Source organism: Rattus norvegicus, chromosome 11, assembly GCF_021556685.1.
Source record: "Rattus norvegicus strain SHRSP/BbbUtx chromosome 11, alternate assembly SHRSP_T2T, whole genome shotgun sequence".
NCBI lineage: Eukaryota > Metazoa > Chordata > Mammalia > Rodentia > Muridae > Rattus > Rattus norvegicus.
Window position 1 is genome coordinate 87,023,684 of NC_141544.1, and position 121,896 is coordinate 87,145,579.

Here is a 121,896-nt window from a genome sequence, read left to right on the forward strand (position 1 = left end):
TTCCCTACACTGGAAGGTCCAGCCTTGGCAGGACCAAAGGCATCTCCTTCCACTGGTGTCCAACAAGACATATCCGCTACATATGCAGCTGGAGCCATGGGTCAGTCCATATATAGTCTCTGGGTAGTGGTTTAGTCCCGGGGAGCTCTGGTTGGGTGGTATTGTTCTTATGGGGTTGCAAGCCCCTTCAGCTCTTTCAATCCTTTCTCTAATTCCTCAGACAGGGATCCCATTCTCAGTTCAATGGTTTGCTGCTGGCATTCACTTCTATTTGACATATGCTCTGGCTGTGCCTCTCAGGAGACAACTATATCAGGCTCCTGTCAGCATGCAATTCTTAGCTTCATCAATCTTACCTAGTTTTGATGGCTGTATATTTGTGCTATTTATCTATGTGGGGCAGGCTCTGAATGGCCATTCCTTCAGTCTATGCTCCAAATTTTGCCTCCTTATCCCTTCCTATGAATATTTTTGCTCCCCCTTCTAAGAAGGAGAGAAGTGTCTGCACTTTGGTTATCCTTCTTGAGTTTCATATGATCTGTGAATTGTACCTTATATAATTCGAGCTTTTGGGATAATATCCACTTATCAGAGACTGAATGCCATGTATGATTTTCTGTGATTGGATTACCTAACTCAGGATGATATTTTCTAGTTCAATCCATTTGCCTATGAATTTCTTGAAGTCACTGTTTTCAAAAGCTGAGTATTACTCCATTGTGTCGATGTGCCACGTTTAATGTACCCATTCTTCCGTTGAAGGGCATCTGGGTTCTTTCCAGCTTCTGGCTATTATAAAGAAAGTTGCTATGAATACAGTGGATCATGTGTCTTTGTTTTATGTTGGAGCATCTTCTGGGTATATGCCCAAGAGAGGTAGAGCTGGGTCCTTAGGTAGTGGAATGTCCAATTCTCTGAAGAACTTCCAGACTGATTTCCAGAGTGGAGAGCGGTTGTACCACTTTGTAATCCCACAAAAGGGGGAAATTTTCTAAACAGATCTCCAATGGCTCATGGTCTAAGATCAAGAATTCATAAATGACCTCATGAAACTGGAAAGTTTCTGTAAGGCAAAGGACATAGTCAATAAGACAAATTGGCATCCTGCAGATTGGAAAAGAAAACTTGACTAATGCCACATCTGATAGAAGGCTAATATCCAAAATATGTAAAGAACTCAAGAAGCTAACCACCAAAAAACCAAATAACCCAATCAAAATATCAGGCATAGGACCAAACCGAGAATTCACAACAAGGAATCTCTAATGGCTGAGAAGAACCTAAAGAAATGTTCAAAGTCTTTAATGATCAGAGAAATGCAAATCAAAATTACCCTGAGATTGCACCTTACACCAGTCAGAATGTCTAAGATTAAAACCTCAGGTGACAGCACATGTTGGAGAGGATATGGAGAAAGAGGAACACTCCTCCATGGATGATAGGATTGCAAACTGGTACAACCACTCTGGAAATCAATTTGGATGTTCCTCAGAAAATGGAAAATACATCTACCAAAAGACCCAAAAATAACACTCTTAGGAATATCCCCAAAAGATGTCCTGTCATGCCACAGAGGCACGTGTTCCACTATGTTCTTAGTGGCCTTATTTGTGATAACCAGTAGCTGGAAACAACACAAATGTCCCAGAAAAGAAGAACGGATACAGAAAATGTGGTTCATTTACACAATAAATACTACTCAGTTATTAAGAACAAAGACATCATGAGTTTTGCAGGCAAATGGATGGAACTATAAACATTATCCTGAGTGAGGTAACTCGGACCCAAAAGGACATGCATGGTATGTTTTCACTAATAAGTGGATATTATCCAAAACAAAACAAAACAAAAAGTACAGAATACCCAAGATACAGTCCACAGAACTCAAAATGTCAATAAGCTAAAGGGCCCATGTGAGGACACCTCAGTCCCACATGGGAGGTAGAAAAAACTAGCCACAAGAGAGGAGGGAGGGAGGGAGGAACAAGGGAGGAAACAGAGATGAGGGTGTGGGAGGAGGGTAACATGATCTTGTATTGAGTTGGGGAAAAGGACTGAAGCCCTAAGGGCCAACAGAAATAATGGAAACAGCAACCTCAGGAGGAAGGAGATTGGGAGGACCCTCAAAAATATACCAGAGACTTGGGAAGTAAAAGACCCTTAGGACTCAAAGGAGATACCCTAGATGAAGTGCTCTAACATGGGGAGATGGAACTTGTTAAAGCCACCTCCAGCAGAAAGACAAGGCATCAATTAAGGAATGGGGTTGCTATTCCACAGTCAAAACTCTGACCCATAATTCTTCCTGTCTGAAAGAAATGCAGGGATGGAAATGGAGAAGAGCCTGAGGAAAAGAAGGTCCAGTTTCAGGCCCAAAGTGGGATACAGCTCAAGGAAAGGCTTGACATTATTACTGAGGCACTCACAAAAAGGGACCAAACATGACAGCCCTACAAAGGACCCAACAAGCAGCTGAAAGAGTCATATGCAGATATGTGTACTCAACCAATGAACAAAAGCTGCTGACCCCTCTGGTTGATTTAGAGAAAAGTTGGAGGAAGCTAAGGAGGAGGGCAACCCTGTAGAAGGACCAGCAATCTCAATTAACCTGGATCCCTGAGATCTCTCAGGCACTGGAACACCAACCAGGCAGCACACACCAGCTGAGATGAGGCCTCCAACACATATACAGCAGAGGACTCCTGGGTCTGGGTTCAGTCAGAGAAGATGCACCTAATCCTTGAAAGACTGGAGGCCCCAGGAAGTTTAGAGGTCTGGTGGGGTGGGTGAGGTGGGGACATCCTCATGGAAATGGAGGGGTGGAGGAGGGTGGGGAGGAAGTATGGAATGTGGAACAGTCAGAGAGTGGACCCAGAAGAGAATAAAATCTGGAGTGTAAAAATAAATACATAAATAAATAGAAGCAATCAATATACAAACGTCATGCATAACTTGAATCTCAATCTCTTTAACTCATTAATCAAAAAATAAAGATTATCAGACTAGATTTAAAAGAGTATCGTCTAATTTGCATAGCTCTGTACCAAAGAGTACCACTCTCCTCCATTGAAAGGATGAACAACAATGGAAAGCAAATATAAGTATGGAGATTGTACAAAACAGTATTGAGTAATGAATGGATCATTGAGGAAATGAAAGAGGAAAATAAAATGCTCATAATTGAATCAGGTTTAAATATATAAAATATATTTGGGTACACAGAAAGAAGTCCTTGGGAAGCAAGTTTGTAACTCTGTCTATTTACAGTAATTAAAAAGAACACAAATAAGCAACTTAATTATATGTTTTAAGGCCTTAGAAAACAAAAGCAAACAATAGCCAAAATGGAAGAAAGAAATAATCAAAATCAGAACAGAAATGGATAAAATAGAAATGAGATAAACAATAGAAAGAACTGAGTGGTTGGTACTGTGAGATTAACAAGATTTAGAAATGTTTAGCCAAATTAATCAAGAGGAAGAGAAGGAAGGCCCCAGTTAACAAAACATTATAAGAAGAAACCGAAAGCAGGCATTACAACAGACACCAATAAAATCCAGACGGTAGAATATACTCCAAAAGCCAAAACTTGAACGCATAAAAGAAACAGATAAGAAGAATAAAATGTATACAATGAACCAATTGTGGTTTAAAAAATTAAACAAATCAGATCAAGAGCAAACTATGAGATTTAATCAGGCAATAAAATCCTTCCAACTCCCCCCATGGAAAAGTATGACTGCGAATTTTTCCAAACTTTTAAAGATAATTTAAAATATGCCTCTCAAATGACTCATAAAATAAATCAAGAACAAAAAATAATGTTTCCAAATGTATTTTATGAGCCAGCAATTTATATATATATATATATATATATACATACATACATACATAATGAAATAATTAAATTATAGACTAGTCTCCTAGATGAACCTATATTCAAAAATTTCTAATAAAATGCTTGCAAACCGACTTCAAGTATACATCAAATGCTGGCAAGGATGTGGAGAAAGAGGAACACTCCTCCATTGTTGGTGGGATTGCAAGCTGGCACAACCACTCTGGAAATCAGTCTGGAGGTTCCTCAGAAAATTGGACATAGTACTACCTGAGGATCTAGCCATACCTCCCTTGAGCATATACCCAAAAGATGCCCCAACATATAACAAAGACACGTGCTCCACTATGTTCATCGCAGCCTTATTTATAATAGCCAGAAGCTGGAAAGAACCCAGATGCCCTTCAACAGAGGAATGGATACAGAAAATGTGGTACATTTACACAATGGAATATTACTCAGCTATCAAAAACAACAGCTTTATGAAATTCGTAGGCAAATGGTTGGAACTGGAAAATATCATCCTGAGTGAGGTAACCCAATCACACACACAAAAGAAACCCCACATGGTATGCACTCACTGATAAGTGGATGCCCTGACCTGCAGGGCATTCAACAGAGACATGAGGAGGGGGCAAAAGAATGGGGTACAGGAGAACAAATCATTTGTCTGACCAAGTTCTCAAACATTATTTCAGGGCAGTGGCTTATAAAGACAGGAGTCACCTGAGACCACTGGAAAGTATGAGTATTTACATTAAAATTTATAACAGTAGCAAAGTTAAAGTTTTATAACAGTAACAAAAATAATTTTATGGTTTGGAGTCACTACAACAAGAAGAACTCTCCTAATTGGTTGCAGCATTAGGAAGGTTGAGAACCCCTGTCTTAGGTGTTTGAATCTATACATGTCTTCTCTTATGTAGCAGCTTGCACTGTATCTTGATAAAATGTACCTGTTCCTTTTCCCAAAACCTCCAGTGGTCTTGAAAAGACCCTTAAGCATCAGCCTCTTATGATCTTTCTACATAAATCAGCTCTTGTGGAAATAGATTAGAAATTATTTTATAGCCATCTTCTTCTAGAATTTAGTTGAGCATGATAGGAAGTTTCTCTTGATGAAACTCCCACAGAAACAGTTGGATTCTGGGTGTGTTAAAACCATGATGTGACGAGCCTTTTTCATCAATTTGTTTGGCTTCTTGCAACAAAATCTCATCACTTAAGTCAGGACAAGAGAGGTTGTAGCTTCAGTGTCATCAGAACGTTGTGCCCTCGATAGAACTTCATTTCTCTCAGTGAGTGCTGAGCAAAAGATAAGTCATCCCAGTTGGCTGGTCTAAGACTTAATCTCCAGATCAGTAACAGTGGAAGGATGAGATGGTTGGAAGTCTTGCATTTATAGGACAAAAGCCTCTGTCATTGAGCTGGGGACTAGGGATCAATTTGAAGCTATAGTCTGACGGGAATCTTCACTGAGCTGAGAAGAGACAGGTAGTGATCCTGGTTCAAATACCAAACTTGATAACCTTCCCTGTGAATGTACTAAGATTTTCTTTTACAGTCTTTGTTTTCAAGATGTTTTCTGCCTTTAGAATATTTTTCCAGAGCCTTGGTTGCTTTTTATTATTCTTCAACAGCCTCACTAGAAAGCAGATAACAAAGTTTTTAAAAATGCTAACATGCCAGAAGCCAGTCACCTGAGCTTATTCTTAATAAGAAAATGGGAATGGAAGATGGGGCCAGGATAGTAGTTTTAATGTATTACATCATCAAGGGCTAATTGTGTTTAAAGACAATGATGATGAACCTTGGAAGAATCAGGTCACTCTGCATGCTTCAGGTTGAAGATAAATTTATGTGACACTTATGGAAGGCATGACTGAAAATATAAATTATGAAAGCATTTACCCTTTTCCTACACTTCTATGCCTGGCCTTTTAGCTGTATCTGCATATATATCATTATCTCTAAGACAAATATTGGAAATAATGGAATACATGAAGTTAAGTAGAGCATGAAGAAGCACTTTATATAGTAATAAGAAAAGCACTCAAAAACACTCAGTTTCAAAGACACATATGAGCTTTTATTAAAAAAAGAAAAGGTACCATTTGATGTTTTTTAAATACAAAAAAGACTGAACCCCCAGTGAACATGATTGTTGGGGGGAGGGCGGTAATGGGGGGAGGATGGGGAGGGCAACACCCATATAGAAAGAGAGGGGGAGGGGTTAGGGGGATGTTGGCCTGGAAACAGGGAAAGGGAATAACAATTGAAATGTAAATAAGAAATACCCAATTTAATAAAGATGGAGGAAAAAAATAAAAAAAAAGAAAATAAACAGAAGCTAAATTTATCCCCCCCCCAAAAAAAGAAACTCTAGAAAGATGAAAAATAAACAAACAGAACTGATCAGTCAACCTGGGAAAGGAGATTTACCCTAGGATACACGAGATATTCATTTTTGTGCACATGTTGTTATAGGGACTGAAGCTAGAACCTTGAGCTTGCTAATCAAGTACTTTGCCATGTGAGTCCATGTGACATACCCAAGACAGTATTGTGGTAAAGACTCATGTACTCTGAGACACAGGTGAAAGTGTCCTCTTCCCACTCAGCACAACTTCTTTCCACACTGGGAGATCCCTTATGGCCTCACACTATATGTTATGATACTTTAAAAAGTCACAGTGAAAACAGGGGCACTCAGCCCATTTTCCCTGCAGAATGTGGTTACTCAGAATGCACAGGTTTCTCGGTAATCACCTCCATGTTGCTCTTAAGGCAGTCACGGGACCACTATATGCCAGTAGCCCTTCATAAAAGTTTCAAAAGAACAGACTCCACATAGTCACATTCTTCCTCATTTTCTTCTTGTTTACTTCTTGTCTTACTGTTTTTCTCCTCTGAGCCTGCAGGACGCTTTCTGCTCATATCTCCACCTTGACCGTAGCACTCACGATAACCTCGGCTATCACCTCAGTAACAACAAGGTACCATGATGCTCTCAACCCGATAGGAGCAATGTCTATGTAGATTGGTAGATATAAAAGCTGCAGGGAGTATGATTGCATTGTGGCAACTGCACTCATTCTGTAAGTCACTTCTGAACACTGGTTGGAGCTACTTCCCCGAATATCTGTAATGTGTAGATTTTTTTTTCCCTCAACTTGTGAATCTTGAGTGTTCCGTCCCATCCATGTCCAACTCTTGAACTTGAAAATTACTTGTGACTTCACCACTGGGTTTGGGCATATGATTCAAATGTGAGCTATCGGAGAACCCCATTTCTAAAACTACAATGGTAGGAGTCATGAAAGCTATGTAACTCAGTCTAAGCCAATGAGAAGAACATTGAGGATGTTGCTGGCACTGTAAACAAGAAAGACCTTATTTCCTGAAGATTATTAACCTTATTAAAGGTAAATCACATGCTTCCAGTAGGCAACGTTGTTCTCACACCTAAAGTATCTAATTGAGGAACAGTAAACTCAGGGTAAGTAAAATACTTTCAAACAGTGTTTAAAGGCCCAGGTTTAGATATAATGAATATTCTATCCCTTGATTTTCCAAATTCTATGAAGACAAAAACATACCATTCCTATTTTGTTTTATTTTATTTACATTCAAGGCATTGTCTCCTCTCCCCATCCTCCCTCCCACAGTTCCTTATCCTACTCCTCCTCCTCACCCTTGCGTCCAAGAGGATGCTCCCCTCACCAGTCCTCCCCCTTCCCCAGGACTCAAGTCTCTCAAAGATTAAGTACATCTTCTCACACTCAGGCCACATTAGGCAGTCCTCTGCTCTATGTGTGCCAGAGGATTTTAGACCAGCCCCTGTATGCTGCCTGGTTGTTGGCTCAGTCTCTGAAGCTCCTTGGGATCCTGGTTAGTTGAGACTGCTGGTCTTCCTATGAGGATGCTCTCCCTTTCAACTTCTTCCGTAATTCAACCATAGACGTTCCAGACTTTAGTCCAATGACTGTAAGTATCTACATCTGTCACAGTCAGCTGTTGGTTGGGCCTCAGGACAGCAGTGCTAGGCTTCCCTCTGTTAAGCACATCACAGCATCAGTAACAGTGTCAGGCCTCGGTACAACCTTATGAGATGGATCCAAAGTTGGGCCAGTCATTGAACTGTCTTTCCTCAGTCTCTTCTCCATTTTCCTCCCTGCAGCTCTTTTAGACAGGAAAAATTCTGGGTCAGGAACTTTGACTGTGGGTTAGTAATCCTGTCCCTTCACCTGCCGACCTGTCGATCTACTGGAAGTTGACTCTTCGAGTTCTCTCTCCCCACTGTTGAGCATTTTGATTAGGTCACCCTGTTGAGTCCTAAGTGTCTCTCATTTCCCATTTCTCTTTTATTTTCTACACGATACCCCCATCTCCTACCCCCCAAGGATGCATATTCCTATTCATTGTCCTAGTCATGTGGGCTGCTGTCTTACCACCCACCATATCTGATCCTGTTACCCTTTCACAATCCTTTTTCTCTCCTGCACATATCCCTCTATCCCTCTAACTCTCATGATTATTTTCTTCCCCTATCTAAATGGAATTGAAGCATCCTCTCTTGGGCCTTTCCGCTTGTTACACTTCTTATGGTCTGTGGGTTTTATCCTTAGTATTATGTACTTTTTGGCTAATGTCCACTCATACCATGCATGTCCTATTGTGTCTGGGTTACCTCACTTAGGATGACATGTTATAGTTGCATCCATTTGCCTGAAAAATTCATGATGTCATTATTTTTAATAGCTGAATAGTGTAAATGAACCATTATTTTTAATAGTTTCATTGTGCAAGTGAACCATATTTTCTGTATCCATTCCATTGAGAGATATCTGGGTTATTTTCAGCTTCTGGCTATTGCAATGATGCTATGAATGTCATGGAAAATGTGTCCTTGTGGTATGGTGGAATGTCTTTTGGGAATATGCCCAAGAGTGGTATACCTGGGTCTTCAGGTAGAACAATTTCCAATATCCTGAGGAACTGCCAGAATGGTTGTGACAGTTTGCAATCCCACCAGCAATGGAAGTGTTCTTTCTCCACATTTTTGCTGGCATGTGCTATCACCTGAGTTTTTATCTTAGCCATTCTGACTGGTATGAGGTGGGATCTCATGGCCATTTGACTTGCATTTCCTTGATGACTAAAGACTAAGAACATGTCTTTCAGTGAGTGCTTTTCAGTCTTTGGAGAATCTTCCGTTGTAAACTCTCTGTTTAGCTCTGTATCCCATTTTTAATTGGGTTATTTGGTCTTTTAGAGGTTACCTTCTTGAGTTCTTTATATGTTTTGGATATTAGCCCTCTGTTTTCATGTAGGTTAGTGAAGATTTATTCCCAATCTGTAGGTTGCCAATTTGTCCTATTGATTGTATCTTCTACTTTCCAAAAACTTTTCGGTTTCATGAGGTCCCATTTACCAATTATTGATCTTAGTCTGAGCCATTGGTGTTTTGTTCTGGAAAATTTCCCCTGTGCCAAAGTGTTCCAAGCAATTTCCCTCTTTCTCTTCTGTTAGATTCAGTGTATCTGGTGTTATGTTAATGTCTTTGTCCCACTTGGAGTTCCTAGGTTGTCCGTCTCCAGGATTGGCTCCATTTGTTGTTTGTTTTTATTGTTTCTATTTCCATTTTTAGGTCTCAGACAGTTTTGTTCAATTCCATCACATGCCTGATTGTATTTTCCTGTCTTTCTTTAAGAGATCTATTTGTTTTTCTCTTTAAAGAGGCTTCTCCCTGTTTGCATGTGTTTCCCTGTATTCCTTTAAGGGAGTTGTTTATATCTTCTTTAAAGGCCTCTATCATCTTCATGAGCTGGTATCAGGTCAGAATCTTGTTTTTCAGCATGTTAGGGCTTGTTATGGTGAAAGAACTGGGTTGGGCCCTGTCGATTATGTTCTTGTGCTTGGTTCTTGCTGTCTGGTTATTTCTAGTATTAATGGGCCTATGCCCTGAGTAGAAATGGCCTCCTTGGAGGCAGGTTGAACTCTGTGACATGGGTTAGAGTCAATTTCTTTGGAGGCATTAGTGCTGTCTCCGGTTGGGGGTGGGGATGGGGTGTTCCTCTGTCTCTTGTTAGAGTAGCCTCCTGTGTTTCTGGTTAGGGCAGAGACCTCCTGTGGTCCTGTCACAGTGAACCTCCTCCAAGACAGGCAGGATCTGAGCTCCAGGGGCAGGATCTGCCCTAGTTGTATATGAAGGTACAAACTGAAAGGTCTGAGCCCTTCCTTAATAGACCTCCTGTGCAGCTGGTGACTGCCAGCCTCCTGGGAGACAAGCAGGCTGTGTCCCTGGATACTGCAGACCTCCTGGGAGGCAGGTAGGTTGTAGCATGTGGGAGGGTATCCAGCCACTAATCTGGCCCGGGTTGGGAAGCAGAGGAAGTACCATTTCTCTTTTGATCATAATTTAGGTTTATCTTTGGAATTCTTAGAGAGGAAGGTATTCTTAATTACGAAATGGTGGAAGTTTTCTTAGTGCCATTGTTATTCTATGTCCATGATGCTGTTTATAACATAATCTCCATTAAAATGCAAAGAGGCCGATGCATACCATGGGATGTTTAGGGATTTTCAACAGAACAGAACACTTGAGAAAATGAAAATTAGATATAACAATCTCTACAATCTTTACAAGTCACAATGGTAACTCTGTATTCCACTGTCTACATGGTGGGCAGTGAAACCAGTCCCAATTTTCAAATAAGAAATCAAAATTTCTATAGTGATGCTTTATCCAAACATACAGATAAACATGGGAGTTCGTACAAACACAGGCATCCCAGTTTACTCCTTATGACTCTTTTCAGCAAATTTGCTTTGAGAAGGATAAACGAAAATTGACAAGTAAGTTCAAACAATAAATTGTTACTTCCTATATTTCTAGTTTCAGAAGTCACGTGACCTCCTTTCCACAGATGTGGCTCTATAAATCTTTCTGGTCTCGTTTTCTTCTACCATCCTGGTCTAAAATCTTAATAGCCATATTATAAATATAAAGATATTGAATTTGCTTATTGATTTAGAAAATAATTTTTAGTAAGTAATGTTTACAAACTTCGAAGAGAAAAATCACATTGCTCATGGGGAGTAGGAAATGAGCAGCACTTATAAGCCTGTGGGCTCCTATAAGATGATGTAATTTGCTCAACACAAAAAGACTCTAAGCTCAACAGTGGATGAAAATGAGATAAATTTCCAAGAGATACAAGGTTCAGAATATGAAACCACAATAAATCTAATATTGTAGGAAGTGAGCTCTCTCCTTTGAACATTAGGTGACTCAAAATATATTTCAGTAGTGTTTAGAGCAAAAATGAGAGTAAATATCCCGGACTATCCCTATAGTTCTCACCCTTACCTTCCAGGGATAGACTTACTACAGATCCATGAAATGCTGGAGGCCAGAAGCCTAAACATTGCTGTTCCCAAGCACAGAAGCTTTGTCTACGAGGGTTACCTGGAAATGGCTGCTGTGGAATGACTACTTTCAAGGGTTTCTCTCTTAATGAAGCAATAGTTGGTATCAGACTGCTTTACTCTAAGTCCAGTTTATCTAAAAACAAGGCTTGCATCTGTTTTTACTGAATAGATCATCCTACAAGCAACTTTCTGATAATGGAAGATGATGTTACACCTGGGTAGATCCATGGATGACACCGTCTGTACAGCAGCACTCTTCTTGGAAAGAGGAAGGTTTAATCACAGTAATTTATCAGAGTAAATGTAAAGGTGCATGCATATATTAAAATTATATTAGGAAATCCAGGTCTAAACTCTTACAAGACGTAATAGACAGAGGAAAGAGTGCCTCTCTCTCACCTGCACTGTGTAAAGAGGCAGATACCTAACAGTGAAATGACGACTGTCCTACCAACCCATCATTTGACAGTCTGGGTGTATGTTGAAGGCCAACAGTCTGAGTTCTGCTATTTGTCCTCACTATTGATTCAACCTATTTGAATCACCATCTGCCCATCCTCCTGTTTTTCCATCTGGATCTGATGTCTCTGTCCTGTTCATTTGTCTGGAACTGGTCCTGCCCTTGACTTCTGCAGCTGCACTCAGTCCTATAGTTCAACTTCACGTTGTGGCCTCTAACAGCTGCTGTCAAGCCTCTACGAGGACTTCACCTGGTTTCATGTAGCCCACACTGCCCCCAGACTCACAGACTCCTCTGGATATTTTCCCTTCAACTCCCTCAGCCCTCACTCCTGACCTCTATGATTCTCATTGCCTTTTTAACCCTTGGTAACCTGTGTGATACGTGTAATCTGAGAGTTCATATTAGGAATAAATATTGGAATAAAATATCTTGTGTGTTCCTCAGGGATATAAAGAAAAGCAGACAATTGTAGCAAGTTGCTGACAATGAAACACCCATACCTTGAGAATATATTGCCAGTCTATAAATTCAAATGTTTTGAAAAGGAAAAAAGTGACCATGTTTCTGACCTAGCCCACTTATATTCTTGTCCAAGACTGTTACAGACAAGGAGTACTTATATACATGAAACATTCTCAGCTACAAGTAAAATGCGAGATAAACTTGGATTCTAAGATTACAATTAAGGACACACAACAAACTTGAGATAAATCTATCAAGTAAGAACAGGAATACTAATAAAAGGTTCTTAGCAGCTTTTAAGTTTACACTTGCCTACAGCATACACTAGAGAAATACAAAGATGTATATTTGAAGTGTATTAGGAAAGATTCTTTTGATGGCAACATGGCAGGAAAGTTTAAAGACCATGGTTTTATGAATTATCGTACTGATCATAGATCGGACAACAAAGTCATGCTTCTTGTTTCCCATTATCCTAACCCCTTACAAAAGGTTCAGACATCCTCCCTTAGTTCTCTACACACTGCTTACCAGTAGTAAGTGAATGGTAACATTTCATGGGAAGACATAAGCAAATGTATATTTAACCCAGGTTAAACGATCATTATAACAAGCCAACTGAAATCTAGGTGGGTAAACCAGTTAGTTTACTGGAGTTACTCATAGAGAACAGGTAAAGGCTTAGTTATAGCAGTTTGGGTAGCACCAACCCAGCTGCATTACCACAAAGTCCCATCACAGAGGGGAGCTTCATAGGAGATAATCATAGAATTCCACATTCATTTAACCTACATTTCCTAAACATTGTAGTATTTCCCAAGATCTCTTGATGCTGGGACTGGAGACAGAAAGGAGTATTATTTGGAATCTGTACTTCCTCACAGACTTTTGTGTTGGTTAACAGAACCAGAAATGAATATCCCTTTGGTTACCAGTCCTTAGATCCCATCAGAATGACATTGGTTACAGCCATAACTGTTGTATTACTGTTGCACCAATGGGCGTATATTACCAGGAATTTTCCTAGTGTAGCACAGAAGGGTCACAACAGAGTAGAACTTGGAGATGATTCTCTGTCAGAAACCTGTGAGGCATTCCTTCTGACACCATGGAAACCTACCAGCAAGGATGAAGCTTCCAAATCAGTTGAAGCTTTACGTCGCAGTGTTCATTTAACCCATAACTGTAGTGTGTGTAGCAATGGATTCTTACCATTATGGTTCTGACAGTAAAGACAAAAGCATTGGGTGGTCTAGATGATCAACAACTCATACAAAGACAGTCACTTTCCACCCCAGAATATTCATTCAACAACCTTGCCTTTCATACCCATTTAAGACACTTCACTTTAAATCCACCTAGCTGCTGTCTCACTGGTGTAAGACATTTGGAGGTTAGTACTTACCTTAGTTTGTTTTCTCTTGCTATAGTAAAATCATGTTCTTTAAAGAGAAGGGAGTCTATTTATCTAACAGATCACTGCTCATCCTCAAGAGACGCCAAAGTAGAAACTCAGAACATGAACATGGAAACAGTAACTGGGGCAGAAACCACATTCTGCTTTATTCCTCATTCTGTTTGGCAAGTTTCCTTAAACAACTCAGGAGTACTGACTACGAATGGTATTTTTCCAGAATGAGCAAAGGCAATTCTCCACCAATTAGCAATCAAGAAAATGACCCAAAATATACCCATATGCCAATCTTGTGGTGGCAATTGTCAATTAAGGATTCTTCTTCCCCAGAGTATCAGACTGACAACCAATAGCTCTCACAGTTCTATATATCATGAACGAGGTGACATATTTTTGGTAGAAGGTTGGAAGGAACTTTGAAGATTTGCTGCTGTACATTCTAAAGTGCAAATCGTACTCCAGGATTAGTAGCTAAGGAGATGAAAAGAAAAAGTCTTAGCAATGTCTAATACAGCATGAAATACCCTGCCACTTCGCTCTTTTCCTCAAAAGAGTAGTTTTAGGTACAACAGCAGAGATAAGAGGTACTCGTGATTTTATTTTTAGCTTTATATAATCTATAATCATTTCCTATGACACATTTTTCTTCCTCATCCAAAGACACTGCCATGGAGCCGCCGTGGACCTCCCCACCACTAATAGGTGCAGTGAGGTTGTTTGCTTGGCCTCACTTGGAATGTTCTAGCTGCCACACAGACTAGATACTTGTATCCTGTAGGCTCTAAACTAACAAGAAAATTGTAGCCACTACCCTGCCTCTTCCTCAGACATGATTGGATAGGCATTTGAAGGGATCCTTGACTGAGAAAATAATCTCTACACCCAGTATGCATTTTTAGAAAAAAGTCTATCCCACCATTTTATATAAAGTAGTAATTTTCCATTTATATTATTCTAAAATTAATATTAAAATGCTTTCCTGGTGAAAAATCACTCTGTTCTTTGGTATAGCTCACTCTCAGCTCTAATGCTCAGGGAAGAGGCAGGCGTGAATAGAAGATTTTATGAACTTATAGACTATTTAAGCTTATATATTCCCTACACACTGTCATCCTTAAATCTCTTTCAGAATCTAGCCCAAGATTATACTTTGAACAATTTTAAAGAAAAAACAAGAGACTAAAAGTCTGGTCACTTGGGAAGATGGAGATTTATAGAGCAAAGATATTACCAAATAATTTAAGTACACCAGTGTTGTTAGTTTCCAATAGTTATTAGCCAGATTCAGCTTGCCCACCCAATAGAGTTATAGATCGTTGTTGTTACATTATTAAAAAGGCTGTCTTTCCACCCCCACAGTGCTCCAAGATATCTGCTAGATACCTTACCAGAAACACACATTCCAGATTCAATTCACCACAAGAAAGAACACACAACACAATAATCTCTGATCCAACTGGTAAGGTAAAATTGCCCACCTAAACATACAAAGCCATGTACACATCCATCCCTTAAGAATATTCATAACAACCTGTAAATACAGAGAGTGAAATCTTAACGTAAACCTCCATGTTCTCTCCACAGCTTCTCCCTTCCAGTTCCAGTCTCCTGCTCCTCCCTCAAAATTTTCTCCCACCCATCCTTCCTTCTTGCCCATTAACAGGCCTCGTTCTATCTTGTACCTGCCTTCACCTGCATAATGAAGTCATCCCACAATAGTTATAGTTTTTTGTTTCTAATAAGAGCACAAGGGACTTTATAGGAGAGCAGTACTTAATGGTGGTTGTGACTGTGTTGCCCACTTGAGCTGCCCCTCAGATATGTTCTTTGACATGGGTAGGGGCTTAATGGCCAGTTTTAAGTCAGGATCTTCCTACTTTGTTGTGAAAATAGAGCCTAATTGGAGCTCTGTCTTGGTGAACAAACACCAGCTGCCTCACATCCTAAGTTTCTGTTATCCATAATGAAGTTTATCGCACAGTAGTTACCTTTGGGGACATCGGAGGCAACACTCCCTTAGTTAAATTCTACTTAAGTGGCCTAATGTCTCCTAAGCAATTATATTATTAAGGCCTTTGCATCATCAATTCGACTTCAAACAGGTGATCACATTTGTGTCTTTCTACAATGCATGAAATCTCTTAATAAAAATAAATTTACAAACTGCAACAGTTGAGTTTTCAGCAATTTTCTAAGGAATCTTGAGGGAAACAGGAAACATGGGTTCATTTAATCCAATCGTACTTGCTAAAATTACCTCACAGATCACTCATAGTCTACCCACAACCACACATAATCAAGTGTATGCACGCATGCATGTGCACACACACAGAGAGAGAGAGAGAGAGAGAGAGAGAGAGAGGAAGGAGAGAGAGAGAGAGAGACAGAGAGAGAGACAGAGAGAGAGAGAGGAGGGAGAGAGAGAGACAGAGAGAGAGACAGAAAGAGAGACAGAGAGAGAGAGAGACAGAGAGAGACAGAGAGAGAGAGTGAGAGAGGAGGGAGAGAGAGAGAGACAGAGAGAGAGAGACAGAGAGAGAGAGACAGAGAGAGACAGAGAGAGAGAGTGAGAGAGGAGGGAGAGAGAGAGAGACAGAGAGAGAGACAGAGAGAGAGAGACAGAGAGAGAGAGAGAGAGAGAGAGAGAGAGAGAGAGAGAGAGAGCGCTAAAGAGGTTCAAGCAGAGTTCAAGAATTCTAAAATCCCTGAAAGACAGAAGCTGGATACTGGTAGCAATATAAACAGAGTCTTGTGGGAATCAGATAATGAACCCTACTGAATGTCATCTGAGCAACTGTGCTGTAGTGTTAAGTAACAAGGACAGAGTTTTTTAAATGAAATTTGCTGTCAACCCAAGCTACAGGAGTGATGCGCAGGATCATGAAAGTCATAAAGGTGAATGGCCTGACTAGGCCTAGCTGGGCAGATACATGGACAACAGGTCCAGACAGAGGATGCTGATGTATGGATGTATAGCAATTAGGTTGCATTAACAGTGATGATTGAGCTGAGCTGAAGCCCCCAGTACAGTTGAGTTCTCTGTCTGGTGAGATATAGATAGATAGATAGATAGATAGATAGATAGATAGATAGATAGATAGATAGATAGATAGATAGATAGATGATAGAGATAGATAGATAGATAGATAGATAGATAGATAGATAGATAGATAGATAGATAGATAGATAGATAGATAGATAGAGATAGATAGAGACATAGAGACATAGAGACATAGAGACATAGAGACATAGAGATATCAGCTGATCCAATGGCATGTTGGTGGTGACTAAAGTCATCACCTTGACAGATATCCTTTACTGAAGTGAAGATATGACACACTTTTTTCCATCCAGTGTCTTACAGACATTCTTGGGCTTTGCTTTCTTGGTATTATTCTAATACTCCCACTTTTTTTATTTCCCCATAATATTATACAGTCCCAATCCACTCTGATAAGTTGATTGACTGTCACCTTGTCTACTTTATCAAATAGCTCATTTACTAGTTTGTGCCTCAAGGAGAGATTTCAGAAATATGTTTTTATTGACACTAAGGTATAAAGTCATTCTATCTCTAGGTTTGCCCTCAAAATGGGGTCTTTCAGGGAAAGACATAGGCTTTTAAAAAATCACTGTTTATTACAATATGAAGGAACTTCAAGCAGAACACAGCAAAATCTCAATCCGCTAAGGTCACTTGCAACTGTGGAGGCAGGAGGCTGAAGCAAGAGGGAGTCATGGCTGGAATCCCATGTGAGGTCCCTGTAATACTTTCTCTGTCTACCAGGGAGTGTCAATAGCTCCATTACCATTATACAGAAGTAGCTATTACTGTATTGTTCTGTTCAATTAGTTGCCATGGTTACCAGGCCAAGGTAATTTCTACTTCAAAATAGTAATGATCATTTTATACCTGGAGGGAAAAAAATCTATGCTTCTACAGAACTAATGATAATCTTAGAAACTCTCAAAGTAGCTTTGTAGAGATAATATTAAATTTTTAAATTGCCACACCATGGTCTCAAACTTCATATAAATATAGGTATTGTCTTGAGCACACTCTTCCAGAAGCAATATACTTGCCAAAAATACTTGTGTCCTTTCTTTAAAATGTTGTAACTTATTATTGAATTACAATAAATTCACAAGATATAGCATTTTAAAGGTAGAGGTTTGCCTGATAATGCTGTTTCTCATGGCAATCTGACCAACCAAGGTGAACAGTTTTTTCTTTTCCAATCTTAATTATTAATATTATATTAACTCTCATTTCACCTGTCAAACATTACACAGTAAATAGATCAATCTATAAATAGATGTGTGTGTGTGTGTGTGTGTGTGTGTGTGTGTGTGTGCGCGCCGACACATGCACAAGCATGTACCCATATATTATAGAATGGATATAAAAAGTTAAAATTTCAAGAAGTTTCATAAGTAGGCTGATAGAAATACAAACAGATGCTGTGTCAGTAAGTGTTATGAGAATAGAGTGCCAGAAACATGGGTATATGCATTTGTAGTTTTCTACAATATCATATTTCAGAACAATAAATTCACAAGTTATAATCAATTTCACCTGTGACAACATTACGGATATTACCAACTACCTTGGCAATATGGCTGGTGTGAATGTAAGGTCTTTTATTGCATTTTTAGCTACTAGAATTAATTCTCTTATCACCTTTCACACAGCTTTCTATCATGGAATACAATAAATATTTCTAGTATGAATGTGTAGCATGTGGTTCTCTGAGCCATGATAGAAGGGATTTGATGGAGACGTCTTCTTTAGGGAAAAATATTCCATGGTCTCTTATGCTCTGCATAATGTCTGACTGTGGGTCTCGATATCTGTTCTTATCTGCTCTAAGAGAAAGCTTCTCTGATGACATCTTTTACCCTCAACACTGGCAGTTGGTTGGGAAGCTGTCTCCAATGGGGTCATGACTGGTCCTGTCCTTCACTTGAACAGCTCAGTAGAGTTGACCCTGATTGCAGTGTTACTGGTGATCTGGCCCTGAAGGTGTGAGGGTGGGAGAGCTGACCCCCACAACTTGTTTTCTGTGTACTGATATCGGAAAGGGGAAAATGCCACCTACATCTCACCCCTTGCTACATATGGAAGGCAAGAGAGCTAGCCCTAAGATTGTCTGAGTGAGAGAGCTGGCCCTGCCCCTTGCTTGCTGCAGCACTTGAGAAAGCAGGATCTTCAGCTAACGTAGGCAGCAGGGTATAGCTGGTTTCAGTTGCAGAAGTTACTGCAGCCAGCCCTGAGGGCATGACAGCCAGAGAGCTAGAGGGCTGACCAGCACATATACCTCTCAGGGCCAGATCCAGGGCTTTGAATTGACCCATCTCAACATCTACCCATCCATTCATGAACAGCTGGAATACATGAAGAGGCCAGTCTTACAGGTCCAAAGTTACAGGATTTCCATGACAGGATATCCAAGCAACAATGCAGACACACAGACTGATGAAATTGTGTATAAGACTCAACTCTGTCTACACAATTACAGTACATTATTTTTTACAAAACTGCCAAAATACACATTGGCCGAAGGAGAGCATCTTTAACAAATATCATTTGGAAAACTGGCTAGCTACATATAGAAGCATAAAATCAGATCTTTATCTCAGATGTCACACACACACAAAAAAAAAAAACAAGCCCAGTTGGATCAAAGGCCTCAATATAAAACCTGAAACTTACAAATGGCTAGAAGGGAAAAAAAGGGAGTTCACTAGAAGACACAAGCATAGGTAATGAACTTCAAGAACAATAACAAGAACAAGGAAAAGAACAAGAAGAACAAGAAAAAGCAGAAGCAAGAACTTCATTTATATTTTAAACCAGTAAACCTTTATGCATTGTGTTTGTCGTTAATTGTTACAAACATAGCGTATCAAATATTTAGTAGTCTTGTAAAAAAAATTGAAAAATATCCTGGCTTAGGATTTGTTTCCACCTTGAACCATTTGTATTCCCAGATGAAGGCCACACACACAGCCTTGATACTTCAATGCTTTAAGCAGCACAAGAACTGGGCAACTGTCTGCCCTCCATTCTGTTAGGATCTACTTTCTATCAATAACCCCATTATTACTTTCTATGCTCAATCACGGCTGCTCTTAACTCCCACCAGGCTGCCCCCTGGGCCATGTTCTCTTGGCCCAGAGGCCACAGGGTCTCTCCTTCCTTCTATCCTACACGTTCTTACTATCCCATGGCAGATTCTTCTTCCCCTCCTCTTCTTTCTTCATGGTCTCTAGCCCAGGAAACCTAAACATCACCTATCTCTCTTGTCTCCAGCTGTTGGCTACTGGCCTTTTTTCCACCATTTAGAATTAATATGGGGCTGGGCCACAAAAGCTATGTGTTGACTCCAATCTTGGAAGGCAGCACTTATCATTAGAATCCAAGCAGCATTAGGCCAATGCAGTACATAGTAGTTATAAGTTTATCTTTTTTATGTCTTTCCACAAAGTACTAGTACTCATTTCATCTTTTCTTATAACCCATCCAGGGTAGCACACAACAGTGGTGTTAATGACTCACTAGCTCTGGAACAGTGGACACAGAAAATATGGATCTCAACATCTAGTGGAGTGTGGCTGTTAAAGTTCATCGTTAGCTCCTCTGCATATAGAACTTGGCTCGTGCAGTGTAGCTACTTTTTAAATTTAATTTGTGTTTGTTAAACTGTTAAAACGTGTGTGTGTGTGTGTGTGTGTGTGTGTGTGTGTGTGTGTGTGTGTGTGTGTGTGTGTTAAGGTCGGAAACCAACCCAAGGAGTCACTTCTGTTCCTCTACCATGTGGGTTCTGAGGATCAAACTCAGGCTATTAGGTTTGTGGGAATCACCCTTTGTGCTAAGTCATTTCACAGCTCTGTAACTCCACTATTTTAATAAAGCATCCCATTTTCCTGTGGCCACCTTGCAGATAGTTCGCCCCAAATTTCTCCTAGATGAGAATTGGTTCTTAAACAAAAAGTCATGTCGAAATAAATAAAAATATTCTTTTTCAAGAAATTGTTGTTTTATTTTTGTACGTAATTTTGTTTCTATAGTATAATGAATATGTTAAATGTTTGAGCAGTTATAGGAATAATAATTTTTTAAATATTTCAAATGGGAGGATCTGAATCTTATTTTTTCTTTACTTAAGGTGAAGCAAACAAAAATGAGTTTTGGGGAAATGGATTCTAATAATAAAAGAAATCTTATACCCAATGTAATGTAAACAATCCATGGTCAAACTTACTTGACTTAAATTCAACTGGTTTCTATCAAATGAGTCAGAATATTTGATAGAAATGTTGTGGCATTCCAAGCTAAGAGTGGGTGTCCATTCTTAGTTTAAGTTGTATAGAACACTTTTCTGCCTGCTTTTTCCCCAGTGCTTCCTAAGAACAGAATTCATTTTAAAATTTTTACTATGAGAAACTTAGAAAAAAATCATACACCAAAATTAACCACTCCCAAATCTATACATCTAAATGAGTGTCTATACTGTGAAAATAGCCATGCTTAAACAACAGAACTTTGTCAGGCCCTCCTGGGCTCCCTCAGTGTTTGCTCCCTGATGAGTCTTGCTGGCACATGTGGAAACTTTTGTTTTTAAGAAAAGAACATCTTGGCCTTTGCTGTTTAGCCAATGGGCAATAATGCCATTGAGTCAGTTCCTGTTTTTATCCTGAGAGCGTAAACTTGTTTTTCCACTGTGTTTCTGGGGTTTTTCCATCCTGTGGACTTGGTGTATATATTCTGTGAACCTCAGTAAAGCTTTGGCATTCTCATAGCACAAATGACCCAATTCTCTGTCTTTTGTTAAATCCTCCAGGCCTATGCCCGGTTCTTGGTACTGTGGTGGCACAGGCGCCATCAGAGCTCACATTGGATTTGGCATTTTAACTGTGTTGGGGTTGTTTTTCTTTTGTTGAAAATTTTTTACATATACTATATCCTAATTATGGATTCTCCTCCCTCTACTCCTCTGTGTTCCTTCCTAATTCCCCTCTCACTCAGATACACTCTATTTCTGTCTCTCACTAGAAAACAAATGGACTTCTAACATATAATAATAAACTATAATAAGATAAAACAAAAACAAACACTACAGAACAGGAGGAAACAAGCTCAAGAAAAGACACAGGAAACAGATGTAGAGGCAGAAATTTGCTTGTTAACACATTCAAGAATCTTATAAAAACCAATAAATTGGAAAGACAATATTCACACAAAGGATCCATAGGAGAAAGAGAGAGGGAGTGGAAGAAAAATGGAAATAGAAAGGGATGAGACACATACACACACACACACACACAGAGAGAGAGAGAGAGAGAGAGAGAGAGAGAGAGAGAGAGAGAGACTTTCTTTTGAAAAAATTCTGGAAGGACCCTGGAAGGGAGAGGGACCCCACAAAACTCAGCCCACAGAATCAACTAACTAGGGCTCATGGGGACTCTGAGAGACTGATTCAACAATCAAGGAATCTGTATGATGTTGGGCCCTACCTTGGGGTGTTTCCCTTCCCCATCGTTGCTGAGCCTTTTAGCCTGCTATAGCAAGAAGATGCCCCAACATATAAAAAAGTCACGTGCTCCACTATGTTTATCGCAGCCTTGTTTATAATAGCCAGAAGCTAGAAAGAACCCAGATGCCCTTCAACAGAGGAATGGATACAGAAAATGTGGTACATCTACACAATGGAATATTACTCAGCTATCAAAAACAATGACTGTATGAAATTCGTAGGCAAATGGTTCGAACGGGAAAATATCATCCTGAGTGAGGTAACTCAATCACAGAAAAACACACATGGTATGCACTCATTGATAAGTGATTATTAGCCCAAATGCTTGAATTACCCTAGATGCCTAGAACAAATGAAACTCAAGACGGATGATCAAAATGTGAATGCTTCACTCCTTCTTTAAAAGGGGAACAAGAATACCCTTGGCAGGGAATAGAGAGGCAAAGATTAAAACAGACACAGAAGGAACACCCATTCAGAGCCTGCCCCACATGTGGCCCATACATATACAGCCATCCAATTAGACAAGATGGATGAAGCAAAGAAGTGCAGACCGACAGGAGCCGGATGTAGATCTCTCCCGAGAGACACAGCCAGAATACAGCAAACACAGAGGCGAATGCCAGCAGCAAACCACTGAACTGAGAATAGGTCCCCTGTTGAAGGAATCAGAGAAAGAACTGGAAGAGCTTGAAGGGGCTCGAGACCCCAAAAGTACAACAATGCCAAGCAACCAGAGCTTCCAGGGACTAAGCCACTACCTAAAGACTATACATGGACTGACCCTGGACTCTGACCTCATAGGTAGCAATGAATATCCTAGTAAGAGCACCAGTGGAAGGGGAAGCCCTGGGTCCTGCTAAGACTGAACCCCCAGTGAACTAGATTGTTGGGGGGAGGGCGGCAAGGGGGGAAGGATGGGGAGGGGGACACCCATAAAGAAGTGGAGGGGGGAGGGGGATGGTTGCCCGGAAACCGGGAAAGGGAATAACACTCGAAATGTATATAAGAAATACTGAAGTTAATAAAAAAAAAAGTTGTTTACACACTTGGCAACTGCTCTTAGCCCCTGATTTGGGGCTGGGACTGTCCATGGCACCCTTCTCTCCCTGGGACCCTACCGAGTCTAGATCCATGTAGACCCAGTGTCTCTCACTGTCTGCATATTTTGTAGCTTTGAATCTCCCTATTTGTTCCAATCTACACAGGAGGAAGCTTCTCTTGTGATGGCTGAGCCAAGCACTGCTTTATGAATACAGCAGAATGTCACTAGAAGTCGTTTTAATACAATGCTCCTTCAGCAGAACAGTAATATTTGGGTTTGCCCTGGGTTACAGGTTTTTGGTCACCCGATTAATGCCAGGCATGGGGTCAGTCTCATGGAGTGGGCTCTGATTATCATTAGATAGTGGTTGATATATGAATTTATACTGTGTTGTGTTTCATACTACTCCTCATATGGTCCTCAAGTTTAATTGTCTCTCCCTTATTGCCTTATTCCTTCATGATCCTCCCTCTCCGCCACTCCCTCAGTCCATCTGTAAAACTTTATTCTATTTTTCTTTTCTAAAGAACTTTGCCCCCTGACTTTAGAATTGTAGAACACTAACCCCTGACTCTAAACTTTCCCTGTACTTCTTTGGATGGTATCTTTTTTTTTTTTTTTCCGGAGCTGGGGACTGAACCCAGGGCCTTGAGCTTGCTAGGCAAGCGCTCTACCACTGAGCTAAATCCCCAACCCCTTTTGGATGGTATCTTGCTTATTATTGATTTAATAGCTAATATCTACATATAAATAAAAAACAGCATATTTGTCTTTCTGAAGCTGCTTTGCCTCACTTGGGATATTATTTCTTTCTAGTCCTATCCATTTTCCTGCTGATGCAGACACTTTCATTACTAAATATAATTTTATCTAACATCATAAACAGCAACAGCAAAAATCCATGACAGAGTTAGATTTAGGAAACCTGTTAGCTCTGTATACTCTCTTATAACTCATCTCTATTACCCACATCCAGTCCTTCTTTATCCCTTCTTGTTCTCCTTTCTACATGTTTCTTCATTTGTTTGCCTAAATTCACCATATGAGTGAAAATACACAAACCCTTTACAGCTTATAAAAATTGTAGGAGTAATGGATTTATTAATTAGCCTGAGACATTTTATACAATAATACATATCAAAACATTGTTGATAAATATATAATATATATATAAATTTTAATATAAAAATAAACTTGTAAAAATATTCTTTCTTCAGAAGCTATAAACCATAAGCTAGCCTGTAATGGTGTGATACCCAACTTGTGGATTATCACTGGATTCTGCTAGATTATAATGTAGATGTTTAATGTAGATGATTGTTGTTTAATTTTTTTTTTAAAGAGGCACAACCAGTTCCCATGCATACTGCATTTCTCTCCTGGGCTCTCTCTGACCTGAGTGGCCACTCTCTCAATAGTTCCAGTTCTGTTGGGCCATAGGTACTACCACTAATTTATCTCAGCGGCTCCCTGCTGCCCTCAAGTACTCTTTGACCCGGGTGGTCCGGGGCCATTCCAACGTCTTGCCACACTGGTCTCTAGAGTTAGTTTCAGCACCTGTGGGACCAAATGGAGCTAACCATAATTTATCTCTAATTAGTATTTCTCCTGGCAACTCTCTGCTAGCCCAGACTCTTCGGGTCCAACTCCCCAGTAAAATCAGGACTGTAGACGTCCGGCATGGACTTGGCCTATCACGGCCCATGGCCTGCTACGGACTCTGCTCACATTCCCAGCAAAATCATGACTCAATAAACTGTAATTTATCAATCAGATTTATATGTTAAATTCTCAATCCACAATACGTCCTCACAATGAACTCACAACCAATTGATAAGGATATAAACATCCTACCTAGATAAGATAACTTGGCCTACAGAAATCCATCCCAACTATCTTGGCAATTCAGGACCATCTGGATCTGGGTCATCCTCTGTCTCCACCTTGATTCTCCAAGCTCCTCTCTCCTGCTTCTCTCTCTCCTTCTAAAATATCTGTTCCTGCCTCCCTTCCTTCTCATCCATTGACAGGCCTCGTTTTATCTTGTCTGCCTTCACCTGCATAATGATATCAACCACTATGTAGATTTACTTATAAATAGTCTTGTAATCAATTAGTCTTCACTTACACTCAACTAGGTTGTTTTTAAATAAGTGATTACACCGAATAATCATTTTTCTTCTCTTTCTGTTATGCATTGAAATGGAAAAAAAATAATAAATCTTTCAACCCAAGATAGAAACTTTCTAGATTATTCCACTCAAGGATACTGGATCAATGAGTTCTGCAAACCAGTTTTAAAAGCTGGTTTATAGTACTCAGTTTCTGAATTTAAAAAAAAAAAACAAATATCTGTCACAGTAATATAAACTAATTTTTAAAATCTCATTTCATACAACATTCTGTTGAAAGGATATTTTTGTCACGCAGGCCATTTAAATTTGATGGACCATCTGACATCGGTGTACTGATAAAACGTCAGAAATTTTCACAAGTATCAGCACTGCATCCAGCTGTTCTATACAAAGGAAATGTCTCTGGTCATCATTTATTATCCTGATTTTTTCCCAGCTACTGCCTGTCAGTAAGCGGCTGTATGTCCACTGGATCTTATCATCACTTTCCAGTCTTCTGTGAGGGCTTATCTGCCATCAAGCCTGAGCATAATCCTTCAAACTGGGCCCTCAATTTACTCTCCTCAGCAACTTTACAGTGTCCTCTTCCTTAGTGTCTGCACCAAACAGTCTCTGCCACGTTCACACATGAAAGGCAGAAATCTCTCTCTCTCTCTCTCTCTCTCTCTCTCTCTCGCGCTCTCGCTCTCGCTCTCGCTCTCGCTCTCGCTCTCGCTCTCACTCTCGCTCTCCCTCCTTCCCTCCCTCTGTCTCTCCCTCTGTCTCTCTGTCTCTCTCTGTCTCTCTGTCTCTCTCTGTGTCTCTGTCTCTCTCTCCCTCTCTCCCTCTCTCCCTCCTTCCCTCTCTTCCTCTCTCTGTCTCTGTCTCTCTCTCTCCCTCCTTCCCTTCCTTCCCTTCCTCCCTCAATCTCCTATAATATTTCAAAACTTAAACTTTCAGAACCTTCCAGTCATTTCCTCTGTGGTTAAATCCTTTATAAGAAGCCTACACATTTTCCTTCCCACTCGGCCATCACCTGAATGGCATGAGATTTTTTTTTTTATACTTCTCTCTCCATGGCAATTCTTCTCTCCAGGCCGTTACTCTGTTATTTATGATAAAATGAACACATGTCAGCCTTACCATTTCTTTCTAGGAGATGTAGAAATCTAGGCAAACTTTGACTGGCATCTTCTCTCGAAAGACGTTCAGAATACAATTTGGCTTATTTTTCTATGTACACTTGTGGACATTTCCCAACCTCATATTCTGATTTCTTTCAGCTTGCTTTTAAGAAAACAGTGTCTTAAGAGGTTCTGCACATTGTGTTTGATGTCCACATGACACCATTCAGTCTGATTATTTCGGTTAAGTGATAAAGTATAAAACACAGATGTGCTTTGCACTCTACATGGCTCTGGTGGGATTTTCCTTGGAGAAAGACTTTGAATGTTTTCATTCCAGAGCTGTTTATATCTCCATGTGATTTTCAGTCCTTTAAACTAGAACCGTATCTCTTCCCTTTTCTGTCAATGTAATTATCCCACTGTCTAATGCAGAACACAAAATTAGACGCAAATCTCTCTTCCCTCCTTAGTCTTCATGGCTTCACTAAGTGCTGGCGAGACAGTCCACAAAAATCCCAGTTCTGTTGGATGGCTCTTACCTTCAACGTTCTGACATCCTGCCACCTCGCTGATTACTTTAAATACTCAGCTCTGTTCTTTGTCCCCGCAGTTCACACCATTAATATATCTCCTGCAAAATCATCAGTGTGAGCTTTCTGAAATACATTTCTATCTCTCCAGCTTCAGAACAACTAACCGGGATTTTACACTGTCCAAACGCCAACAGCTCTTCCTGAGCACGGCCTGTCAGTGCAGAACTGGAGTCTCTGCAGCTTCCTCTCTCGTTACACTTGTCCCACAGCCTGGGCTTTATTCAGATTGAAATGAGCCCAACAAATACTGACATTTCAGTTATACTAATAGGAGTGCTATGAGTCTCTGAGACCTCATGCTCTTCTAAACGTTTCTTCCTCAGCACATCCTTCTCACGTGATTCAGGTGTAGCACTGACCTTGTGCAAAGGCTGTGCACATTCTCCCGATGTGCATCCTCAAAAGTCATTGAGCAAGTCTCAGTTGCTGGATTCTGCTATTTCGTTGTGGTTGTTAATTAGTTTGCCTGTGTTATCTCTAGCCAGATACATTCAGTATTCCCTAAGGTCATGAAAAGTGTCTTTCTCACCTCCTTGTTGCCTTTTGAGAAGGTTGTCACATACCACAGAGTTCATTGATGCCAAATGAAATAATTCAAGCACTGTTTACTAATATTCCTTTGTGCTAATTATCTGATAAAAGTGCATGTATTCTTACTTAAATTTATGCTTAACTTTATGTAAGTCTACTAGTTAATTTTCTCATTGCTATGAGAAGGAAGAATTATAGCTTGAGGAGATACACCATGGTAGTGGGAGATAGCTAGGCACATTTCATCTGAAAGCACAAACTTCAGATCAGTGTTGGGGTTCAGTTTCCTTTGCACCAACCCGTGGAATGATGGCAGTTCCATCTAGTGTGGGCCTTCCAAGGCCAATTAAATCAATCTAGAAACTGACACACAGATGTGCCCAGAGGTCCCTTCGGTGATTGTATATCCTATCAAGTTGACAATCCATAGTAACCCTTTCAGTCATGGTTTAAGCCCAGTACCAGTCAGGATTTTTTCCCTTACTGTAAGCACTAATATTTTTGTTCATGATTTTACAGGCTCACTTCATAATTTTGCATACTCAAGTTCATATACATAAAAGTTCCCACTGCATGAAAATACAAATGTTTTAGCAAACGTCAATTTTGAATTATTGAAATTCTTTTGTGAGTATGAAAGATTGGTATATATGAAAGATTGGTATAACTAGACATATATAACAGATATTACATATGAAAAGGTACTCCATTTATATTTGAGAAATTACAGTTCTCTGGTAAATACTGTTCTTTGGGGAACAGGACTGTAGATTACAAATAGAATGCCTTCTTAGATGACCAGGACACTTAGCTCAATTCTCAGTACCAAATGAATAAAAAGACAGATAACTACACAGACACAAACATAGATGGCAAATAAAATTATTTTAATTCATTTATTTAAATCATATATTCATTAAATAAATATAAATTTATATTATAGATATATATTATATAATTCAAGTATTATATAGATACTATGTCATGTTATATCTGCATTATATAAATATATAAATATATTATGTATAATTATATAATATCAATAGTAATGTCTTGTATAATAAAGATATTTATGTAAAAATAAATATATAGTCTATATAATTATATATTAAATATATAATTTAAATATATGAATTAAAGCAACATATAATAAAGCTAAAATATGTACCTATAGATGTTGCATTGATAATAAAATATAAGTTCAATATACTTAAATTATTTATAATACCATATATAAATATTATTAAAACATTATTTTGATAATCAAATGCATCTGTGAGGTTAAAGGATATTTTACATGTATAGCTCAGTCTTTTCATATTATAAAATAAGAAATTATGTCTTGAAAAATAATATGAGTAAAAGTATGTCTTATAATGAGAAACATCAAAAGATTTGGAACTTTAAAAATTGTGTTTCATTCCTGTATTGTAAATAATGAATTTTCAACTTTATGGCCTCTGGGATCTTTTATGGAATTTTAAAAGCCCATTTAGATTTTGATGATAATAATTGAGAGTGGTGATCCCTGTGGTACCGCTCACCCACAATTAGACTCTCTCTCTGTAAAGCACAGTGGGTTTTGATCGCAAGGGCCGTCCTACAGACCACTTGCTCTCAGAATTTAGCTCCTGAGACACAACGTCTGTGAGATCACCTGGGTAGGGTGGGAACCTAGAGCTAATCAGTGCCAGCTGAGGCCTAAGTATTGTGAAGTGAGGTAAAGCAATAGAACAGGTACTACTGAGAGAAGCTACGTTACCTAGACTTACCAGAGTGACAGCTTTATCCCCAGGACTGAAGTAACGACATTTAACATGTAGAAGCTAGTCCAAACGATGGTAAGAAGCTAGCCGAGTCATGTCTGTCAGAGGAGTATTTTAGCTTCCTCTGCACTGCTCTTCTGCGGACTGTGCTAATTCAGCTTCTCAAGCAGATTACCTTCTATCCTGCCTTTGAAATTTTTAATGAGATGATGAACAGTGAGTAACAAATAAGACATTTTGTATAAATTTCCCCCACCCAGGTCTTCAAACACTTTACTTCTTTGCTTCTCTGAAACGTTAGATATCCTAGAACACTTGGAGATTCATATTTAAATATGATTGTAAGTTATGAGGATTCTTATTCAATAAGAAAAGTGCAGAAACTTCCACAACTTACCTAATGTTAAACTCACAAAACATGTCTGTACGGTTGTTGCATGATGTCGACAGTTGTCCTGGTAGTTTAAGGAATGCTAATTTGCAAATTCACATACAATGTCAGCTGTAAAACCTTAAATTAACCTTGTGTCTTTGAGCGCCAAGTTCTTTCCACTGCTTAATTCTATAGCAGGTGCTATAGGAGCGTGAGATAGGGTGAAGCGAATAATTCGGTTTTGCTTCAACTGAGTTACTCGCAGTAAATACACGTGTGTCAATTTATATTTGCATTGGTCTTTGTGTATCGAGACATGCACTTATTTCAAGAAAGGACTATCTGTATTTAGAAGGAAAGAAACCACTGAATAAAGGAAAACAAGCTGAAAGGTAAAAATGGAAAAAAAAGAAGAAAAGGAGGATGGGAAAGGAGAAGACAGAGGGAAGAGCATGATGTGCCAAGCAGAAGGACACTTCTGAAACTCTCGGGTTCAAGCTCAGCTAATCGTATTGTGACACTCGGAACGTAGTGTGCACAGTTTTCTGAGGTTCACGTGAGGCCTCGCAAGTGCCCACCGTACAGCACAGCGGTTTCTCCGAAGGAACTTAGCCGCCTCCCCATGAAGTAAAGGATTACTGATGTGGGACACAGAGACAAAGGAAAAGGAAAACAGGAAAAAGGATTTTTAAGGGGCAGCGGAATCTGGGAAGAGGTTTTGAACCTGGAGAAATTTGAACTGAGTCTTGAAAGAGAGGTCTGGTTTCCTCAGCAGGAGAAAGAAAAGCAAAGATGTTTCATGCTGGGACGAAAGGGGAGCAAAGACCCTACCTGAAGAGGAAAAGCAAACCTTTCACCCCCTGCTAAGGATGCAGAGGAATGGACGAAGGGGCCTCTGAGCCGAGTCACCCGACACTAAAGCAAACCTTTGAACTACGCGGAGCTGTACTCCTGGGATCTGCACTTTTTTTTCCCACGGGCTTGGAATTTTTATTAATTTTTAAATGTTCATTTACAACTCAATGACTTTTTGGATGACATTTTCATACATAACACCCATAAGGAAGGGGAGGGGGGGGATGTTTGCCCAGAAACCGGGAAAGGGAATAACACTCGAAATGTATATAAGAAATAATCAAGTTAATAAAAAAAAAAAAAAAAAAAAAAGCCAAGCACCATAACACACACCTGCAAACCATTGTTCCTAGATGAAATGGGAAGGGCAGATAGGAGAATTCCTGAAAGATGTCAGGTCAGCTAGCTTGCCGTACACAATGGTGAACAGCGAGGAGGCCCTCCTGCATGTTCTTACACACACACACACACACACACACACACACACACACACACAGAGACATACACACACATGCGCACACAGATATGTATGTACACGTACAAACACACACATATACATACATGCAGGCACACACATATGCGCGTGCACACCCAAACACACAAATATACGCCTACACATAGAGAGATTTTTAAAGACTCACTAAGAAAGAAGAGAAAATTGAGCCCCACGGCTCATGTCAACTCCTTCTCCTAGCTCTTCCAGGGCAAGGACAGCCTAGAGTCACACTTTCCTACCCGAGGTTCAACTAAATGAATCTGCGTCTACTCTTTGCATCGCCGCCATAAACTATTTGATGATTCCTCCGTGGAAGAGTTAGAACGTTCTCCTCCAAGTACATACAGAGAAGACACTGCAAAGAGCGTTATGCAGACACGCAGACAAAAATAGTACCTGCTTTTTTAACTAGCGTGTACTTTAATCGTAACCTTTCAAGTGTTTCCGAGATTTTTGTTCAATTTTATTCTACATAGATCGTGTTCAGCCTGTAAGTATGTACGTGTGCCACATGCATGCAGTGTCAAGAAAGCTGGAAGGCATTGGGTCCACAGAACTGGAGTTACAGATGGTGAGATTCCAAATGGACGACGAGAATCAGACCCAGGCGTTAGGAAGATTGGTAAGCGCTCTCGATTGCTGAGCCATCCCTCCAGCTCCCAGTTATAGTTCTGGTTTCTACCCAGCTCACTGATCTACCTGTCCAGTACCTTTTAGTCACTCTGACATTTCAAACATTCTACATGCACACAGGTCAGGAAAACCGGGCCTGAAATCATGTTGTACTGAGAAAAATCTCTTTTCATCATTTCCTGTAACACCTTTCGATAGACTAACTTCTTTTAGTAAAGAATGTGAATTCAGTAAAAAAAAAAAAATTACTAAAAACTTAGGGCTCATGCACTACACTGTAAGATCGTCCATAAATCTTACTAGTGTGCATCCCCAAACTCTCTTAACTAGAGGAAAATAACTTGTCACATATACACTCTCTTTGAATTCATTATATTTAATTTTTTTCTACATTATTAGATCACACGTGCAGTCATACCTTAGAGAGTCAGTTACAAATAAGGACAAAAAAATTTTATAAATCTCCTACTCCAAATTATGAATGTTAACTTAAAATATTTTCTAAACAAAATGGAGATATAAAAGCTAATGGATTACAGAACATAAACATGTAGTGTCTCCATTAAAAATAATATGTAACAATGCTGTGAACAACAAAAATGACAGATTTCATACCACAAATATTTACCTAAAAATCCCAGCAATGATGGCCACATATAAATGTAGAATATCGTGACAATTACTCTCTTCGTATTTTAACTCTTAGGACTATGCAGATCACAGTTCTATCCTTCCTCTCTACTTCGTTCACTATGAGGTGATGGAACTCCGTTTCCAGATTCCTCTGTCAGATGACTAACTGACACCTTTGTTTTTAACGAGCAGAATTACAGGGAACTATGGGAAAGAAATAAGAGAAGGAAGATGCTATCTGTCCGCCTTGCCTTCTCTCCAGCTCCTTTGTTGATGACATTTCCTTCTGTGTTCCCCACGTCACAGAAGGTCCCCTGTCGCCACCCTTTGCTCTCTCTCGCTCTCCCAGGCTTGTCTATAACTATTATCCTAATCTACTGGTGTCTACTGGTGTCCCTCTTCGCGTCTTTCATCATCTCACCGGCCTCTGTGTAACAACATCCCAAAGCAATTCACTGCATTCTAAATAAGCGTGGCTTCCCTTTTCCCACCAGGGTTCTGGCTGACACTGCATGATTTTCAAAAGAATGGCATACCTCCAGTCGTTGCCATCTCCTCTGATGACTATAAATTAGGCATGATGGGAGGACTCAAAAAAAAAAAATCTAATGACAGTGCCCAGTCCTCTGGAGCCAGAAAATGGTACAGACACAAATGCATACGGAACCCAGTGTGCGAAAGGTGTATTCCCTCAACTCAGCCAAGGCAAAGACGACCTCACATCAGTAAGCTTTCAATTCAAAACTAGGACAAAAGCGGGGTGGGGGAGTCGGAGAGGTAAGGAGTGATTTTTATCTTCTTCACTTTGAAAGCTTCAACATTATTTTATGCTTTTCAACTTTGAAAGTTGCCCTGTTCATAAAAGTTTTATGGGTAATTTAGGTATTTTCTGGAAAGGAAAATACAGAATATACCATGATTTTCTGAGCTCAGAGTTTCTGTAAAGTCAACAACCAATTTCTGATTACTTAAAAAGTCACTTCAGAAAAGTTGGTCGTCCCTTTAGCTACTCATCCTATGTTTAGTGAGGAAGCACGGAAAAACAGTAGCAGCATAACTGATGTCCCTCTGGGAATGATGACAATCTTCTTCTGAATGTTCAATACTTTAGTTTCAGAAGAGAGAATGAGCCTAATTTTACTTTAGAATGAAAAATGAAAAAAATAAATAAACAGGTGACTCATTAATGTCCATGTGAGACAGGGTTTTATGATAGCTTCATGCAACTTGAAAAATAGTTCAAGGATTCCACATTCAGCTCTCTAAACCCCTACCGAGAGCAGCCAAACCAAGAACATGGAGCCTGTCAGCAAAGACCCAGCATCAGCTTGAAAATAGATACACACAAAGCCCATGGATGCAAGGGCTATTCAGAGCTTTCCTAATTATCTTCAAGTATTTAGACTGACATAATTATATATATATATATATATATATATATATATATATATATATAGAGAGAGAGAGAGAGAGAGACTACCTTTGGACAATCATTGTGCCTCTACTAATACTATTTGACCTTTTCAAAATTAATCATTCCACGGTTTTGGAACATTATTATTGATATAATTTTCCCATCTCATCTGGCATGATCAACAAAATACTCTGATTTAACCAATGAAAACATCAATGCCCCTTGGGAAGTGGTATGATCATTCCTTAGGGAATGATCACATCACACAGGTACTACACAGAGGATGGATCAGGGTAAAATCAGCAGAAATTTCCTATAGGTGGTTCCACATGCTCCCGAAATGAAACGGGGATAATCAGGGCTATACCCCAATGCCATATTTTTCTTTGAGATAATTTTTAAACGATGGGGAAATTTTTACTAAGAATTTTTTCCAAAAATGTCAGAAGAAAAATTACTTCAGTTAGATCCAAGCAAAGTTTCATCCTATATTCAAAGGGAAATAAATCCAAATTATTGAGTTACATACCTCCCTAAGGACCTAAAAGTTTTCCTTCCAAAAAAGTAAGTTCAGGAATAAAAACTATAACAAAACCTAGAACTGCCCTTGGGCTATTAAAATATTATATCATATATAACAATATGCAAGGGGTTGGAGATAGTCTCCAAATTAAAAGGCAACATAAACTCTTCAATCGTAACTACATTTTCGAGACTCTAGGAGAGCCTGCGGAGGAGAATTCGGAACACCTCTCTGCTTCAAGAACATCAGTGTCTCAGTTCATCAGAGCATGCTGTGCTGTTCATACATATCAGAGATCTCTTGCTCACACGTCGGAAGCTGGGAAGTCTAAAGTTAAAGGGACTGCTGGCAAACTGAATACCTAATGGTTATTTGCTGTCTGGTTCTTAGATAACTTGACGCTAGATACGAACATGAAAGGGCCTCTCTGAGGTTTCTTATATACACACCAAATCCCATTGATGAGGACAAAGCCCTCAGGACCTGATCGTCTTAATACTATTATGTCATTTAACGGTAGGCGTTAGAATCCAATATATGGATAAAGGCGAAGGGACTCAACCAGTTTTCCTCAGGAGCACGTTGGAAATACAGAGTCACAAAGTCCAGGGATTGCATCCAGAAATCTACATTTCTACATTTTACGTGCCAATGTTTCTGAACCTCTGGGTTAATGAATGGCAGAATTCAAAATAAGGTCTGGTATGGATGTTGTAAATAGACTCCCCCATTTACAATGTGATCTTGAATAGGTTACTCATCAGAAGTCAACTTACTCAATGAAATTCATGTAATCAGATGACCTCTGTATTATTTTCAAAATTTCAATAATCAAGAGCCCCTGCTTTGATGCAGAAAATTCAGCTCAGCTCCACCTTAATGAAAGAGGAACATCAATACCTGTTCACAAGGAGGTTATTACTGAAATAAACTCCCGCACATATCCAATTCACCTTGAGAGATGTCTGGGTCATAAAGGTTTAAAAAGCATAGTGCTGTCCGAAAGACTCCACACGGAAAAGACCATTCTGTAAGAAAGTGAAACATCGTTAATACATTGAAAGGTATAACCAGGGCTTAATCCATATTGCATCACCCCCTGGAGAAAGAATGTACAAGATTTCAGGCCATCAATAATTTACAGACACCCACAGATCCTCTAAGGGTCTTGAATAAGCCAAGACCTGTGAAATTTTGCCAAAGACAGACAGCCATGTCTATAAGCAAAAGCTGTTCTTTAGTGACTCCTAGGCCAGGCAATAGGATTGCAGACAATTCCAGAATGAATGTCACTTCTGGAAACTAGGAATTTTCTCAGGTTTTTTGCTCATGTGTCTGTCTACAGTGCCCCCAAATATTTCCTTGTGTCTTCCATGTGAACTATATAAAAAAATTATCTGTAGCAACTAGCACTTCCTCTACATGGTTACTACTGCTGGCCTTGACCCCATAGGTTGGTTTAATGTTTCCTTTTAGCAGATTGGAAGGGTATGACTCAGATTCTTAAAGGAGGGAGTTCCAAAGCTTCTGCCTCTTCTGAGACAGTTCTAGTCTATCTCTCGACTGTAAACAATCAACTCATTTGAAGTATCTAACCCTAGGTTGATTCCTGGGACTGAGAACCTGGGCCATTAGGATCAAGCAGATGGTATTAGCCAATATCCTTTTTTGACTTGAACATTGACTATGAAGAGAGCAAGAATCAACAAATAAGTCCCATTGAGGTTGACGTTGTTAGGAACTGAGTTGAACCTGTAACTATAGACTATTTTATGTTCATATCCAATGAGTATCAATATTGAGATCTCTACAAAATTGCCCTCAGACAAGCTTACTCTAGAGAAGATTTAAAAAAAGAGGGGTGTGTGTGTGTGTGTGTGTGTGTGTGTGTGTGTGTGTGTGTTAGTCAGGTTTTCATTGATGTGCGCAGCAACTCTTATAAAGGAAAACACTTAGTTAGGGATAGCTCACACTTTCAGAGGTTTAGTCCATTTGTGTCATGGAGGGAAGCATGACCGCATGTAGGCAGATATGGTACTGGAGGAGCTGAGAGTTCTACATCTTCGTCCAACGGCAGCCAGAAAAAGACTACCATCCATCTCAAGATCTTGGAGTTACTGGTGTATTCTATAAAATAAAAATATAAACAATTGAAAATAAATGTCCAAAGGTCACTCCATATGGGAAAGTCAGCTCCTTGAAATCTCCATCCTCATTGAACAGGGTCCAAATAAGTTACTTCATGAAGTGCATGCAACAGATTATTAGTGCGCCCTAAGATTCATATGATGATACCCCCATTCCAGTGTGAGTATTGGTGTACTCTTGGGGTAATGCTGTCCTGCAAGTAACATTACTAACATTACTGGATGTATAAACAAATTAATATTTTACAATACTGACCCCAGGGAGCCCTCATCTTCTGCTGTGTGAGGTTAGTTAGCCAAATCCAATCCAGAGAGCCCTCCCTGGACCTGGGCCATGCCAACACTTTGATCCTATACTCTCAGAACAAAAATACACCCCTATTATTTGTAAGCCACCCAGTCTGCCAGACTTCGTGATGGTATTCCAAGCTGAACAAGACAACACAGAAACTTCCTTAACATACAAAAGACATTCCTTTAGTGAAGTCCAAATATTTTCTAAGGACCTGGAGAATCTGCTGAACCACACATTTCTGCAGGCTATGGTTTTTGGGTCAAAGTTGCATGACCTGACATTTATCTTCTTAATAAATGCCTTTGAAAAAATAAAATAAATAAATTAATAAATGCCTTTGAGATGAACGATTTTATATGTTTTATAAAACATACATATCTCTCATACTCTAGGAGTTATTTATTTAAGTGATATTATACAACACACACATACAAATTTTCTTTGTTGGCTATTTTAAAATCAATGCTCAATTATCATTTCTGATAGCATCCCCCCTTTCTCTTTCTCCACTTGCACTTTGGGTTAATTGCTTTTATCATTTCTCATTAAAAATCCAAATACTAATCACAAAAAAATCATTCCATAGCAACCACTCCTGCCAGCACTTTTGTGGGCATTCTCTCCTGCTCCTAGGATACCTTAGAGGACATTGTCTCTGAGGAAGTCCTTCCTTTAGCACTGCTCCCTTATTCGCAAGGATTTTTCTCATTCCTCCTCATGTCCTCAGCTTCCCAATGTTGGAGTTCCTTGAGTTGGGCCTTGGACCTCATCTTTCTATAGAGTCACAATCTAATGCTTATGTTTACCAAGGAATAATTCCCACACCAATACCTCCCCATGTCTATCTCTAATCCAAAACATTTCCTGAATTTAGAATAGTTTATCCATCTGTTTACACTGGGTCTCCCTTACAGGACCTTACAGGTGCTCTCCCAAGTGCACCAGGTCTGATGTCTAGCTATTTTCTGCCTCATTTCTCAGTGTTTTCATAACAACAGCATTATAGTAATGTTTACAATCCAGAATCCAGGTGTTCCTTCATTGTTATTGGATCTATTAACTGACGACATGTAGTATCATACACATCTTTCAGAATGCACTTGAAAATTAGATCAATCATTCTTAATGTCTTCCGGGGTCACTCATGAACTTATACTCTAGTTTTCAGTTCCTTCTTTGATACACCCACAGACTAAGCACAATTGATTTCAACCTTAGTCATAGTTTCATTAGGATCCTACCACAAGACATCCAATACCTATCTGCCATCATAGCTGGGAGGTGTGGCAAGGCAGGGGCAGATTTCTGCTCTTCAGCCCATCATCCATGTAGAGATGTGAATCTACATGTCTGAGTTTAGAGTGATTTATCTATAAAATGAGGGGAATATAGTAGGTATTTTTCTTTATTCTATTGCCTAGGACAGTGACACACGTTTCCTTTTGGGAAACAATTAGAATGCAGGCCTTTGGCCCAGACGTGACATTTAAGCCAGATCTTTGGTGATTCATAAGCATAGCCTTGGACCTCCTGCAGGATAGAAGCCCTCATCATAATACCAGTTCTCTTCCTCTTTATTCAAGGTTTATATCCCCCTATGGTGTTAGCCACCTCAAGAGGATGATGTTTCCTTTTCATGTTCAGGTTCTGATTCTCCTTACACATCCCCCATACTAAATATTCTCTCCTCCATCAAAGTCTATCTACTTGGAGATATTCAGGCCCCACTAATTTCTTTTCATCTGAATCCTGGGACTCTGTACTCATTTTTTCATTGTTTTCATTTAGAAAAGTGACCGTATAAGGCCAGTACAGAAATCCCCATAAATATGTGATCAAATTCCTTACAGGAAAAAAAACACTAAAATGCCTGATAAAATTTCTCATATCAGAATGTCTGTCACCCTAACCTGCCTTCCTCAAGAATCTTATCAAATCAATTTAGTTCACGAGAATTCCCAGTGTCCTGGATGTTTCCTTGCAGCTTGGCTATTAGCTTCCAGTTTGTGTTACGTTCATGTTAAACTGGGCTCTCTTAGAGCTACAAGCTCTGGTTTTATCACTTACACAGTGTGTCCTCTTTATTGGTCTTCACATGCCCTTTTAGCCTCCATTCTTCCTTCTTTGCTCTTTTATGATGCAAATTTCTCCTCAAACAAAGCATCACCTTTTCTTCTCCTGTTCCCCAGGGTCTGCCCTCAGCCTCTGTAGGTTTACTTTACTCGCAATGGAGGGTTCCTTCTATGACTCTAATAAAACTCAACTCTCTAATCTAAAGATATAGACATTCATATTGACTAATTCTCCTAAATTAACATCATCATTAATTTAAAAATGCAAGACAAGCTGCATAAGGAGCATCTTTAAAACTTAAAGCATCTTTAAACTAGTAAGCATCATTAAAAGTTAATTTTTCTAGGAACCAATATAAGGTATCTTACAACAAAATGGTATTTTTAAGATCTCAAGTTGACAATGACCATAAATAATAATGTCTATAGTTATACGGGATAAATATGTCTTTCAATATCCATAGTACTTACTCAATTTTGCTTATCCAACTTAATTTTTGTTTGTTGTTGTATTGTGGTGTTCTTTTAGCTTTTAGTTATTTGTATGTGTGTCTAAAACAAAAACAACTGTCTATGTGAATATATGGAACATGTATGTGAAGGCCAGAACATGCCAGATCTCTTGGAGCTGAATTTATAAGCAATTATAAGCTACCTCTTGTAAGTGCTGGGAGCTAACATCTGCAAGACAAGCAAGAGCTTGTAAAACGCTGAACCATCCATCCATTTCTTCATCTCTTTGTAAACTGCATAGTTGTTATTTTATTGATTGATTGATTGATATGCCTATTGCTCCATAAGTTTTATTTTACTTTATTTAAAGTCATCTTTTTAGGACTTTTTCCTAGGAAAAATATCTAAAAATGTACATGGGTAGTAAGCTTTAGGGAGAGTCATAAAAGTATTTCCATTAGCAGAGTAAGTTGAAAGACTAGGTATATATAAGCAGCATTCATTTCCATAGCTTAAAAAAAAATCTTCACCAATACATTCAAAGCAAATGAGTAGATAGCTATTCTAACCATTTAGTTTGTCAACTTTTAGTAACTAAAAAGAAAATTTAAATGTCAAGTAGGTGAAAGCTATTGATTAATTTTTGGAAAACAATAAAAGGATTTCTTTCTTCTTTTTCTATGTCAACAATAGCTAAGCAAAAACAAACATAAAAGAAACAATGAATAAGTGAAACCAGTAGGGTTAAAATAGGCATTGATCTGTAAACTAACATGCAAAGTATTTCCACCACCTGTAATCTCAATTTCCAGGTAATGTGGAACAAATGAATTTGCATGTATAACATATTAGTTCTCTTCATTTAACAAATAATTCAGTCATTTGAATAGATTAAAAACAGATAAGCAAAAGAGAATTATGTTAAAAATCACCCGTAAAAGACAGTGACAAGGTATAACCACCCTTACCATTCATAAGCTTACCATCTCAAATGGTTTTCTATTCCAGATAGATATGTGCAGATTACTTGAATCATGATATCCCTCTTATTTCAGGACTTTTATTGTATTAAAATGTAATTGATGAAGTGCCATAGTACCACATGCTTCCTCTTATGTGTGAAAACTAAAATGATGTCTACCAGAAAATAGAGACTGAGAAGTATGTGGGGTGGCGGAGAGTAGAGGAAGGAGGTTAGAATTCATCCATGTGCATTAAACACACGATAGGAAAATATCAGATTAATATGTGTGAGCAACGTGTGTTAATTAAAACAGTCATGCTGGATACGCTAGTGCACGTTTAGAGTTCTAGCACTCAGAAGGCTGAGGAAGGACAAGAGGTCAGCTAGGCATGATGATTGGGGGAACCTGTTGCAAAAGCAAAACAGAACAGAGTCATGAATATATTTCTTGGAGATTTCTATATTATAATGTCTTAAGGATGGTCCATGTGAAAATCTGATAAAAAATTGAAATGTGTTTCATTTTCATTTTGTATGTATACAACATGACTATACACAGCACAAAAAAAAAATCCTAAAATCCCTTTAGTGGAGCGCCTCAACAGCCCACACTCCATAGTATACATCCTCATTCCCAGACATGCTTTCTCATTGGTCGCTTATGTGATATTCACAAGAGCAAGCTTAAAACAATACTTGGGCAATTTTATCAAATGGGTCAGCCCTGAAAAAAAAAAAAGTGATTCTTTTCTCCTAGTTCTGGAGGCTGATTGGGAAGCCCAAGGTTAAGGCACTGGCTTCTGGCAGTGAGCCTCTTGCTAGAAGAAGGTGGAATGAACACAGCCAAAAGCAAGGCTTGCCCTTTTAGTCTTCAACTGAGTACTGCATTTCAGTCATGTCACTCCCAACCTTTCTCCCTCTTACCTCTCCAGCATTGCCAGAAATACTTGCTTGCATATTGATGACCTCTTCTCCTTGAAGCGTACATACATTTCAGTTTACCATTGCTCAAATATGTATTCATTTTGGGATGACGACTTGGAGTTGGACAACTTATCGAGAGGCTCAGTCCTGTAAAAGACTGCTTCTCCCTGCTACAGTCACTGTGGGTGGCCTGTAGCTCTTCCCTAGGGATTGAGACCTTGTGAAATCTCCCCATCCACATTGGCATGTCAACTGGTATTGTCATCGTGTAGGCCTTGTTTGGCAACTGCACTGTTGAGATGTCATGGGTATAGGCACCCTGCCATGCCACAAAGACCTGACAGTCTTACCACAGGCATCTATGAATTACATTGTAAAATCATGTTCCTACCATGATTATTCACCTGAATGAAGAAGGCTGGATAACTTACAATAGAAGGTTGACTTGGTTCCATTTGGTTCTGGAGACTGATATGTTTATGGTAGGGTAGCTAACCCTTGTACGTCCCAACATGAAGAGTAAGCGGGCTTCTGTCACAGAGTGCTAGGAAAACAAAACATATAACATGCAAGTCATAATGGTAGGGTTGAATTATAACAAACTTTTCACAAGAACGAATCAACCCCTGCAAGTAAGGCACGAAACCAGTTTATTTTCCTAATTGCCATTAAATGGTGCCACTTCTCAATGCCATCACTGTGGCAATCAAATTTAAGGCGATCAGAAGGGATAAACCATATTCTAACTTTAGTACCACTCATGGAGCACAGGCCTAATTGCCCAATCACCTCTCAAGATCCCACCTGGCACACAGCAATCAAATGTTATTAAATACCGTAGAAAGTACAAACGTTCAAAGTACGGCCTTCCTTTTTATGTCTCCTACAGATACACTTCATTGAGTCCCAGTAGCCCCACACATCCTAACTGTTTTCCACATCAATTTAACCCACATCATTGAAGAAGTAATGTGCTTCTGAAATACAATAGCAAGGACAGGCACAGTCTTTGGGTTCCCACTGTTAAGGGAGCAGTAAGAAAGAAGGGAGCAGTAACAGGTCTCAAGTATGTCTAAGTCAACGTAACACATAGCCTTTTAAACTGTCAGCCTTGAAAACTATCTTAGACTCCACATCCTCCAGTACAGATACATGAGGATTAGGGCAAGGTTCATACCAAGGCTTAGCTGGTCAGAGTTTGCACTGCTCTCATTTGATGGGGTTGTATGTTTGCATTTCTCTTAGCCATATACCATTGTGTCTCTGCAGTTCTAAGGTCCCAAGAGTTGTTCCTCCAAGCCTTCACTAACAGATGTTGTCTCTGGCAGCTGCACACCTACAGGACTTGTGTGCCTCACCGTAAGGATCTCTACAGCATCTTTACATTCTGATTGAATGGAGCCATGGGTCTGTAGTAGTGTATCCTGCCCACATGCTAGGGCCAGAAGGAAACCACGTAAGTTTACTGTTTGGGGCCTCCAAAGTGCCCACTATCCCTACATCCTACAGTAGGAATAAAATACTTTTACATTTGCATCATCAGACTGGCCCTTACTGCTGAGAATATTCACTTAGACAAGAGGCAGAGGAGGTTTTCCTGACCACCAACCCATTTGTAGAGGATATTTTAAGACTGAGTTTATAATAAATTGTTTAGTTTTCAGAGGAAGATAATTTTTCTATTTCTTATCTTTTCGTCTGACTCCTGAAAAATCCTCTTGAAACGTTCATGACCATTTATCAGTATATATCAAATTAAAGCACATCTTGAATAGAAGCCACAGGAGATTGTACTTTATCCAAGGTTGGTAGGGTGTCTCGGGCCATTTTAAGATTTGTGTGATAAGATCATCATCTGCTTAAAACCGACCTGGGCCCCAAACTTCTGTCCTTGGAAAAACTAAGTGAGTAAAATGGAAAAGTATTTGGTTTCTTAATTTACAATTTCATAAGAGCTGAAGAATACACCCTAACAAAATACCCGTCAATTAAACTTAAAAGCCTTGCTTAATAACTTTTTGAATCAAGTACTTCAGTTTGGACATGGAGCTCCTGGAGACTGATTAAAATTCAAAATCTGTACCCAGGGCTTAGAGACAGATGTTAAGATTCTGCATTTTAACGTGCTGCCTAAAGCATGCATACCTACTCTCAGAACACACTTGGAAAAACAAGGGCTTTGAAGGCTCTTATCGATTATCATTGGATAATGGATTTTTATTTGTAAATGGAGATGTGAAAGCAGGTTGAAAAGAGAAGGACAGTGTGAGTCAGGGGGAAATAATTCAAGGCCTCTGTCAGCTCTTAATGAGGTGACTGATCGATGGGGACAGAGCCTTGTGACATTAGGGGTCACTCTGTCCTCAGTGTGTCCTCAATAAAACAATGAGTTGGCTCTCTAGAATATGAAGTACTTTTTTAGTAAATACTATTTTAATTTTGCTATTTATGGTGAATCATTTTACAATTGCTTTAATTACACTAAATGCATTTATTTTAAAGGGCTAACTGTCTTGCTGAAAATACATCACAGTAACTATTTGGTTATAATGAAAATGGAAAATTAAATTATCTTCCTGAGAAAGTGACCTCTTTCCTTTACATGGTCACATACTTAATGAAACATCCAGTGGAGAATGTGGTCTAAAACTGTGAAGTAAATGGCTACGATGTGCCTTCTCCTGCAAACACTTTTTCATTTCATCTCAACATCTGGCTTTTAATTAACTAACAGAAAGCTAGAGAGACTCATGTGTAGTCTCTGGTGTGTTCAACAGAGTAAAAGATTTTCCCAATAAATAACTAGAGTATAGTGGAATAGACAAAATCCACAGTTAAAATACTATGCCTTGATAACCTAATAAGTAGTATACTTTCAAGGATAAACTCTAGAAAAGGAGAACAGGAAGTGGGCAGAAAGCAGCCTAGAGAGGCCATTTATTGTTACAGAGCCTGCTGTGAACTCACTCAAATTCTAGGTGTTTGGGATCAGCTCTGTTTGGAAGCATTGGAGCACCCAAGGGTCACCTTTCTCCAATCACCTGGCCCTTGTTGCTTTTGATCAGCTTCTCTGGCAGATGTGATATAATTCTTTTTGCCAGACTTCTCTTTTCCAGCCAGCTGTCTGATGCATAGGCTCTTACCTCAGAAGTATTGCTTCCTCTGGGCAAAATCACTTCTGACACGGGGCAAGGCACTCAGTAAGGCAGGGCGCTATCATTTTCTGACAGCTCGAACTGCCACTGCAAGATGCAGATCTTCCTCTGTCCCTTCTGCCCTGGTGTCACATTAAGAAGTCTGACCAGTCTATATCTGTAAAAACTCTCTCTGTATTGTGACAGATCATAACTGCCGGGCATACCAATTAAAACACAGCAAGAGAGTACAGAGAAAAGAGAAGGAAAAATCTGCCACTTACCAAGAAGCCTGTTTCCTCGTGTGTAGGTGGCTTCCAATGCTCTTTGTGACAGTATCTGGGTAATGGGTTGGTTTTCTCCCCCAGACACACACACACACCATGAGCACAGTGCCCATTTTAAGCTGGTATTATTTACCTTGACCGTCGCTATCTTTTCTTCTTGCCATAATTATTTTTTTTTCTTCCTTAGAAAAAAAGCTGTCTACTTCAAGTTTGCTGGAAATATCTCATATTTCCATTAGTGGAACACTTCAACTCCCACACATTTAACAGAACATGCAAACTCACTTCTTTACAATGGCAAATCCATTTCATTTTTTCCCACTGCATTTCACCTACTTAGCTTGCAACTTAATCTAGGCGCCGGAGTGGGTATGCTCATCGGCAAACACATGGGTGGTTTTCTTTATCCTCGCTTTGATTATGGTAACTCTCATTTATTAAGTAATATCCTAAAATAATGTCGCTGTAGATTTTTTGCAATCTTTTCTATTTTTACTCATGTACACGAAAATATTGTATATGTGGAAAGGGAAATGGTGTGATGGTTGTCATTACCAATCTGACCAAAATTATAGTAACAACTATGGGATCACATAATCTTTGATGGCGTTTTCAAAAAGATGACGCTAAGAAGAAAAGAACCACCTTCAATGTAGGCTGAACCATCCTGGTTCATGGCTCAATTCCACCTCATCCTCTGATGGGTCCTCTTCATCTGTTTGTTTCTCCTTCTACATACGGGTTGCTGATACAGCTGCAGAAACCAAGCAGCCATGAAGATTGATGCCACCATAAATGCATGGAGTCCGAACACAGGTGCTCTCTAGACCCACAGGACTCAGCAAATCCCAGCCCAGGCCTTCCATCATTCTCCGAGGCCATGTATCCAGACTGTCACCATTTTCCATGAGTTCCTAAGTGCCACCAGCTTACTTTAGACTTTAACTTAACCTCTCGTGTCATACTCCTCAATTCTCCCAAAATGCCCCCTGTGTTCTCAGTACAGGGAATTGTCTCTGCCTTGCAGAAGCTTTCAGGGAACGCACACAACTGTCTTCTTCACCCCTGTGTTGCACATGACATAGCCCATTCTTCCATGCAGCTGATTCGTTCACTACATACATATGCATGTATGTCCCTGTTATCCTATGCATCTTCGCTTCTTTTTACCAGGAAATCTTTTCTATTGTTAACACATTTTCTATGTGTTTTAAGCTTTTTCCTTTCTTGGTGACCATTACCAACATCGATGAAACATGTGTAACTTCTCTATTCCCCAAATCTTTAGTGTAACCATAATTCTATGTAATGACTGGACAGTTTGCAACAGAATAGGGAAGCTTTTAATTATATTTCAGTGGATAGGCGATACTGTAGTTAGTTTTTGTTTTACTTAATATTCTCACGTTATTTTATCATAAGCATTTGATGCCTTTGTAGGTAAACTAGCACTTTGTAGACACATGAATTTTTTCCTATAATTTTTTTTTTTCAGCAAAATCAGTTCATCCGGCTTTGAGAGTTAAGACTGTCTTGCCGTCTCTCAGCGCCCTCTGCTGGCAATCATAAAGAATAGCACACAGACCTTATAGCTTAAAAGTTTGTGACCATAGCTAGGTCTGGTGGCACACACCTGTATCTCAACCCTTAAGAGGTACATACAAGAGGAACAGGAGTATACAGCAAATATCGTCTGCGTACTGAGTTCGAAGCCAGCCTAAGATATGAGAGTGGTCCTTGTTGTGGTTCATGGGCTTCAGAAGACTAAACTATTGACTGTGGAAGCTTACACAGCACTTTTGGATACCAGAACAGCTATTCCTCAAGGAGGCTTATATGGGTGAAGCCTAGATCACATCAAATCTTTGAATCCCTATGTATGAAGTGTATGACTCTTCCAGCAATACAATTTACTTTAAAGAGCAGGGAGGAAACCAAGGACAATGACAATAACCTATAATATTCTGGAGTCTCTTTAACGCTTCTGTACAATGGTGAGAAAACAGAATTCCTATGGCCATTCCTGAAGCTTCTGTTAGATGGTCAATGATTCTTGGTATTTATAAAAGAGATCCAAGGTTTGGAGAAGGTGGGTTTGGAATGACCATATCAGAGTGGTGGGCAACTGTCTGTCAGATATGCAGCTGTACAGAGAGCTTTGAGTGTGTGTGTGTGTGTGTGTGTGTGTGTGTCTGAGTATGTCTGTGTAGCCATATTTTTGGTCATTTTGTATTCTCTCATGTTCTCTTTGTTGTTGTAATTAGTAATAATCATGCATAACTAATATCAGGGCTTAATAGTACTTTTCATTCTTTTTTATCGTTGTTTGTGTGGAGTTGCAAACACTTTAGTTCCTTCAGTCCTTTCTTGAACTCATCCATCGGGGTCTCCATGCTCAATTCTATTCTATTGATCTACCTGCATGCCTCTGTACCAATACCATGCACTTTTTAATAAGTATTACTCTGCAATACAGCATGAAGTCAGGGATAGTGATTCCCCCAGAAGTTCTTTTATTGTTGAAGAACAATAAAATACATTTAACTATCCTGGGTTCTTAGTTATTCCAAATGAATTTGCAAATTGCTTTCTCTAACTCTATGAAGAATTAAGTTGGAATTTTGATGGGGATTGCATTGAATCTGTAGATTGCTTTTGGCAAAATGGCCATTTTTATAATATTAATCCTGACAATCTATGAGCATGGGAGATCTTTCCATCTACAGAGATCTTCAATTTCTTTCTTCAGAGACTTGAAGTTCTTGTCATACAGGTCTTTCACTTAGTTAGAGTCAAACAAAGTATTTTTAAAGTTTGTGACTATTGTGAAGGGTGTCATTTCCCTAATTTCCTGCTCACCCTGTTTATCCTTTGAATAGAGGAAGGGTATTGATTTGTTTGAGATAATTTTATACCCAGCCACTTTGCAGTAGTTGTTTATCAGATTTAGGAGTTCTCAAGTGGAATGTTTGGGGTCACATAAGTGTACAATCTTACCATCTGCAAATAGTGATATTTTGTCTTCTTCCTTTCCAATTTGTATCCCTTTGACCTCCTTTTGTTGTCTGATTGCTCTGGCTAGGACCTCGAGTACTATAGTGATAAGTAGGGAAAGAGTGGGCAGCTTTGTCTAGTCTCTCATTTTAGTGGAATTGCTTCAAGTTTCTCTCCATTAAGTTTGATGGTGGCTACTGGTTTTACTGTATATTACTTTTACTATGTTTAGGTATGGACCTTGAATTTCTGATCTTTCCAAGACGTTTAACATGAAGCAGTGTTGAGTTTTGTCAAATGCTTTCTCAGTATCTAATGAGATGATCATGTGTTGTTTTTCTCTGAGTTTGTTTAAATAATGGATTGCATTGATGGATTTCTGTATAATGAACCATCACTGCATCCCAGGGATGAAGAATACTTGATCATGATGGATGATCGTTTTGATGTGTTCTTGGATTAGGTTCGTGAGATTCTTATTGAGCATTTTTATGTCGATATTCATAAGGGAAATTGGTCTGAAGTTCTCGTTCTTTGTTGAGTCTTTGTGTGCTTTAGGTATAAGTGTAATTGTGGCTTCCTAGAAGGAATTGGGTAGTAGTGGTCCTTTTTCTATTTTGTGGAGTAGTTTGAACAGTACTAGGAGTATGTCTTCTACGAAGGTGTGATAGAATGCTTCACTAAATCCATCTGGTCCTGGGCTTTTTCTGGTTGGGAGGCTTTTAATAACTGCTTCTATTTCTTTAGGAGTTATGGGATTATTCAGATGATTTATCTGATCCTGATTTAACTTCGGTACCTAGTATCTGCCTATAAAATTGTCCATTTCATCCAGATTTTCCAGTTTTGTTGAATATAGGCTTTTGTAGTTGGATATGATGATATTTGAATTTCCTCAAATTCTGTTGTTATGTCTCCCTTTTCATTTCTGATTTTGTCAATTTGGATATACTCTCTGTGCCCTCTGGTTAGTCTTCCTAAGGGTTATTGATTTTCTCAATACCAGCTCCTGGTTTTGTTGATTCTTTGTATAGTCCTTTTTGTTTCTACTTGGTTGATTTCAGCCCTGAGTTTGATTATTTCCTGTTGTCTATTCCTCTTTGGTGTGTTTTCTTCTTTTTGTTTTAGAGCTTTATGTGTGCTGTCAAGCAGCTAATGAATTCTCAGTCCAGTATATGTATATAATCTATTAGTGTATGTATTCTTATTGGGGAATTGAATCCATTGATGGTAAGAGATATTAAGGATATAAGTCACTGTTGCTTCCTGGTTTTTTTTTTTTTTTCTTTTTTTCGGAGCTGCGGACCGAACCCAGAGCTTTGCATTTGCTAGACAGGCGCTCTACCACTGAGCTAAATCCCCAACCCCTGTTTTTTTTTTTTTTTTTGTTTGTTTGTTTTTTGTTTTTTAATTGTCAGAGGTGGAATTATGTTTGTGTAGCTATCTTCTTTTGGGTTTGTTGAAAGGAGATCACTTTCTTGCATTTTCTAGGGTGTAGTTTCCCTCCTTGTGCTCAAGTTTTCCTTCTATTTTTTCTTTGTAGGGCTGGATTTGTGGCAAGGTATGCACAAATTTGTTTTTGTCATGGAATATCTTTTTTCCATCTATGATAATTGAATGTTTTGCTCGGTATAGTATCCTGGTCTGACATTTCTATTATCTAAGGATCTGGATTACAACGTCCAGGATCTTCTAGCTTTCATAGTCTCTGTTGAGAAGTCTAGTGTAATTCTGATTTGTCTATCTTTATATGTTACTTGACCTTTTTCCCTTACTGCTTTTAATATTTTTTCTTTGTTCTGTGCATTTGATCTTTTGACGATTACGTGACAGGAGGAATTTCTTTTCTGGTCCAATATATTTGGAGTTCTGTAGGCTTCTTGTATGTTCCTTGATATCTCTTTCTTTAGGTTGGGGAAGTTTTTTTCTACAATTTTGTTGAAGATATTTACTGACCCTTTAAGTTGGGAATCTTTATTCTCTTCTATACCTTTATCCTTAGATTTGTTCTTCTCATTGTGTCCTGAATTTTCTGTATGATTTGGATTAGGAGCTTTTTGCATTTTGTATTTTCTTTGACTATTGTGTTCACATTTTCTATGGTATCTTCTGCCCCTGTGATTCTCTCTTCACTTTCTTGTACTCTGTTGGTAATGCTTGCATCTATGACTCCTGACCTCTTTTCTAGATTTCCTATTATCTGGTTTATATCCCTTTGTGATTTCTTATTTTTTCTGTTTCCATTTTTATATCCTGGATGGTTTGTTCCATTCCTTCACCAGTTTGGTTGTGTTTTCCTGTAATACATTAAGGAATTTTTGTGTTTCCTCTTTAAGGGCTTCTACCTGTTTACCTGTGTTCTCCTGTATTTATTTAAGGGAGTTTTCATGTTTCTCTTCATTGTCATGAGATGTGATTTTAAATATGACTCTTGCTTTTCTCGTGTGTTGGTATATCCAGGACTTGCTGTGGTAGGAGAACTGGGTTCTGATGATGCCAAGTAGCCATGGTTTCTGTTGCTTAGGTTCTTGTGCTTGCCTCTTGCCATCTGGTTATCTCTGGTATTAGTTGGTTTTGTGTCTCTCACTGGGGTTTGTCCTTCCTGTGGGTCTGTCAGCCTGTGATCTTAGGTGTGTCAGTACTCCTGGGAGACTAACTCTCTCCAGGGTGGTTTTAGGTACACAGAGATATTGGACAGGCTTAGCTCCAGGGCACAGATAGAGCTTGGAAGGTTCCTGTCCTGGGCTGCTCTGACGTTCCTGTGCCCTGTGCTCTCCTGGCAGGTCCCTCTCTGGAGAGTTGTTAGAGTGAAAAAGGTGGTCTCCACTGTGGTCTTAGGAGTGACAGCATCCCTGGGTGACCAGCTCTCTCCAGGTGGGATTTGGGTACCACTTCTCACACCTATGGTCAGTTTATCTTTGACAAAGGAGCTAAAGCCATACAGTAGAAAACAGACAGCACTTTCAACAAATTGTGCTGGTTCAACTGGAAGTCGGCATGTAGAAGAATGCACATCGATCCATCCATATCTCCTTGTACAAAACTCAAGTCCCAGTAGCTCAAGGACCTCCACATAAAAGCAGATACACTAAAACTAATAGAAGAGAAAGTGGGAGAAAGCCTCAAACGCATAAGGACAGGGGAAATTTTCCTGAACAGAACACCAATGGCTTATTCTCTAAGATCAACAATTGATAAATGGGACCTCATAAGATTGCAAAGTTTCTGTAAGGCAAAGAACACTGTTGATAGGACAAAACTGTAGCTATAAATTAGACAAAGATCTTCACTAGCCCTACATCTGACAGTGGGTCAATATCCAAAATATATAAAGAACTCAAGGAGTTAGACGCCATCAACCAAATAGCCTAATTAATAAGTGGGGTAGAGAGCTAAACAGAAGATTCTCTCAACTAAGGATCTCACATGGCTGGGAATCACTACAGGAAATGTTCAACATCCTTAATCATCAGGGAAATTCAAATCAAAACGACTCTGAGATCCCATCCTTCACCCCGCAGAGTGGCTAAGATCAAATACTCAGGTGACAGCACACACTGGCAAGGATGTGGATAAAGGGGGACACTCCCCCATTGCTCGTGGGAGTGAAAACTTAGCCACTCTAGAAATCGATCTGGTGGTTTCTCAGAAAATTAGAAATAATTTTACCTGGCTATACTGCTCCTGGGCATATACTCAAAAATATGCTCCAGCCTACCGGAAGGACACGCTGTGGCGTGCTCCACTGTGTTCATAACATCTACAAGCTGGATGTCCCTCAAAAGAAGAATGGATACAGAAAATGTGGTTCATTTATCCAAGGCTATACTATTCAGCCATTAAAAGCAAGGGCATCATGAAGTTTCCAGGCAAATGGATGGAACTAGACAATATCATCCTGAGTGAGCTAACCCAGACCCAAAAGTCCATACCTGGTAGGTACTCAGTTATAAGCCACAAAGTGCAGGACACCCACAACGTACGCCAAGGTGAAAGTAAACTAAACATGAAGGAAGGTCCAAGCAAGGACGCCTGCATCTCGATTAAAAGGGAGAGTAAAATAGTCAAAGGGGGCAGGGGGCAGAGACAAAAGGGTGAGAGAGGGGATGAGAGGAGTTGGGATTTAGGATCAGGTATAGGAAGAAACAGGAGAGGGGGCCAGACGGCTATGATTGTGAAGGGAAACTGCAGCTGCCATGAGTGTGGGACATCTCTAGGACATGCCAGAAACCTGGGATAGGGGAGAGTCCGGGAGTCAATTCTTATGACCTTAGCTGAGAGAAGAGTAGGGATATGGAACTGGAAAAGGCTACCTCTCATAGCCAGGATGGACCCAGTGGAGGGATAAGGACACCAGCCCACCCACAAAAACTTTTGACCCCCCCCCCAATTTTTCTACCTAAAGGAAATCCAGGGATTGTGGATGGGGCAGATTACTGAGGGAGTGGCTAGCCAATAACTGCCCCGACTTTTGACCCATCCCACGGGCAAGCACCAATCCCTGACACTATACATTTTACTGTTCTGCTCCCAGACAGGGGCCAAGCATAACTGTCTTCTGAGAGGCTCTACACAGCAACTGACTGAAATAGATGCAGAAACTCAGGGCCCAACATAGGATGGAGCTTAGGGACTCCTATGGAAGAGTTGCGGGAAAGGTCGAGGGTCCTGAGACGAATAGGAACTCCCCTGGAAGACCAACAGAGTCGACTAACCTGGATCCTTGGAGGGCTTTCAGAGACTGAGCCACTAACCAGAGAGTACACAGTACTGTTCCAAGCCCCTCCCCTGCACCTCTGTACGACATGCAGCTCAGTCTTCATTCTGGAGCGGGGGCGCCCCATCCCCTGCACCTCTGTACGACATGCAGCTCAGTCTTCATTCTGGAGCGGGGGCTGTCTTAAAAGCCTTTGCCTGTCTGTGGACTCCGTTCCCCTAACTGGACTGGTTTGTCTGCCCTCACGGGAAGAGGATGCTCCTGACCCTATAGAGACTTGATGTGCCAGGGTGGGTTGGTACTGAGGGGGGTTCTTCATGCTCTCAGGGGTGAAGGGAAGATAGGAATGGGGAGTAGTCCTATGAGGTGGGGCACTGGGAGCACAGGGGCAGCTGCTTTGGGGATGTAAGTGAATAAGTAAATAAATTAGTGGGAAAAGTCAGTATTTACTTGTCATTATTGACCAATATATACTTTTGAGTTTTAGTTTTTAAAAACGTTTGTCTTTTCATTTCTGTTCATTGAAACACAAATGCAAATTTATGTTAGTATGGTTTTTGCCTGGACGTTTTATGTGAAAAGTGTGTTTCCTTCTCACTTAAAAAACTGTATCGGGATCATAGAAAATATCGAGATCGAGAAAATAGTGTGACGAATCAAATGTCCCCATCCTTGGTGGTTGGTATATGATCACGATCTCCTACTCCTCATTCACCTTACATCCACTAGTGTCTATAAACATGTGTGAACATTTTTCTATTTCTGAAATAAAACTTCGTGCTTTTAAAGATTTTTTTACTTTGATTTTGTGTGTATGCGTGTTTTGCTTGAATGTACAAATGTGCACCATGTGCAACGCTCCTACGGACCAGCAGAGGGCACCAGACCCCCAGGTACGGGAGCTAACACGCTTGTGTGCAGCTTCACTTCAGAGCAGTGTCTCCAAGCCCTGGAGTGCGAAGGTTGTCCTTAGGTTATGGTCTAAACCCTTGAGATCAGAACTGTGCCTAAAACATTAACACTGAATTCTTAATACCATCAGTTATTGAGGTGTTTATATTTCCCTAATCGTCACAGAATTTTCTTCTCCATTCCCTTGCAAGTGAAGCACCACTAAGATCTCTACGTTTCTCCATTTTCCTTACAGGTGTATTTGACTTTGAGGGGTTTTGTTAATTTGTTTTGTAGTTTTCTGTATTTTTCTGAATGCAAATTTATCTTGCTATTTAAAATGTTTTTCAGAGACTGGGAAGAGATGTCGCATTGGGAATAGAACACTCTGAAAATCACGAGTACAGATCCCAGCGACTATGTGAAAAGTTAGTTTGGTAGCACCTGTAATCCATGCACTGGGGAGGGACAGACAGACTCGCCAGTCCTAGCCTAAGGGATGAACTCTAGGTTCATTGAAATATAGGGTGGAGGATGATGGAGGAAGAAGCAAGACAACCTCCACAGTACACGCAATATCCCCACTCACAGTACACGCAATATCCCCCACTCACAATACATGCAATATCCCCACTCACAGTACACGCAATGTCCCCCACTCACACACATACACGCGCATACACGCTTTAGCACGTTTGCTCCCTATACATCAGTGGACACTACAGCCCATGTTGTAGGGAATTAGTAATTGTATGTCCCCCCCCCCGTGTGTGTGTGTGGGGGGTGTGTGTGTGTGTGTGGTGTGTGTGTGGGGGGGTGTGTGGTGTGTGTGTGTGGTGTGTGGTGTGTGTGTGTGGTGCGTGTGCATGTGTGTGCGTGTGTGTGTGTGTGGTGCGTGTGTGTGTGTGCGTGTGTGTGTGTGGTGTGTGGTGTATGTGTGGTGTGTGTGTGTGTGGTGTGTAGTGTGTGTGTGTGTGTGTGTGTGTGTGTGTGTGTGTGTGTGTGTGTGTTGATAATGAGGTGTGGATGCGCTCACACCGTAGTGAGCATCTGGAGGCAATGAACAGGCCCAGATGTTGGTTTTTGGATTCCACCTCGGTTACTCTTATTTTTCCTATTTTTTATTATTGAAAAATGTTCTCAGACAATCCCTTCCCCAATTCCCCCATGATCCTTTCTACCTCTCTAACCTATCCACCTTTTCTCTCTTTAAAAGACAATAAAAGAAACATCTCCCTACCAACATGCACAGAAACCAAAATACAAAAACAAAAGGTCAATAAGAAAGATGAATGAATCGCTTCTCGGCCTTTTGGCTAAGATCAAGTGTAGAAAGATGAATGAAAAACCCCAAACTAAGTCGAATAAGGCCTAATGTCCCTGTAAATACCATTTGGTTCTGGGATGGCCACCTCCTCCAAGGCCTGAGGCGTACCCTGAGGTTTGTAATCTACCCAGTGAGAACTCAGCGAACTTCCTCTGCCAGTAGCTATCAGTTCATGGCTCCTTGGTTAGGAGCGGAAGGCCGTGTCTTCGAGTTCTCGGGGCCGTTGCAGTCTCTCCGAGTTCGTCTATCAGTTCTGTTGTATATGAAGATGCTGTTTCATCCGAGTCATCTACCCTCTGCCTCTAACAACCTCTTTTTCACAGACCCCTCAGCCTTGAGTGCAGAGGTTTGACAGCGACATCTCCTTTAGTTATTGGAATAAGTGTTCCAAAGCCTCTCAGTCTGCACATGCTACAGTTGTGGTTTCCTGTGTTAGTTCCCATATAATGCGAGAAGCAACTTCTCTGATGACGGCGGAATGACACTGATCTACGGATGTAGTAGAATGCCATTAGGAGTCCCTGTATTGCTATACTCTTTGGCACAATAGTATTTGGTTTTCCCTCAGCCCATAGCCAATCTAGTCTCAGATTCTTGATCTCTGTAGCAGTGTTAGGCATTGGTTCTACCTCATGGAGTGAAACTTAAATTCAATCAGAAGGTGGGTGGTTACTGCACCACATTTGGGACTATCTTACAAACAGCTCCCTGTTGGTCATAGGATTTGCAGCTGGATCGATGCTTGCCGTTCTCCTCTGTAGCCATGAATGCCCGTTAGCAGGAAGCTTCTAGTTAGGTGCCATCTTGCTACTGCCTCCACCAAGCTGGTGCACACGAAAGCTTCTAGCTAGTCTCCTGCCTTCACCTCCCCTTTCCTGGTAGGAGATATTAGGATTAATAAACATTTAAACGCCTGTTTCCCACCTTCACATTTATTCTTGGGCTCCAAACCAAAGTTCTCAGGTTTGCAAGGCAAGAGTAAAAACTAACGAGCTATCTTCCCAAAAATCTCCCTGATTGATTTGAAGATGCGTAACGTTTTCTAGGTTCATCTGGAACATTTAAAACCCCCCAAGAGTGACCAGCTATTTTTTGGTGAAGGCTTGTTGCCTTTTGGTGGGCAGTATTTTATAAATGTTGAATATATTTAAAAAGTATCCGGGTATATGGACAGAGTGAGGCAGAATTGGCGGAGCTGTTAGATATGCAGTCATAGGCAGAGGAAGTGGGGGTCTATAAACTCTTAGGTATACAGAAGCAGAAATGGGAGCTGTGGTTAAATAGGTACGGAAATACTGAGAGAGAAAACGGAGCAAAGAATCATATGGACACAGGAATAGAAATGGGGATGATACCTACACATTAGCAGAGATGAACGGGAGAATGATATGTCTCATATAAATAGATGTGAACAGAAGTAGATGGCTGAAATATACATGGGTACCACGCTATAAACAGAAATAATCAAAGCGATAAAGCATAGTGACAAATACACAGAGAAATTTAGGGTTGATGTAGGCACCTAGATATAGAGAGGTAAAATCGTTTGCTGTACATTAATTTACTATTTATAAAAGTTAGGTATTTATGATACCTAATTCTATCAGAATTTTCAAAGTCAACAATATTCTACACGTAGCTTCTCTAGCTCCACAAAACTTCTTCTCTTTAGACCTTAAAAATCTTCATTATCTACGTTTCTTACTGCAGGCAATTATACATGATTATCTATTACATACTATATATAAATATGAACACCATCCTTCTACTCAGCTTTCAGATGCATGGTAAAAACACCATGTATTTTTCCAGTATACCCTGCAGAATACTGTGCCACTAAGATGTTAGTTAGTTAGTTTTAATGCTCGTTAGTTTTAATGGCTAACGGGTATTTGATAGTATATTTTCTAATTTTATGTAAGGTAATAAAATCAAGTCTTATTCATGAATACCCAAAATAACACAGTTTTCCCAAAACAAATTACCAAGAATGGCCCTTAGTAGTAGCACAACTGAGTTCCCACCTTCACAGAGAAATACAAAAAAGTGAGTGTCAGAAATAACAGTGTAACTCTTAGAAACTAGCAAGTGAGATGAGCCCCCAGCTGACTCCACAGCTCTCAAGTGGCCAGCCCTAAAGTCATCCATACAGAAGCAACAGAGTAGACTGGGGGAGTGGATTCACGGTTCAGTAGCACCTGCTGCTTTTGCTTTGCTTTTGTTTGCAGTCAAAGCACGCGACCCATATCCACTGACACTAGTTCTTTCCTCTCCGGAAATGAAGGTGAAATGTATCTGCTTGCCTTCTAATGCTAATTGGGTCTCCCAAAAACTGTTTGCGGGAGAACATCTGCATGTAGCCTCTGGGACCCTGCCCCCACTTAGTTCTGATTGGTAAATAAAGATGCCAGCAGCCAATAGCTGGGGGAAGACAGACACAGGTTGGGTTTAATGCTCCTGGGCTTGGGACCTGAGGATGAAGGAGGGAGACAAGACCTGCCCACCGGGTAGAGAAGCAAGGAGAGCACCCTGGGCTCTGGGCCAAGAACACGTGGCCCAGAGGGTTAATTAAGGGCAGCCGAGATGGAGCATAGAAACTACTAAATAGGAACGCGCAAGTATATCCAAGAGATACTTTTATTATTTACATTTGGAGCGACTTTTTGAAACGCGCGCGCGCGCGCGCGCGCGCGTGTGTGTGTGTGTGTGTGTGTGTGTGTGTGCCTTCCACTCGGGAAGCTAAACCATCGAGGCAGGTAGTGCACGCGTGTGTGTGTGTGTGTGTGTGTGTGTGTGTGTGTGTGTGTGTGTGTGCCTTCCACTCGGGAAGCTAAACCATCGAGGCAGGTAGTGCACGCGTGTGTGTGTGTGTGTGTGTGTGTGTGTGTGTGTGTGTGTGTGTGTGTGTGTGCCTTCCACTCGGGAAGCTAAACCATCGATGCAGGTAGTGCACGCGTGTGTGTGTGTGTGTGTGTGTGTGTGTGTGTGTGTGTGTGTGTGTGTATGTGTGTGTGTGCCTTCCACTCGGGAAGCTAAACCATCGAGGCAGGTAGTGCACGCGTGTGTGCGTGCGCGTGTGTCTTCCATTTGGGATGCTAAACCATTCAGGCAGGTAGTAACTCCATGCCAGGATTTATTAATAAGTCATACTGCAGCAAAATAATTTCAAAATCTTAATCCCAGTTTGGAAATTCAAGTTCTGCAAATGCCTCAGGTGTGGGACACCACCATACACAAGAGATACTTTTATGATTTACATTTGGAGCGACTTTTTGAAACTTCACTGTGCATCATGTTATAACAAAAAATAAGAAAGTGATGAAATTCTGCTAGTAGTTTGAAAAGGATCTTTTGGTGCTATTTTATCAAAAAAGAAAAAAAGCTGTAATGTCCTTCACTACTTAGTTTAGAAAATGAGTGAGTCCATCTCTGATTTAATATATGGATGACTTTAAAAAAAGACAAGAATGTTTGCCTTCTTATACATCCCAAGCACATATGCAGAGGGATGGCAATACTCACAGTGACCTGATCCTCTCACAACAATCAGGATTCAAACAAAAGCCCCACTCAGGGACTTGCCTAAGGGTAATAATCTGTTGGAGACATTTCCTCAGTCAAAATCCCTCTTCTTAGCTGACTGTAGTTCCTGTCAAATTGACAAAAAGTTAACCAGTCCAATTTCCTATTATATTTGCTGGAGAAATTAACTCCAGAGGATGTGCTCCAGGGGTATTTAACAGCAAAGTCAGTAGTAACTAAAAAGAGCATTTGGTTTTTTAAAGATTTATTTCTGAATATTTTATATCATTTATCAAGACAGTAAGATCAAAGAACAATCCTTTTATTGATAAAATATTATATAAAGGTTAATGAGTTTCCATTTCCTCAAAATTCACTTAGCTGTCTACCAGACAGGGTGAGTTGTACCAGACAGGGTTAGTCATGGGGTTACTCTATGAATCACTGGCTACATTTTGGTCCCAGCCCTCACAAAATATATAACTGTGTCAATAACATTACACAAAAAATATGATTTACTGAAATTTACCACACAGTGTAACAGTATACATAAATTCAACCAAAGAGCATGGAAGTCATAAAATTTTACTAGTACTTAAAAAAAATCTAGTAGTGCTTTTATATATAAGAAAGTAATAAATGCATGTATATGCTGTAACTTGCTCAAACTTCAGACTCTGAGTGTAGTAACAAAAACAACAGCCATCAGTGACTCAATAAACAGATAACTTTATTAAGAGAAAACAAGATAGGTATTTATCACAAACTATTCACAAAAACAAAGCACACAGACTTATACAATACTTTGGTTTAAAATTATTTAAAACACGATGTTAAACCTGACGTTCAGGTGTAAAATACAAATCACAAAAATGCAAGCTTGCATAGATGAATGAATGGATGTAGATGTATGAGTGGTACTGAAGGAAGGCTTGGGCACTGGTTAGTGCCTTAATATTAACCAATGACATCAGCCTCCCCAAACACATCAAAGTAACCAGCACCGTGTTTCTCATTTCCTCAGCAAGGTTATGCACAGGAACGACTTGGGTTATATGAAGATGAATGGAAATAGACTGTTCCCTGCAGCCTAATTCATGGGTGCATACATGTCCACCAGCACCAGCACCAGCACCAACACCAGTCACCTTAAGGCATCCACACAGTGTGTCCTCACAGTTTTATTCAATCTCTAAATAGGCATGTGGTTTAAGGTGGTCTTTCCTCAGATAAGAGACGATATTCTATTGAGGCTTTGTTCAGCTCCATGAAATATGCACTTCACAGCCCCACTGGGGGAGTGGGTTGACCATGAACTGACGAGCACTGGGGATCCCAGCTCACATGTTCTACTCTTCTCTACGTCACTGCACTTAAGGACTCTTACAAAATGAAGTGTGTGGTTTCCTCATAGCCTAACTAAAGAAATGCCTTTTCCAAACGACAACAGAAATACATGACAGTGTCACCTCAAATGTCCTGAGAAACTTGATTTATATAACAAACTCTTGGACTTTCAAATTCAACATCTTTCAAACGTTTCACAGGGATAGATTGTTCTCAGCAGACACCAGGCATTACAGAGACTTTCATTTTTAAATGTCACTTTTATATGTCATTTTCCGTATTGTTTTCTAATATTTATATTATTTCATGAAATGAATATTTGGTTCCTCATTTAAAACCATGAAAAATACAGCTATCCTTGGGAAAGGACATCTGTCTTTCAATTACATCAAGGTCTACAGCCTAAAGGAATTTAGAAACTATTCATACATAAGTATAAAACTTCTAACACCCAAAACCCTTACCAAACTTTTAGCTAGACTCAATTTCAACAATTATAGTGTGAACTCAGTGTAGCAAAACATCCAAAGAATATCCCCCATTACCAGATATCCTTGCAATGCCTACTCTTTACTGTTGGCAATCCTTGCTGATTTGTTACTCAAACCTTTTTAAATTTTTTTCTCATCTTCACATTTGAATCTCACCAATAAAGACCTGGGCAATACAGTTACATAATTAATCCTGCCCTGACCTAAAATACTGAAGTCAGCATACTATTACAGCAACTTTTTAAAAGGAGAAAAGATCACTTTTACTTATAATACCCAGAGGCATATGAAATATATGATTTACATATTAATAGCAATGCTGGGGGAGGTTATAAGGGCAGAAAATGGCTTTTAGTGACAAACACGTAGGTGAATCAGTGTAGTTACCTGCATGACTACTTGTCTAAGCACGGCCTAGAAAAGCTGTTTTTCTATCTTCTCAACCATACCCACATTTTACTGCTTAATTCTGTTAAAAAAATAAATTAGAGCACTCTTGATAACACCATTGCAAGTAATACCTCCATCTCGGAGGAGGGGTTTCTCCTGTGTCTGTTAATGCTAGGTAAGCTTTTGAATACGTAACGGTAATTGTTAAAATTCTTAGAAATAATCTGAATATTGTCACTGAACCAAAGAACCTTTAGAACATCTCTTGCAGTCACCATAAAAAAGAACAGGAAGCTCCCACCTGTACAGGAAGTTATCATCACGTGGATACTATCGCCCGCCAGGGAATTGTCCCCTGGCAGTGCTCTGGCCACGCCTCTGCTACTCGAGGAACTGAGAAGATACTTCTAATGTTAATGTTACAAGTCAACCAGAGTAGAGTGGGAGAAGCTCAAAGCTCATCCCAGGAGATGGTGACGCTTGAGGCTCTTTTATGAATTGCATGCCAGTGGAGAGCTGACGAGACCTCAGATATACCTAACACAATGGCCTCGGGTGGATTCAAACTAATTTAAGGCAAAACTCATCTTCAGACATTGCTGGCATAAAGTGCAGGGCTCATCAGAAAGGTGGCTATTACTAATGTCATTAGCTTATCCTTGCCTTCTTGGAGATGCTACAATTAAATTTGAGCATTTCTGATGAGTTATAGCGGAAGCAGCAAAGCCTTCAATTCTTCCCTTCAATTATCTTACATATCATCATCATCATCATAAAAACTCATCAAACAAACGAAAACTCCCAGCACATATTCCCATAATACTGCTCCATGCAGCATTAGCAGGATACTCTGCACTGGGCTCTCCCTGCCTGTATTCCTTATTACAGAGTAGGAAGAAGCAAGCATCCTGGTACCTGTCAGACACAGCTATGGCTCTAAAGCACACAGACAGGGAGGGAAGTGGGGAGACTCTAGGGCTGCTTCTCTGGTTGTGAGAGGGGAAGAGAGAATGGGTGACTGGGTCACTTCTTTGCTATGAACAGCGTATGACAGACACATTGCAGACTGGTTTCAATAAAAGATCAGACTCTGAATGTTTAAGGAGCTGTTTTGTAATAGTGTGCTGAGAACATGGCACAGCGTTCACAGTGAAATACAGGGGAACATCTCCTCATCAGTGTGACTTCAATGTCAGCGCTCCTTCCACAAACACCACCCTCCCCAAACGGAAGAAGCCATTACTTGAAGTCTATTCTACCTCAGGCCTTGGATCCATGTCTACATGGGCCTCAGCCCTTCACTAGGCTGATGACCTCAGCCAATCATGAGTTACTTTTGAGAGGAGGGTAACAGATTTTCCTATTTCCCAAAGTGAGTTTTATACAAAGGCATTACTCATTAAAAATCAAGGCTGTAAAATGCTAACCATTTATATGGTAAACAGGATGCACCGCATTACTGTATGTTTTTGTCTTTGCTTTGAATTTGGCACAAATAGACTTAGGGGAGCTCTGACAGTATTAAAGCGTCCAGTGGACCACAGGTCACATACCTTACACTGGCTGCCTAGGTGCAGTGAAAAGAGTTTTCTTTGGGTATACATTTATGCATATCTCTCGTCCTAATTTAAATGTTTCTCCAAATCAGAGCACATAGTTTGGTTGTGGCTGTTTGAGTTTTGAGCTCCTTACAACACTTCCCATTTGTCAGGAAGTCACGTGACCCCCAGCATTTCAATAAGTCACTTGCAAAAATTCTCAATATTCTCTGAGAACAAAGAAGCATTTTTTCTATTCTCCTAACAAGGCAATTATGATGAATAGTAGCTTGAATGCTGGGACTAATCATCTTTCAGGTCGGCATATTTAAGCTGACTTTTACTGGCATCTTTTAGCATCGTGCCAGGCAGCCTGCAATGGGCTCCTTAACACACGGTGCTCATGCAGTAATACTGGGGTTAACAGCACTCGGCCTGCAAAGAAAACAGGTTTATAAACCAAAGAGTTCTCAAGGCTAGAAGAATTAGTCCATGTGTTGATAACAAAACACAATACAGTGTGGACCTAATAATTAAATTGCATGTTCTCAATAACAGGAACAAAATAAATGCTTTCCTTTTGATATAGAAGTTAAAAACTAAAAGAGCAGAGACCACAGTGAAGACTGGCAGTTCATTAGGAGCTGATGGTTGTTTCGATCATCTCAAAGATATATTATTTGACTGATAGCAAAAATTTTAATTAAGAATAATTAAGAACATTTTTCTATCTTCTTACTCATAATAATTACTGGTACTCTTAAAAAACTGTTCACTTTACAAAAATAAAATAAAATAAAATATTTTAAAATTGTAGTCCTTAAAAAAACCCTAAAAGGTAACAAATTTTCCAATACTGATGTTGAGCTGGCCATCATACAGGTAGCACTGCCTTTGGCCATCCATGGCGACTCCAGCATTCTGGTTAAGTGACTTGGCATTTTTTAAAACTAAAACATGTCCATTTTACAGTAATAAATATGATTAAATGAAGTTCGTGCAAAACAAAAAATGCAGCTTTTATAGTTAAAAGTGATTATTTCATGAGATAGAAAAATAAATATTTATAAAACTAAAATATGGCAGAAGATGTTGTCTATTTTGCCTAATTATCAAATAAAAATGCAATTATATTTTTTCTTTAGTTACCATTTCATAATACCTTTAAAACTGAAGTAAAATTTAGCAAAGGGCAGATAAAGAAAGACACAGCATTACACTGTTGGTAAGACTAGGCTGTGACATTAAAACCATTCTGTAGACTGACTTAAGGCTGGGCTCTCCGTTTGCCTCCTTCCCTGGAGGCTCTGCCTGCACGTGCTTGATGGCTGACACTCAGCATGTATTCACTCCCCGTGACGGCACTGCCACAGCCCTGTGTGTCTTTCCAGATTACTGTGGCTCCCACGGCTCCACTCCTGCCACTTTTCACTCAACTTTCTATCAGCTGTCACTTTATGACAGAAGATTGTTTTCAAAATCAGAGATCAAAATCTGTTGGGAGCAGCCTCCCAGAATCCTCCCCAAGTTTAAGACAGTTTGAAAAGACAAGGCAATGGAAGGCAGGTAGTCCTTAAATTATTTCTCGGCAACCTTATTTCTGTCTAAGTAAACAGCATACTGAAATGACAGAAAACGTCAGATCCATACATTGAAGAGAAGAGCAGGTCAAGCTGGGAAAATGGCACTCATCTGTAGGTTCAGCAGGCACAGCTGCCATTTAGATTAGTAAGGGGTACGGATAAATACACAGACTGAGGCTTTCTAGAGCAGTTTAAAGGTCTTAAGAGAAGAATATGATGACCATCTGCATAGATGTATATACCTGGATAATGACTCACTTCATCAAATTCAACTTCCATTGAATTAATCTAATATTGCAGGTGCCTAAAACATCACTGTGAGGTGAACCAAAACTGTTGTATCCTAGGATCAGGAGGCTGGATCTGCACGCTAGGTGAACTGACGGACAGTATCAAGTCTTGTGGAAACTGTTCTATTCCTTTCACTCTATAATTAAATTAGAAAAGGCAATGGAGGCTACGTGTTCTTTAATTCATGGACCTGAGAAAATATGAAAATTAAGGTCTATACAAATAAAAATTAGCACATGATCATTGCCTAAGGGCATGGGAGAAGACTTGATCCTGAGGAAACAGCAGTAGGCTAATGGGTCAGGGTTACACGGCCACCCAGAGCCGCCACCAATCCACTGATTCAGGAACACAGGTTTCCACTGCTCTGGGCTTCCCTATACTTTATTGTTGTGATTTTACTTTTTCTGAAAAGGATAAAAGCAAAGGCTGTGTCTTTATAGTCTCATAAGAATGAACAGCAATGTAGCCATTTCACACTTTCCTCCGCCTCCTGAATCCAAATGTTATGCCTGGATAATGAATCTCTGTACACTTCTAATTGCTAAACAAACTCAATTCTCTAGATGCCAATATCCTCTAACTAGCAACTGTCATTTCCTAGACTTATTACATCCCAGCATATTTCCACAGAAGAGATGGCCAATATTCAGAAGTACATTTTCTTACACTGCCCAAGTGACAAACATAACCAACATTTTAAAATGAAGTGAAATACGTTTTTAGTTAGAAAACACTTGAGAGAAACTCCCAGCAATGGCACATAGAAGGACAACAGCCAATGTGGAATGCATGTTGTATCTTCCAGTAATATGTGCTACAAGAAGTCCATTTTCGAGGCAGATCCCTTTTTGTTGTTTTGTTCTGTTTTGTTTTACTGCTTATTATGGAAGCCTGGGGAGAAGAGAAAAAGAAAAACCATTAAAATCCAGGTAACTGGGGGCAGGGGGAGGCACATGAAAGACAGAAAAGAGAATTTAAAGCTAATTGTCTTTGTAGTTTTAATTTTGCCACAGATTTTACATTTAATAGTGTAAAAGTTCAAGATAAATATTGCGCAGTCAACGTGTAAACTCCATCCTGAAGCTCTACACCTTCTGAATGGCTTCCTAACTCCGTATGACTCCATGGAGATGGAGAAGCCTTGAATCTGCTTCAGTTTGCTATGTAAATTTTTTTATTTGTACATTCTTTATAATAAAGTTTTAACAAATTTAAAAAAGATGAAAATTTTTTAAATTCACTGTCTCCCTGTCTAAGATACATCTTTGTTTCCATGTACTCCAAATGAGTACATGAATTTTTAGCAAGCCTTTGCTTATAAAATATCCATGTACAGAATCAATTTGTCATTTTAATATTTTGCAGCAAATATATGTTGAGGACAGAGAGCCATACACCGTCCCCAAATGATACAACCTCAGGTTCAGAAGAAACAAAACCACTCCCGGCTGCATCGGAGACGTTGAAAATATCAGTAAATGAAAAGAAGGATCAAAATATCACCTACGGAATCTTCAAATAAGTTCAATCAAATATCGAGACCTAATCCTGTGACTTGTTTTGCAATCATCTTTCCTATACCCCTACTTCCCAAGGTCTCACTGTAGTTCATGCTGACCTAGAGTTTCCTCGATTTCTCCCTCTGCTTGTGAGTGCTGAGACTACAGGAGCACAGCACCACACAGAACCGACCTTTACAAGGCTTACTCTACATGACTGACAACATGGACTCATTATTTTACTACCACTATTTTGTAAATAGGGAAGTTAAAAAGGAACTCTATCTCACTATGTAACTGATAAACGTGTATGTGTGAGAGCATGTATGTGCACATGTATGCATGTTTGTGTACTGTTAATCTATTTCCCATCTTCAGGGATGGCTGAAACCAACATGCTCGAAACAAAACTGCTCTTTTGAAACTTTTCTCTGAAACATATGCATAGACTATCTAATGTCTCACTACTAAACTGTTTGGCTAACAAATAGCAAGTGAAGTACCCTTATTCAGAAAAGTCTACATCTGAGATCTTCTTCAAAGTCTGAAACTGAAGAGTGCATTAGTACAGAAAAGCTTCAGCCTTCAGATTTCAGTTGTTTAAACTGTACCGATAACACAGTCCAATATAAGTGGGACTGCATTTCCCTTCAGTATCATGGAGAGCACTAAGTTCTCCCTGGAGAAAAGTGTAAATATGCACGAAACCTTGAGCTTAGTTTAAAGTGGCTTACTTCAGGCTTTCTTGTATTAATAACTGCTGAGCAGCAGATGACTTACTTTTTTTAACCCCATTATTAAAAGACAGCATCTCATTTCTTACTACATAACACAAGGCTTACAAAGAGGATCTCAATTGATCAACAGATGCTCCTTACCTTTGTGTGAGGACTCTGACTTTGAAAAATGACGTGTATTACTATGCTGGTTTGTGAAGTGGGTGGGATCCACATCCTCAGGGGCCATCGCTGCGGGTGGCGGTGGTCTGCAGGCAAACAGAATTTAAAGAATCTACAATGTTCCGGCTCTCACTGAGCAGCACAACAAAACTCCTCTGTGCAATCTGAGTGTCCAGTGAGTGCTTCAGGATGCTCACCTTAGTTCTTGGAGAGCTACACGTCTTTGAATAAATTATTTTTATCGTACAATTCTTGGTGTGCATAAGTCTCTACTTTTTTCCCAATATGTAACATGGATGAGTCATTGCTATGGAACCAAATGTGAATGAGGAATAGCTTACACTTAATTTACTCCATCCTGGCAGATTTTACTAAGAAAGAAGTGAATAAACTAATAAAGAAAGTAAAGAAGAAAACAAGAAGTCTGAAAGTGCTATCAAGAATGGGAGAACTTTATCCACAATTGTAGTTCTTTATCCACTAGGTGCTAGGTGGTAAAATCCACCTTAAAACACTACAACTTTCTATGCAAACCATTTAAAAGGTTTTATGTCAAGGAGAAAGATAATGTCAAATAGAAAAATAGATTATTCTAAGTATTTATTAATTATTTAATATAAACATTTACAGATATTTGGCATTGATGAAAATGGAAAGGAAAACCAGCTTAATTCTTTGATTTTCCAAAGAATTAAGAATTTTCCAAAGAATTTTCAAATTTTGCAGTAAAATATTGAGCCTAATCAGGCTGTGATAAATCAGATCTATACATTACTAAAGCATGCTTGGTATAATAGAGCCTAATCAGGCTGTGATAAATCAGATCTATACATTACTAAAGCATGCTTGGTATAATAGAGCCTAATCAGGCTGTGATAAATCAGATCTATACATTACTAAAGTATGCTTGGTAAAATAGAGCCTAATCAGGCTGTGATAAATCAGATCTATACATTACTAAAGCATGCTTGGGGTAACTATGCTGTGGCCTGAAAAGCCGAGTCATTCAGTACACATCTGACTCTGCAATCTCCAAATCAGAGTTAACACTGAGTATCTCTGCTTGTCCCTAGTGGAGATCTCTTTCTGGAGATCTCAAAGGTGACAAGAAATGACGAACTGTACGTACATGGAGAACTCAACTGACCTACAATATAAGTAGGCACAACAGCATGATCAGATGAGGTGAATGGCTGATCCAAGTGAGAGACTTACTCTTAGAGAATCAAGGAGACTCTGCAAACAGCGCTCTGATCAACGGAGAGCTATGTGTATGTGTGCATCAGTCGGAACAGCAGCGCCCACACATATGATGTGTGTTTATGTATTTTCAAATAGAAGCCATAGGTCAACATCTGTACTTTGTGCAGCCCCAAACCAAAGGAGCAACACAGTCTGAGAACTAAGGGCCTGCTAGAGTGATCTGTTTATTCTCGCATCTCAAACATTCAAATGTCATTTAGAAATACAGTTTTAATTTTAGGTTTTTGTATTTTTGTTCATTTTATTTTCACCCCAAACCATGTGCCTGCAAATATTGTCCGTTGTTTGCTTGTTTTCTCAATGACGACTTACACTCTTTACACCTTTAGAAACTAATGAAAGGCTTGTTAGGAAGAACGGACACAAAACAAGTGACTTCAGGACTTGGCTTCACAAGAGGGCTAAAGATGGCAGCCAAGTCCGACAACAGAGTATGATCACCACCACAGCAGAGAGTTCGCCTTACTTTTTCATGAATCTCAACAGAGACCCCTAAACCTGAGGACAAGAGCACAGGGATGTCCACGCAGGGACAATCAATTCACTTCAAGACACCTTCAGGGCTCAGGCTCAGCTGTGTTCAAATACTGCACATTTTATTTTTAATTGAAATAGAATTACATCACTCTTCCACTTTTTCCACTCCTTCAGTTCTGACATGCCCCTCCCAACTCTCAAGTAGATTTCGTTTTCTTTGATTATATTTGTTACATATGTATATAACACATGTATGTGTATGTAAAATCACATGCATACGTACTGAATCCATTTGTGTTGTTTGTGTGTTTCCAGCTGACCAATGTGCACTAGACAACTGACAAGTTGGCCCATCCTGGCAAAGGCTGATCCTGCTCCCCTTCTCCCAGCAGCCAATGGGTATCTGCAATTCTTTGTTTATGGGAAGAACCCAGCAAAATAGCCCCCTCCACATTAACACAGCCACTGATATTACTATTGCGCAGATCTTGTTTTCACAGCTATTTCTAGAATAGACCATTTCACAGCAGACTTCCACTGGCTACAAAAGGAACACATCTAGATTTACTGTTTCCTATGCTATTATATTGTAAAGGGAATGACTGTTTCCAGGCTAGTGATATTTATCATTGAAAATGGGAAAATTCTTACAAATCAAGAGTCTATTCCGTAGTTCTTGTGTTACAATTACCTACTTCCTTCTCTTAAAGCTATATTTTTAATTAATAAGATTGCTAAATGTTCTTCAGAGTTCACTTCAAAAGCCATCTGCTGGTTGCCTGCAGTTGAGTCACGATAAGCGGCCCCTTAGGCTTCTCATGCCCAGTGTTTTTACCCATCACCTAGTGATCTGGTCATTATCGCAACAGCAAAGAAATGTCCATTCTTAGAGAGGGTTCTTAGCCCTAAGTATTAGGATAATTAAAAGGTGATGAAGTACAGATAAATACAATCAATATTCATATGAATGTGCTAGAAAGTAAAGGAGACTTGTACAAGTTTTAGACTTTTCTATGGCTAAAAACTCAAAGCAGCTGACATTTTCAGTAAAAAGCCTGGGGCTGAAGCCTTGTTTTTCTCTCTTTAGACAAGTTCTCTTCAGAGGTGGCTTACAACACCCTCCTCCTGCCTCGGCCTCACTAGGTTGGGAGTGTATAGAAGTATGCCCCTAAAGTTTCTGACTTAGAATTAACACACATTACTGACTGATCCTTAGTTTTCACAAACAAGAGGAAAGGACTTAGAAAAGAAATAAGAAATAGGAATTTTGATGGTGAATATGCTAAGCTTTACATGATTTTATTTTTGGACTGATGTGGGGCTGCAGGCAGTGAAAAGTACCCTGATTTCTGGGCGAGATGGGTGGAATCCCTGGGATACCTAAAAGGGAAAGCAGGTGCATTCCCAACCTTCCAGATCAGGGCCTCTCTAGCTGCAGTCCCCCCCACCAACTCCTGTAGAGAGGTTTGAGATAGACCAGTCTGTAGGGCAATGCCTCAAGCCCCTCCTCCACAGATGAGGACATGGCCACAGGTCACATAGGCTCAAGACAGATCAGTCAGTGAAGACAGGACCACGCCCCCAAATATGTAGATGAGGTATGACCCATTCAAAAAAACTGCATTTAAGTGCCATGTTCAGAATTAAAGGTGTGCAGGAATTATTCCATCATCTGAGAGCTTCTGTCATAAGAGGTGTAACACCGTCACTTGGGGAAGAGATCTGCTCTCCTGCAATCGATGGCAGAAGCTGCCCTGTACCCCTCACCTGCTAGTCAGTCTCGTGCAGGCTCAGCCCGGTCCAAGCACCCGAAGCAGCAGCGGTGGAAAGGAGAAGGACCAGCAGTGGGGGATGAGGCAGGGGTCGGGGGGACTGGGGAGTGGGGCGGTGGGGTGGTGGGGTGGTGGAAGCAATTCCCCCTCCCTGCCCGAGTTCTATCCACCTGAACCCTGGCCAGAGATCGCGGTGAAGAGCCCTGTGCTCCAGAGCCCTACAGACTGAGGCACTGCTGAGCTGAAGTATTACACAGAGCAACTGTGGAACTCATGTTCTGTTACCTGTTATACGAACTCTGTCTGTGCAAGTGGTTACCTAACCTTTCCATCGTAATTAAATGTGAAAACAGACACTGCAACAAGCACGCAATCACAAGGCGTTAAGTCAGTTCCAAACTATGAACAGTGTTTCATAAAACCCTCATTTGTTTGCTCATGTATGCAGTATTTTAGCAAACAATGGTTAAACAAGTGATGTTTTCAGCATGAAGAAGACGGGATTCTAAGTGCACCACTCTACTCTAACTCCTAACAGCACGATAAGAGACCAGGGGAGAGTGTTCACTAGATCCTCTGAGTCTTCAGAGGATCTATTTACATTCGGAGAACTTGCACTTAATTTTAATGAACCTTTATAAGCATTCATCCCAGAGAGTCCTATTATCTTTTGTCAACATTAATGCTCAATAGAGGCAAGGGATTTTGGAAGCTGAATAAAAACACCCCTAAAAATGATTTGAACCCATTTAACTACATAAAAACCATATATTAACTTCCTGAGAACAGACTGTCTTTTCCTTTGCTTGGATACTGTAGGAATGTACAGAATTATAAATGTAAACATTCTATACATGCTTAGGAAAAACTAAAAAGTAACAGATTTTAAACCAATTATATTACTACTGTCCTCAGAGCAATACAAACCCAGTATTGAAAGGTATTTACCATCAGGGACTAGACAAGGCTGCCCACTCTCTCCCTATTTATTCAATATAGTTCTTGACGTTCTAGCCAGACCAATCAGACAACAAAAGGAAGTCAAGGGGATACAGATCAGGAAAAGAAGAAGTCAAAATATCACTATTTGCAGATGATATGATAGTATATTTAAGTGATCCCAAAAGTTCCACCAGAGAACTACTAAAGCTGATAAACAACTTCAGCAAAGTGGCTGGGTATAAAATTAACTCAAATAAATCAGTACCCTTCCTCTACACAAAAGAGAAACAAGCCGAGAAAGAAATTAGGGAAATGACACCCTTCATAATAGACCCAAATAATATAAAGTACCTCGGTGTGACTTTAACCAAGCAAGTAAAAGATCTGTACAATAAGAACTTCAAGACTCTGAAGAAAGAAATTGAAGAAGACCTCAGAAGATGGAAAGATCTCCCATGCTCATGGATTGGCAGGATTAATATAGTAAAAATGGCCATTTTACCAAAAGCGATCTACAGATTCAATGCAATCCCCATCAAAATACCAATCCAATTCTTCAAAGAGTTAGAACAATTTGCAAATTCATCTGGAATAACAAAAAACCCAGGATAGCTAAAACTATCCTCAACAATAAAAAGACTTCAGGGGGAATCACTATCCCTGAACTCAAGCAGTATTACAGAGCAATAGTGATAAAAAACTGCATGGTATTGGTACAGAGACAGACAGATAGACCAATGGAACAGAATTGAAGACACAGAAATGAACCCACACACCTATGGTCACTTGATTTTTGACAAAGGAGCCAAAACCATCCAATGGAAAAAAGATAGCATTTTCAGCGAATGGTGCTGGTTCAACTGGAGGTCAACATGTAGAAGAATGCAGATCGATCCATGCTTATCACCCTGTACAAAGCTTAAGTCCAAGTGGATCAAGGACCTCCACATCAAACCAGACACACTCAAACTAATACAAGAAAAACTAGGGAAGCATCTGGAACACATGGGCACTGGAAAAAATTTCCTGAACAAAACACCAATGGCTTATGCTCTAAGATCAAGAATCGACAAATGGGATCTCATAAAACTGCAAAGCTTCTGTAAGGGAAAGGACACTGTGGTTAGGACAAAACGGCAACCAACAGATTGGGAAAGATCTTTACCAATCCTACAACAGATAGAGGCCTTATATCCAAAATATACAAAGAACTCAAGAAGTTAGACCGCAGGGAGACAAATAACCCTATTAAAAAATGGGGTTCAGAGCTAAACAAAGAATTCACAGCTGAGGAATGCCGAATGGCTGAGAAACACCTAAAGAAATGTTCAACATCTTTAGTCATAAGGGAAATGCAAATCAAAACAACCCTGAGATTTCACCTCACACCAGTGAGAATGGCTAAGATCAAAAACTCAGGTGACAGCAGATGCTGGCGAGGATGTGGAGAAAGAGGAACACTCCTCTATTGTTGGTGGGATTGCAGACTGGTACAACCATTCTGGAAATCAGTCTGGAGGTTCCTCAGAAAATTGGACATTGAACTGCCTGAGGATCCAGCTATACCTCTCTTGGGCATATACCCAAAAGATGCCCCAACATATAAAAAAGACACGTGCTCCACTATGTTCATCGCAGCCTTATTTATAATAGCCAGAAGCTGGAAAGAACCCAGATGCCCTTCAACAGAGGAATGGATACAGAAAATGTGGTACATCTACAAATGGAATATTACTCAGCTATCAAAAACAACGGCTTTATGAAATTCATAGGCAAATGGTTGGAACTGGAAAATATCATCCTGAGTGAGCTATCCCAATCACAGAAAGACATACATGGTATGTACTCATTGATAAGTGGCTACTAGCCCAAATGCTTGAATTACCCTAGATGCCTAGAAGAAATGAAACTCAAGACGGATGATCAAAATGTGAATGCTTCACTCCTTCTTTAAAAGGGGAACAAGAATACCCTTGGCAGGGAATAGAGAGGAAAAGATTAAAACAGACACAGAAGGAACACCCATTCAGAGCCTGCCCCACATGTGGCCCATACATATACAGCAACATACATACATACATACATTACAACATACATACATTAGACAAGATGGATGAAGCAAAGAAGTAGGAGCCGGATGTAGATCGCTCCTGAGAGACACAGCCAGAATACAGCAAATACAGAGGCGAATGCCAGCAGCAAACCACTGAACTGAGAATAGGTCCCCCGTTGAAGGAATCAGAGAAAGAACTGGAAGAGCTCGAAGGGGCTCGTGACCCCATATGTACAACAATGCCAAGCAACCAGAGCTTCCAGGGACTAAGCCACTACCTAAAGACTATACATGGACTGACCCTGGACTCTGACCTCATAGGCAGCAATGAATATCCTAGTAAGAGCACCAGTGGAAGGGGAAGCCCTGGGTCCTGCTAAGACTGAGCCCCCAGTGAACTAGATTGTTGGGGGGAGGGCGGCAATGGGGCTCCGGAGGATGGGGAGGGGAACACCCATAAAGAAGGGGAGGGGTAGGGATTAGGGGGATGTTTGTCCGAAAACCGTGAAAGGGAATAACACTCGAAATGTAAGTAAGAAATACTCAAGTTAATAAAAAAAAAAAAAGGTATTTACCTTTTGAAAGCACATAAGCTTAATCTTACATTTTTTAAAACTTATTTTACATGTATGTATCTGTGTGTGTGTTATGATGTATTTATGTGTACACACACACACACACACACACACACATATATTGTGCAAGTGTTCAAACTTGTGTTGGTACACGTGTCTAAGTGGAGGCTCGATGCTAATGCTTCATGCCTCCCTCAGTAGCCTTCTACTATCTTTATTAAGGCGGAGTCACTGAACACAGGGCCTACCAGTGTCAGTGGGTCTAGCTAACCAGCTTCTGCTGTGGATGCCATCTCTGCCTCCCAGGTCAAGGACTGCAAGTGCCCACCAAGCATGAGCAGTTTTGCATGAGTTTGGGGATTAGAGCTCTAGCTCATGCATGCAAGATAGGCTATCTACAAAGTGCAGTGACTTTAATACATGTTAAATAAGGATTACAACCCAAGCTTTATTAGAAATAGTGTATTTCCTTTCATTGTTAGTCTCTCCTTGAGAGCTGGTTTCCTGTATCCTCACCTTGAACATGCTGCAAGACAAGAGTGACCTTGGCTTTCTAATCTTCCTCAGCTTCCCTACTGAGAGATCAACACACATACACCACCATACCCAGTTCCTGTAATGCGGGGATCAAGCTCTGGCTTTCTCTCCCGCTAGGTAATACTTCTACAAATGAGTATAGCCCAGCTCTTATTTGCTCATTTAAACTAATTTTAATGGATACATAGAAACATAAAAATAGACCTATTTTCAAGGTAGCATAGTTCAATACACATGCATGTTAACATGCAAATCTGATTAAATACACCTACTCCCTCTTTTACCTTTTCTTTTTACTGTATTTTGTGGGTGTGCGTGTGGGTGCTTTGCTTGCATATATGTCTATGAAAAGCATTTGTGCAGTGCCCTGAACCTGGAGGGACCACATAGTCAAGAAGGCATGTGGGTGCTGGGAATCAAGCCTGGGTCCTCTGCGCAGGCAGTGCTAGTCACTGAGCTGTGGCTCCTGCCCCCGCATTTCTTTTTTCTGTTTTTTTTTTTTTTTGTTGTTGTTGTTGTTTTGTTTTGTTGTTTAATTAAAATCCAAATTTAATATTTTATTTCCTTTTTTTTTTCTTGGACACTAGATTTTTCTATGTAACCCACACGGGCCTAGAATTCATGTATCCCAGGATTACCATGAACTCACAGGGATACCCGTTCCTCTCCCTCTGGATTGCTAGCATTGACAGTTATGCGCCACCAAGCCTGGCTAAGGATTTTCCTTTTCTTTTTTTAATTATTTTATTTATTTACATTCCAAATGTTTCCCCCATTCCCTGCCCCACTCCAAGAGTTCTTCTTCATATCCACCCTCCCCTTTGCATCTGAGAGGGTGTTCCCCCACATATACACCCTTCCCCATGCCCTTTGCTTCTTTCTTCCTTGGTGCATCCTCTCCCACTAAGGTCAAACAAGGTGGTCCTCTGCTACATATGTGCCGTGGGCGAGCCAAGGTCCAGCCCCTCCATGGATGCTCTCTGGTTAATGGCTTAGTCTCTGGGAGCGTTTCTGTGTGTATGAGTAGTTGCCTACAAGTTTGTATGTAAACCACTTGCACACGTAAAGCCATCAGAAGCTAGAACAGAGCATCAGGTCCCATGGCACTGAAGTTATAGATCTTAGTGAGCCACCACACAGACGGTGGGGAACTAAAGCCAGGTCCTCTGTGAGCCATCTCTCCAGCTCCCATCCATTCTTCATGGGAATGCTTTCCACACTTTCATCTACGGGCTTGAAATGGGCAAATCATAACTTCTTTCAGTCCGTCTCCTAAATACCGAAGCTTCTTGCTCCTATTTAACTATAGATTCATTTCCGTAGAGAGAACTTCCCCTATCCCTCTCCCCTGTTTTCTACAGGCCAACATTCTGTGTTTAAGGCTTCACTTCATATTTTAATCAAACATTCTGGAAAGACGATAAATAATGAAGAAAATAGAACTCTCTCCTCCAGACTCAACTGCTGATTGGTAAAGGTGAAGACAGCGGTCCTCAACGCTGTGATTGGGAGAACACTGAGCACAGTCAGCTACGTGCTCCAGGGAGACTGAATCTGCAACAAAGCAATTAACTGTATACACACACGAACAGAGAAACACACACACACACACACACACACACACACACACACACACACACACACAGGTGTGCACATAAATGCTCTTATCCAGTGAGCTATGTTCTCAGCCCCAACAAATGTTTAAAATCTGAGATTTTAATTTAGAAATTAGTTAATCTCATCTCTTGCTAGCTAAGGCTACAAACTCCTTAAATGCCAAGAAGCAAGCTTGACACAGCAATCTCTCCTTTTATATCCAGTGTCTATTACAAATATCCCTTACATGATTTTTGCCAATGTAAGATTCTGAATAGTGTTTGAAAATAACCATTTGACACTTGACACTAACAACTGGAGATTTTTGGCTTGCCACTGGAAGGACAGTCTTCTCAGACAACTGACATGTCCTCAATAACCCAAAGCTAACTTCCCCATTCTCCTCTCAGGTGTCCTCTTACCGTGACGGCCTGTCAATCTTGGCACGCTGTGTTTCATCACCTTCTTTTGACTTTGAGTGTGCTGACTTTGCTTTTGACTGTGGACAGAAAAACAAACACCAAACAAAAGGAAAGAAAAAGTTTATAAAAGATGTATACCTCAGCAAGCTTTCCTTTAGAGATTTCCAGCTATATTTAGCTGAATAAAGTATTTCTATATACAATTATTCAAGTCAAAACTTTAGACCCAATGGACTAGTACAATTTGCTGGCTAAACAAATGAGTGGACCACAGACACACAGACAGACAGACAGACACAGACAGACAGACAGACAGACACACGCCCACACCGTGAACCTCGCAGTCATGTGCAGACACAGTAAGTAACAAAGGTGCTAGCTGATCAGATCTAGAAGACAAAGTGGATAGAATCTAAATTTGAGCTTTTAAGCTCTTCTCTGTGTATCTGATGTAGAGCAAAGGTTTTCCAGCCAAGCACTAAAACACATTTCACATAAACTTCCTAAGAAAACATTTGTACCAATACCAGTTATGGAATCTAAAAACTGCAAACGGCAGGACACTTGCTAGCAAGATGGTCCTGTTGTTTGATTCATAAAAAGTAAACTATCTTTTCTTGGTTAAAGAATCTAAGCAGTCTGAAATGACTAAAATGTGTTTTGCAAACTTAACAGTATAAATTCAATGACGTGTTTCTCTGTGAAACAACCATGACACATTAGTCATGCATGCAACACATGTATCTTTACATACCAAAATGGATTTTCACAGCTTATCCTGAGGGCAGAACCCTGTTTTCATCTCTCACTTTATTGCTGATTTAAAAATAAAGTAAAACAAAAAAGGCCCTACACTACCTTGCAGTCATAGTCATGTTTCCTTTTGTCCAAAGATGACTTTTCTCGATCTTTGGCTTTCTTGTAAGCTTTTTTTTCTTCAGCCATCAGAAGTCGAGCAATTTCCTAGACAAGACATGGACAATATCATTAAGTACAGACTTGAGATTGTTTTTTCACAATGTAGGGAAACCTTATTAATGTGAACTGACCTCATCCTGGGCAACCTGAGCTGCTCTTATGTCCATATGAGTAGCCTGTGAATCAGAAACACAACACATAACTGGAATCTGTGCTGTCCACTGCACATATCCACTGCACATATCTATAAAATTAACTGGAATTTGAAACCAGCTCCAGGTGCATCCCAGAAGCTGTTGGTCAGTGGCACACTTCGCCAGTCGGTAGAGGACTCTGCAACCTACTCAACAGAATACTTTTAGAGAACCACCAAAACCTATTAATGCAGAAAAGTCAGGATCGCGAGTTCTGTTGCTAATGCTTTATCAATCCCCACAGAAAGATCCAGAAGACCTCCTTTTGCACTGAGCTACATCCCTAAGGCTACGTGAACCTGCAGACAACACCAAACACAAATAGTGCAAAGCCTTCTTCTCCAACGCAAAGTCATAGTTTAATTTACAAATCAGTCACAGAAAGAGATTAATAATGCCAATAATGGAAGATGCCACTTTGAATAATGTACTCAAAGTATTTATTTTCCAATGCAGATAACAGAAACTACAGAAGGTAAACCATGGGTGAGGGGGAGTATATGCTGCTCCACTTCCTCTGTCGTGATTCTCCCCACTCCTATAGAGACACCAGTCACAGAGTCCATAACGCCAACAGTGGACTCTGGAATCTTTACCATGAAACAAGGATTCGGCTCGCGCAGCCCCTTGTTTACCTTTTACCTTATGTACTCACCAAAAGTTCTTCTTCTTGCAATTTCCGGGCAATTTCTGCATCATACCACTCCTGGTCCCTGTGACTCACTCGAGCTGGAGCAGAGACAGCTTCATTTATTCCTCTTGATTTCATTCCTAGAAAAAACTCAATTCAGTAAGGTGAGTCGGGCTATTTTCTGAAAAGAAAATGTTAGGCAAAGGCTTTCCTCTGCCTTCATGTTTAACACTGAGGACACAGCCTCCATGTGTAGAGTGCACCATGGGTACATTTGAAGTCAATGGTTCCTGGGCATCAAAATGCACAACTCAAACTTTTAACAAAATTACTTCCCAAATCTGCCTGGTAGAAACATTTCTCATATAGATTTTCAACATCAGAAAGTCATGCAGAACCAAGAACCAAAGTGAGTCTTCAAAGCACAAACCAAAAAGAAAAACAAAGCCACTAAAAATGAAGAGAATTCACAGAAAAGAAGGTTCCAGAATCAAATTCAATGTGGCTAAGAAAACAAATAGAACAGCTTCCTCTGGGTTCGTCTTGCCTGTACATCTTCCTGCAGAGCAATCAGGACCATCTACAAGTGTGATGAAAACCTGTCAAAAATGGTCCTGCCCACCCTCTGTCTGATACAAAATAAAACATTTGCTCCAGAGCGTCCCCACAGCTTTGACCCACCCATCTACTAATGACATCACAAAATTTTAGGGAAAACAAACCATAGAGGAAATATCAGAAAATGCGATAACCTTAGAACTGTGTCCCCTAAAAAAAAAAAAACAAAGAGACCTGGCGGCCGATTATGCCTTGCTATTCCGCAATGTTACAAGTGCACAGACCCGTCTATACATTTCAAATACGCCAAAAGTTAGCGTCATTTCAAAACTGTGGATACTTTCCTTTGCATGCCTTTGTAAGTTACAGTTAGTCAATGGGATGAATATATTGCCCTCAGAAATAACAAAGCCTTTTAATGGAATCCATAGAACAGGTACCTAGTATAACCATTAGTAAATAAACAGCAAATGGAGACCTAATTTATTCCAAAAAATCTCTCTCTCTCTCTGGAGACCTAATTTATTCTAAATCAATCTCTCTCTCTCTCTCTCTCTCTCTCTCTCTCTCTCTCTCTCTCTCTCTCCCTCCCTCTCTCCCTCCCTCCCTCCCTCCCTCCCTCCCTCCCTCCCTCCCTCCCTCCCTCCCTCCCTCCCTCTCCTACTGGTTGGAGCCACCCACACCTTCTGACTGCTTGACCAATATTAAGATACTGCTTCCACCAACACCATAAATTCTAACTTGTGCAGGATGAGTGAGCCCTTGCTGTGGGCATATATTTTAATCCTTTCTAATGGATTCTTATCTCCAAGAAACAGAATCACTGGCTCAGTATATTATGCCATCAAGATAAGTGCATATTAAAATAATAGCAAAAATACCTCAACAAACTGTTCCCAAAGATATTAACACATACATAAATGAAAATAAATTTGTGGACAGTCTACTTAACATTGTGGTAAATTTAAAATATAGACTCGTGTGTGCACATCTCATGATAAAGATGAAGAGAAAGCATGTCTTTCTTAACTCACACTTCCCAGGACTTGACTACACGGACCAGCACAAATCACCTCTAGTAGTACTGAGTCATACACTGGTCTGGCCTGACTTACGACAGCTTTCCGATTAGTTTGGGATAGTCTCAAGAATAGGGCATATGGAGTTGGGTAAACACACTTATCTGAATGATGATTTGCACGAGCATATTTAGAAAGGCGTATCTGAGTAGGGGACTTGGCCTGGGTAAAGTCCGTGAAGGAGAGTTGTTTTACCACACTCCTACAAGAGAGAGAAGTGTAGTGAGTGGCCTGGAGCCTCACTGAGGATGACAGATTACGCCTCTGAGATTCCATCTAGTGAAATGGTATATGTGCATAAACTCAGCTTTCAAAAGAACCAATATTTCCCACAAGTGGGTCCTTCTATTCTATGGAATAAAATTAATTGAAAATATTTCACTTAAAATTCTAACCAAGATGTAGTCAGATGAATAAATAGTCTTACTAAACTGACGGGATGATAAGATTATAACTACTTTAAGTTTAGAAGGAAAGCAATTCATAACAGAAGTCACAATTTAAAGTAACAGCTCTTTCAGGCTCAATTACACAGGTGATGAGAGTTCACTCAGATCCCTGCCTATCACTGTCAATTCCAAGTCTCGTTTCTTAGACACTTTCAAGCCTAAGAAAGGACAGGCCTCCCCAGTATGGTATGCTACACACGAGAAACGATAAAAAATGTTCTAAATATACTGTGCACTGGAAAGTTACCATTATAAAAACCTAAGTTTTGCCACTATAAATAGAATCTGGGAACTACTTTCAAATAGATGAGCCAACCTAGCTGTCCCTTCTCTCTCCATCTCCCTCCTCCTTCCCTTACTCTTTTGGTGTGGTGCTGCAGACGACCTGGATGGGCAGGCGTTCTACTCTGAACAACACCTCCAGTTCCTACACAGTTACCCTGATTCTTATCTTTTCTGCTTCACATCCTCCAGTCAGGGAACACAAAGACTTCCCCAAAGACGACTTTTTAAACAAAATTCAATATAGTAAGAAAAATGGGAGTGGAGCTCTCACTAGACAGGGTCTAGTAGTTATGCAGTCCTAGCTGTCCTACAACTCATTACGTACACAGACCAGGGTGACCTTCCAGTCACAAAGACCTTCCTTTTTCTGTTTTACAACTACTGTAAACACATAGAGGTGTGCACTGCCACTGAAAGGCAAACTAAAATACTAGCATTGAAGATAAATTTACACTAAGTATGAACTAAAATGTAACTTAATATTTTTGGTAATTGTGTATTATGCAATTTTATAGGAAGAATTTGACATTTAGGGCACATTGCAGTGTATATGGGCTGGAATTTAGAACAGTAAGTACAGTATTTAAGGTTCTGGAAGGTGAGAAGTTAGTCTGTTAACCAAGGAGATGTCACAGACATACACCACAGTGAGCTCCTCTCAGAGTCAGACGCAATTTAACTGTTCTATGGAAAGTCAACCAATCCTCGCTTTAACTTAGCAACTTCATTTCCATCTGCCTTGTCCCACACCCATTCTGCAAATGCTCTTGGACTCAGTGCTGTCTGTCAGCCTGCTGTTTATTAATCGTTAGCTGAAATAGAATCTGGCATATACCACATCTTTAAGAACTCTGTTTTTAACAGCAAGAGATGATTCCAATACCTAATTATTATTTCTTAATGAAATCTCCTGACTGCACCAAGAAGGTTCAAACCCCAACAGGACCTGGGAAGTAAGTCTAAAGATCTGAAGCTGGCTGAGTATAAAGTGAAAAGCACAATGCAGTAATACAATAATCCTTTATTAGCTATAGTCACTGTTTTTAAACCCTGTGTTAACAGAGCAAACATTTACTAAAACTCCAGGACTAGAGACTTTCAGGACACAAATCTGCTTGAAAACCCCGGCACATAAACAATGCACTAATGGTTAACTGGCCCTTAGAGCAAGCGCACTCAAATGAGGGTCACAGAATCCAACCGTGGCCGTCAATGGAACCCTCAAGTGTCCTCCCTACCCCACAAGTTCCATCTAGCAATAGTGTCACTTTCTCAGAAGCCTACTTACGAGCGCTAGCAACTCTCTCTAGCCTCCACGGTCTCTGTTCATGTCTTCCTAACATGGTACATCAAATATAAAGATGCTTATGTGCACATCTTTAAATATATCCATGTTCCTCTGAAGCTTAGACACTGACATAAAGCTCAAAGCCACAATATATGTAGCATTCAGTATAGCTTGCTAAACTACAATTTAATTTTTTCTTATAACAAAGTCCTTTCAACATGAAATATGACATAATAGCCAACCAAGTCTAATGAATATGCAACCTATAAACTAGTTTTTCAATCACAATTGAAGTTTGATTTGACCACGGCAGGCTTTCCTCCATACTTCTGTTACAATAATCTTTCCATCTCTGTAAAACTTAGTAAACATTTACTGAAACTAGTCTGAAGAGTGCTATGCCTACTAAAACTACACACATCATGATATCATGCTACTGTTGGAGCCGCAAGGAGAGCCTTCCCTCAGTGTGTCCCAGGCAGCAGAGTGCACCTCTGTCCCGGGATGGATACAGATGTGAGCATCAGAGGAGCCCAGAGTTCTCGTTCCTACATACGACTAATTTCTTCTCTTTAAACTGTGCTTTTTGACTTTACTTTTTGCATGTGAACATATGGTATAAAAGTATGCATGTGTGTGGTGTGTACTGTGTAATACATGTATGTATAGATTCCAGCAGTTACCTGGTGCTTTTCTCTTGCTTCCTCTCAATTTTATATATTGAAGCCATATTAGTCTCTTGCTAATTTAGAACCATTTCTGGGTAGGGTAGCTATCCAGCTTGTTCCAGAAATTCTCCTTTTCTCCTGAGTATAGGGATTACACGTAGCTGTTAAGGCCAACTGACTTTTTTTATGGATTCAAAAGATTTAAAGTCAGATTTTCATGCCCATGTATGAAGTGCTTCACCCACAAAGCAACACCCCAGCCCTTACCCTCCTCGTTTCTTTACAGATATTGAGAGCTTGTATATCTTGGCACTCAAAACAACTGTAGAGTTAAGGGTGCATATTCAAACAAATGTTAACTGAAAACAATGATTTTTAAGCTTTAATTACACCATTACTTGTAGCTTTAAAATCTTCCAAGTTCACCTAGAACTTATCAGTTATAGAAAATACCCTGCACTAGCTGTCTCCTACCTTGATGCACCTGATAGGGATGATCTGAATGTTTGACACTACTCTAAAAGACAGCCTAGGTGATGTCTCACTCTCAGTAGTTATGATGAGACCAAGAAGACACAGTACTTCTAGTCCCACTGGAACTACACTAGACAAACATATAAGTCAACTACAACCACATCTTCTCAGTTCATTTAAATAAAACAAAATAGCCAAGAGGTTTCAAAGCAGAATGAGAGTATCTGATGCAAGGTTGTGGCAAACAGTGACTAGTACCTGGGATGGGTACTCTTCCAATGTGGCCCTGGAGAAACCCCTAAGAATGCAGCATGCTCTTACTGGATAGTACTGGTCTTTCCTTCTTCCTACAGACCTAAGATCAATCAGACACCTTATATAGTGTCTCACTCCAAGATTCATTTTAAGGACAGAAGGTCAAATTAAATAGAAACAAAGGTTGCTTAAGATGCTTATTAAACTGACTAGCTTTAGATACATGACTTCCAACAGGGCAATCCATTACCTGCAACATGGTGGTGGCGAAGTTCTTTATCCTCTGAGAAGGGAGAAGTTCTGGGCCTATGTCTCCTTTCTCTGTGGTTACCTTGCCCAAGGTCCCTCCCATACACAATTTCCTTACAGGGAAGTCCTGTTTTCTGTGAAGACTTGGGTGAAAGTCTGCCATGGTGTCGAGACTGCTTTTCCCAACTCGGAGTTCCAGGGCTACAGTTAGCTTCCCAGTCTTCAGAGCCAGTCAGAAACACCTCCCCACTGATCTTCGGCAGCGGGGACTTCCAGGGCCTCTCCCGACCGCGCTGCTTCCTTTCCTGCTGCTCACAGGCAGTGTGGACATCATCCCTCCCTCTGCCCCAGCTCACAGAAGGCAGGGGTCTCTCTGACGGATGCTGTTCGTCCAGCTCTTCCAAGTTCTCCTGCCGATGCCTCAAGTTTTCCTTCTGCTTTACAGTCTTCCCATCGTTTTGGAGTCTACCAGATTTTGAGTGTCCAGAACCCAGTTCCCTGTCCCTCCTTGACCTTGACTGGTCTGAGTGGAGGTAGAGGGTATAAAAATAAAAATGGATGACTTAATGAGAGTATAAATTCATTACACAGGGAGTTGGGACCCAATACTAACATATTTTTAGGTGGATAAAATTGCTTTGAAACTTTTACAAATTGAGATTTGGAGATGAATACTGGAATGGTCCATGCATACATAGCCAACAGGTAAAAAGCAAAACTATAGTGAAACAATTTGTATCTAAAAGAATCTGATCATGATTATGAAGAGCTTAGCATGTTCATATTTGCCAGTAACAAAATGATGGACAACAATGCTACTGTATAAGGCCAATGAGCCGCTGGAATAGGTGCTAACAGAGGCTGTAAAGTTTTGTAAAACAGTGGTTTTGTTGTGTTTTTAAATCAGATGAGATGACATCATCACTACAGTGACAGTCAAGAGCAGGCACTGCTGCTTAGTTTAAAATGACTCGCTGATCTCCCCCATGTATCCAGTGCAAGCATGCCCCACACTTGTGGAGCAGACTACATTACAATTCAGTGGAGAAGGAGAACAGAGTGGAGGAAATTGTTAAGAAGTAAATGACTCATATACTGGGCTAATTTTGTTCCTTATTTTAGTAGAATCTTAGCCAGGAAAAAACTACAAGAGCAATCGCATATGGCACACATGAGCCATACTGTCTTGTATGTCTAAAGTATAAGCTATAAATACAAGTTCTAGTTTAAAAATCAAAAAGCCCACCGTGTACATAGGTGCTTTTATAGACTCTTATCAGACCCAAGTACATTATAAAAACAAGAAAACAAATTAGTAAGTACTCTGTAAGGCCACAGTAATTTTAGCATTCTTAAAGTACTTAAATTAACTACACTTCGGAAATAGTAAAAACAAATTCTTCTTCCAAGAAGAGACGCTCAGGTAACTAAGCTGCTCCCTCCTCGTCAGTCGCTGCTGAAACACTGTGGAAACAGTTTCCGTGAGCAGCAGACCTGAGGAGTGTTTGCTGGGCTGGGTGGTTTGACTCCAATATAAGGAAAAGGATGTAAAAATACTGCTATGCATATAAGAAGGAAAGCATGCACTAAATTCAACACTTACCAAGTAACTTCCACTCAATATCTCAGTCTCCCTTTACACTTCCTAAAGATCAGGAAATTTCCTTCAGAGGTGGGTCTCAATTAAATCTGTTCCCTTCGTCAGATATTGTTGAACAGATTTTCTCCAGAGTTCATAGTCAAATTTGTACTTGACATAAGAATAAGTGAAATGTAGCAGTTTTTACAATAAAAACATCTGTTCTTTTAGCATTCATTAACTCTGTCTTGACAACAGATAAAGAATTAATTGGCTACTGCAAATAATTAATATAATATTGACCAGCTATGAAATGATGCCCTCATTCAGAGAAGTGGTTTGTAGTGTCTGTTCCAGCCTACTTACGGGGCTATGTGAGTGGTCCATCATTAAGCTCAGAGCAAAAACAACTATTTTTGTTTGAACATGAATTTATGAGACTATGATTGATTTTTTAATTCCTCCTGAACAGGTAACTGATAGTCATTTTATTTTCTATAGTTTATCTAAGAAGGCATCTTTGAATTGAGAGGAGGAGTGAGCACAGTTGAGAGTTCTACCCTAATCCTTTCCACCCGCTTCTGGTTGGAGAGACACTTAGACGTTCTTGAGACCAAGTTATCTGGCAAATATAATTAATGTCTTCATTGGCAATCTGTGTGTGGTATGAACAGCACACACATACATATATAAATGTATCTACATTTTAAGTGTGTGCCTCCATGTTTCTCACTCAAAGGAAGTTTTGGTTTAAACAAAATGCACATCCATATGTATCTATGTATGACTGTATATATGAATTTATGTATATATGTATATAAAACTTTAAATAAACTTTTAAAATTACAAGTCATTCAACAAAATCACATTATTTGATCTTTTCAAAATTTATGTAGGGGATATATTTTTATAATTTTACAAATAAGAAAAATGCCAGAAGTCAAACTAGAAATTTTCCTAAGAAACTGAAATGATAGACTTCACAGGTTCCTGGGGATATATTTTTATAATTTTACAAATAAGAGAAATGCTAGAAGTCAAACTAGAAATTTTCCTAAGAAACTGAAATGATAGACTTCACAGGTTCCTGGTGGGTGAGAAGCAATAACAAATATGAACATGGTACAAGGCAAGTGGCTCTGAAGAAAAACAAGGATTCACAAATGAATGATTTCTGCTATTTTTGACAAACATCTCACAAATGTTTTGGATAATTTCAAATTTATAATGTATAGTTGACTATTTTTAAGATTAATTGAAGCTTACTACAGCACAAGCTGAAAGGGCAAGCACATCAAAGCACTCTGATTGTTACATAATTAAGGCAAGCATACTGACGCACTCTGATTATTACATAATTAAGTCAAAAACCAGATTAAAAAAGACAGAGGCAGAATCGTAAGAATTGATCTATTGATCGTGTGTTGGGAAAGAACCCTCACATAGAGCAGATACAGGTGGCTTCGTAAAGGTAAGATGAATGGCATACTCTATGAAATCCATCTTGGTGGAACTCAAAGGCATATAAATGGCTCAGAGTAGCCAACATTTCCCTTTCCTTAATACTCTTGATACTTTGAAACAAGCATATATTCCACTCTCTACAATTTTATAAAAGTAACTAAAATAAATATAATTTTAGGGATCCTGAAAAGAAAAACAAAACAAAAAACAAAAAGAACAAAACAAAACAAACCCAAAAAACAAAAACCATAAAATGTTTAAATAGTCTCCTTCTATAAAGACTCACCAACATACCAGTACTACAATCCAAATACACGGGTTTGATCAAGTTAGAATTAGGGTTTTAATACAAGGACCTAAAATGGACATTTTAGCTGACTACTCCGCTATCCTCATGTTTTTCAGATTTTAAAATAGAGGGGCTTAAAAACGGACTCCAGTGGTAAAGCACACTCCTCCAGAGGACCCAAGTTTGACGCCCAGCACCCACAGGGTGGCACACAACATCTGTGACTCAGTTCCAGGGGCTCTCATACCCTCTTCTGGCCTCCATAGGCACGTGCAGTACCTTGAGTGCAAAACATCCTTACACATAAAATAAAATTTTAAATTTTGAGTTATTTTGTTATATTGAACATACTTTGAGAGCAAATTTAACAAATAAAAGCCGCCACCATTAAAATCCTGCATTTCTACGATTTGTTTTGACACTAGTGACTAATAAATAATTTTATACCTCCTAGATCCTATTACATAAAACATTTTATACCTCCTAGATCCTATTATACAAAACATTTAGTAGCAATTTTTTTCTTTGTGTAAGATCCAATATATAATTTCAGAAAAAAGAGAGTATAATAAAGATAGCTATTTAAAACAAAAAATGTTGAGCTTATGAAGGAAGAAATCAAAATCAAGCTACTTTCCAAACAGGCCAGAGAGATGACTGCTAATTACAGTCTTGTTAGGAAAAAACAAATGGGGGGAGGGGCAGCTGGGCAATTTTATTCTCAAACTACAATAATATCTCTCTCTCTCTCTCTCTCTCCCTCCTTCCCTCCCTCCCTCCCTCCCTCCCTCCCTCCCTCTCTCTGCTTACTTATTAAAGGCAAAGGTATTTGTGTGATAGAAATTTTTAAAAGCAGCTGGTTTTCTAAACCCTCTAGGATCATCAAACTGAAAATTTTTACTCTCTAGGCTGTCTTTAGTTTTGGTCACTAGTATTTCTGCAAGTATAATGTTCAAATCAAACCTCAAAAATCACTAACATATGGAACTAGAAATTCTCTTCAGTTGACAAATCTCTGGAGGAGATGAACTAAGCTTTGTGTTTGCAAATGTTCTGTTCCCAACACACTTTGAAGAGAATGTGCACCACCACAGCGTCACCACCACCACACTGAACAGCAGGCACTAAAACACGGTCTTCAGAGGGGGTTCTTTCCCTCACCAATCACTCTGTGCAGTAATCAAGCAGCAGAGGAATCAAGACCAAGAGTAAACAGTGAATTTTCCAGTTTGGTACTGCAGGTCATCAGAGGAAAGAAGGGTGAAGAAAGCTCTTTTACCCAATGACTGATGCATGATGCACCTTCTGTACTCGAAAAGCAGTGCACTGCTGAGATTTCTTTGAGGAAAATGATACCTCTAGAGCCACACCCACCATTTTCTCTACCACAGTTCTGTACTTAGGAAGTAGAATAACCCTACAATGGCTTTATCACAAGGAGTGCATCAGTGTCACAAAGCCATGTTCAAGTTCTAAGTCAAAAAGATGACCGTCGTAAATGCGAAATATAGTCATTCATTAAAATAAAATAAAATATAAATTTTAAAATCAAATAGAACATTGCCACGAATCTAAATTGGACTCAGAGCCTGAGGATAAGAGACATGTCTCTGAATCCCTCAGCTGACTTTATGGAGCAAATAAAAAGGGAGTTCTGTCGCTGAGGCAAGGACAGAGTAAGTCACACTGCAGGCATTTGCTGTTACCTCCATCCTCATAATAGTAGTTATCTCCAGAAGCACTGCCTCCAGAAAACTCTGGAGTGTGTTTCTTCCTCTTTTTCTCTTCCTGTAGTTCCTTCTCTTGCAAAAGACGTGCTATGTCCTACAAAAATAAAGTGGAGGAGAAAACAGCATCATCAGAGAGTAAACAAGGTTGACATGGTGAGACTAGATGCTCCTGTCAGCTCTCCTCTGCTGATAGTGCTCCTCAGACCTCCACTCATTCATCAAATGTTTCTCAGATGCTTGCACGGGCAAGAGCACACTGTACAAAAGCAGGCTGGCCTTTATTATTCCCAATTAAAAGGACTCAGGTTCTGAGACCAACAACCAATACACGGGCATCATCAAGCTGCAAAGCTGTAAGGTGAAGACACTGTCCATAGGCCAATCAGCAACCAAGAGGCTGGGAAGGTATTTGCAAGAACTCTACGTCTGACAGAAGATATTATCCAAAATTTATAAAGAATTCAGGAAGTTAGACACCAAGAACCCAAATAACCCAATTTTTAAAAAATGGAGTACAGAACCAAACAGAATTCTCAACAAAGAAATCATGAATGGCTAAGAAGTACTTAGAAAAATGTTCAAAGTTCTTATTCATCAGGGAATGCAAATCAAACCATCTCTGAGGTTCCCATCAGAATGGATAAAATCAAAACCTCAGGAGAGCACATGCTGGAAAGGATGTAGAGCAAAAGGAACCCTCCATTGCTGGGCGAGTACAACCCTTATGGAAATCAATTTGGCAGTTTCTCAGAAAACTGGGAACAGTTCTACCTGAGGACCCAGCCATACCTCAAGACCCTGGGCATAGACCCAAAGATGCTCCACCATCACACAAAGACACTTGCTCAGCTATGACTGAAGGAGCTTTATTCTTACTAGCCAGAAACTGGAAACAACCTAGATGTCCCTTAACTGAAGAATGGACAAAGAAAATGTGGTACATCTACATAATGCAATATTATTGAACTATTAAAAACCAAGAGACATCATGAATTTTGTGGACAAATGGATGAAACTTGAGAACATCATCCTGAGTGAGGTAAACCAGTCCAAGAAAGAACATGCAGAGTATGTACTCACTTATAAGTAGATAATGGCCATAAAATAGAGGTCCCCTATTATACTCCATAGACCCAAAGAAGCTAAACAAGAAGGAAGGCCCAAGTGAGGAAGCTTGAACCTCACTTAGAAGGGGGAATAAAATAGTCATAAAAGGTAGAAGGAGAGAGAGAACTGGGAGAGAGGGGGAATGGGGAGAGGAACTGGGGGTGGGATTCGGGATCAGGTGTGATGAAAGACAGGAGAAATTGCTAGATGGCCACAAAAATGAATGGATATCTGCAACTGACAGGGTGAATAGTTAGTGGGCATCTCCAGGACAAGGGAAGTGCTCTAGAATCAATGGGGCGACCGTAACTGTGACTCACTACATTGAGGATATGGAACCTGAAGAGGCCACCTCCTGTAGCAAGGCAGGAATCCCAGTGGAGGAACAGAAACGCCATCCCACCCACAAAAGTTTCAACCTAAAATTTATCCTGGCTACAAGAAATGCAGGCATGGGGTAAAGAGCAGATACAACTTAAGACCCATCCCATGGGTAAGTACTGATCTCTGACACTATGAATGATACTTTATTATGCTTGCAGACAGAAGTTTACCATGGCTGTCCTCAGAGAGGCTCTACCCAGCAGCTGACTCAGACAGACTCCCACAGCCAAACAGTAGATGGATCTTGGGGACTCCTACAGAAGGATAGGAGGAAGGATTGTGGGTCCCAAAAGGGATAGGAACTCTACAGAAGACCAACAGAGTCAACTAATCTGAACCCTTGGAGCTCTCAGAGACTGAACCAACAAGCAAAGAACATATATGTGCTGGACCTAGCCTCCTAGCACATATGTGGCAGATGTACAGTTTGGTCTTCATGTGGGTCCCAAACAACTGGGGTGGGTGGAGGCTATCCCAACAGCTGTTGCCTGTACATGGGATACGTTCCAGCTAGGCTGCCTTGTACGAACTCAGTGGGAGAGGAAGTCCCCAGCCTCACAGCGACTTTAAGAGGGGAGGGGAGATACCCAGTGGGGCACTCCACTTTTCAAAGGAGGAGAAGAGGGAGGATGGGGAAAGAATTGTGGGAGGGGTGACCAGGATGGAAGCAATGAGCAAGATATAAGATGAGTAAGTAAAAATATAAATTAAATTTAAAGAAAACTATAAAGCTAGCTAAATCTATAGAGAGTCAAAGTAATGTTGCCTAAAGCTAAATCTAACACAATTTCTAACTAAGACAGAAGTTGGTACCAAGAGTTGGGATACTGCTGTGATAGGCCTGACCATGCTTTTGTTTGGAAGAATGTGCATTTTTGGGACTTTGGATTTGGAAAGCAGTGGAATGCTTTATATGGGGCTTAATGGACTGTCTTAGTAGAAATGCAGAAGTCTTTGTTACTGAGAATGATTTGAATTGTGCAGCCTGGCCCGAGAGTTTTCAGAGGAGAATTTCTTTCGGCATGTGCAGTAAAGACTGCTTTTGTGGTATTCTGGTGAAGAAGATGACTGCTTTTTGCCATTGTTTGAAGAGTATGCCCGAGGCTAAGGTGAAAACACTCAGATTGACTGCACTGACAAAGGAAGTCTCAGAAACGCCCATCACAGATTTTGTCCTCTGGTTAAGTCTTATGAAGAGCATTTTAATGAAAAAAAGAGAAGTTGCAAAAGGAAAAATACAAAATATATGGTTTGAGTATTAAAGGGACACCTGGAAGTGAAATAGAGCTGAATCCTGTGCTCAAGAATATTAAATTGAATTAAAGGAGTAATGACCTGGGGGTAAGATCCCACCCAGCTAAATTAGCTCCTGGCAACTTAGTACAAACCTTTAATAACAGGAGACAGGCCTACGGATCTCTAAATTCAAGGTCAGTCTACAGAGCAAGATCCAGGACAGCCAAGCTTAGGCGGTGAAGGAGTTAGAAATATAATAGAACAAGGGGGCCATGTTCCAGCTCCTGCAAACAGCAGAACTCAGCAGCTTTGGCCATGTGTCTCTGGCTTTATATTAAAGAGGAGGAGAAGACAACTGATGCTGGTTAGCTAGAGCTAAGAAAGAGATCATCATCACTGAGGTGAATCTTATGGGAAGTGTTTTTTAAGAGCTGTGTTCCAGAGATGCCAAGGTTGAACCTCTTGCTGTGGCTGGACTTGGTAATGTGTAAGAGTCACCCAGGTGGTCCTGGTTTTGAAGGCAGGAAGGGGTCATGAAGAGCAGCTGAGGCTGGGCACTGTGAGAGGCCATGGAAGGCCACTAGTGAAGGTGTACCCTCGGTTGCAGTTGATGGCCCCGGACTGAAGGGATCATGCAAAGGAGTTGAGGCTTGGCACCATGAAGAGAGCCTGTGAGAGGCTATTGGTGAAGCCTAGTTACAACGGAAGACCCCAGTGGATTGGAGATGCCAGTGCCATGGGATGACCACCAAGAACAGGCAGTGGAGTAGATCAACCTGAGTGCTACAGAGGGCAAAGCTGGACAAGTGAAGCCAGCCCAAAGATTTGTTAAAGCTGCCAGAGTCACAGACTATCTTCTGAGGGAAGTGCTAACAGGGAGTCCAACCAGCCCAGGAGACAGAAGTTTGTTATAGTCAACAAAGATGACAAAGGAGTTGAAGATCTGGAGACTGCTTTGACATCAGACATGGAGATGGCAGAGTATGACGTTTGCCCAGCTGGTTGCCTGTCTTGATTCAAGGATTAGTTTGGTGATTAGATGGATCTCAGAAGAGACTTTGAACTTTGGACTTTTAACATTGTTTGTACTGCTATAGACTATGGGGACTTTGGAAGTTGGACTAAATGTACATTTTTATTATACTATGTTTAGGTATGGCCTCCATAGACGAAACTGTTTGAACAAGTCTATGGAGGCCAGGGAGTGGAATGTGATGCTTTGCATATGCTTGGCCCAGCGAGTGCCACAATTAGAAGGTGTGGCCTTGTTGGAGGAAGTGTGTCACTGTGGGGTGGGCTTGGAGACCCTCCTCCTAGCTGCCTGAGGATGTGCAGTTTATTCCTGGCTTCCTTTGGGTGAAAATGTAGAACTCTCAGCTCCTCCTGCTCTATCCATGCCTGCCTGGATGCTGCCACGCTCCCGCCTTGATGATAATGGACTGAACCTCTGAACCTGTAAGCCAGCCCCAGTTAAATGTTGTCCTTTATAAAACTTTCATTGATCATGGTGTCTGTTCACAGCAGTAAGACCCTAACTAAGACAATATATTTAAGTCTTTTGTCCAAATATATGACTAGGATTGGCAAGGAAATAGCAAGCTACACAACTTAAGAAAGTGACTTATAATTTAACTATAAAAATTGTACAATTAAAACTTTATAATTTTATTCAATTACATACAATTTTATTAAAATTGTAGTTTTATAAGTTTTATAATTAAGAATCATAAAATTTTAAATTTTTAGTGGTGATTCTGAGTCAGCTTTTCACAGAAATACTGCTATGTTAACAGAAAAAAGAAGGTACACTTCTGCCTGGCATGAACAGGACCCATTCTGAGCAGCTGTTGTGGCCCAAATATGACCCATTCTCTTACTACATACAGCAAGGTGCATGCGAACTGTCACAGGAACATGGACTGCACGCCAACGACAACAAAATTCCTGTAGACAGATGAGCAAAGGAGCAGTACTTGTGCTTAAAGGGATCAGTGCAACTCTGCACTGTTATGCTTTAAACAGAAACCAGAATTTCATCAGGCAAAGTACAGACAGGCCAGGAGCAAGGTTGTTAGGGTTTTCATTGGTACTAGGAATGGCAGAGCCTAAAGAACACAAGATATGGAATACTGCAGCAAAGAGTGAGCTAGAAGATGACGGGGGATTCACAGGCACTCGGAAAAATCTGCAGGCTCTGTGGTCTGAGAGATGAAGGATTACTAACAGTTCTGAGCTCGAGGTAGGATATTCTGAGCACCAAGAGTCTGTTGATGAAAACTCTACAGAACATGAAGACTGTGTGCTCATGGCGTACTTTACAGGATACGGCTTCCATACGCCCATCAGGTTCTTCTCAAAGGCTCAGACAATCAAGGCAAAAAAAACTCACCAAGTAAGTGATAGTAAAAACATGGATAATTTAAGACAGTTGCTTATAATACAGGATAAACATAGTGTTCAGAGCTCAGTGGTGCACATTTAAAAATAAAAGCAAAAACAAAATGAAAATAAAACAAACACATCTTTCATTGAACTTTTCTGAATGTGTCCAAAAAAGATATAGTAAAAGACTGTAAAATAACTCGAAATAACTCATTCAAAAGAATCATAATTCTTTCACATACTTTAAAAAAAATAAATTAGATGCTAATACCAGGAAAGAAAATTAGAAATGAGTATAACACAGGTATTTTTATCATCATTCATTAATATAATTTAATAAATATGACAATATGGAGGTCAATGTCCAGTGTGAAAAATTAAATATTATTAACACATGGTTTTTCAACCAACTTATACAAACACACACACACGCACAGCCCTGGGAAAGGTTTATAATTTATTTAAACTCTCAGACTATACAATGCCAGACACATGAGCAGGGACACATAAAATACCACAGGTCAGAGTGAAGAAGAAAGGAAAAGGAGAAAAATCCTACTTTATACTTTTCCATACAGAAACTCAACTTCTAGTGCACTGATAGAAAACTGTCCCTTTGTTCTCTGACCAGTTCTATCCAGATGTCCTAAAGTGAACATTATGAGACGAAAAGTAACTACTCACATAAATTTCTCAAGGTTTCAATTAAGCTCGGTGTAATAAAAAGTCCAAACTAATCAGCCTTAAGGTCATATTTCTGACGACTTAGCAGTTATCTGAGTAAATCTGGTACCTGTGCCAGAACTGCTTCCTTGAGGTCTTACTAGGTACTGCACAAGCCAAGAAGTGTGTGTGCGTGTGGGTGGGGGGATACCTTGTACACCCAACTCCAAAACTCTCCTGCTATCTACAGTTCCTGTACAGCAGAGTAGAAAAGAAGAAATAAACACACGTGGATTTCCAAAAGACTACAAATATCATTTTCTTTAATGCTGTGCTTTCCAGTAAGCATAAATGTTGCTTCTATAAACTGAGGAAAAGAATACAGGGACCAACCAAAAGAAAACAATCAGGACCCAACTGCCAGGAACCACTATTTTGCTACAATCTGGAAATTTGTCCTTGTTTTGCTGGTATTAAGCTCAGTCCTTGGGATAATGTAGCCACAGTCCTCTCCTTGAAAAATAGAAGAAAAAGAATCCTGACCCTTTACAATAGCATTGGCTGGCCAATTAGTAAGAAATGAAAATACACACGAGGTACTTAACCACCAAATGGTTTCTTTTCCTCTAAGCTCTCAGTGATTCAAGGGGGTTGAGAATAAAGAAGAACACAGATTCAATGAGAGCTGCTATCACAAAAGGAGACCTCTGCCTTCCAGCTCCACTTCGGCCTGAGGCACTCCTGCAGGTGACTAAAGACAAGAGCTTCTCTCTGAAAGGAGCTCATACGGCTAGTATTAGTCACTGAACTAGATGCTGCCAATCAACTGGTTCCTCTTGATAGGAACAAACTTAGATCCTCAGCTCCCTTCCTATTAGCACATAATCCCGAACAGATCACACTGTCTCCGCAGATTCTCCAAACAAACTGAAATAGAGCACTCAGTCCAAAGAGGGCACTGCAGCTGACTCTAAAATGAACACTGAAGGCTGACGGGACAGCTCAGTGGGAAAGTACCCTCAGCTCACCCAAGACTCTGAGTTCAACCACCAATATTGCTCCCAAAGATCCAGAAAGAAAGAACGGAAGAACAAAAGGAAAGAGGGAGGGAATGAATGAACGAACGACGAATGAATGAACAAAGTGCAACCTGATATGCCATGGACGGCTGATCATCATGGGAGCCCTGCCTTTTTCTGAGTAGAGCTGGAGGAGCAGCAGAGGGAGAAGCCATGGGGACTGGGAGGAGGAGGCGGCTGAAGGAGGCAATGACACATACATACGCATGGTCTGGAAGGGACCAAATATGCTCTGGACAATAGAGGATCCCAGCACAAGGCTGGGGTCCTTAGCTCACGGATCAGGTGGACAAGGCTCAGGGGAACAATGCAGAGCGTGGGGCTCGCCATCCTAGAGTGGCCACTGTGCAGGCCAGGCAGCTCTCAGACTTTTCCCAGACGGAACTCTACTCAATCACAGGGCCAAGCAATTTAGGGAAATTTTACACAACACAGGGTTTTCACCTCATGTCTTACAATTCATAATGGGTTTTCAAAGAAAGAAACTATAAGTTAAAACTGAAAAGGTATCTAAAACTATGCACTTTCCATGCCTGCCAGTGATGGGGTGAATGAGGATATCAATCCCCTTGATTAGATTGCTACTCTACTTTATCAGTTAGTGTTTAATAAATGAATGGCTAACTAAGGGGGCTCTCAAAGAGGTATAACATCAACAGTTACCCTGCAAAGCCAGGGAAATAAGAAAGGCTATAAATGTCAAGTAGCAAAATGACAGGGTAAGATGAAGAGGGTTTCCTCAACTCGAAGACTCCCTCCCTCTGCCTGACAGCTGCATATATCACATGTAGTTTACAGATCAAAACAGCAAAAACCGTACTAACACAATCTACTGCTATTTGAGCTAGTCTCAAAATAATAAATTTATATAAATATAATTTTGTGGAATCATAACACAATTAGAATACTATGAATAAACACAACTCACACTGGATTTATTTGATTATCAATCAGTTACTAAGTTTCCCTCTTAACAGTTCATGGTCCAGATGGTTTAGACTGCCAGACCAGAACCATAACCCTGCATCAAAGTCAGCCACACTAATATTTACATAAGAAAAAGAAAACTTTCCTAAAATAGCTGTACATCACATACACCACATTTTAAATATATAAAACATAATATGTCTTTGTACACATACACAGAGAAGGGGGGCATGCATGTCATGCACATACACAGAGGTATAGTCAACTAGATATAGATTCTTTGGATTTACTTTAAAAAACACTAATGAATGTCTATATTGTAACCAAAGAATGGAACCAACCCAGACTCTACTGATTTAGAACAGCAAAAAGCTCCAAGCCTCTCCAATGGGCACCTAGAGAAAAATTTAACTAGTGTGTTTAAGACACTACATAAAAGAGTTTTGTTTGTTTTTAAACAGAAAATAAATGGCAGGACTGTGGGGTGAGGAAGAACATGGAGAAGAGGAAGAGGAAGAGGCATATACGGAAGAAAGAAAAGGACGAGGGTGGGAGGATAGGGACTAGAGGCAGACAGCCTCCTGTCCTCCTTTCTACATCTGCCCTGCATAAGAGCCCTGCTTTCCTCACATCTGCTCTCTGTTAACACATACAATAGGAACTATAATCCCTGTAATAGCTGAAAATGTTCATTCACCTACACAAAGCTGCACACTTCTATTATGTCTCATGAACAACACTGTTTAGAAAAGTATCTGAGGCAACCCAAACAGAAAAACACACATGATATGCACTCACTGATAAGTGGATATTAGCCCAAATGCTCGAATTACCCAAGATGCAATGCACGGACCACAAGAAACTCAAGAAGGATGACCAAATTGAGGATGCTTCACTCCTTCTTTAAAAAGGGAACAAAAATATCCATAGGAGGTGAGAGGGAGACAAAGTTCAAAGCAGAGACTGAAGTAACAGCCATTCAGAGCCTGCCCCACATGTGACCCATATATATACAGCCACCAAAACTAGATAAGATGGATGAAGCTAAGAAGTGTTGGCTGACAGGAACCAGATATAGATCTCTCTTGAGAGACACAGCCAGAACATGTCAAATATAGAGGCCAATGCTAGCAGCAAACCACTGAACTGAGAACGGGACCCCATTGGAAGAATTAGAGAAAGGACTGAAAGAACTAAAGGAGCTTGTGACCCAATAAGAACAACAATGCCAACCAACCAGAGCTTCCAGGGACTAAGCCACTACCCAAAGACTATACATGGACTGACCCTGGGCTCAAACTGCATATGTAACAATGAATAGCCTAGTAAGAGCACCAGTGAAGGAGAATCCCTTGGTCCTGCCAAGGTTGGACCCCCAGTTTAGGGAATTGTTGGGGGGGGAAGGTAATGGGGGGAGAATGGGGAGGGGAACACCCATAGAGAAGGGAAGGGGAGGGATTGGGGGCTGATGAACAGGAAACCAGGAAAGGGAATAACATTTGAAATGTAAATAAGAAATACCCAATTCAATGAAAATGGAAAAAAAAAGAAAAGTATCTCTAACCCAAGAAGAAAGGCTTTGATCATAATTTGGAGTGGGGGAGTGGGGGTGGGAATAAACTACTCAGGAGAGTTGACACAGAATCTCCAAAGATTTAAGAGAAAATCCAGAGTGGTTTTCCACAGCTACACTACTAAAAAATGAACTAAGCAGACTCCACAGGAAGAACGAGGAGAGGAGAGGAGAAAGTAAGAGAGGACAGCTCATTAGTAATCAGGAGTGCTTGGCCAAAACCAGGCCAGAAACATGTAACTGTCTGTCGCTCTGCTTCTGAGGAACACAGATCCACCCTTCAGCAACAATAAAGTGACTTCATTCGCTCACTACTAACACAGCAGTCACCGACAGTCACTGCTCATGAAGAAAGAACAGCAGCCATCCTGATGTAACCACGGCATGGGTCTGAGCAGATGAAAAACCTGAAGAAAGTTTCTAGGGCCAATCATATAGGTTTAGTTGTTAAAATCCCCAACTGTGTTTCTCAGTTCACTTTCGATTCTACTGGGGAAAGGAGCCAGATGGGTCAACACATAGTGAAGAGTAAACAAGCAGAAGGCGATAAAATAAAGTAAAATAAAAAGCCCTTTAAGTCACACCATATCTGAACATACTTAAGATAGTTAATGTTGCTCTGATTTTGCATTTATACTCTAGAAAAGAAGTGGAAAAGCCAGCCAGCCAAGGCAGACAGGAAGCACTTACCAACGCCATGAGCACTGGAGGTCTTTTACAATCTCACTGAACCCCAACAACAGTCTCCCGTTTGCAGGGATATAGAGAACTGACATTTTGGAACCTAACACATATTTAACTGAAAAGGTGAAAATTAAACAGCTAAAAACTAAAAAGCTAAAATTTAGGCCTGATCTTCCCAACTCTAAATTGCACACTTAGATATTGTGCTATAATACATATGTCAGAACAGAACTAAATAGCACAAAGGTTCTCTAATATCTTATAGATCTGTAACTTGGAAGAACTCATCATTTAACTGTTTCTTACTTTACAAAACAGAATTAATTACTCCTTTGTTTACTTAAACCCACAGACCTAAAAATCCAATATTTGGTCGTGTTTTCCTGACTTGAGGTAGGATCAGGGAAGGCAAGAAGCATTTACAAGATGTCGATAAACCTGCTAATTACAACACACGCTTCCTGAGCACAAAGTACAGCTATTTCTTTCGGCCTGGTTTCATCCCAAAGAAGAACATTTACTGTGGAGGAGCAAGACCTGCTGCAGTAGGAAAAGGTCCCGTGTGACCCTAAAACAGGGCATCAGAGGTCATCCTTAATTCTTGTCATAATTATCATAAATCATGATTTATTTCTTTAACAAACAGCTAAATACACTCAGATATCTCATTCTCATTGGTAACTAACTCTTAAGGAGCAAAGGTGACTCTGTAATATAGACTAACTTACTAATACCCTGATTTACCTAAAAGTGACACATGCCAACTAGTGTAGAACAGTCCCACTTTACATGATTGAGCATCGCCCCCATATCTATGAAAAGTGTCCATGGATTGAGCAATCATTTTCTTCACTGACCACCAAAACCTATTTAGTGAAAGGGGTGGTTCTGATGCTAAGGTCTTGTTCCCCAATTGGTTCTTGATTTGTCAGTAAAGAAGGCCGGGGACCAATTGCTGGGTAGAGGGTACAGGTGTGACTTCCAGGGGTCCCAGCACGAAAAGGCAGAGGAAGAAGAAAAGAGTTTTTTTCTGCCATGCTTTGGAGGAAGAACAACACAGCAACCATGTGAGGTCTCCAGGAGAGCTGGGGCCTGTAGCCTCCACTACAGGCGGGTGGCCAAGGATGCTTGGCAGGTGCTAGGTGAGAGTAGTCACTGAAGTTTAGGGGAGGTGGAGAGACAGAGATAATAAATTGTTAAAGGCACACTTCTCCAGGCGGGAGAGAGTAATGCCCAGCAACTGTGCCTAGAAGGCAAGTTGTAAAGTAACAAACTGTGTCTGTGTGTCTTTTATTCATGGATTCAAGGGTCTCAAGTGGGAGCTGGTATCACTCTCTGAGAAAAGGCAGGTAGAACAAGAGGAAAGCTAGGAGGGGCTGGTGGCAGGCTGATCTTGGAGCAAAAGGTGGTAGCTTTTAAAACTATACGCAACAATTTTAAAAGAAGGCAGAGAAATGAATTCTCAGCATAGAGTATTGCATATAAACTACGAACAGCAAACATCTGCAAATTCGTCATCTCACAATCCAGGCACTACTATCAACTATCATCATTTCAGTTCTAAGAAGAAACGGTCAAGAGGCCAGAAGAATCAATGCATTAGGCCAGCAGATAAGGCCAGTGAGTCTAACTCCAGCTCTTGAGACCTCATGAGAACTTATTCCTGACTCTAGTCTGAGTTCTGCTTCAGGCTCGCTCTCAAAAGCTGAACTCAGATGCAGAGACCTTAAGTGAGCTGAAGAATGCTCTCAGCAATTCAGTTACTCAGAGCTGCAGAATGTGGCCTCCTCTGAGGCCTTTGTGGATAAAACTAGTTAAGGTCATATAACTATTTAAGGTCATACAGGCTAAGACATGGTCCTTGAACCAATCATGAGTTTCTTTCATATGACACCGAGACAGAGGTGGACATTGACAGCTAGGGCACAGCTCCCCAGAGAAGCTGGCAATATCTAATCTTAGACTTCCTGCTTCTGAGAACGCTTCCCTATCCTGTGAGGCCACCAGAGCAGAGATAACATACACCTTTCTGTACTGTTGAGAACTAACTCAATTTCATGTCAAGACTTCCAAGGGAACAAGCCATCAAGAGGCAATAAACAGTAGTCCCCAGAAAACAACACCCAAGGCTCGCCTGAACTCCACATGAGGAGTCCTGCTGCCATCCAGAAACGCTGCATTGCGCTAAACCTCTTTCACTGACATGAAACTTCAACAAAGTCATACCTCATCCTTCTTCTCCTGAATACGTCGTCTCTCAGCCTCGATTGTCAGCTTCTCCTGGATTTCCTGAGCAATTTCACAATCATGTTGTTCACTATAAAAGGCAAAGGTGATATAAACAAAGAACAGAAGGGAACATTTTTCTTAATCAGAACAGTTTACTAAACACTCACTATAAGCTGTTAATATATTTTAACTCAATCTGCATGGCACTGACCAAAAAGGATCCAACAAGGATCGATGCTCAACTGAACAGAGGAGAAAATTGGAAAACAAAGTGACTGTGTGAGAAAACTGGCATCTCCTTCAGACATTGTAATCAACACAACATCACATCACCCAACTGGGGCCACTCTACAATTAGACACAGGCTCTTCCAGAATTCTACAAAAGCTGCATAGCCCAGGAGATCAATACCCACCAATATCAAAACACAGAGCACATAGAAAAAAGAATACGAGCAAGTGCATGAAAACATCAATAATTTTGTGATTATAAGTTATAGTATGGCTTTTAAAGTGCTATATAAACAAAAGATAATCTTTATTACTTTTAAATTTAGTAACTAAAAAATGTGTTAAAAATTTCAAAGGACAAAAAGAGCTTGCATTCCTGAACTGTGGTTCCAAGTTGAGGCTTCTTTGGAAAATGCCAGTTTTCTCAATGCTTTGGACATTAGAAACATTGTTGCTACCATAGTTCTTTTGGTTTTAATTTTTAGCTTATTTGTCAATTTTGGTATTAATGAATAAAAGAGAAAATTAGGCAACACCTACAATGGGCCCAGAACGATGCTCAACATAGAGAAAACAAACAGAAAGTCGTTTCTACGTTTTGATGGAAGGAATCAGTGCAATCATTTTGGTAAGAAAAAAGAAATCTTTAAATAGCACCTTTAAGATGTATTTATTTATTTTATGTGTATGTGTTGAACATCTACATGTATGTACAGGCACCACATATATGTCTTGTATACAAGGAGGCCAGAAGATGGCATCAGACCTCCAGAGCTGGAATTACAGATGATTGTGCTGGGTAGTAATGGTAACCAAACCTGGCCCTCTTCAAGGGCAGAAGTGCTCTGCACCACTGAGCCATCTCTCCTAGCATCTTTAAATTAGGGAAGTCTGCTGTTCTCAGGAAAAACTATAAAGTTTCAGGTTTAAAAAAAAAAAAGAGAAGAGGTTTAAACTCTAGAATGTGGTTAAGTCTGGGAGTTACCACTTTTATAAAGTAATCATTTAGGAAAGATTAACAAAAATGTGCTTAGCAATTACTACTTTGAAACAAGCTGGGAAATAAAAATTTGCAGTTCACCTGCTAAATAAATGTATTGTCCCTTATTTTCCCTCCAACAACTGAACTTGAAACATTTTTTGAGTCTCAGACATGTTTGTATACTCCATGTTTGTATCCACAGAATCAGCAGATCACAGTACAAAGTACTATCAGGACAGCCCTAACTTCTCTAGAGTAACTGAAACCCAAATGTCTATTTTAACAAACCCTAGAAGATAAAAATCATTTATTTGTATCAAAAGGAAGATGTACCTAAAAATACATGTGTTATCTATACAAATAGTGTCTACTGTGTGTTTACACTATGTGCACATAGTACACTATACACTACACACATTACATGGTAGTACAAAAACAATCCAGAGTGTACAGGAGCTCACATCAGAGTTTGTGTTAAGACATGGTAGGAACCACACGATCCCTAAATAAAACGTCTATAGACCTGGTTTTGGTCAGTCGTGAGCTATGACTTCCCATGCCACTGAGTAAGTTATAAATCACGGCTCAGGCTTAATGACTTTATGTTATAGGTAAAATAAGTTAGGATCTTACCCACTAAAACAAAGAAATAAACCATGACAAGGAAATAATGAACAGAAAGAAGGCAGAAGCACAATGTGGAAAGCTGAGCAAAATGGCAAAGGTCACAAACGCCACAGACGGTGTCAAAGTGAAGCTGAGGCTGCGCTTCAGGACTTTCCGAGTGCGGTGAGCTCCAAGTCCTCAGCTGAATGCAGAGCCGTGAAGGAGGAGGAGCGCCTGAGCACACAGCAGTCAACACTGGTCATCCTGGCTCAACAGTAGCTCACGGTCCTGATCTCAGTGACAAGTACAATTAATTAAAATCCCTGCTGTGCCAGCCGTCCAGACTGCCAGAGAGCAAAGACTGAATGCTACCCTTTCTAGCTTCCCAGGAGCCCCTGATTTGGGGGTCCTACAACAAAATGGTGTATTTCTCACATTTAGCACTTCTAACCCATCGCTCTGCAAGCCAGTGCTTTCTAGAACCTTGTGCTTCCTGAAGAGCAAAGAAATCAAAGAAAGACGGAGCAGCAAACATAGCTAAGAAAAACTAAAGAAACTCATTACAGCACATAAAGAATTGGCGTCTGTTATTCCAAGGCTTTCCCCAAACAAACTTACAGTCAGAAGACAAGAGATTATTTTCTTCATGACATGGGTACAAAGACTAAATTGAAAGAGACAAACCAATCAGTTCAAAGTCACAGAGCTAAAAGTGAACCTATCATGATTAACATTTCCCAATATTTATTTCAAAAAACAAAGACATTTTCAAGGAACATTACTGACTGGATAGCCACCATACAGTTTGAAATCCCAGACAGAAAAGAAATGGAGATGGGAGGGGCCCTCCCCGCCCTAGCTGCAGGTCCCATAGGCATGCCTCGTATCTACACCATTCCCCAGATCTCACAGGGCTTTGTAGCGCTTCTGGAGCTGAGCTTGGGCTTTGAGGTCTTCCTCTTGGAGCTGCTTGGCAACCTGCAGATCATGCTGGACCAGACGGTTCCGCTGAATGTTGGATGCTAAATGATGCTCAACTGCACAGAACCATGAAAAAGGGAGTTATAATATGCTGACTAGCTAATACAAACCTCGCAATTAATCTAAGAGAAGCCTCATGATTTAAACAATCTATATTTCTACCACTCCATTTTATATTTTTAACAATAGATAAAAGCACAACAGCAATTATTCCACTGAATATAAAGAATACAAAAAAGGAGTAAATCATTTGTTTTGGTCACATAACATAAAAGTAGCAGTGTCATGATGTCTCTACAGGCATTATAAGCTGGTCACTGTTCTTCCCACTAATTTCTGTTGCTACTCCAAGTACTCACGAATGGCTCTTTAATTGTGTTTCACTTTCCACTAAAACACAACTAAGTACTAAGAAACTCCACCATATGGGCTGGGATTATGCCAGTTTTACCTGGCAGAGTGCATGTCTAGCATGCAGGAAGGCCTGGGTTCCATCCCTGGCAACAGAGTCAGCTGAGATGGTGTTACACGTCTGTAATCCCAGCACTTGGAACACAGAGGCAGGAGGATCAGACTTCCAAAATCATCCTAGACTATACAGGGGGTTTCAGATCATCCTGGGCTACATGAGACCCCCATCTTAAACAACAAACAAATCCACAATGTTACTTAATGCAGACACTAGTATTGCCTGTGAAAAATGCCCCTGTCTCTACTTCCTAGGAAAGCCTCTTGATATACTACAGATATACGTACAATCACTGTCGTCACCCCCGAGGAAGGGAAGAGGAAAGTCTGTCCTTTGCCCTAGACAGTGAGTATTCTTCTTATCCCTGACTCTCACTTCAAGACATCTAGAATTCATTATGTACCCTTGTCATTTGCCTAGACGTATCCTTCAGGGCACACATAAGGTATACTTTCTCCTTACCTCACAGGAAGAAACCAGGCAAGCTGCCACTAAAGAGCAGGCTGCAGGCTCGAGAATTAGAGCTGCTACTTACTCTCTTGCTCCTGCAGGCTGTGAGCCAGGGTGTGGTCCTCCAGGACAGCAAAATCTCGACACACTGCAGAGGAGAAGAGCAGATGGAGAACTAATTAGTGTTACTTCACTTTAACATAAAGATAAAAGAATTTTGTGTACTTTAGAACAATTTCAATTTTTTTTAGTTTATTAGTTTAAATAATTTACAGTGCATAAAATGTCTGGTTGAAGTATGAATTCATCATTCATAACAATCCCTAATGCTGGGTCTGGAGAAATGGTTTAATGGTTAAGAACAATCACTGCTCTTGCAAGGGATCTTGGTTTGGACGCCAGCAACCCACATGGACGCTTACACTGTGGGTCACATTCTTCTGGACTTCACAGGCATCAGGCCCCATGTGTTATTCTTACATAAATGCAGATAAACACTCATACAGATAAACAAAAGTAAATAAGGCATAAAATGAAAACCCATAGTGCCTGTCGAGTGTCAGGCCAAGTATGCCACAAAACAACGGCTAACTCTCCTCTGCTGCCTGAGGTAAAAATATTAAGCAACAGCTTTAGAACCCACAAATTTGCAAATTCCCATCTACCTCTCCATCTGCCTGGGAGACACTGATCCTTCCTGGCAGACGTGATCCATTGTGTGTGTGTGTGTGTGTGTGTGTGTGTGTGTGTGTGTGTGTGTGTGTGTGATATTACATAATAGCATATGATCTTTAGTATATTATTCTCAAGTACAAAGACTTCTAAAATATCTTTGAAAAAAATCAGAAAAGATAGACTTTTACTCCTGTATACTCTATTCTGAAGAATCACGTACCAACCAGTTGTAAAACTGAGGATACTGATGCTGAAGTGCTGGCTTAGTGGTTAAGGAGGGGTTACAGCTCTTGTGTAAGAGGCAGGTTCTATTCCCAGTACCCACATGGCAGCTCACAACTGTCTAGTCCGGTTTCAGGGGATCCACAGTCTCTTCTGGCTTTTGTGGGTACCAGGCATGTACTGTACATAAACATGCATACAAGCAAAACACTCATACATGTAAAACTTTTAAAGTCTAAACTAAAGGACTAACGATCCCTGGACTTACTGGTTCTTGTTTTCATTTACCTGGCTGTTGCATATCCATAGCAAAGAAAGAGGAAGGCCTAGCAAGTATGGAAAAGCTCAGACATCATTATACGTGATGAAGATAGAGCAGAAGGGAGAAACTTGTTCTATTTGCCAAAACCACCCACCAATATCGGATAGAGAATTTATGATCAGTCTTTAATATCGCACTTCCAATGCCACCTTTCCATTAATCCAAACTCATACCAACACATTGGACTCACTCACAAGCGCCCGGCTATTTATATGATGGTACTGTAGCACTACCCCATGACACAAATAATTTTATTCATCTAAGTCTCCAGTACATGCTGTAAATCCTAAGAGAGAGGAATATCTTACGGGTCATTTTATTCCCACTCTAAATAATGCCTGGACAGTAATTTCTAAATAAGGGTGATTTCATTACATAACGCTCCTCACCACACACACATACACATGCACACATGTACACCATGCACATGAAATTCTAAACTTTCCCACTTGTGTCCATCTAGTATACCGATTCACTCATATTCTCAACCTACTCAAAAGAAGCCTAAGAAGTTATCAATCCTTCTTCAAGAAAGAGCAAAATTCCATCAACCCAAATTCAGGATATGTATCTGTATCTGACAGAACCCTAGGACATCTAGAAGGATGGTCTACTCAGGCAGGTGGTCCACTATTGGGTCTCCTTGGACCATAATAAAACATACCTCTACAGCATAAAAAATAATCCTGATAATCCCAAAATGGTGAAAGAGTGTCGCTGCCCTAAGGTAGAGCCCAGTATAGTGTGTGTGTGTGTGTGTGTGTGTGTGTGTGTGTGTGTGTGTATGCGCGCACGCGCGTGTTATGTGTGGGGGGGTGATGTGTGTGGTGTGTCTGTGTGTGGTGTGTGTGTATGGGGTGTGTGTGTATGGGGTGTGTGTGTGTGCGTGTGTGCGTGTGTGTGTGTGTGTGTATGTGGTATGGTATATGTATGTGGTGTGTACGTGTACGCATGCCCGTGATTGTAAGTTTGTTAAGACAAGCAGCAAAAAGACTTAGGATGCATGTGGCACTTTGAAGCACAGTGTAACATGTAGTAAGATACTGATAGGAATTTGCAAAATTTGGAATCAATTTCTTGAGTCACTGCTTTGAAAAATCCAGCCTATGACCTCAGAAGTTGCTGGTTGTCAAATACTTTTAAAGTTAGAAAATATTAACAAATTTAGTAAAATTAAAAAAACATGAAAAATTAAATAAAACAAATCAAAATCAATAAGTCAAAAAGAGAACAAAAAGACTATTAAATCTAGTAAGAAGACATTTTAGGGGTTAATAATCCTGCCATATGGACAGCAAGCAAACAAACAAACAAAAAAAAAAAAAAAAACCCTACTTTTGTTAAAAGTTGTGCAACAGGATAGACCTTCCAAATATGACAGTAAGAGTCACTGTGTCAGTTCCAACACCAGCACATCTAGCGTCAGAGAGCTTTACTCCAAGGGGTACCAAGAACAAGAGCGTTACATGACACTTCACATCAGTATTTCTAAATGCAGTCGCTATTCACAGAAAAGGTGAAGAGCTCATCACCTCATCCAACACAATTACAGTGACAATCCCAGGTTCAATAGTTATCAAATCCAGCCTCTTTCTGTCCAATCCAAGTAATGATTTATAGTTCCATTAAGGACTTTGGTAGCATGAAGGCTTCTTCCTCTCACACCAGAACATCAAGGAACTAAGCAAAATGATCTTCAGAAAAACACAACCCGTGACCTACAGTGGGTATACTGTACAGTGTGGCCTTAGTCTGAAGACATCCACATTCCCTGCAGCATACAACTGAACCGTCATGGCACTGTGACGCCTCCTGGTTTATGTACCACACAGATGTCCATTTGAGCAGGTAATCTTAGGAAGTGGCATCTGTGGTACATAAGTAGAGCCTAATGGTGATGTTGAGAAGCCTTACAGAATACTCTGATGACAACAGAAATATCTGACTTGTCAATGTGATTTGGATTTTTAGAGTGTTCCAGAAAGAATAAGCATTTAAAAAAAAAAAAACCCTAATAATGTAGCATAGGATTACAATGTAACTAAAATTCCTTTCCTCTTGAGACATTCTATTTTCCAATTATTTTCCATAAAGGGGATATTTATAATCCTTTGCAAACATTTTGTAATAAAAAGGTGTGTTTTACAACAGCTTAGATACCCAAGCAGCAGGGCAGCAAGCACTCACTAGGTAAAGGACAGGTTTTAGTAGGAGGCTTTATTGGCTCAACTGATATCACTCCTTAGAGCTTTTGGGTTGTATGGCAAAGAACACCAAGAAAATCTAGGTAAGTCTGTGTGATGTTCCTGAAGCAGCAAATGGAAAATACTAACATTGTCCCACTCTCAGCAGAAAGAGAAGTAAATAAGGCCAGTTACTCACGTGGAACAACTGTTTACTAGCATGTAATATGCAAGTATACTCATGTTAGAACTTAAATAAAAGCACATTTTATAGAATAGAAAGACAATATGCCTGAGTTTAAATATATGCATGGACATACCCCCCATACACACAGACCCACACTCACACAAAACACAAATCTAAGCATAGAGGAAACATTTTAAAAAGCAGAACAATCTAATCTCGAAATTTTAGCTTTCATGCAATTTATCAAAGTAAATTTCTGTGCCACCAGTACTTCCTACCCCGAACTCAAAGCTAAGTGCAACCCAGTAACTTAAGCCACTTACTTGGCAAACAGGACTAGAGCTAACCACAGACAGAGCAGATTATAGGCCAGCAGTTCTGAAAATGCTGAGATGATACAAGTTGTCAAATCAGACGTACTACTTTAATATCGCAAGCCATTTACTTCATTATCAAGACCACAGAGTAACTAACTGAGTATTCAAAGACAAAATGCTGAGTCAAGAATTTTCCCTCTGACTGGGAAAATGACCAGGCTCAGAGCAGCAGGGGATAGAAGAATTGTTACTCATAGTGGTAACACTCTTAAAAAGAGTTACTTTCCATAAGTAATTCATGTTGCCCTTCTAAGTTTAGAAAATACAACTCCATAAACTTCCTTTGTTACAGAAATGAACTTTATGAACTGGAATTACTGTGAAACACAAAATCTTTTGGCAGTAGTAAGAATGGAAAAACTACCCTAAGCAAGCCACTTTTCAGATCCTGTCCATTCTCAGAAAATAAAGATGCACATACTCCTAGATAGACAGAGGCCCAAGCAACAGCAGCATCTGCTTTCTCAAGGAACACCGACAGTTGAGACCAGTTCAATCTGAAGACCACCAAACTGATGGCTGAGCTCCGCCTTCTTATACTCCATGCAAGCGAAGTATGTTCTCCACCACCCAACATTCGGTAGACAAATTAGTTAAGACGTCATTTGAAGACCAAAAGCTGGATGCTTTATTGAAGTATTATTTATCTAATACTTAGGATACAATATTTTCTCACACTACACTAGTACCTATTGCAGCCTGAGTTAATTATAATCATTTTTTTTTAAATTGAGGTCTCAATTTACCATGAACCATGTTTCCACTGCAAACTGTTACATGGGACTAGTGGGTACTATTTTGTAGGATACAGCATAATTTCATTATCAAAAAGTTTTACGGGGTAACAGTGTTCTAGATAATAATTAGATCTCTACAGATGGTACAGTGTTCATTTAGATAAATGCATCACTCAGGAACCTGAATTAGGCTCTAGTACATTAAATGCTTAAAACCAATAGCACATGTGCACACGTGTACACAAGTGTGCAGGTATGTGTATGTATAAGCACACCTGTTTTAACCAAGTGTCTCGAGAACGTGATTGCTTTTGTCTTAGTCACCAGTTTACCTTCAGATGCTTGTATCCTAAGACTTCCCCTGCTTCTTGTCCCTTAGCTCTACAGCTGATGGCAGTTTTGGTAACTTCAGAAGGGTACAAAGGAAAAGAAGTCAGTCCACATTTATGAGGCAAACTGTGGAGATACAACCACACAGCTAAAGTAAACAGAGCTCAGCTAGGAAAGGGAGCAGGCACTCCTCAGAGTTAATGGGGTTCACTCATCAAGAGTCTCATCATAGCCAAGGATCCTGCAATCGGATTAGGGAATGCATATATCCATGGATGTCAACGGGCCTTGAAAATCATACTGATCACAATTGAAAAAGCTTTCTCCTAAATGTCTGCCTTGCTTTCCTTCTGGATAATGACATTGTATATGGTTGATCTTTACAACAATCCAGGAACATTTGAACTTCAAATAACTAAGTTAGTCTATCATAAAAATTAATAAAACAGAAGTACCTCTGTTTTAAAATGTTGCATTTATTTTCAAATAAACACAGAATTTCCCATTTATCTTTATAAAAAAGTGAAGCTTTCATACATTTCTGTAATAAATGTATGTATACTATATGACACTGTTTCTGTGAAACACTCAATGAACAAACAGCGCACAAGGAGGCAAAAAGGAGTTCCGTGACTGGCTGGAAAAGTCTCTAATTGAACATTCTGATAACACATAAGTGTGAACGTGTTTGCTCATCTATGAGACGAGAAACCATCAATGCTGTGCACGCCATTATTCTAAAACAAGAGACTACAGTTAGCCACAGGGCACTCTCAAACAGAAGAAACAGTAACACACAAAGGTTCTTCAAAGCATTTTTCCTCGAAAATTATCCAGATAATAAGAATTGATTTATCCTACTTTTTGTTCATTTACCAAAAAGAAATTCCATCCAACTGTTTTGCTCTGAGCAGCACTCAATTCCCCTGGCACTTTCATGGCTTTGGCTTCAAGTTCTCAGTTTTTGCCTAGAAAGAAAAGCCACTCCTCTCCCTACACCTCTGTGAAAAAAAACCCAATGTGGCTCATTAACACACCCGACCCAACTTAAGGGGGAGGGGAGGAGGTTGTCCCTATCCGGTAAGTACAGCTCCTGCAAGATTCCTTTATCCAGGCTGACCTATACTTTCACTTCTCTTCTAGAAGGACATACTTGGTTGTCGTGTTTTCCCCTATTGTTAGGGGAAATAAATAACCAATACTAAAAACTTCCAACTCTATTGCAGTTTGTAAGAAAAGTAGACAAGGGAAATATCTCTAAAAGATTTTCCCCCAAATTGTAAAAGTCTGATTTTCATTCTGATAACTGTCAAAATCTATATAAGTTTCCAGCAACCTCAAAATATGTAAAACAAAAATCCCTTATGAAACAAATGAACAAGACTTCAAATTCCTATGAATTTGTTCTGAAATGTCCTATCTCAGAAAGTAGTCAAGGTCACTTCACTGACGGGAAATGTATGACGTATGTAGATGACACCCTGAGATCACAGGCGCCTTCCTAGGATCCACTCAGTCTCCTGACTTAGTGTCCACACAGATCAGACCTTCTTTCCTAGCATCACTCAAGAAGACTAAAATTAGATAGTCATGCTCTAGAAATAAAGGCGACTTTGAGACCCTGCAGTAATTACAAAGAAGAAACCAGTCTGCAGTTCCAGTATAAATATAAGACTGTGATACAAAAAAATGAGGGACACACAAAACTCTTTAGAGGATTATGTAAGCTGACAGAAGTAATCTTTCTGTTTTTGTTTTTGTTTTGTGTGGTGGTTTGAACAGTTTGGACTCATGATTTAAATGTGTGCCCGTGGGGAGTGGGACTGTTAGGGGATATGGCCTTGTTGAAGAAGCACATCACTGTAGGGAGGGCTTCGAGGGCTCCTATGCTCAAGCTCTACCCACTGTGCAATTCCAGTCTCCTCCTGGCTGCCTTCAAATTGAATACAGACCTCTCCAGCACCACCCCTGCCCACATGCTGCCATGCTCCCATGAAGATAACAGACTCAACCTATAAAACTTGAAGACAGCCTCAATTAAACGTTTTCCTTTATAAGAATTGTTGTGGTCATGGTGTCTCTTCACAGCAATGAAAACCTAAAATGAGACATTTTGTGGGTTTTTTCTTTGAGAAAAAAACCTTATTCATCTAATTGATATTCAAATACCATGAATAATTAAAATTTTATTTTTTATGTATATGGTATATTGCCTGAATGTATATTTGTATATACTACATGTGTGCTGTACCTACACAGGCCAATGAGGGCTTTAGATCTCTTGGAACTGAAGTTACAGAGAGTTACTGAAGTTACAGTATATCTTGCAGGTATAAAGAGTACCTGGAGCTCCTAACTACTATCCCTCAGCCCCGCATGTGGATTTGTTTGATAGCTCTCTATTCTCAACAAAGCTGGAAACTCAGCTATTACTAGGAAAGCCAGAAGCAAAGATTCACCGAGATCCAGCAAGATTCCAGCAAGGATGCTAAGCTCCAAGACAAACAGCACAGCGTGGCAACATGAGTACGCAGTGAACTGAAGCTCACACAGAACTATGTCCATGGAGAGTAAAACCTCACCTTTGGAGCTACATGGATGAGATTCACACACTGTGTACTCATCAGCCAAAGCCCTTAAGCAAATCTGTTAACCTGTCTGCTTCTCAACGGGGAATCTCAACGTCCTGCTTCCTATCAGGGGGATGTAGTTTAGTGAGTACAAAGTTCTAAGGACCAGGAATAAAAACTTCTGGTACATTATGGAACAGTAGGACTCCATATACAATGGAAATAAGATGAGTATTTCCACAGGCTAAAAGGATTTTGATAAATATTTAGATACATGTTTACTTTGGTTTAAATATTATGTCATGAATCCATATATAAATACCAGGGTTTAAATATGTACAATCAAGTAAGTCTGGTGATGGCTCAGTTATTGGAAAAGTGCACAGTAAAAATGCTTACAGCAAAGGAGTAGTCTCCTCTACTCAATCTTAAAGTAAGAATAAAAATGATAGCTGTATTACATACTGCTACTGAGGAATGGTAAATGCACATATACATAGTGCAGGAATCACAGAACTTTCCTGTAAAATCAGTTCCCTGCCTTTTAAGGAAATTAAGGGAAACCCACAGAGAACAAGCAAAAAGCTAACTAAAGGACAGTCTTTGTAAAATTAGCACCGAATGCATGAAGTCTCAATTATCTCTACTACATTTCATAGTGTACACTTTAGGTTTACTTAATAATTATGAATTTAAAATAAATAAATACATTCAGAGCCTCAAGACAGTCTTGGAGACAGGTATGTTTAGGTGTTGCAGCTAATGAACTTGTACATCTACAAGGCAGAAAGCGCTTCTAACAAGGATGCCTCCCCTCGCCACCATGTCCCTGCTCTTTCAGCAATGCCCCCTTTCTGTTAATAACTTTTAATATCAACTAGATGGAATGTTAACAGAGAACAATAAGGGGGCAGCTTCTTTCCTATCCCAGGATGGGTAAAAAGACAATCTTCAAGTGGAATGTCTGACAGACAGACAGTGTGAGAAGAAAGACCATTATAACCCACCAGGGAAGCACAGGACAGAGGGCATGAGCCTGCCTCAGGAGCTGGAGCCCAGGAGCACAGACAGGAAAACCCAGCAGCCTTGGAGAAAACAGCAACCCAGAGGCCTTTGGTGTTACTAACCAAAAGTATTCTCTGTGGTATAGGAAGGTATTCTACACAATACCATCCTGCAACCCATCCACAAAACCTTCGACGTATATATAATCTGTCCTGCCTGCAAAAATATACTAGGGCAATGTTGGCCCCAGCTTTGTGGGAGGATCCAACCAATGTCTGATTTGACTTAAGTCCCACTCCATGAGATGGAACCCATACTGCTAGGTTAACCAAGAACCAGAGCCTAGATAGCCCAAAAACCAAAGGTAAAACACTACAGGTCTAAAAATCAAAAACAAACAAATAAAAACTATCAATAAAATGACTCCTGTTAATATTCTGCTACATTCATAGATCAGTCCCGTATTCCTTCATCATCAGATTCCTCTGGCAGCAGATATGAGAAGATAGAGACCCACCTCCTGACATTATGCAAAGAGAGACGGAGAGAGAGAAAGAGACAGAGACATAACTCTAATTGGGATGACCCCGTCAAATCCCTCTCATCAGAGCTCACAGAACACCCAAAGCAAAGAACGCAGTAAGATTGTAGGAGCCAGAAGGGAATGGAGGACACCAGAACAGGGCCTTCCAAATCACTGAGCTAACGCACCAAAGCACAGCGCCTATCCTGTGGGTCTGGACCAGGATGTCTGCAGAGATATTATACCTTTTATCTTAGTCTTTTTACCAGACTCCAGAGTCTGAGCTGAGTGGCTGTTTGATTCCTGTGCCTGCCCATGGGACCCTTTTCCTCTGGTTGGGTTATCATGGCCCACTTCAATACAATGGTTTTTTCCTTTATCGTAATACATTTTATTTTCTTAGGCTTTGTTGTTACCTTTTAGAAGGCTGTTCCTTTCTAATAAGAGACAGAAAGGAAGTGGATCTAAAAAGGAAGAAACATGGGGAGGACCTGGGAGGAGTAGAGTGAAGGGAAACTAAGATCAGGATATAATGTTAGAAAAAATTATCTATTTTCAATAAAAGGAGAAAAAATAAGCTGTATATACAGTATAATCGAGCTTAAAATAATGAAGCCATACAACAGACATCAGAAAACAGAAGAAGCAGACCTCAAATTAGAATCCAGTCATCACTGGCTAAACAAGGAACGTTTTGTAGGCAGAACCAGAATGTGACCTACAAACGAAGATACTGGGTTTTTTAAAAAGCTGCTGGCCCAGATGTTGGGACAAATGAGCACTACCAGAACTAACAGAACAATACTTAAGTCCTTTCTCCATCTTTCTCTACTTCCAGTTTCCCGAAGTCCTCAAGATGAGAGAATGTGAGTCTTAAAGCAAACAATGAGTTCCTGGACAGTTAGAAAACAAACTAGCTGTGCTGTGTACAGGGACAGAAGACCAAGCACAGACTTAACTTACATCAGTCACACTTTTACTATAGTTAACCAAAGGGACTTTTTTACTAGAATAAACTGAGTAAACTGAAGGAAAGTAACCCCATTTGAAGACTCACTACAAAAGACAAAGCAAAACTGTACAGTGGTGGCCTCCTTGGTTATCTGTCAGTAAGGAGCTTCCTTGGGATTGCCTTCAAGGTTTGGTAGGAAACTGGTCTAATACCCCACTGAAGTAGTACTTCATCTATGCAAATGCACACAGACTTTTGAAGACAGCCAATTATTAGAGCAATAAGCAGAAAGAAGAAAGAAAGAAAGAAAGAAAGAAAGAAAGAAAGAAAGAAGGAAGGAAGGAAGGAAGGAAGGAAGGAAAGAAAGAAAGAAAGAAAGAAAGAAAGAGAGAGAGAGAAAGAGAAAGAGACAAAGAAAGAAACAGAGGGGGAGGGAGGGAGGCAGGGAGGGAGGCAAGGTGGGTAGGCGAAAAATAGAGCGACCCAATTTATTTTAAAAGTTAGGTCTCCTGAGACCAAGTCTGAAGTTCAGTGGTGGAATGGTTTCTGGCATATGTAAAGTTCTGGGTTTGATATGAAAGTAAAGTTATAACAGTAATACTAACAGTTACAGTAGGTAAATTTCATTGAACTAAGTTTAAAAGTTTTGTTTGTTGTTTATAAAGTACCAGGCCATATCATTACACTGTTGTAGCCACTGCCTCTGCCATGACTGTTCCTACAACACATTATTTGCTAAAATTCTAGTTTCACGGCCATTATAAATCACATTCTTTTTGAGCTGTTAAAACCTGAAAAAGTCAAGAAAGCATACATATGGTCACTGCAAAAACTTTAAGAACTCCAGAATCCTTGGACTAAGGCTGTCACAATAGACTCCATCTGTATTTCCCAAATGCTCAATACAAACACGGTCTTGTATACAAAGAGAACTTCCTAGAACATCTATAAGACATCTAGCTGACATCAAAAACACAGGTTATATACAGGTATTTAATAAAGCTGTGCACAGTGTTGTGATAGTAAACTAAACTTTAGAACTGACATTACTTGGCAATTTTATGCCTCAAAGACATTCATTCAGGGGCTGGGGAGATGGCTCAGCGGTTAAGAGCACCGGCTGCTCTTCCAGAGGTCCTGAGTTCAAATCCCAGAAACCACATGGTGGCTCACAACCATCTGTAAAGAGATCTGATGCCCTCTTCTGGTGTGTCTGAAGACAGCTACAGTGTACTTATATATAATAAATGAATAAATCTTTAAAAAAAAAAGACATTCATTCAGAATGCCTGGAGAATTGTCCAAGTTCAGTTAGAAGTCTAATTATAAAAATAAGCAAACTTCATTAACAGACTCTACAACTATTCACAATCATACACTAAACAGAATATTTACTGTATACAAATCATAACTAAATGAACTCTACTGAAAAAAGAAGCAAAAGGGAAGGAAGAGGAATGTGCAAACAAGTACTAAGTAAACTGTAAGGTTTTCATGACACTATCATTACCAACTCTCCTATACACACACCCACCTGACCTGTATGTCTGAGCATTCCTTTACACTAGTTTCTTATTTCAAACACCTAAAGAATCTCTCAAGTCCTCCTGAATATAAAACTAATCATCCTTTCAAGGTTTTATCGAAGATCTAATCGTTTATCTATGAAGCTAAGACAGTCTTCAAGTGTGTCACCAGCTAAAATTCTTCATCCCACGGCACTGACAGTGGCTATGTCTCAAAGTGCTTTTAATCTCTGAAGCAAAATTCATACATCTGCAAAACGCTTATAGAAAGTAAGGAAAGATCAGAGTCTACTTCTCTAAAAAATTTAACTTTAGACAGTTTATATCCTTAAATATTAAACCTTTCATGAAGGCTGAGTACACAAGAAAAAAGAAGTGGAATTTTTCCCCCAAGTGGAAAACCACTGAGGCAGGAGTATGATTTTAATAATTCATACAATTTATTTCCTCAAACGTGGGAGCTTCAAAGAAGCATTGAGTTAAAGATGAAGTCTATAAACGTCATAGGAAACACTGTCCCCAAATAACTTCCTGGAAAACCCTCAGTCTCGTCACTCCTGGTTGTCATCCTAGAGTTTTAAACATGATAGACAGCACGGTCGGACACACTGCACAAGTTGGATGTACACATGCACACCGCGATTCAGAAGAAACAGGTGGGAAGGGTGAGAAGAGGATGGGAGAGGAGGGAAGACTAAACGGGTACCAAATGCCCTCAGAACCTCTCCTGCTCACCATGACCACTCATTCCCGATCTCTGGCTCCCAGATTTCTGTAACTAAAAGGATTACATTGGCAGCACATGTTGTTTTCAGTGCTCTCTGCTCTGTCCTTTTAAAACTGGCAGTGAGGGGTTGGGGATTTAGCTCAGTGGTAGAGCGCTTGCCTAGGAAGCGCAAGGCCCTGGGTTCGGTCCCCAGATCCAAAAAAAAAAAAAAAACCCCAAAAAAAAAAACTGGCAGTGAGCTTTATTGTTTTCTAAGCAGCAACTTTATTCTCTGTACTGGGTTTGTGGTTTTGTTGGTGTTGCTGTTTTCTATTTTACAAGCAGACCCATTTGGGGGGAAATGCACTTACTCATTCAAGAAACCATTACACTACAATAAAGTGACAGATTTTCACCTCCTACAACAGGTAAGAATGTAAATATGATTATGTTTGCTTTGTTTCTGAGAAAGGGTCTTACTATGTAGCTCAAGACTGCCTTGAATTTATATTCCTCCTTGTTGAAATGACAGGCATGGTATAGGCATGCACATAGAAAGTTCTGCACAACTCTGCATTACATGTTAGATCACAAGCATGCAGCTAGCACAGAGCACTTTTATTATGGAACTATTGTCTCTCTCACCTTATATGGCGAGGAGCACATTATTTCTACAGTTCTGCTTCTGGCAGCTGCAGAAGAGGCTCACAGATTAAGAGAACTACTTACTCTTCCAGAAATCCTGGATTCAATTCCCAGAACCCAGATAAAAGCTCATAGCCATCAGTAATGCCAGTTCCAGGGGTTCCAATACCCTCTTCTGTGTTCTACGGGCTCCGAGCACCCAAATGGTGAAGACATACATGCAGACTAAACACCCAAACACACACACACACACACACACACACACACACACACACACACATACATACACACTCTCACTCTCTCACACACACACACTCTCACTCTCTCTCTCACACTCACTCACACACACACTTACACTCTCACACTCACACACACACTCACACTCTCTCACACACACACTCACACACTCTCTCTTACACACACACTCACGCACACTCTCTCTTACACACACACTCACACACACTCTCTCTTACACACACACACTCTCTCACACTCACACACACACACTCTCACACACTCTCTCTCACACACACTTACACACTCACACACACACTCACTCTCACACACACACAAACTCACACTCACACACACACAATGAATTCTCTTTCACACATACACACACACACACATACACATATTGGGTGACACTGCTTTGTACTTAAAATGATGCTTTTATTTCAAAGTCAGAAGTAAAGCAATTTCTTTTGTATGTTTTACATGGTTATATTAGATAAGTTCAACTTGCAAGATATATATTTGTATATATGTATATATATATATGTGTGTGTATATATGTATGTGTAAATGTAGAAGTGTGTTTTTATCATCTCAATGGTGACATTATTAGTGTATGATATACATAATAAAAAGGACCTATGTCTTTAAAAGTCTATAGTCAGAGAAGGAATCTGAAACAGTTATATTATAAATAGGATATCTAAACCAGAAAGGGAAAATCTAAAGTATGTGTACTCGCCCAGTTGGTCATCCATTCACCTATTTAAATATTTCATGAGTAACTGCTGGCCCCATAAAAGGCATGGATCCAGCTGAGGAGCAAAAATCGAGATAAATATTTGTAAGACAGCCTAGCATGGACTCATGAAAACCGGCACAATCTGCTGTGGGACTTGAAAGAAAAGGAAAGGTAAACTTGCCCTGGGACCAAACAAATGCACCCCAGCAGTTTCCCCCGGGGCAATTCCTCCCCCCCCCCCAGCCCCCGGGCAGTTTCCCCGGGGCAGGTGTGGTAGGTCTCTGAAACCTCTCAATCAACTCACCATGCCACACAGCATTTCATCTTCCTCTTCAAGTTCTGAAGTAGCCCCAATAATTTAATTTTCCCCACTGTGCAACCTGGGAGCCTGAGACCCTTAACCAACCAGTGCTTTCTAGGTGTGACTCTCTGTATAGCTACTTCTAAAACTGTATTAAATTTTATTGCTCATTTTCAAAAACTACTGAGTCACAAACAGGGCCTATACTCTGAAGGTAGGTCCCTCCCGGGTGCAGTGATTTTAGATGGTAAGCATGCCGCTGACACACAGGCACCCAAGGGACTGTGGGGTGCGAATTATTATGGACAAGGCAAACGATGAGACTTGCCCGTCATCTGAACAATAGGAACACAAAACAAAACAAGATTTGGAGAACTGTTGAATAGAAAAGAGAGAGAAAAAGAGAGAGACAGACAGACAGAGACTGACTGCTTTAAAGGGTTTTCCCAATGAAGCTCTGACCTCCATATAAACCAAAGAGGTAAGCATTACATGTCAATCTAGGGAAGAAGATATCCTGTACCCTGATATCTGTTTTTGATACATCAAAGATCAAATCGTCCCACCCTCTCTTACAAACAGGGCAGTGAGACGGGACTCACGCCCACATTCTTCTCAGTCTCTATTACAATCCACCCCAAGATGTCAACCTGCATAAACCTACCAAGGTTTAAATTCAGAAGGAAAGTGGAAAACAAAAAGAGGTGATTTTTTTTTAATGAGGTTGAAATATCTGAGCCAAGATATTAAACAAAGTGCTACGAAGTCACTTGGACATAGCTGAGGGTGTCGGAGTCCCCTCGGTGTCAGGACAGGCTCTGCTCCTTCAGTGGCATCTCTGAGTTCTCTTTAATTAGGAGACAGATTGCTAGGTGGAAACTGGGCCATAATTAAAAACTATATGAAAGAGAGATACAGGTCATTAGACTTGAATACTTCCCAGATCAAATTCTCACCACTCTGGGGAAGCTCCTATAAATCCATCATGGCCTTTGACGATTGTAGAGCCAGGTGCTTCATTTAGGACAACGATCCCAACAGCTTTTGACCTCCTTCAAAGCGAGCAAATACCAAATCCTCATTTAACAAAGACACATAGAAGAGCCGTGCTAAATGTCCCTGTCACATCATCAGAGTCCCTAAAGAGGACTGCCAACTACAGCACTACAACATCCAGACTGAAAGCCAATGTGAACATACTAAAACTCGGAGCATTCGGGAATGGAAGAAGGGAATGGAAGAATCTTAGAGGCGTAGATGCAAAGTGTGGAACTCCTTGAGAAAGAAGATAGATACTAGTGCCAATTCAGCACGTCTCGGTAAGAAACATGAAGACCTCGGAGTTTCACAGCACACACAGACATGAAGTTCTTTCGAGGTCATTAATACCAGGTGGAGGGCTGAGGGAAGAAGGCAGAGCACCCTAGCATTGAAGCTTGCATGCCAGGTTTTGTTTGCACTCCATCTCAGCAACACCCACTGACAATGAAAGTACGCCAAGGGAGCGCTTTTTCTTCAGACATAAAACTAACACCTTGGCACCCAAAACCCATATCCAGAAGCAAGAGAGGAGCTCTAAAAAGGTCTCAAAGTGAAAAAACAATTTGTCTTCCCTGTAGCTCAGCTCTTTAGACTCCATTAACTAAAACTGTAATAACCAAAGTCAAGCTAGGAACAGAACACAATGGAAAAATACTAAGACCAAAAGCTCAGCCTGGGGGCATTGTTACTCTTTAGAAACAAGGGAACAGATCCAAACCTGCTACAATTTGAACATAAAATCATTGATTCCTAGCCACTGTGCTCCTCTGAAACCCTAGGGCAGATGCAACCGAGTAGTCTCTAATTGTCTTGGGATTTCCAGATTGGCCTGAGCAAGACCATCTGAGTCACTTAAAGTTGGCAATGAAACCTAAAGTCTCAAGAAAGAAAAACTCAATTTGCACTTACACAACACACAGACATAGACACAGACACACACACACACACACACACACACACACACACACACACACACACACACACACCCCTTCCTTCCAGACCCAGACAGTGTTGGCCACAGATCCCTAGGGAAACAAAAGAGATCCAGAATGAAGACGGGCCGCCCCCTCAGAACTTATGGTTTTAATAAGAGAGCACTCTTGACACTCTAGGTTTTGTAATACTTAAATCTGGAACTCCCGTGTGCTTCCCGAGAAGGGAGAGACAAAGAGTGACATTAAGACGAGCCAGTAACCAAAACAATAAAAAATGCTAGGCCCGGGGGTGAGGAGGTGGGGTGACTAAGCTAGGCCTGGCCAGTACTAGGCAATCTTATTTTCCTGGATTTCGATGTAATGAGCCATTGGGGGGCTGGGGGGAGACAGGGTCACAAGCTTCCCACCCCCTCCAGCCTGGTCTTTATTGAAAAGGAAGTGTGGGAGATGCTTATAGGGGCTTGAGGTCCACCATTCAAAGCAATTTTAAACCTTTTGGAAGCTAAGAGCCAGACAAACACTAGACTAGGGAAAGGAAGAGGTGGCAGAGGGGAGGAAAGGTGAGGGGAGGGAAAGAAAGGAGGGAGGAAGTAGAAGATACAGAGGAAAAAGGAGGGAGTGGAGAGGAGATGGAGCAGAGCAGGGAGAGAGAGAGAGGGTCATGTTTCAAAACAAAGACTCCACTCTGAACGCCACCCCCTGGCCCTGGCCAGCCTGGAAGGGCAGTGATTTCTGCATTAAGCGTCCCCTGGGCAGAACAAGGCCGCGCGGCCAGGCTGAGAGCGTCCCGCAGCCCCTCGCGGGCCAGGCCGGCTCGCGGCTCGCGGCTCCCGGCGTTCACAGCTGGCCCCGTGCCCCGCGCAGGCCCGCTCCCCGGAGCCCGCGAGCCCCGACCTACCTTCCTTCACGCCGGGCAACTTGGACTGATCCACGCTCACGTCGGCCATGGCGGCCGCTGGGCCTCGGGCGCACGGAGACCTCGGCGCACGCCCACCTCGCGGGCTGGCCGGGTCGACGCCGAACTCCCCCGGGCCGGAAATGCACCGGAGTCCAGTACGGAGGGAGAGAGGAGACAGAAAGGCGGCGGTGGCGGGGGGCGGGGGCTGCAAGGCTCACCGCACGCCGAAGCGCGCGAGCCAGACCGCCTCCCCTCGCTCTTGTGCCTGCCGCGCCCAGCCCCGGCCACAGCTTGGCGTCAGGGAAGCCCGGACCGAAGGCTGCACCTGCCAGCTAGGCGCCAGGATAGGCCCAGTCTGAGCTCTACTCTGGGATTAAGATTTGTGTAAAATCCTTAGTGAATACCAAGTAGGCTCTCTTGTATCTCAGATTAGTGGGCATATACATACATACATACACACACACATACTTACATACATACATACATATGCATACATGACTATGTTTGTGTGTGTTTTATATTTCTTTCTTTCTTTTTTTTTTTTAAAGGAACCAGTATATAATAGACACTGAATCAAATTCTGGGCCCTTCTGGAAAAGGAATATTCACAACCAGCAGGGAGAACTGAGTCATTCATTCAACAAAAACCTATAAATGTCTACCAGATCGGATGTTCAGTTCGGGGGTGGAGAGACTGTGACATAATTGTATGGGCTTCCCCTGTTCAAACATGCCACTCAGTGGTCTATAATTCTGACATTTGTATTTCCCTGAAATAAACGACTTTTCTTGCTTCGACTCATGGATCTGTACAGCAGGCAGTCTCCTTTAGGAACTGTCTCTTCCTCCTAAAGGAAACATTCCAGTACTAAACTGTATCTTCACTAATCTTATCTTTCAGTCCATTAGTCCACAAACCATGCATATTTATCAAAGAATGGGTGTGAGATCAAAATGGGCGGAGCAGAATACATACCTGGACTTGCTACATAGAGGGCACAGTAGAAAATTAGTATTCTAATGGGAGAGAGTGGGAG

At 40.3% G+C, this 121,896-nt stretch overlaps 1 protein-coding gene across 2 annotated transcripts; it reads right to left on the minus strand.

The window, feature by feature from the left end:
• Positions 1-58,683: 58,683 nt before the first annotated feature.
• Ccdc50 (coiled-coil domain containing 50) lies at positions 58,684-120,984 on the minus strand. Of its 2 annotated transcripts, NM_001401395.1 has the most exon segments (12): positions 58,684-64,512; positions 65,999-66,105; positions 75,657-75,733; positions 76,515-76,619; positions 76,706-76,750; positions 77,424-77,539; positions 82,706-83,227; positions 87,743-87,860; positions 100,028-100,118; positions 102,759-102,885; positions 103,834-103,896; positions 120,860-120,984. In NM_001401395.1, coding segments are annotated over 12 exon segments (1,440 nt in total). In that variant the 5' UTR covers positions 120,909-120,984; the 3' UTR covers positions 58,684-64,492.
• Between the last annotated feature and the right edge of the window lie 912 nt (positions 120,985-121,896).